General features: G+C 44.0%; 3 protein-coding genes and 2 long non-coding RNA genes across 10 annotated transcripts; 1 reads left to right on the top strand and 4 right to left on the bottom strand.

Annotated features, from left to right (window-relative positions):
- Positions 1-1,624: 1,624 nt before the first annotated feature.
- LOC106568009 (hexokinase-2) lies at positions 1,625-20,822 on the bottom strand. Its single transcript, XM_014137989.2, has 12 exons — positions 20,800-20,822; positions 16,231-16,293; positions 15,113-15,223; positions 12,936-13,098; positions 12,487-12,635; positions 4,903-5,022; positions 4,522-4,617; positions 4,179-4,278; positions 3,394-3,577; positions 3,033-3,188; positions 2,498-2,731; positions 1,625-2,052 (listed from the first exon to the last, which is right to left on the bottom strand). The coding sequence occupies exons 3-12, from the start codon at positions 15,221-15,223 to the stop codon at positions 1,848-1,850; spliced, it is 1,518 nt and encodes a 505-aa protein (XP_013993464.1). The 5' UTR covers positions 16,231-16,293; positions 20,800-20,822; the 3' UTR covers positions 1,625-1,847.
- An 11,462-nt stretch (positions 20,823-32,284) lies between these two features.
- On the bottom strand, positions 32,285-33,940 carry LOC106568010 (uncharacterized). The gene is made up of 3 exons (XR_006758628.1): positions 33,790-33,940; positions 33,044-33,247; positions 32,285-32,734 (listed from the first exon to the last, which is right to left on the bottom strand). It is a non-coding gene; the product is annotated as an uncharacterized lncRNA (long non-coding RNA).
- Positions 33,941-39,891: 5,951 nt separating this feature from the next.
- Positions 39,892-57,625, bottom strand: LOC106568011 (BRCA1-A complex subunit RAP80). 4 transcript variants are annotated; one of them, XM_014137992.2, is made up of 18 exons: positions 57,372-57,625; positions 56,992-57,123; positions 56,652-56,721; positions 55,750-55,874; positions 55,283-55,597; positions 54,026-54,806; positions 53,711-53,850; positions 53,164-53,598; positions 50,949-51,308; positions 50,559-50,617; positions 50,267-50,436; positions 42,572-42,627; positions 42,046-42,385; positions 41,788-41,869; positions 41,499-41,622; positions 41,269-41,317; positions 41,108-41,156; positions 39,892-40,507 (listed from the first exon to the last, which is right to left on the bottom strand). In XM_014137992.2, the coding sequence occupies exons 2-18, from the start codon at positions 57,100-57,102 to the stop codon at positions 40,279-40,281; spliced, it is 3,495 nt and encodes a 1,164-aa protein (XP_013993467.1). In that variant the 5' UTR covers positions 57,103-57,123; positions 57,372-57,625; the 3' UTR covers positions 39,892-40,278. The 4 variants fall into 4 exon arrangements, 3 of the variants coding, with proteins under 3 accessions (XP_013993467.1, XP_013993466.1, XP_013993469.1); XM_014137991.2 differs by having other exon boundaries at positions 56,992-57,214; positions 57,372-57,570; XM_014137994.2 differs by having other exon boundaries at positions 50,282-50,436; positions 56,992-57,575.
- Positions 57,626-60,951: 3,326 nt separating this feature from the next.
- LOC106568013 (uncharacterized) lies at positions 60,952-63,770 on the bottom strand. The gene is made up of 2 exons (XR_001320215.2): positions 63,123-63,770; positions 60,952-62,721 (listed from the first exon to the last, which is right to left on the bottom strand). It is a non-coding gene; the product is annotated as an uncharacterized lncRNA (long non-coding RNA).
- A 5,111-nt stretch (positions 63,771-68,881) lies between these two features.
- LOC106568014 (zinc finger protein 346) lies at positions 68,882-74,027 on the top strand. Of its 3 annotated transcripts, none has more exons than XM_014137998.2 (7): positions 68,882-69,004; positions 69,856-69,959; positions 70,069-70,164; positions 70,289-70,436; positions 70,655-70,885; positions 71,698-71,797; positions 72,024-74,027. In XM_014137998.2, the coding sequence occupies exons 1-7, from the start codon at positions 68,920-68,922 to the stop codon at positions 72,172-72,174; spliced, it is 915 nt and encodes a 304-aa protein (XP_013993473.1). In that variant the 5' UTR covers positions 68,882-68,919; the 3' UTR covers positions 72,175-74,027. The 3 variants fall into 3 exon arrangements, with proteins under 3 accessions (XP_013993473.1, XP_013993471.1, XP_013993474.1); XM_014137996.2 differs by having other exon boundaries at positions 70,652-70,885; XM_014137999.2 differs by lacking the exon at positions 68,882-69,004 and adding an exon at positions 69,279-69,671 and having other exon boundaries at positions 70,652-70,885.
- The last annotated feature ends 34,235 nt before the right edge of the window (positions 74,028-108,262 follow it).

The raw sequence follows: 108,262 nt of genomic DNA, 5'->3' as shown, positions 1-108,262 counted from the left end.
GGTGCATCCCGGGGTCTGCACCTTGAGGGGGGGGGTACTGTCACGTCCTGACCAGTAGAGGGTGTAGTTGGGTCAGGACGTGGCAGAAGGGAGTGAGTGTTTTATTGTTTCATTTAATTTTGGCCGTGTGACTTCCAATCAAGCACAGCTGTAGAGGGTTGTGGTTGATTGGGAGTCACACATAAGTTGCCTACGTTTCCGTTGTGTGGTGTGGGTAATTGTTCTTGTCACTGTTGTTGCACCTGACAGGACTGTGTTGGCTGTCAGTTTTGTTGTTTTGTGAATTGCATAGTGTTCGTGACATTAAAAATGACGAACCCTAACTCCGCCGCATTTTGGTCCACTTCTTCCGTAGACAGCCGTTACACTGAGAGCATTGTGTTTGTTCAACAATAAAATTAATCCAGAGGAATACAATTTGCCTAATAATTGTGCACGCAGTGTATATAAGGTCCCACAGTTGACAGTGCATGTCAGAGCAAAAAGCAAGCCATGAGGTCAAAGGAATTGTCCATAGAGCTCTGAGACAGGATTGTGTTGAGGCACCGATCTGGGGAAGGGTACCAAACAATTTCTGCAACATTGAAAGTCCCCAAGAACACAGTGGCCTCCATCATTCTTAAATGGATGAAATTTGGATCCATCAAGACTTGCTAGAGCTGGCCACCCGCCCAAACTGGGCAATCAGGGGAGAAGGGCCTTGGTCAGAGAGGTGGCCAAAAACCCGATGGTCACTCTGACAGAGCTCCAGAGTTCCTCTGTGGAGAAGGGAGAACCTTCCAGAAGGACAACCATCTCTGTAGCACTCCACCAATCAGGCCTTTATGGTTGAGTGGCCAGACGAAAGCGACTCCTTAGTAAAAGGCACATGACAGCCCGCTTGGAGATTGCCAAAAGTACTCTTAGACCATGGGAAACAAGATTCCCTGGTCTGATGAAACCAAGATTGAACTCTTTGGCCTGAAATCCAAGCGTCTCGTCTGGAGGAAACAAGGCACCGCTTATCACCTGGCCAATACCATCCTTACGGTGAAGCATGATGGTGGCAGCATCATGCTGTGGCAGGGCCTGGGAGACTAGTCAGGATCGAGGGAAACATAAACGGAGCAAAGTACAGAGTGATCCTTGATGAAAACCTGCTCCAGAGCGCTCAAGACCTCAGACTGGGGCGAAGGTTCACCTTCCAACAGGACAACAACCCTAAGCACACAGCCAAGACAATGCACGTCTCTAAATGTCCTTCAGTGGCCCAGCAAGAGCCCGGACTTGAGCCCGATTGAACATCTCTGGAGAGACCTGAAAATAGCTATGCAGCGACGCTCCCCATCCAACCTGACAGAGCTTGAGAGGATCTGCAGCGAAGAATGGGAGAAACTCTCCAAATAGAGCTGTGCTAAGCTTGTAGCATCATACCCAAGAAGACTCCTGGCTGTAATTGCTGCCAAGGTTGCTTCAACAAAGTACTGAGTAAAGGGTCTGAATACTTATGTAAAAGTTATATTTCTGTTTTTTTGTTTGAATACATTTGCTAAATAAAAAAAAAACAGTTTTGGCTTTGTCCTTATGGGGTATGTAATCATTTTTAGAATGAAGCTGTAACACAACAAAATATGGAAAATGTTAAGGCGTTTGAATACTTTTACAAATGCACTATATGTTGTTTGCATAAAAATATTATAAATCTAACTCAAATAATATTTTCACAAATAAGCTAAAGACTAAAAGTACACTATTTCCTATTTTGTTCCCTGGTCTCCCCTACCTTCCAATCTTTGTCTATGACAAAAGCATTTGAGGGGGACATTTTCATGGTACTGCATTTCAAGTTGTCTAGTCGAATACACGGCTTAATTTTCATCATCCTCCTCTTCGTGCTCTTCCTCTTCCTCCTCTCCATCGATGTCCTCTAGTATCCGGGACTGCATGGCCAGCCTCTGTGCCACTGCCGTTACCATGGCAGCTCCTTTCCCGCTGCCGTCGTCGGAGACGAGGAAAGTGATATCACACTTGGGGGCCAGGATGCGTACGGTCTCCTGGAGCTTCTCACTGAAGCTGGGGGGGAGCAGGGACCGTGTTGAGAGAGACAGGGGGATAGTCAAATCAATGTATGGTTACCTGGACACCTGACACTGACATAGGTCCTGAGAGTTCAATCTCACCTGACACTAAATACAAACTCACTTGACACTAAATAGCTTATTCCATTAAATACTTCCATCATGTGAAATTCCTGCATTTAGATAGAGAGAGTGGAAAGGTAGGGTTAAGGATGAGAGAGGAATATAATTCACTTTTGGAAGGGAGGATAGTGGCAAGACTGAGATATTATTGAGATTCAGCCACTTGTGAATACACCTAAGGAAAATAAGGCAAGAAATCCACACAGTTATTATGGCAGCACAAGTGACAAGAAAATAAAAGCAGGATTTATTTGTATCTTTTCACTGAAATAACCCTGTGAAAAACGTCATACAATTTCTATTTGAGGTGAACATACTTGGGGTGTTTCTTGTATACTGTGCCGTCCACCCCCACTGTGGTGCTTAGATGGTCCAGTCCACGGTTGACACGGATACGGTTGGCAATGGTTGCCAAGGCAGTGGCACACAACTGGGCTGAGCGTGTGGAGAGAGAGTCGCACACCAGACGCACAATCTGACAGTCCACAGGCCCGGCAGGCAGGTCCAGCTCTGACAGAATCTCCTGGGCCTTCTGCAGTCCTGTGTTCTCCCTGAGACAAGCAACACTCATCAGTTGAGTCATCCATCAATATACTTTGGTATGAATGCAAGCTGATATAAGTGACATAAATGGATTTCAAATAGATAGGTTGTTAAGGATTAAACTGACTGAGAAGGCCTATTGATGGTAAATGGAATAATATAGTTGTAAAGACAGCTCATTTTTCTCAATGCTACACAATGGAAGCTTCTGTATTATGTAGCACATTCATATTTAAAAATAACTGCTATATTTAGGATCTGTGTAAGTAGATATATGACACATAAGAGCATGGTGTGTCTGTCACTCACGCCTCTATCTCGGAGATGAATCTGGTCTCAAAGCTGTCCTGTGTGAGCAAGGCCACTGATAGATCTCCTCCAAACAGTAGCTTGTCCTGAGCCAGCTTCACCAACACCAGCCTCGCTATCTCTCCCAGGTACATCCCACTGATCATCTTCTCAAAGCTGGATACAGAGACAGACACACAGACAGACACCCAGACATGGACAAACAACAGATAGTAAAGTATACAACAAGCATACAACAGAGAGTCGATAAATGGGCCAGGATGTAAAGTCAAGAGAGCCAAGCATAGAAGTTACAGTCATAGCTGTATTTTATGTACTTTAGCTATGTACTTTCAACTGCTCATTAATTAAAAACACATACACATGCACGCCTGGGTTGAGTGAGTCTCGATCCACCACCAGGTCAAACTCAGTCTGGATGTCCTTTAGGGATCCGTCGTCTCCAAATCCCCCCCACTCTGTGTTGATACACATGCGTCCGTCTTCCCCCTCTACTCTCTTCACGTTTTTGATCTCCTCCATGTAACATGCGTTCGTCCCCGTCCCTGGGGAGGCAAAGACAATGTTAGACAGAAACACATAGGCACATGCACGCACAAAAAAACATGTTGCCATCATCTCCAGCAGAGGGAGCCATTGCAGTGTGAAAGTGCTAGAAACTATATGATGTGTTTCAAGATATATATATGTATTTTATTTAACATTTATTAAACTAGGCAAGTCAGTTAAGAACAAATTCTTATTTACAATGACGGCCTAACCCGGCCAAACCGTAACCTGGATGACGCTGGGCCAATTGTGCGCCGCCCTATGGGTCTCCCAATCACGTCCGGTTGTGATACAGCCTGGAATCGAAACAGGGTCTGTAGTGACGCCTCTATCACTGAGATGCAGTGCCTTAGACTGTTGTGCCACTTGGGAGCCCAAATATGACTCTCCATGGTTATCCTTGACATCCCTAACTTACATGCATGTGGTGTTGTAATAACATGATACTATTACTGTTATATATGGTTTCTACAGTCACCCTCTCCTTCACTTGCTAGGCCAAATGGGACACATCTCATCTTATGCTTTTATTTGTGTTATGTTCTCTAATTCAATGGTTGCAGTAGTGTGGCTGCAGTAAAGTTTGGTGCTAGCTACCAATGATCATGCCAATTTCACAGCTCTGGTCCCTATATCCACAGCTCATCATGGTCCCCACCGTGTCATTCACCATGGCAACAGAACCAATGTCATAATCCTAAGGGAGTAAGAGAGAGAGAGAGAGACAGAGGAAGGGAAGTTTGAGGGTACCACTTCAAGCAAAAGTTACAAGTACCTCTCTGTAAACTACACATTTGTGTGCCAATATTAACTATATAATACTGTAGTAATAACATTCAACATTTTTCATTTAGTAAAACATTTTTGGGGAGAAGTAGCAATAGTTCTATCTTGCAATAATGATTATAGTTGTATGGTTCAAAAAGGCCTATAGACTCACCCCTCTCCTGTGGATGGCTTCTCTCAGTAACCTCACAACGTCCTCTCCTACCACTCCGGAACAGTTAAAACCTTTGGTCCAGTGGATCAGGATGCTCTGGAAGTTCAGGTCCCATTAGCTACAGTATTCTCACACAGTGGGTTACACAATTAAAATTGGAATTGACAACCACAACATAACTATCCTTGAATGTCATTCTTGATGCTACTCGATTGTCTTTCCACTGGGGACCGGGTTGAAAAATGTCCTACTCATATCAGTCCTGACTGAATGAGATGCCTCCCCCTAGTTTATATTTTAATTGCTGTGTTGAAGCGTGCAGATTTCTCCTTTTTGAATGGATAATTGTTGTATGTGTGTCTCTGGGGCAGTGTGACTGACCTTGTCGATATCTTTCTGCTCGCAGGGGAAGGAGAAGGTGAAGCCTAGAGGTAGAATCTGACCCTTCAGCTCCAGAGACTCCAGGAACTCAGCCAGGCATGCAGCGATGTGGTCAAACAACTGGAGATAGAAAGAGAGAAATCCCAAATGAGTCAAAATCTCACAGTGGCATTAGTGTTATTTAATAGGGTAATATTGATGGCAAATATCTTGGGTGCTTGGTAAAGGATAGTGATTCCTCCTGTCAAAAAGTGATGTTCGCTTTTAATTAATTAAGCAAGGTTGGCGGCTTGTCAGACGTAAGATTTTCTCTAGAAACTGAGCATAGCTTTCATCCGTCAAAACCTGAGGAGACCTGGCAAAGTCACAACTCTTATGAGTCACCCATATGTATTCCCTTGAATATGATTTGATTTGATTTATTTTATTATAGTGTCATGCATCTTCAGGATACCCAGCCCAGATTGGCTTATAAGACATTGCATTTGTTGTAGCCAAATAAATGATCATGTTTATATATATACAGTTTGTACACACGTAAATACATACATACAGTACCAGTCAAAAGTTTGGACACATCTACTCATTCAAGGATTTTCTTAATTTTTTTGCTATTTTCTACATTGTAGAATAATAGTGAAGACATCAAAACTATTAAATAACACATATGAAATCATGTAGAAACCCAAAAAGTTTTTATATTTGATATTTGAGATTCTTTGAAGTAGCCACCCGTTGCCTTGATGACAGCTTTGCACACTTTTGGAATTCTCTCAACAAGCTTCATGAGGTAGTCACCTGGAATGCATTTCAATTAACAGGTGTGCCTTGTTAAAAGTAAATTTGTGGAATTTCTTTCCTTCTTAATGCATTAAGTCAATCAGTTGTGTTGTGACAAGGTAGGGGTGGTATACAGAAGATAGCCCTATTTGGTTAAAGACCAGGTCCATATTATGGTAAGAACAGCTCAAATAAGCAAAGAGAAACGACAGTCCATCATACTTTAAGACATTAAGGTCAGTCAATGCAGAACATTTCAAGAACTTTCAAGTGTTATGATGAAACTGGCACTAATGAGGACTGACCCAGGATAGGAAAACCAAGAGTTACCTCTGCTGCAGAGGATAAGTTCATTAGAGTTACCGGCCTCAGAAATTGCAGCCCAAATAAATGCAGACACATCTCAACATCAACTGTTCAGAGGAGACTGCGTGAAACGGGATTTCATGGTCGAATTGCTGCAAAGAATCCACTACTAAAGGACACCAATAATAAGAAGAGACTTGCTTCGGCCAAGAAACACGAGCAATGGACATTAGACCGATGGAAATCTGTCCTTTGGTCTGATGAGTCCAAATGTGAGATTTTTGGTTGCAACCGCCGTGTCTTTGTGAGACGCAGAGTAGCTAAAGGATGATCTCTGAGTATGTGGTTCCCACCGTGAAGCATGGAGGAGGAGGTGTGATGGTGCCTTGCTGGTGACACTGTCTGTGATTTATTTAGAATTCAAGGCACACTTAAACAGCATGGCTACCACAGCATTCTGCAGTGTTACGCCATCCCATCTGGTTTGCGCTTAGTGGGACAATCATTTGTTTTTCAACAGGGAAATGACCCAACACACCTCCAGGCTGTGTAAGGGCTATTTGACCAAGGAGGAGAGTGATGGAGTGCTGCATCAGATGACCTGGCCTCCACAATCACTCGACCTCAACCCAATTGAGATGGTTTGGGATGAGTTGGACTGCAGAATGAAGGTGTCACGACTTCTGCCGAAGTCGGTCCCTCTCCTTGTTCGGGCGGCGTTCGGCGGTCGATGTCACCGGCCTTCTAGCCATCGCCGATCTTTTCATTTTCCATTTGTTTTGTCTTTGTCTTACACACCTGGTTTCAATTCCCCAATTACTTGTTCATTATTTAAACCTCTGTTCCCCCACGTTTGTTTGTATGTAATACAGTCCGTTATTGTGGGCTCGCATTATTGCGTTGTATTTGTTTGTATTTTGAGTAAATACGTTTTTTACTTATATCTGCTGTCCTGCTCCTGACTCCTCCACACCAGCTCACACAGACTTTATTGCAGAATTACTCACCTGAAATGGAGTCAGCAGGAGCAGACGACCCCCCTTTTGCGGTTGAAGAGTGCGTCCAGCAGCACACAACCATGTTACAACGTCTGGGCACCGCCATGGATCGCGTGCTGCAGACGATGGATAGATGGGAGAGAGAAGGAGGTCCTCCAACGCCTCCCCCAGCCCCACTACAGCAGGCTCCACTGTCCACCCCTCCTTCACCCGGTTCCAGCGGGTGAAGTATGAAGTATGAGGGAGTATGATGGGACGGCTGCCGGATGCCAGGGGTTCCTACTCCAGCTGGAGCTCTACCTGGCGACCATCCACCCGGCTCCTTCGGAATGTGACAGCGTGTCCGCCCTCGTCTCCTGCCTCTCAGGTAAAGCCCTGGAATGGGCCAACGCCGTATGGAGTGAGGGAGACGCGGCGTTGGACCATTACGCAGAGTTCACCCGCCGCTTTTGGGGAGTTTTCGACCACCCGCCTGATGGTCGAGCGGCAGGTGAACGTCTGTTCCACCTGAGGCAGGGGATGAGGAGCACGCAGGATTTCGCTTTGGACTTCAGAACCCTGGCCGCCAGCGCAGGATGGAATGACAGGGCCCTGATCGATCACTACCGGTGCAGTCTGCGCGAGGACGTCCATCGGGAGTTGGCATGCCGAGACACCACCCTCACGTTGGACCAGCTGGTGGACCTGTCCATCCGGCTGGACAACCTGCTGGCCACCCGCGGACGTCCGGATCGGGGCCCGTCAGTTCCATCCCCCAGCACCTCTGATCCGACGCCCATAGAGCTAGGAGGTGCTGCATTTAGGGCGACCGGAGGAGGGGCCAATCCCTGCACCATCTGTGGCCGCAGAGGGCACACTGCTGGTCGGTGCTGGGGGGGGTTCCTCAGGGAGTCGAGGCAGCAGGCAGGGCACTATCGTGTCACCCCAGGTGAGTCGGCACCAGGCTCACCCAGAGCCCCCTGTTGCTCACATGTATGTGTTTATCAAATTTCCTGAGTTTTCCTTGCATTCCCAGCATAAGGCGCTCGTAGATTCAGGCGCAGCTGGGAATTTTATTTACCGTTCATTTGCTCATAGTTTAGGGATCCCCCTTGTTCCTGTAGATATGCCCTTCCCTGTGCACGCCCTAGATAGTCGACCATTAGGGTCAGGGCTGATTAGGAAGGCCACCGCTCCAATAAGCATGGTTACGCAGGAGGGTCACAAGGAGAGAATCAGTCTCTTCCTTATTGATTCTCCTGCATTTCCCGTGGTGCTGGGCCTACCCTGGTTGGCCTGTCATGACCCCACTATTTCGTGGCAACAGAAGGCTCTCAAGGGGTGGTCACAAGAGTGCTCAGGGAGGTGTGTCGGAGTTTCCATCGGTGCGACTACGGTGGAGAGTCCAGACCAGGTCTCCACCATGCGCATCCCCTCGGAATATGCCGATTTGGCTCTTGCCTTCTGTAAGAAGAAGGCAACTCAATTACCACCCCATCGACGAGGGGATTGTGCGATAAATCTCCTGGTAGACACAGCACTTCCCAGGAGTCACGTGTATCCTCTGTCACAGGAGGAGATGGCGGCTATGGAAACATATGTCTCCGAATCCCTGGGGCAGGGATACATTTGGCCCTCCACTTCACCTGCCTCCTCGAGTTTCTTTTTTGTGAAGAAGAAGGATGGAGGTCTGCGCCCGTGTATTGACTATCGGGGTATCAATCAGATCACAGTGAGGTACAGATACCCGCTGCCTCTCATTGCCAGTGCGATCGAGTCAATGCACGGGGCGCGCTTCTTCACAAAATTGGATCTCAGGAGTGCTTACAGCCTGGTGTGTATCCGGGATGGGGACGAGTGGAAGACGGCATTTAGTACCACCTCAGGGCACTATGAGTACCTCGTCATGCCGTACGGGTTGATGAATGCTCCATCAGTCTTCCAGGCCTTTGTTGACAAGATTTTCAGGGACCTGCACGGGCAGGGTGTAGTGGTGTATATCGACGACATTCTGATATACTCCGCTACACGCACCGAGCATGTGTCCCTGCTGCACAGGGTGCTTGGTTGACTGTTGGAGCAGGACCTGTACGTCAAGGCTGAGAAATGTCTGTTCTTCCAACAGTCCGTCTCCTTGCTAGGCTACCGCATTTCCACTTCAGGGGTGGAGATGGACAGTGACCGCATTTCAGCCGTGCGTAATTGGCCGACTCCCACCACGGAAAAGGAAGTGCAGCGGTTTCTAGGGTTTGCCAACTATTACCGGAGGTTTATCCGGGGTTTTGGTCAGGTAGTGGCTCACATTACCTCACTGCTGAAGGGGGGACCGGTGTGACTGCAGTGGTCGGCTGAGGCGGACAGGGCTTTTGGTCACCTGAAGGCTCTGTTTACCTCGGCTCCCGTGCTGGCTCATCCGACAGATACAGTGTATCTGTAGTAGTCACTTTGTGCTGACTGGGAAGAACTACTATACTGTGTCCAAAATGAAATTGTATAAAAAATGAGATCTATAACTATGTAAACTTTTAAACTTTGGCGTTCATAGTGGAGGTGGACGCGTTCGAGGCTGGGATAAGAGCCGTGCTATCTCAGCGGTCGGGTACGCCACCGAAGCTCCGCCCCGTGCCTTCTTTTCGAAGAAGCTCAGCCCGGCGGAGCAAAACTATGATGTGGGGGATCGGGAGCTGTTGGCTGTTGTCAAGGCTCTGAAGGCGTGGAGACATTTGCTTGAGGGGGCGAGACACCCTTTTCTCATCTGGACTGACCACGGAACCCTCGCCAGGCAAGGTGGGCCATGTTTTTTACCCGTTTTGTGTTCACCCTGTCCTACCGACCAGTTTCCCAGAACGCTAAGGCAGATGCACTGTCCCGGATGTATGACACAGAGGAGCGGTCCATGGATCACACTCCCATACTCCCGGCCTCTTGCCTAGTGGTACCGGTGGTGTGGGAGCTGGACGCGGACATCGAGCGGGCGTTACGTACAGAGCCCACTCCTCTCCGGTGTCCAGCTGGGCGTCTGTACATTCCGTCTGCTGTCCGCGACAGTTTGATTTATTGGGCACACACCTCACCCTCCTCTGGTCATCCTGGCATCCGTCGGACAGTGCGTTGTCTTAGTGGGAAGTACTGGTGGTCCACCTTGGCCAAGGACGTGAGGGTTTATGTTTCCTCCTGCTCGGTGTGTGCCCAGTGCAAGGCTCCCAGACACCTGCCCAGAGGGAAGTTACAAACCCTACCCGTTCCACAACGGCCGTGGTCGCACCTGTCGGTGGACTTCCTGACGAATCTTCCTCCCTCACAGGGCAACACCCCGATCCTGGTCGTTGTGGATCGGTTTTCTAAGTCCTGCCGTCTCCTCCCTTTGCCCGGTCTCCCTACGGCCCTACAGACTGCGGAGGCCCTGTTCACTCACGTCTTCCGGCACTACGGGGTGCCTGAGGACATAGTCTCTGATCGGGGTCCCCAGTTCACGTCCAGGGTCTGGAGAGCATTCATGGAACGTCTGGGGGTCTCGGTCAGCCTCACCTCAGGTTTTCACCCCGAGAGTAACGGGCAGGTGGAGAGAGTAAACCAGGATGTGTGTAGGTTTCTGAGGTCATATTGCCAGGACCGGCCAGGAGAGTGGGCGGCATTCATCCCCTGGGCAGAGATGGCCCAAAACTCACTCCGCCACTCCTCCACTAACCTCTCTCCCTTCCAGTGCGTCCTGGGGTATCAGCCAGTTCTGGCACCTTGGCATCAGAGCCAGATCGAAGCTCCTGCGTGGACAAATGGTTTAAACGCTCAGAGGAGACCTGGGAGTCCGCCCATGTACACCTGCAACGGGCCGTGAGGTGGCAGAAGGCGAGCGCCAACCGCCACCGCAGTGAGGCCCCGGTGTTCACACCAGGGAACCGGGTATGGCTCTCGACCCGAAATCTGCCCCTCCGCCGGAAGCTGGGTCCGTGGTTTGTGGGGCCATTCAAAGTCCTGAGGAGACTGAATGAGGTATGCTACAGGTTACAGCTTCCCCCAGATTACCGTATTAATCCCTCGTTCCATGTGTCTCTCCTCAGGCCGGTGGTGGCTGGTCCACTCCAGGAGTCTGAGGTGTGGGAAGTTCCTCCGCCCCCTTGGCATATTCTGTTCGAGCCATCCTGGACTCGAGGCGGCGGGCGAGGGCCTTCAGTACCTCATGGAGTGGGAGTGGTACGGTCCGGAGGAGAGATGCTGGGTGCCGGTGGAGGGCGTCTTGGACCCTTCGTTGCTGCGGGAGTTCCACCATCTCCATCCGGATCGCCCTGCACCTCGTCCTCCGGGTCGTTCCCGAGGTCGGTGTCAGCGCGCTGCTGGAGCCGCGCGTCAAGGGGAGGGTAGTGTCATGACTTCCGCCGAAGTCGGTCCCTCTCCTTGTTCGGGTGGCGTTCGGCGGTCGAAGTCACCGGCCTTCTAGCCATCGCCGATCCACTTTTCATTTTCCATTTGTTTTGTCTTTGTCTAACACACCTGGTTTCAATTCCCCAATTACTTGTTCATTATTTAAACCTTTGTTCCCCCATGTTTGTTTGTAATACGGTCCGTTATTGTGGGCTCGCATTATTGCGTTGTATTTGTTTGTATTTTGAGTAAATACGTTTTTTACTCATATCTGCTGTCCTGCTCCTGACTCCTCCACACCAGCTCACACAGACTTTATTACAGTAGGCCAACAAGTGCTCAGCATATGTGGGAACTCCTTCAAGACTGTTGGAAAAGCAACCCAGGTGAGGTTGAGAGAATTCCAAGAGTGTGCAAAGCTGTCATCAAAGCAAAGGGTGGCTACTTTGAAGAATCTCAAATATAAAATATATTTGAATTTGTTTAACACTTTTTTGTTTACTACATGATTCCTTATGTGTTATTTCATAGTTTAGATGTCTTCACTATTATTCTACAATGTAGAAAATAGTCAAAATAAAGAAAAACCCTTGAATGAGTAGGTGTGTCCAAACTCTTGACTGGTACTGTACATACGTACATAAACAGTACATTTGCATTCCTAGTGATATAAAAAAAACAATTGAAACACAAAACAAAAATCTCTCAATTATACAACTTCTCTTAATGCGTCTTTCAAGATTTGGAAATAAAACCTGCAACCAGGAACCCTTATTTACTGAATAGCGTTCCAGTTAATCACTAATCCAGAATAGTTCTGGTTTCTGTTGTTGCATTTTATCAAACAAGGTTACTCTTAAATCATCATTAAGTACAGTAAAATATGAAGTGGTTTATTCTCACATGAGTATGTCCATGTTAAATTCTCAGTTTAAGTGGGATTTTGTGGCTGACAGACAGCCGGTTTCCCAGCTAATGTTCAATATTTGTAGTTGAAGTTAGATTTAATGAACCATTGAAAGTCAATGTTTACAAAGTAAGAAATTGTAACATCATAGGGATTTACATGCACTGTTCCCACCTGGGGTTAGAGAATGACCGCCCCATGGGAGGGGTGGGATGAGATCAGCTGTACAAACATGTAAATCCCAAACACACACACCTGTTCTCCCGTCCCCAGCATGATCTCCTGGGGGATGGCACAGATCTTACTGTCCATCTTCAGGAGCTTCTGCATCTCCTCCACCACACGAACATGCAGCACCCGGAAGTTAGTCCCGCCCAGGTCCAGAGCCAGGAAGTCCCCCTTCTCTGTGGGGACCAATCAATTAAAGGAACATTTTTACTGTTGGCCAATTTGCTCAGTCCAAAATCAATGATCAATAACCCATCATATCTACAGTGGAAGAGGACATGAAGAAGTGTGTTGGGGTCTATAGATTCATTTCAGACTCGGCACCTCAGTCTGGGTGAGAGGCTGTCTGGTGAATGGTATACCTACAGTTTAATGAATTAGGTTACTAAAGTACAGGCCTCAACAAAGGGCCATACCCTCGATCACTAGTGCATACTATGGAGAGTCTTTAAGGAATACAGATTACAGTACTGTACCTCTCCCATCAGGTGTTGCCCTCACAAAGGTGGGCAGCATCTTGACGGGTGCCCGGCAGTGTGTGTGTTTGCCCAGCCCTCTGATCAGGTCCTTCCTCAGGCGAGATGACACGTCCTGCAGCTTCTCCACAGAGAGACGGAAAGGCTGCAGACACTCTTCTACCTATGAGACGGATTGATATCAGGGGTCAATTCCATTTAAATTCAGAAAGTTTAAACTAAAATTGCTTTTCAATAACGAAAATAGGAATTCGAATTTCAGTTTACTTTCTGAATTGACTAAATAGAAATGGAATTTATCCCAACCCAAATGGATATTTCAATTTCAGGGGAAGGATAGCATTGTCAATGTCATCTAGGGTAAAGATACTCCCCATAACCAGTGACATTATGGTGTGTAAATCAAGATGACCAATATAGCCAGCACGAAGAAAGGCAGGTTTCCCCACAAGGTGGCAATGTCCATCAGCTGTCCACAACATAGCAATTCTCTGTCTGTAATATTACATCTCCAGTTGAAGAAATATATCATGTTAACTTTACTGGATGATTCACAAGATGATATAATCCTCCTTTTATGTTCCCTTCATGAAACGTTGTACTGTAATCTTAAATAAATGTTGTAAAGCCGATAATGATGACACAGATATATTGTCTGGAGAAACCAAGGTACGGCAGGTAGCCTAGCGGTTAGAGCATTGGGAGCTGACAAGGTGAACAAAAAAATCTGTCGATGTGCCCATGAGCAAGGCACTTAAACCCAATTTGCTCCAGGAATGCCGTACTACTATGGCTGACCAAGTAAAACAACACATTTCACTTTACCTATCCAGTGTATGTAACAATAAAACATAATTACTGGGAAAAAGTGCACATTATTTACAATATATGTACATCTTAATGCATCCAGGTGGGCCATTTTATTTACCCATGTTCATTCAGGGCCCTCTAGCAAAATAGATTTTATCTCAATGACACTAACCTGGTAAAATAAAAATTAGAATTGTAATGTCATTGACAACTTTCAGCACTGACTAATGTCAACAGGGGTGTAACCTGAACCAAAAAACGGGCAAAATAGGAAACGGTCCATTCCACAGGAAGAAAGCTTGTTTGGTCGAACGTAGTCTGTCATTAACACATTATTAGACACAATTGCACCTCTACGTGCTTCTCTTTTCCTCTTCCTTAAATGTTTGGGGCCTTCCTCTCTTTCTCTCCCCCCGCCCCTTTCTCTCTCACTCAGGCTCAGTTTAAGGCTGTTGTGAAATATGCCCTGGCAGGGGTCAGCAAGGCTGAGGTAGAGATCATGCCGGTAGATCAGTGTCTCCTGTCTCTGCATGATAACAGCAGCCTCAGTTCCTCCATGACTATGACAATGTGGTTCATTTTGATTATTTGATGGGTTTAGACTTGATAGCACTATAATTGCAACCACTTTAAGAAATATGATTGCATTTTTCACAAACACCTACTGTACAGTGGAATCATAACATCAAGAAAGATGCCATTGATTGGATAAAACACATAAACAAAGCCAGGAGAGAGACGCCAAACCAGAACAGACACACACGTCACATGTCACATAAATTATCCTCTTGTACTTAATCAGTGTTCCCATACACCTTTTCAAAATGTGGACAAAAGCGATGAGGCATTATTATGGGTTACGCTGTGAGGGGACTAGCTATTAGAACCAGAGAGACAAAGAGGAATGTGATTATGTTCAAACTATGAGATATCAATACAAGTGCCTTGAGACATTAGACAGAGCACACTCAAATAAGTCCCCTCTACTGTGTATAAGACCTGGGTTCAAATACTGTTTAGGGTATTTCAATTACTTAGAAAAACATTAGAAAGTAAGCATTTAGATATTTCTATTTGAAAAAACACGTAGTTTAATATTGGAACGTGTCTGGAAATACAAATGGAAAGTATTTGAAAATACTCAAATAGGTATTTGAAAATACTTTCATTTATAAGAAACTATTCTATTCCAATAGAAGTAGTTGATTCGGGCCACATTATTAGAAAATACTCAAATACACAGAAAATGAGTATTTAAATAACAAATAATCAAATACATATATCTAAACCCAGGTCTAGTATAAGAGGAGAAAGGTCAGAGGTTATGTGTGTCTCAATGGGACGTCCCGTGGAGGCAGCAGGTGTACCTTACTGAGGGTGCCTGGGGGGATGGTGTCCAGGTTTGCGACGTCCCGGCTCAGTCTGGCCCCCTTGGGGATGGGGCCGTCGCTCTCGGCATTGGTATCTGTGGAACTCATCTGGACACACACATAGGGGACATGTTAGTAATCCTTAGCAGAGAAAACTATTTTCAATGTGTCACTTTTGCAATTACAGTACAGTACCTTATTGACTATTCAATTATGTATAGATACTTGTCACGTTCTGACCTTAGTATGAGGTCATTTTTCCATAGTAGTTTGGTCAGGGTTTGACAGGGGGGTGTTTTTGTCTATGTATTTTGGGTTTTCTGTTTTCTAGGTGGGTTGTCTAGATTGTCGTTCTATGTTGTATTTTCTATGTTGGTGCCGGGTATGGTTTCCAATCAGAGGCAGGTGTTTTTCGTTGTCTCTGATTGGAAGCCATACTTAGGCAGCCTGTTTTTCATGGGGTTTTGTGGGTGGTTGTTTTCCGTTTCGTTGTTTGTACCTGACGGGACTGTTGTTGGTCGTTTTTGTTATTTTGCAAAGTGTTTTCATTAAAAATAATATGAGCACTTCACACGCCACATTTTGGTCTCCTTTAGATGACCCTTATTACAATACAAGGCTATAAAGGCAATAGATAATGAGTTCACAGTAATATCACAAATTCTTAATATTTAATCATTAATGATGCAAGATGATGTCAAATATAATATAGTTTTCCAGTTGACTCAAACTTTGAGATGTCTTGTAGCCAGGTATCAAATGCAGATCCTATGACACCAGAGCAACATTGCAACGTCAATGTGATACATTATTTAAGTTAAATAAAATATATCTTGAGGCAACTACATGCAAAATAGACTTGGACTGAAAGTATGGCTTACATTGACTGCAGTCAGAGTGAGTGACACTCATCTCTCAGTACATGCCACTTTTAAAAGGCTAAAGAAGTGCACTCTATCTCAAGGCCCTATAATGTGCTCTGTTTGTCAAATCAGTAGTCTTCACTTCTGTAGCCTTTTAACTTCTGTAGCCTTTTCAACTATTTTAGGATATGCGACAGAAAATTGTACAAAAGTCCAATAATAACAACAATTAGTTTAAAGAATTAGACTAACCTTTAGTGGATTAAATCGACAAATCCGTGTCTTGACAGCAATGTTCAGACTTGCATCAACTTCCTGCAAAACAGTTGCACATGAGTTCTCCTTGGAACGGTGATGATGATACACCCACCTCTAGAACGGGTATGTAAATTACACAAAATGCCTCACGTGATTACTGTATATAATCTTGTAGGCTACAATTAGTAAGTTCATTGAGATGGGGATAGTTGCACTTTGTGATTTACGCATTCATTACACACATTGTATTTCATTCAAAAGGATATTTTGGTAACGATTTCCATTAACTTCTTCATGTAGCTGAACTTATTCATAAATTAATCACAGTGCATGTATCACACATACAGTATAAACACAAAATATGACATAAAGGCTAGAGAGCATAATGAATACAATCCATAAAATGATGCAACTGATATGTCTCTCTAGAAAAGCCAGCATCATATTGTGGGGGTTCTTTGCTGCAGGAGGGACTGGTGCACTTCACAAAATAGATGGCATCATGAGGTAGGAAAATGATGTGGATATATTGAAGAAACATCTCAAGACATCAGTCAGGAAGTTAAAGCTTGGTCGCAAATGGGTCTTCCAAATGGACATTGACCCCAAGCATACTTCCAAAGTTGTGGCAAAATGGCTTAAGGACAACAAAGTCAAGGTATTGGAGTGGCCATTCACAAAGCCCTGACCTCAAGCCTATAGAAAATTTGTGGACAGAACGGAAAAAGCGTGTGCGAGCAAGGAGGCCTACAAACCTGACTCAGTCACACCAGCTCTGTCAGAGGAATGGGCCAAAATTCACCCAACTTATTGTGGGAAGCTTGTGGAAGGCTCCAAATACTAATTGTGTGTAGGTAAACTTTTGACCCACTGGGAATGTGATGAAAGAAATAAAAGCTGAAATAAATAATTCTCTCTACAATTATTCTGACATTTCACATTCTTAAAATATAGTGGTGATCCTAACTGACCTAAGACAGGGAATTTTTACTGGGATTAAATGTCAGGAATTGTGGAAAACTGAGTTTAAATGTGTTTGGCTAAGGTGTATGTAAACTTCCGACTTCAACTGTATATAATGCATATATATTTGCTCCATATACAGTGCATTCAGAAAGTATTCAGACTCCTTGACTTTTTCCATATTTTGTTACATTACAGCCTTATTTTAAAATGAAATTTTAAAAAAAATGTCCCTCATCAATCTACACACAATACCCCATAATGACAAAGCAAAAACAGGTTTTTAGAAATTACTGCAAATGTATGTATAACATTTTTTGAAATATGACATTTACATAAGTATTCAGACCCTTCACTCAGTATTTTGTTGAAGCAACTTTGGCAGCGATTACAGCCTTGAGTCTTGGCACACCTGTATTTGGGGAGTTTCTCCCATTCTCTGCAGATCCTCTCAAGCTCTGTCAGGTCCCTGCCACTGAAAAACATCTACACAACATGATGCTGCCAACCCCGTTCTTCACAGTTGGGATGGTTTTCTTCGGATTGCAAGCCTCCCCATTTTTCCTCCAAACATAACGATGGTCATTATGGCCAAACAGTTCTATTTTTGTTTCATCAGACCAGAGAACATTTCTCCAAAAAGTACAATCTTTGTCCCCATGTGCAGTTGCAAACCTTAGTCTGGCTTTTTTATGGCAATTTTGGAACAGTGGCTTCTTCCTTGCTGAGCGGCCTTTCAGGTTATGTCGATATAGGACTCATTTTACTGTGGATATAGATACTTTTGTACCTGTTTCCTCCAGCATATTCACAAGGTCCTTTGCTGTTGTTCTGGGATTGATTTGCACTTTTCGCACCAAAGTACATTCATTTCTAGGAGACAGAATGCGTCTCCTTCCTGAGTGGTATGACGGCTGAGTAGTCCCATAGTGTTTATACTTGCATATTATTGTTTGTACAGATGAACGTGGTACCTTCAGGCGTTTGGAAATTGCTCCCAATGATGAACCAGACCTGTGGTGGTGTATAGTTTTTTCCTGATTTCTTTTGATTTTCCTATGATGTCAAGCAAAGAGGCACTGAGTTTGAAGGTAGGCTTTGAAATACATCCACAGGTACACCTCCAATTGACTCAAATGACATCAATTAGCCTATCAGAACCATCTAAAGCCTTGACATCATTTTCTGGAATTTTCCAAGCTATTTAATGGCACAGTCAACTTAGTGTATGTAAACTTCTGACCCACTGGAATTGTGATACAATGAGTGAAATAATCTGTCTGTAAACAATTGTTGGAAAAATTCCTTGTGTCATGCACAAAGTAGATGTCCTAACCGACTTGCCAAAACTATAGTTTGTTAACAAGACATTTGTGGAGTGGTTGAAAAACTAGTTTTAATGACTCCAACCTAAGTGTATGTAAACTTCCGACTTCAACTCTATGTACCTATCCAAATCATGTCCAGTCAATTGAATTTACCATAGGTGGACTCCAATCAAGTTGTAGATGTTTCTCAAGGATGAAACAGGATGCACCTGAGATAAATGTATTCTGAATACCTATGTAAATAAGGTATTTCTGTTTTTAACTTTTTATAAATTTGCTCAAATTTCGCAAAACCTGTTTTCACTTTGCCATTACGAAGTATTGTGTGTAGATTGATGAGGAAAAACATTAATTTAATACATTTTAGAATAAGGCTGTAATGTAATAAAATGTGGAAAAAGTCAAGGGGTCTGAATACTTTCCGAATGCACTATATGCCTTTAGAAAGTAGCCTGTTCATACTTCTTGATTTATTCCACATTTTGCTGAAAGGTGAATTAATCTGTCAGTGTCTGGTGGAAAGCAGACTGAACCAAGTTTTTCTGTAGGATTTCACCTGTGCTTAGCTTCATTCCGTTTCTTTTTTATCCTGAAAAACTCCCCAGTCTTTAACGATTACAAGCATACCCATAACATGATGCAGCCACCACTATGCTTGAAAATATGGAGAGTGGTTCTCAGTAATGTGTTGTATTGGATTTACCGCAAACATGACACTTTGTATTCAGGACAAAAAGTTAATTGCTCTGCCACATTTCTTGCAGTATTACTTTAGTGCCTTGTTGCAAACAGGATGCATGTTTTTTAATATTTTTATTCTGTACAGGCTTCCTTCTTTTCACTCTGTGAATTAGGTTAGTATTGTGGAGTAACTACAATGTTGACCAATCCTCAGTTTTCTCCTATCACAGCCAGTAAACTCTGTAACTGTTTTAAAGTCACCATTGGGCTCATTGTGAAATATTTGAGCGGTTTCTTTCCTCTCCGGCAATTGTTAGAAAGGACGTCTGTATCTTTGTAGTTACTAGGTGTATTGACACACCATGCAAAGTGCAATTAATAAATACACTACGCTCAAAGGGATATTCAATGTCTTCTTTTTTTTACCCATCTACCAATAGGTGCCCTTCTTTGTGAGGCATTGGTAAACCTCCCCGGCCTTTGTGGTTGAATCTGTGTTTGAAATTCCCTGCTCAACTGAGGGACCTTACAGATAATTATATGTGGGGTACAGAGATGAGGTAGTCATTAAAAAATCATGTTAAACTCTATTAGTGCACACAGAGTGAGTCCATGCAACTTATTATGTGACTTGTTATTTATAATGTTTACTCCTGAACTTATTTAGGCTTGCCATAACAAAGGGGTTGAGTACTTATTTAGTCAAGACATTTCAGCTTTTCATTTTTAATACATTTGTAAAAATGTATAAAAACATAATTCCACTTGGACATTATTGGGTATTGTGTGTAGGCCAGTGACAAAAATCTCAATTGAATCAATTTTAAAGGCAGACTGTAACACAACAAAATGTGTAAAAAGTAAAGTGGTCAAATACTTTCTGAAGGCACTGTATAATATACTGTATATAAATATACATAAAGCATTATAACGCTCTTTAAGCTGACTGATATTGTACCATATTCATCTTGTCCTTCTAATATGCATTATGAATATGAGATCATTACCAGATATTTATCTGCCATCCACTAACAATGCCTCACTCAACAGACCCAGTCTTTGGCAGAAACGTACAAAATAACAACATGCACAAAAGTTCAGAGAGCATTGCGTCCAGTTCACATTGCATCCAGTTGCTTCAAATCACAGGAAGAGGAAACCTCAAAAGGGTACCAATCTTGTGGTCACCTCAGCGACTGTTGGAGAGATTGCTACACTGTTTTACTACACAACCAATTGACCACCAGAATCCTATGTGAGCCTATCTCAGATCTGTTTCCTTTAGAGCAATGGTTCCCAAACTTTTTATAGTCTCGTACCCCTTCAAACATTCAACCTTCAGGTGCGTACCCCCTCTAGCACCAGGGTCAGCGCACTCTCAAATGTTTTTTTGCCATCATTGTAAGCCTGCCACACACACACACTATACAATACATCTATTAAACATAAGAACCCGGCTCGTGGGAAGTGACAAAGAGCTGTTATAGGACCAGGGCACAAATAATAATATAATAATCAATAATTTGGCTCTTTATTTAGCCATCTTACATATAAAACCTTATTTGTTCATCAAAAATTGTGAATAACTCACCACAGGTTAATGAGAAGGGTGTGCTGGAAAGGATGCACATAACCCTGCAATGTTGGATTGTATTGGAGAGAGTCTCAGTCTTAAATCATTTCCCACACAGTCTGTGCCTGTATTTAGTTTTCATGCTAGTGAGGGCTGAGAATCCACACTCACATAGGTACGTGGTTGCAAAGGGCATCAGTGTCTTAACAGCGCGATTTGCCAAGGCAGGATACTCTGAGCACAGCCCAATCCAGAAATCTGACAGTGGCTTCTGATTAAATTCAAATTTCGAAGAGGCTCTCTTGTTCAGATATTGGTAAGTGGACTGGAGGCAGGGCATGAAAGTTGTTTGTGTCATCTGTTTCGGGAAAGTACCTGTGTAATTGCGCACCCATCTCACTCAGGTGCTTCGCTATATCACATTTGGCATTGTCCGTAAGCTTGAGTTAATTTGCACACCAAAAAATCATACAATGATGGAAAGACCTGTGCGTTGTCCTTCTTAATGCAGAGAGAGAAGAGCTTCTACTTCTTAATCATAGCCTCAATTTTGTCCCACAGATTGAATATAGTTGCGGAGAGTACATGTAATCCTAGATTCAGATCATTCAGGTGAGAAAAAACATCATCCAGATAGGTCTTTCGCATGAGAAACTTGTCATCATGCGAGCGGTCAGACAAGTGAGAATTATGGTCAGTAAAGAAAATTTAAGCTCGTCTCTCAATTAAAAAAAACGTGTCAATACTTTTCCCCTTGATAACCAGCGCACTTCTGTATGTTGTAAACGCGTTACATGGTCGCTACCCATATCATTGCATAGCGCAGAAAATACACAAGAGTTCAGGGGCCTTGCATTAACAATGTTAACCATTTTCACTGTAGTGTCCAAAACGTCTTTCAAGCAGTCAGGCATTCCCTTGGCAGCAAGAGCCTCTCGGTGGATGCCACAGTGTACCCAAGTGTCACGGGTGTCATAAGGAGAGGACCAAAACGCAGCGGGAATATGTACACTCATCTTCTTTATTACGGACATAGAAGGGAAAACCCAAAACAAACATGTATACAAAACACAACGATGAATAACAGGCCGGTAAGGCACAAAACTATACACAGCACAATTTCCCACAAAATCCCATGACAAACACACCCCTAATTATAGGACCTTCAATCAGAGGCAACGATAGACAGCTGACTCCAACTGAAGGCCCCAACACCAATTAACAAAACATAAACTACAATAGACTAGATAGAACATAGAAAAACACTAACATAGACATAGACTAACAAACCCCGAACCACATAAACCAAACACCCCTCTACCTAAATACATAGCCCAAACCACATGAAACAAACACCCCCTGCCACGTCCTGACCAAACTATAATAACAAATAACCCCTATTACTGGTCAGGACGAGACAGTACCCCCCCAAAGGTGCAGACCCCGGATGCACCTCACACAAATAACCCAAAACCCCCCGGACTGTAGGCAGACTCACTCGGTGCCGGACAGTAGGCCGTCTCACTCGGTGCCGGACAGTAGGCCGTCTCACTCGGTGCCAGACAGTAGGCCGTCTCACTCGGTGCCAGACAGTAGGCCGTCTCACTCGGTGCCAGACAGTAGGCCGTCTCACTCGGTTCCGGACTAGACACTGTTGCCGAACACTCTGGACGAGGTACTGATGCCGGACACTCTGGACGAGGTACTGATGCCGGACACTCTGGACGAGGTACTGATGCCGGACACTCTGGACGAGGTACTGATGCCGGACACTCTGGGACGAGGTACTGATGCCGGACACTCTGGACGCAGGTACTGATGCCGGACACTCTGGACGAGGTACTGATGCCGGACACTCTGGACGAGGTACTGATGCCGGACACTCTGGACGAGGTACTGATGCCGGACACTCTGGACGAGGTACTGATGCCGGACACTCTGGACGAGGTACTGATGCCGGACACTCTGGACTGGGACTGGGCTGACGCACTGGAAGCCTAATGCGTGGGGCTGGTAGTGGAAGTACCAGACTGGGGACACCCACCTCAGGGCTAGTGCGGGGAGCAGGAACAGGACGAGTTGGACTGGGCTGACGCACTGGAAGCCTAATGCGTGGGGCTGGTAGTGGAGGTACCAGACTGGGGACACGCACCTCAAGGCTAGTGCGAGGAGCAGGAACAGGCCGATTTGGACTGGGCTGACGCACTGGAAGCCTAGTGCGTGGTGCTGGTACTGGAGGTATCAGACTGGAGACACGCACTTCAAGGCTAGCGCGAGGAGCGGGAAACACTGGACCGTAGAGGCGCACTGGTGGTCTCGAGTGCAGGACTGGCACCGCCCGTACTGGCTGAGTGCCCACTTCCCCCTGGCAAATGCGGGGCGCTGGCACTGCGCACACCGGCCTGAAAATACTTGGCCTCGCCACAGTACGCATTACCCCTAAGCACGGGACCTGTCCAGTCATATGTTGCCTAAAAAAAAAGCACGGGATTTGGCTTGGGGCTTAATCCTCGCCCAGCCAAACTACTCGTGTGCCCCCCCCAAAAAAAATATTGGGGCTGCCTCTCGGGCTCCCTTAACTCCTCCATAGCCCTGGAAATGCTCATCCTCATCTCCGGACATGTCCATCCTTCTTCCTCGTGCTCCTTACCCCGCTGCTTGGTCCATTTGTGGTGGGAGATTCTGTCACGAGTGTCGTAAGGAGAGGACCAAAACGCAGCGGGAATATGTACACTCGTTCTTTATTACGGACAAAGAAGGAAAAACCCAAAACAAGCACGTATACAAAACACAACGACGAATAACAGGCCGGTAAGGCACAAAGCTATACACAGCACAATCTCCCACAAAATCCCATGACAAACACACCCCTAATTATAGGACCTTCAATCAGAGGCAACGATAGACAGCTGCCTCCAACTGAAGGCCCCAACACCAATTAACCAAACATAGAACTACAATAGACTAGATAGAACATAGAAAAACACTAACATAGAACGTAGACTAACAAACCCCGAACCACATAAACCAAACACCCCTCTACCTAAATACATAGCCCAAACCACATGAAACAAACACCCCCTGCCACGTCCTGACCAAACTATAATAACAAATAACCCCTATTACTGGTCAGGACGTGACACCAATTGGCGTCGGGAGCAACTGCTTGCCATGCCACTGATGCGTCGTGAAACAGTGTTGTTTGATGGAGCCATTGTCTGTATAGTTTTTGGGGTCTTTTCCCTCAGCATTGTCCCAGCCATATCCACTGCAGCAGGATGAATTAAGTCCTCCACAATAGTATGGGGCTTGCCTGTCCTAGCCACTCGGTAGCTCACCATATAAGACAACGTCATTCTTATTAATGGTATATTTTGCTTTTATACATGTCTTACTGCTCGAAAGTCGTCTTAATTCTCGCTCAAAAACTCCTAGGGCTTATTTTTCAAATTGACATGTTTTGTTTCTAAATGTCTGCGCAAGAGTGAAGGTTTCATCGAGTTGTGAGATAGTACTTTTGCACATATAACACAATGTGGCTGAGGAAAGGTATGAGGGCACAATGTGAGACCCAAATGCAGACACAGGAGAGATGGTAGAGCTCCTATATTTATTATAACAAAGGGAGTAGGCAAAGGCAAGGCGGGGACAGGCGAGAGTTCATAAACCAGGTTGGAGTCCAAACAGTACCAGACGATAGGCAGTCTTGAGATTAAGCCAGGCAGCGGTCAAAAACCAGATCCAAGTCCAAAAACAATACAAGGGGATAGGCAGACTGGTAGTCAGAACAGGCAGAGTGGTCAGGCAGGCGGGTTTGGAGTCAGGACAGGCAAGGGTCAAAACCAGGAGGACTAAAAACAAGCAGAGACTGGGAAAAATAGGAGCAAGGAAAAACGCTGGTTGACTTGGCAAACAAGGCGAACTGGCACAGAGAGACAGGAAACAGGGATATATGCGCTGAGGATAATAAGCGACACCTGGAGGGGGTGGAGACGATCACAAGGACAGGTGAACCAGATCAGGGTGTGACAGAAAGGCACTACTCCCAATATAAGTGAACCCCAAATGTATAGCCCCGTTGGAAAATATAAATGTACTGTTTGAAAATGTGAAGACATTTTTCTTGTATGAAAAAAATATATATAAAAAGTATTTTATATGTGAATCACATTTTTATTTGGTGTACCCCCGACAGCATTGCGCGTACCCCTGGTATTCCCAGTTTGGAAATACCTGCTTTAGAGAAACCTAAACTTACACAAATAATAAGCTGTAAGTTTGCTGAAAGTCATTTTTTTATTTATAATCAGTTTGCATGAAAAAATATTAATTGTGTGCTCTTCACAATGTACACGTCTTAGACAAAAAATGCTTATTGAACAGCATTATCTCTTCATAATGAGCAACATCTGGTGGTAGAATATACACTACAATCCAGATATCAAATTAGTCCCTCACACCCTACACTGAAAGTCTGAAAGTCAAACATGTGCTTATTTGTTATAAAAAAATTGATTAATTAATGAATGATATAGACGTACAAGACAAACCTACAATCTGTAAGTATGTATTTAATATACTGCTCAAAAAAATAAAGGGAACACTTAAACAACACATCCTAGATCTGAATGAAAGAAATAATCTTATTAAATACTTTTTTCTTTACATAGTTGAATGTGTTGACAACAAAATCACACAAAAAGAATCAATGGAAATCCAATTTATCAACCCATGGAGGTCTGGATTTGGCATCGCACTCAAAATTAAAGTGGAAAACCACACTACAGGCTGATCCAACTTTGATGTAATGTCCTTAAAACAAGTCAAAATGAGGCTCAGTAGTGTGTGTGGCCTCCACGTGCCTGTATGACCTCCCTACAATGCCTGGGCATGCTCCTGATGAGGTGGCGGATGGTCTCCTGAGGGATCTAAAGCATCCGCCAACTCCTGGACAGTCTGTGGTGCAACGTGGCGTTGGTGGATGGAGCGAGACATGATGTCCCAGATGTGCTCAATTGGATTCAGGTCTGGGGAACGGGCGGGCCAGTCCATAGCATCAATGCCTTCCTCTTGCAGGAACTCCTGACACACTCCAGCCACATGAGGTCTAGCATTGTCTTGCATTAGAAGGAACCCAGGGCCAACCGCACCAGCATATGGTCTCACAAGGGGTCTGAGGATCTCATCTCGGTACCTAATGGCAGTCAGGCTACCTCTGGCGAGCACATGGAGGGCTGTGCGGCCCCCCAATGAAATGCCACCCCACACCATGACTGACCCACCGCCAAACCGGTCATTCTGGAGGATGTTGCAGGGAGCAGAACGTTCTCCACGGCGTCTCCAGACTCTGTCACGTCTGTCACGTGCTCAGTGTGAACCTGCTTTCATCTGTGAAGAGCACAGGGCGCCAGTGGCGAATTTGCCAATCTTGGTGTCCTCTGGCAAATGCCAAACGTCCTGCACAGTGTTGGGCTGTAAGCACAACCCCCACCTGTGGACGTCGGGCCCTCATACCACCCTCATGGAGTCTGTTTCTGACCGTTTGAGCAGACACATGCACATTTGTGGCCTGCTGGAGGTCATTTTGCAGGGCTCTGGCAGTGCTTCTCCTGCTCCTCCTTGCGCAAAGGCGGAGGTAGCGGTCCTGCTGCTGGGTTGTTGCCCTCCTACGGCCTCCTCCACGTCTCCTGATGTACTGGCCTGTCTACTGGTAGCGCCTCCATGCTCTGGACACTACGCTGACAGACACAGCAAACCTTCTTGCCACAGCTCGCATTGATGTGCCATCCTGGATGAGCTGCACTACCTGAGCCACTTGTGTGGGTTGTAGACTCCGTCTCATGCTACCGCTAGAGTGAAAGCACCGCCAGCATTCAAAAGTGACCAAAACATCAGCCAGGAAGCATTGGAAGTGAGAAGTGGTCTGTGGTCCCCACCTGCAGAACCACTCCTTTATTGGGGGTGTCTTGCTAATTGCCTATAATTTCCACCTGTTGTCTATTCCATTTGCACAACAGCATGTGAAATGTATTGTCAATCAGTGTTGCTTCCTAAGTGAACAGTTTGATTTCACAGAAGTGTGATTGACTTGGAGTTACATTGTGTTGTTTAAGTGTTCCCTTTATTTTTTTGAGCAGTGTATATGAGTAAGATGATATCTGCAAAAATGAAGGTAATAATATACATTATAATAAATTTTTTAAACATTAAAATACATTTTACAAAAATGCTCACAATACATTAAGTGTGTGCCCTCCGGCCACTACTCTACTACAACACACAATCCAGGTGTACGTGTGTATAGTGTGTATGTTATGTGTGCTTCTATGTGTTTGTACCTGTGTTTGTGACTCTTCACAGTCCTCGCTGTTCCATAAGGTGTATTTTTATCTGTTTTTTTTATCTGGTTTTACTGCTTGCGTGAGTTACTTGATGTGGAAAAGAATTCCATGTATCCATGGCTCTATGTAGTACTGTGCACCTCACATAGTCTGTTCTGGATTTAGGGACTGTGAAGAGACTTCTGGTGGTATGTCTTGTGGGTGTCACACCCTAATCTGTTTCACATGTTGTTGTGCTTGTCTCCACCCCCATCCAGGTGTCGCCCATCATCCCCATTATCCCCAGTGTACTTATACCTGTGTTCTCTGTTTGTCTGTTGTCAGTTCATTTTGTTTCGTCAAGCCTACCAGCGGTTTTTCCCGTGCTCCTGTCTGTCTCTAGTTCTGGTTTTCTATCTTTCCAGGTTTTTGACCATTCTGTCTGCCTTGACCCTGAGCCTGCCTGTTGTTCTGTACCTTGTTATTCCACCCTGGATTACTGACCTCTGCCTGCACCCCTGTTTTTGTAATAAACTTTTGTTACTTCAAAGCTGTCTGCATCTGGGTCTTCTCCTGAGGCTTGACAGTGGGGTATGCATGGGTGTCCGAGCTGTGTGCTAGTAGTTTAAACAGAGAGCTCCATGCATTCAACATGTCAATACTTCTTACAAAAACAAGTAGTGATGAAGTCAATCTCTCCTCTATTTTGAGCCATGAGAGATTAACATGCATATTATGGTTAGCTCTACTTGTACATTTAAGGTCCATCTGTGCTGCTATCTTTTGGGTCAGTTGTAATTTTCCCAAGTCCCTCTTTGTTGTACCTGATCAAACGACTGGACATTAGTCCTCTGCAACAAAAATAGGGCCTGTAGGACCTGCCTTGTTGATATTGTCGTTAAGAAGGCAGAGTAGCGCTTTATTATGGACAGACCTCTCCCCATCTTAGCTACTGTTGCATCATTATGTTTTTAACATAACATTTTACAATCCATGGTTACTCCAAGTTTAGTCTCCTCAACTTGCTCAATTTCCACATTATTCATTACAAGATTTAGTTGAGGTTTTGGGTTTAGTGAAGTAGCTGACGTGTATAGTGTTGACTCATCTGCATACATAGACACACTGGCTTTACTCAGAGCCAGTGGCAGGTCATTAGTAAAGACAAAAAAAGCAAGGGGCCTAGACAGCTGCCATGGGGAATGCCTGATTCTACCTGGATTATGTTCGAGGATACCATTAAAGAACACCCTCATTAAATAACTCTCAATCTGCAGTGTACCAGGGAGTGTAAAACCATAACATATATGTTTTTCCAACAGCATACTATGATTGATATGTCAAAAAACCCACTGAAGTCTAATAAAACAGCTCCTACAATCTTTTTATTATACATTTCTCTCAGCCAATCATGAATTTGTGTAAGTGCCGTGCATGTTGAATGCCCTTCCCCATAAGCGTGCTGAAAGTCTGTTAATTTATTTACTGTGAAATAGCATTGTGTCTGGTCAAACACAATTTTTTCCAAAAGTTTACTAAGGGTTGGTAGCAGGCTGATTGGTCAGTTATTTGAGCCAGTAAAGGGTGCTTTACTCTTCTTGGGTTAGCTTCCCTCCAGGCCACTGTCATGTTGGTATGAAGGGATTCGGGAGACAGACGCAGGAATGCATAATAGTTTTTTTTAATTGTACCCAAATTACGGCGTGCCGTGTAAAGGCACGGGGATGAAGACCAACCAAACACTAAACATAACACAGGGTTGAAACCCAAACAAAAGAGCGAGGAGTACCTCGAATAAATAACACGCGCACAATGCTTAAAACCTAGGTTGAGACCTGTAATCATCTGCGCAATCCACAATGGAATGAAAGCAAAAACACACAGCACAGGTACTCACACGCACCAACGGAGATTGTAACAATAATCGACCGCCCAATGGAAACCAAAGGGCACATATATACAAATACAATCAGTGGGAATAGGGGCCAGGTGTGCGTAATGAAAGTTCAGGAGGGATCCGTGACAGCCTAAGGGCACACACATTTTGGTAAGCTTAGATCGAAAAGATGGCAAATGGGAGTGGCAATATCGTCCGCTGTCATCCTCAGAAATGTTCCATCCAAGTTGGCAGACCCAGGTGGCTTGTCATTGTTGATAGACAACAATCATTTTTTCACCTCTTCCACACTCACTTTACGGAATTCAAAATTACAATGCTTGTCTTTCATAATTTGATCAGTTATACTTGGATGTGTAGGTTCAGAAATTGTTCCTGGCATGTCATGCCAAAGTTTTCTAATCTTGGCAACAAAGAATTGGCAATTATCTTTGTTTCATACTGTAGTTTCTTCTTCTTTTTGTCTGTTTAGTCACATGATTTCTCAATTTGCAGTAGGTTTGCCAATTGCTTATGCAACCAGACTTATTTGCAATTCCTTTTGCCTCATCCCTCTCAACCATAACATTTTTCAATTCCTCATCAATCCACAGAAATTCAACAGTTTTACAGTCATTTTACAGTCAAATCAAATCAAACTTTATTTGTCACATGCGCCGAATACAAGTGTAGACCTTACCGTGAAATGCTTACTTACAAGCCCTTAACCAACAGTGCAGTTAAAGAAGAGTTAAGAAAATATTTCCAAATAAACTAAAGTAAAAAAGAATTAAATAATAAAAAGTAACACCATAACAAAACAATAACGAGGCTATATACAGGGGGTACCGGTACCGAGTCAGTGTGCGGGGGTACAAGTTAGTTGCGGTAATGTGTACATGTAGGTAGGGGTGAAGTGACTATGCATAGAAAATAAACGAGTAGCAACAGCATACAAAACAAATGGGGGGGGGGGGGTCAATGTAATAGTCTGGTGGCCATTTGATTAATTGTCCAGCAGTCTTATGGCTTGGGGGTAGAAGCTGTTGAGGAGCCTTTTGGTCACAGCCTTGGCGCTCTGGTACTGCTTGCCGTGTGGTAGCAGAGAAAACAGTTTATGACTTGGGTGACTGGAGTCTCTGACAATTTTATGGGCTTTCCTCTGACACCGCCTATTATATAGGTCCTGGATTGCAGGAAGGTTGGCTCCAGTGATGTACTGGGCCGTACGCACTAATGGGTGCATGCTCATTAGTAACTGAAGTAAGCAATTTTATAAATGTGTCAAGTGCAGTGTCTGGTTGCTCCTCATTACACACCACAGACCAGCTAATATTCTTTACGTCATCAATATAGGAATCACTACAAATCCTCTTGTAGGACATCTTATACACAAATATTAGGTCCAGCCTTTGGAACTTTGGTTTTCCTAGATATGGCTACTATATTGTTATCACTACAGCTGATGGATTTGGATACTGTTTTACAGCAGATTTCTGTAGCGTTAGTAAAGATGTGATCAATACATATGGATGATTTCATTCCTGTGCTGTTTGTAAATACCCTAGTAGGTTGACTGATAACCTGAACCAGGTTGCAAGCACTGGTTACAGTTCGAAGCTTTTTCTTGAGTGGGCAGCTTGATGAAAGCCAGTCAATATTTAGGTCACCCAGAAAATATACCTCTCTGTTGATATTACACACAAAGCTCATCACTAAGCTAAGGACCCTGGGACTAAACACCTCCCTATGCAACTGGATCCTGGACTTCCTGATGGGACGCCCCCAGATGGTAAGTGTAGGCAACAACACGTCTGCCACGCTGATCCTCAACACTGGGGCCCCTCAGGGGTGCGTGCTTAGTCCCCTCCTGTACTCCCTGTTCACCCACGACTGCATGGCCAAACACGACTCCAACACCATCATTAAGTTTGCTGACGACACAACAGTGGTAGTCCTGATTACCGACAACGATGAGACAGCCTATAGGGAGGAGGTCAGGGACCTGGAAGTGTCGTGCCAGGACAACAACCTCTCCCTCCATGTGAGCAAGACAAAGGAGCTGATCGTGGACTACAGGAAAAGGTGGGCCGAACAGGCTCCCATTAACATCGACGGGGCTGTAGTGGAGTGGGTCGAGAGTTCCTTGGTGTCCAGATCACCAACAAACTATTATGGTCCAAACTCACCAAGACAGTCATGAAGAGGGCACGACAACACCTTTTCCCCCTCAGGAGACTGAAAATATTTGGCATGGGTCTCCAGATCCTCAAAAAGCCCCCAAAAATTGTCAAAGACTCCAGTCTCCCAAGTCACTACCGCACGGCAAGTGGTACCGGAGCGCCAAGTCTAGGACCAAAAGGCTCCTTAACAGCTTCTACCCACAAGCCATAAGACTACTGGGCAATTAATCAAATGGCCACCGGACTATTTACATTTACCCCCCCCCCTTTTGTTTTTACATTGCTGCTACTCACTGTTTACTATCTATGCATCACTTTACCCCATGCCTACATGTTCAAATTACCTCAACTAACTTGTACCCCCGCACATTGACTCGGTACCGGTACCTCCTGTATATAGCCTTGTTATTGTTATTTTATTGCGTTACTTTTTAGAATTTTTTTATTAGATTTTATTTGGTAAATATTTTGTATTTGAACATAGACCACAACACCACCCCCGTTGGCATTTCTGTTTTTTCTGTAGATGTTAGAACAATGTATTGCTGCCACTATATCATCTAAGGTATTTTCTAAGTGAGTTTCAGAAATAGTCAGTATATGAATGTTATCTGTTACTAGCAAGTTATTGATTTCATGAACCTTGTTTCTTAGGCTACATATGTTAATGTGGGCTATTTTTTAGCACTTTTCTGGAATGCCTGATAGTTTTGACAGTTTTTTTTAGATCAGTTTTAATATTGCAGATAGATTGTGGATTTCATCAATGTAATTGTCCACATAATTTCCAATAATTTCCAATCCCCCATAGGAAAAGCAGCCAACAAGTGCATATGTGGGAACTCATATGTGGGAACTCCTTCAAGACTGTTGGAAAATCATTCCAGGTGAAGCTGGTTGAGAATGCCAAACGTGTGCAAAGGGTGGCTACTTTGAAGAATCTCAAATATCAAATATATTTTGATGTGTTTAATACTTTTTTCGATACTACATGTGTTATTTCATAGTTTTGATATCTTCACTATTATTCTACAATGTAGAAAATAGTAAAAATAAAGAAAAACCCTTGAATGAGTAGGTGTGTCCAAACTTTTGACTGGTACTGTATATATAAATATATATATTTAAAAAATATTTTCCTTAATTATTTTCCCCTGTTTTGATTGTTTTACATTAAAAGCAGTTCATAAATAATTATGACAAGTCTGTATGTATTATGACCACATAATAATGACCACATAATAATACATTGTACATGTACGCATATAAAGTGCATATGACGCGTTAAAAAAAGTATATGCTGTATTATAGTGTAGTGTTACATAAAGTGCATATAAAGGGTTAGCACATTTTTCATTATAACAATAAAATGTTGCAATACATAGATTCATTTCCCCCTGTGTGTTCCCTTCATCCTCCTCTCCATCACGAGGGCTTGCTTAGGTTGATCGGCCCGCCCCTGAGTCATGGCTGCCAATATGGTTGCCCCTCTCCTGCTGCCATCCTAGACATAGAAAGTGAGTTTACATTTTGGGGCCAGGATGGACACAGTCTCCTTCAGCCGCTCACTAAACCTGGAGGAGACAGAAAGGAGAGAGTCAAGGATAGTCGAGAGAAGGTGTAGTATATTATTGGGACACAGAAATGGCGTTTAGATACGAAAAACAATAGAGGCAGAAATTATTAACTGTTTTGTAGACATGGTGTTGAGACAGGGTTAGCTTTGGTATGGGAGTAGTCTCTCCAGACATTTGCCTAGGTCTGGGTTTCCGAGACTTGTACAGGAGTACAGTGATAACTCAGGGAAGGTTTTGGTCAATTGGGTTGACAAAAGTGAATACATAATGCAAAAGAGAGTTCTGGTAAGTTTGAGGTATCCTTACTTGGGGTGTTCTGTATAGACAGAGCCATCCACCCCCACATTGATGCATAGCTTGTCCAGTCCACGGTTGCCACGGATACAGTTGCCGATGGTTGCCAGGCCAGCAGCACACAACTTGGCAGCACGTTTAGACACCAAATACACTATCTCACAATCCACAAGACTGAATGGCAGCTTCAGACCAGTCAGAATCTCCTGGACTTTCCTGGCCACAGAAGGCAACAGACAGAGGGAATCAGTGGTCCAAAAAACATAACGCTATAAATAAATATTCTATAGACCAAGCAGTTTGTTTATAGTAACTGGAGATGTACTATAGTTGGGTTACCACTCCCTGACTGAAATGTGAGTATGGTAGCTTTTTCCAAGACCATGATGTAGTACACTAGCCAGGGTACCAGTCTGTTTAGCTAACATTCCACTCCTTGTACCCTATGTCATATGCCAAATATTAGCAGATTAGATTGTTTAGTATGGCAAGGAGTAGAATGATAGATAAAGACTGGTACCAGAATAGTGGTGCACAGTATGTCCCTGAACATCTGAAGTAACCAACATCATTTAAAAGAGGGCTAGGGGGTGCCAGCAAAAGTTTTGCCTAACAAAATCGAATTTGGTGGCATCTGTTGCACCCCAATTTGTTAGTCAATTAAGTAGCCAGCCACATGAGAGTTAGTAGTCAACTATTTAGCTGGCAGCGGGCAATTATGGAACACACTAAGTACAGCACGTTTGTGCAGAGCTCACCTCTGTTTCCTCTGTCTCTGGGCCTTAAAGCTGGCACTGATCTGTGTCAATGGCTCACCCCAGACCCTGTCATGGCACAAAAAAAGACATATTCTTCAGTTACTCATAGAGACAGGCTCTAAAAGGATGCAAACAAATAACAAAGGCTGTTGACAATGTCTAATGTGTGACATCTCATATCAATATCAATATACCCTCTCGTATCAACATCAATTATAGTAAACTGAGTCTCAAGGAGAAAATAATTTTAAAAGCATCACTTACTTTTCTATATCTGATATGTATTTGGTTTCAAATACAAATCCTTTGTCCACAGACAGCCTCTCAGAAAGCTATAGCTGGTTCAGTTTCATCAAGACCAGTCTGGCTATCTCTCCCAGGTATTTTCCACTGATCATCTTCTCAAACCAGTGTAAAGTCACTCGTATGCAGTGTCACAGATTCTTCCAATGTTCATAAGAGACAGGGCTGTTATTAATGAATATTAATTTTGAATACAGACGTTTGCTGAGCTTCACTGTTCAAAGTCTTATCAAACTCAGTCCAGATGAACTCTAAGGATCTGTCGTCTCCAAATCCCCCACATTCTGTGTTGATGCACATGCATCTGTCCTCCCCCTGCACTCTCTCAATATTCCTCATCTCCTCCATGTAGCACAGATTGTCCCTGGTACCTAGGTAGAGCCTTAGGAGAATCACTTTGAAGCGGACTTCCTAGGTCCCATATCCAATGGCTGCCAGCCCAACAGCGACCATTCCTCCACATAGAATATTTCCAGATCCTTGATACTCTTCTTGTGCGCTTATGGACTGCCCTCTTAAATTCAAACCAAAGGCTTTCAATTGGGTTCAAGTCCGGAGACTGAGATGGCCATTGCAAAATGTAGATTTAACCATTTATTTGCGGAATTTGATGTGTGCTTGGGGTTATTGTCTCGCTAGAAGTTTTACTTGAGGCCAAGTTTCAGACTCCTGGCAGAGGCAACCAGGTTTTTGTCTAAAATTTCCTGGTACACAATAGTGATTGTGTGATCAATAGTGATAGAGAACAAACTATCACTATTGATCACACAATCACTATTGTTTTATTTTCCCACTGAGACTTGAATAATGTTTTAGCCAGTGGTGTTTCTATGGTACTGTGGTACTATACCTACCGATGATGAAGCCAATCTCATACGGCAGCTCTACACATGTACCCACAGGTAATCATAGTTGCCACTGTGTTGTTCAGAATGGCCACTAGAAACTGACTCAAATCCTGCAGGCAAAGGAAAGAGGAGTAAGGCTAGGAGCTCATTTGGCAAAACATATACCAAACATTAGGAACACTTTCATCCCTACTGTAAAATTTGGTGGTGGATCTTTGATGTCATGGGGCTATTTTGCTTCCACTGATCCTGGAGCACTTGTTAAAGTCAATGGCATCAAAAACTTTACCAAGTACCAGGACATTTTTGACAAAAACCTGGTTGCCTCTGCCAGGAGCCTGAAACTTGGCCGCAAGTAAATCTTCCAGCAAGACAATAACCCCAAGCACACATCAAAATCCACAAAGAAATGGTTAAATCTACATTTTGCAATGGCTATCTCAGAGTCCGGACTTAAACCTGTGGTTTGAATTTAAGAGGGCAGTCCATAAGTACAAAAGAAAGATATCAAGGATCTGTAAAGATCTATATGGAGGAATGATCTAAGATCCCTCCAAATGTGTTCTCCAATCTCATTAAACATTTTAGAAAAAGGCTCAGTGTCATTATCCTCACAAGGGGAGGGTGCTGGTACATTGAAAACATCCAATCAATTTGAGCACACAATACAGCTCAGTTTTTGTATTATTTATTTGATAGTCTTTTTTGCTCATCTTTATCAAGGGATCAAATAATTCCAGACCCCACTGTATGTTCGTTACATAAGAGAACTCACCAACTCCTTACTGTTGATGGTATTCTGTAGCAGACAGACGACATTTTTGCTCTCTGTGTCCTTACCCTCAAACCCCTTGGTCCATTTTTTCAACACAAACTGGAATTGAGAATCATATAAAAAAAGAACACCTGTCTATCTAAAGTAAGTGATCTTTTTAGTCCCTTAATACAACTTCTATATCAGATATGTTAACCCTTTAACCCTATTCTCAACCGGCTGGAAGAGCATGTTTTGACAATGGATTTAGAAGTGGATATGAAAAAAAATTTCACTTGAACTTGATTGGTCAACTCCCCCAGCCTTCCTGCATCAAGTGACATAATTGGTATACTTTGGGTTGCGGCAGTTCAGTGTTGTGGAACTCTAACTTTGCCTACTCAGAGGGCTGTCAGAAAACCAAAAATCAATCTCAGAAAACTTCAAATCAGTCACCAAAGATATGGGATAAAAGGCAGGAATTCATTTGTTGGGGGATTAATATTTCACCACTCCTGTTAGTAGAGACCTTGAAGATGATGAAAATAGATAGTTCAAATGTAAAAAAAACTCAAAAGCAAGAGATTTGTAAAAGATTTACTCAACCAGTTGGTTGATATGTCAGTCAAAAGTACTGTGGACTAAGAATAGGTACATTCATTTTTTTATTAAAAATACTTATTTTGGTTAAAAAGTACATGATCGAATTGTTGACAACCCACTATTTTAGACAACATACAGTTGAAGTCGGAAGTTTACATACACCTTAGCCAAAAACATTTAAACTCAGCTTTTCACAATTCCTGACATTTAAAATTATAGTTTTAGATCAGTTAGGATCACCACTTTATTTTTAGAATGTGAAATGTCAGAATAATAGTAGAGAGAATGATTTATTTCAGCTTTCATTTCTTTCATCACATTCTCAGTGGGTCAGAAGTTTACATACACTCAATTAGTATTTGGTAGCATTGCCTTTAAATTGTTTAACTTGGGTCAAACGTTTCGGGTAGCCTTCCACAAGCTTCCCACAATAAGTTGGGTGAATTTTGGCCCATTCCTCCTGACAGAGCTGGTGTAACTGAATCAGGTTTGTAGGCCTCCTTGCTCGCACATGCTTTTTCAGTTCTGCCCATAAATGTTTTATATGATTGAGGTCAGGGCTTTGTGATGGCTACTCCAATACCTTTACTTTGTTGTCCTTAAGCCATTTTGTAACAACTTTGGAAGAATGCTTGGGGTCATTGTCCATTTGGAAGACCCATTTGCGACCAAGCTTTAACATCCTGACTGATGTCTTGAGATGTTGCTTCAATATATGCACATAATTTTCCTTTCTCATGATGCCATCTATTTTGTGAAGTGCACCAGTCCCTCCTGCAGCAAAGCACCCCCACAACATAATGCTGCCACCCCTGTGCTTCACGGTTGGGATGGTGTTCTTCGGCTTGCAAGCCTCCCCCTTTTCCCTCCAAACATAACGATGGTCATTATGGCCAAACAGTTCTATTTTTGTTTCATCAGACCAGTGGACATTTCTCCAAAAAGTACGATCTTTGTCCCCATGTGCAGTTGCAAACCGTAGTCTGGCTTTTTATAATGGCGGTTTTGGAGCAGTGGCTTCTTCCTTGCTGAGCGGTCTTTCATGTTATGTCGATATAGGACTCATTTTACTGTGGATATAGATACTTTTGTACCTGTTTCCTCCAGCATCTTCACAAGGTCCTTTGCTGTTGTTCTGGGATTGATTTGCACTTTTTGCACCATAGTACGTTCATCTCTAGGAGACAGAATGCGTCTCCTTCCTGAGCGGTATGATGGCTGCGTGGTCCCACAGTGTTTATGCTTGCGTACTATTGTTTGTACAGATGAACGTGGTACCTTCAGGCGTTTGGAAATTGCTCCCAAGGATGAACCAGACTTGTGGAGGTGTATATATTTTTTTCTGAGGTCTTGGCTGATTTCTTTTGATTTTCCCATGATGTCAAGCAAAGAGGCACTGAGTTTGAAGGTAGGCCTTGAAATACATCCACATGTACACCTCCAAATAACATCAATTAGCCTATCAGAATCATCTAAAGCCATGACATCACTTTCTGGAATTTTCCAAGCTGTTTAAAGGCACAGTCAACTTAGTGTATGTAAACTTCTGACCCACTGGAATTGTAATACAATGAGTTATAAGTGAAATAATCTGTCTGTAAAAAATTGTTGGAAAAATTATTTGTGTCATGCACAAAGTAGATGTCCTAACCGACTTGGCAAAACTATAGTTTGATAACAAGACATTTGTGGAGTGGTTGAAAAATGAGTTTTAATGACTCCAACCCAAGTATGTAAACCTCCGACTTTAAACCATATTTCATGACCCATGGGGTCAATTCATCAATACTCAGACTACAGGTTGCCTATAAAAGAATGCATATAATAGTAATAAAAAATGTAGTTTGTCCAGAAAACCATTTTGAAGGACATTGCACTATACACCACCTTAAAATGCATTAATTTCAATGTAATTAATTACTCGTGTTTGGACATACAAAAGTACCATAATTTGTTCAAATTTGACATCAGTCCTCATTTAACAATGCTTGCCTACCTATAAAAGCCATTGAATCAGACTTAAACTAATGCTTGTAATATTGTTGAGATTAGTAAAATTGCTATGCATATTTCCTTTCTAATATGGCATCAAATTGCTACGCAAACTATTTGCATTAACCCCCCCCATTTTTACGCTGCTGCTGCTCTCTGTTTATTATCTATGCATAGTCACTTTACCTCTATCTACATGTACATATTCATATCAAATCAAATGTTATTTATCAAATGCGCCGAATAAAACAGGTGTAGACCTTACTGTGAAATGCTTACAATCCCCTAATCAACAACGCAGTTCAAGAAATAGAGTTACATTTATTTAGTAAATATTTTCTTAAGTAAAAAATAAAACAAAAAGTAACACAAAATTACATAACAATAACAAGGCTATATACAAGGGCTTGAGGTAACAGTCTATGACTTGGGTGACTGGAGTCTTAGACAATTTTTTGGGCCTTCCTCTGACACTGCCTAGTATATAGGTCCTGGAAGGCAGGAAGCTTCCCCCCAGTGATGTATTGGGCCGTACGCACTACCCTCTGTAGCACCTTATGGTCGAATGCCGAGCAGTTGCCATACCAGGCCGCGATGCAACCGGTCAGGATGCTCTCGTTGGTGCAGCTGTAGAACTTTTTGAGGATCTGGGGACCCATGCCATATCTTTTCAGTCTCCTGGGGGGGAAAAGGTGTTGTCGTGCTCTCTTCACAACTGTCTTGGTGTGTTTGGACCATTATAATTTGATGGTGATGTGGACACCAAGGAACTTAAACTCTCGACCCACTCCACTAGTCTCTTCAATGGGGGCCTGTTCAGCACTCCTTTTCCTGTAGTCCACAATCATCTCCTTTGTCTTGCTCACATTGAGGGAGAAGTTGCTGTCTCTGACCTCCTTATAGGCTGTCTCCTCGTTGTCGGTGATCAGGCCTACCACTGTTGTGTCGTCAATAGACTTTTTGAAAGCTGTTCTTTGGGGGAGCCACAGACCCATTTCACCTCAGATTGCATAAGATGGTGTGGGGGCCAGAAAAGAGGCCAGGCAGAAACCGACCGTAATAGTTTAACAAGTTAAATCTTAACTGAGTTTATTTCCGCTTTTACAACATTGAGTCTCTGCTGTTCACATTGGCTTCCACAACTAGAACAGTCCACAGTCCAGAATGTCACCTTTTATTTTAGGCTACCTTTCACACATACACTATGTATTTACTTGGACAGCAAAGCTAAAATTTGGGATTTGAGAAATATTTTCACAGTAGAGAATATCACCTTTCATTTAAGGGTATTTTCATGAATATCGGTTTTACTGTTTAGAAATGAAAGCACTTTATGGATCTAGTCGCCCCATTTGAAGGGGTCATAAGTATTTGGACAAATTCACTTAGTGTATTTAGACAAGTTTACTATCGAGTCCCATATTCATAGCACGCAATGACTACATCAAGCTTGTGACAAACTTTTGGATGCATTTGCAGTTTGTTTTGGTTGTGTTTCAGATTATGTTGTGCCCAATAGGTACTGCAGGAAATGTATTATTTGTGTATTTGAGGTTTAAAAATGCTTCTAAAGTTTGTAATTTCCACTTAGAAATGTCAAACTTGATTTTACCTTACCATTTATTTTATTAACGCCTACAAAAATGATAATTCACATTTCCTGTTGCTGCAGGATTATTATCCTGCTGTAGCAAACTGGCTCAAATTAAGATCCAACATCTGCAATGTATCATGTCATTTTGGAGTCACTTTTATATAAATAAGAATATAAGATGAGCCCATAGTTTGGGTCACTGTGTGCATTTATTTCTAGTGTGTAAAGATGAATCGAATCTAACAGATTTGTAAGAAAGTACACAAAATAAACATTTCGAAGGAAGTATTACTTAATCCCACATTAACACACATTTGTATCACTTGATTCAGTGTAACAAACAATACAAAGAAAAGATATGCAGTGGTATAAAAAAAAGCAGTTGACAGTATTTACTATTTTTTAGTATATTTGAATTTCCTATTGAATTTCCTCCCTCTTTGTCTGGGCCTGGAGGAGGAAGAGGAGGAAGTACAGGAAGAGTACTGGCGCTTGAAGTCAATAAGGCAGTCTGTGGCTTCTGAGATGGAGGTGAAGGATCGGATGGGCGAGGTGCTCACTCTGAAACCTGGGACGGCAATGTCTCCACTTCCCCCAGACTCTCCCAGATCTTCAATAAGGCCACTGAAAGCAACAATCACATGGTTATAAATGGCAGGGTCATGATCATCAGAGCACACCGTAGTAAAACTTTATGCAATGAAAAAGGAAAAGTCTTTATTGGACATGTCCAGGTAGTTCCTCCCTCTTTCAGTCCATTTTGTGCCTACTGAACATGATCCAGGTGTGAGCTAGAGGTAGTACACTGATATCGTTACAGTGACGCTGTCGATAGTCACCAAACAATCAGGCAAGCACTAAACTTTGCGGTCTGCTTACCATCTCATATTCACAAATATGTTAATATGCATTCATAAACTATTAAACCAAGAGAAAATACACCACTTCATACGAATAACTACTTAAATAGGGGTACACAACAGTCTTAGTCAACAATGAACAAATATGAAGGCACAAGCATATAATGGAGTTGCAATGATGCGTTAGAGAGCTATTCATCAGGGTGTGTCCTTGACAGACATACCCAACCAGGGTCTGCTTATCAGACCTCCCTCCCTATCACACACATGGTACAGCCTATGTCACCAGGGGTGGGTGCTACAGTAGATTAGTCAAATGGAGTTTCCCCAAAAAATCCATCAGTGCATTTCCTGTTTTGCTTACCTGTGTTGGCTCCTGAAGGCAGTATCACATGGTCCGGCCTCAGCAGTCCCTAAAAGGAGACCAAGTAGAGTGAAAACATTGGCTCTCTTTCACCCATTCAAACAAGGTGGAACGAGGCATTTTGAACATGTAAAACAACATCACAGTTTGAGTGAGTGAACCTGAATCTCTGTGCTCTGTCTGGTCCAAAGCACTCAGCAAGTCTCCACTCTGGAAGATCATCCATCACACAGAGGGAAGAAAGAGCAGAAGACCCATTGTGAGTGCTACACAACAGCTAGGGAAACCACACGGTCTGCAATTAACTACCAATGGTCTACAACAGCTGGCTTGGTTTTGATAACTACATATACAGTGTGTAATGCTGTGCAATAGTGCTAACTAGGAGTACCTGTCCGGCCCTGGATGCAGCCTTGGACACTTCTTGGTTCCTGATGCAGTCCTCTACGTGCTTCTCATAGTCCCCGAGATGAAAGAGCTGCTGACACAGGAAGCACTTCTCTCCCTGCACTGCCCTGCTCGGAAGACAACACAACACAGACAGGTTAAAAGGTATGATCAGGTTACTCTACAGTAGGGATGTCAAAATAATTTAGACTAAAGTGACGTTCCCTGTGAATGTAAACTAGGTATAGGAGACTAGCTGTTAGACCAAGGTCAATCCGCTCATACCTACTTACTTGCCAGAGCCAGAAGAACAGGGCTGCTCCTCTCCAATTCTCTCTCCCCTTCTGGTCCTCTTCCTATGAGACTTCACTGTAACTACATATTAAACAAGGGATTGTTTTACGGTCTGGGGTCAAACATAACATTTCACTACACATCCTTGACTTGCATTGTTCCTTTGTCAACATCCTTGCATAAACAACAGAGATTACCTTAGATTGAGCTGAATAAACAAGTGTCTGTTGTATGTGTGTCTTGCTGCGTGTTCTTACCTTGCGATTGGCTCTGAGCCATCATCTCCTCTTCCTCCATGTTAGCGGTACTACCATCACAGTAGGCAGCGTGCAGCTCAATCTCCGTCAGGGGGAAGGGGCGCATGCACATAGGACAGTCCATGCTGGGGCTCTGAGGGGGTGCAGGTTCTGAGACCCCACCCTGTACCTCCCCCGTCTCCTCCACTTCCACCCTCACATCCTCTCCTCTAGCAGGACCCCTAACAGGGCCACTCCTCCTCTCCTCTTCCACCTCCATCACCTCTACACGCTGCTCCAGAAGATGGGGTGATGAGAGAAAAGTCTGGATCTGAGGCAGGGACTGCCTCTCTGGTTGGGGCTAGGGGTAACCAAATCAAACCACAGGCATAAAAAAACACAACCATGATAGACATCTACAACACAACCTCACAATTCGATGAACACAGCCAATATTTCTAGGTGTTGAATGAAAAAAGGAGAATAAGTCAGAACTGTAATCAGAATGCTCTGTTTAGGTGTAATTTGTAGTGCAGAAGTTACTGACCTGTGCAGGGCTGGTGACCATCAGGTCTTGGGTGCCATCGTCACTGAGTTGGGTCTCTGCCATCAGAATCAACAAGGAATAATAGAGGCATGCCAATTAAAAGCTACGTATTATGAAGTGAAGCTCACAACATTTAGTATTTAGTTCTAAATGCAACCATATACACAAAGTATAGCAAACAAACATTAGGCACACCATCCTAATATTTTTTATTTCACCTTTATTTAACCAGGTAGGCAAGTTGAGAACAAGCTCTCATTTACAACTGCGACCTGGCCAAGATAAAGCACAGCAGTTCGACACATACAACACAGAGTTACACATGGAATAAACAAACATACAGTCAATAATACAGTAAAAAAAAAAGTCTATATATATAGTGAGTGCAAATGAGGTAAGATAAGGCAATAAATAGGCCATGGTGGCCAGTGATCGGTTGAAGAGAATGCATTTAGTTTTACTTGCATTTAAGAGCAGTTGGAGGCCACGGAAGGAGAGTTGTATGGCATTGAAGCTCGTCTGCAGGTTAGTTAACACACTGTCCAAAGAGAGGCCAGAAGTATACAGAATGGTGTCGTCTGCGTAGAGGTGGATCAGAGAATCACCAGCAGCAAGAGCGACATCATTGATGAATACAGAGAAGAGAGTCGGCCCGAGAATTGAACCCTGTGGCACCCCCATAGAGACTGCCAGAGGTCCGGACAACAGGCCCTACGATTTGACACACTGAACTCTGAGAAGTAGTTGGTGAACCAGGCGAGGCAATCATTTGAGAAACTAAGGCTGTTGAGTCTGCAAGTAAGAATGTGGTGATTGACAGAGTCGAAAGCCTTGGCCAGGTCGATGAATAAGGCTGCACAGCAATGTCTCTTATCGATGGCTGTTATGATATCGTTTAGGACCTTGAGCGTGGCTGAGGTGCACCCATGACCAGCTCTGAAACCAGGATACCTGGGCCAGGTCGATTAGAAAGGCCTGCTCGCTGAAGTGTTTTAGGGAGCGTTTGACAGTGATGAGGGGTGGTTACAGACGCAGGCAATGAGGCAGTGATCGTTGAGATCTTGGTTCAAAACAGCAGAGGTATATTTGGAGGGCAAGTTGGTTAGGATGATATCTATGAGGGTGCCCGCGTTTACGGATTTGGGGTTGTACCTGGTGGGTTCATTGATCATTTGTGTGAGATTGAGGGCATCAAGCTTAGATTGTAGGATGGCCGGGGTGTTAAGCATGTCCCAGTTTAGGTCACCTAGCAGCACGAGCTCTGAAGATAGATGGGGGGCAATCAATTCACATATGGTGTCCAGGGCACAGCTGGGGGCAGAGGGTGGTCTATAGCAAGCGGCAACGGTGAGAGACTTGTCTCTGGAAAGGTGGATTTTTAAAAGTAGAAGCTCAAATTGTTTGGGTACAGACGTAGATAATAAGACAGAACTCTGCAGGCTATTTCTGCAGTAGATTGCAACACCGCCCCCTTTGGCAGTTCTATCTTGTCGGAAAATGTTATCGTTAGGGATGGACATTTCAGGGTTTTTGGTGGTCTTCCTGAGCCAGGATTCAGACACGGCTAGGACATCCAGGTTGGCAGAGCGTGCTAAAGCAGTGAATAAAACAAACTTAGGGAGGAGGCTTCTAATGTTAACATACATCAATAAGGCTTATACGGTTACAGAAGTCAACAAATGAGAGCGCCTGGGGAATGGGAGTGGAGCAAGGCACTGCAGGGCCTGGATTAACCTCCACATCACCAGAGGAACAGAGGAGGAGTAGGATAAGGGTACGGCTAAAGGCTAAAATAACTGGTCGTCTAGCACGTTCAGAACAGAGTAAAAGGAGCAGATTTCTGGGCACGGTAGAATAGATTCAAGGCATAATGTACAGACAAAGATATGGTAGGATGTGAATACAGTGAGGGTAAACCTGTGCATAAAGTGACGATGAAAGCGATATTGTCTCTAGAAACATCATTTAAACCAGGTGATGTCACCGCATGTGTGGGAGGTGGAACTAAAGGGTTAGCTAAGGTGTATTGAGCAGGGCTAGAGCCTCGACAGTGAAATAAGGCAATAATTACTAACCAAAACAGCAATGGACAAGGCATATTGACGTTAGTGAGAGGCATGCGTAGCCGAGTGATCATAGGAGTCCAGTGAGTGGCTTCAGGCAGCTTGCGGGCCGGGGCTAGCAAGCTAACAGAAGGGCCTTGGAGGGACGTCGTGACGGAAGAAAGTCTGTTGTGGCCCTCTCGTGCTATTACGTCGGCAGACGGATCAGCAGGGCTCCGTGTGGTAAACTAGGCCAATTGGCAAAATAGGTATAGTGGCCAAAGGCCTCTTAAGCTAACAGTCCGATGTGCTCTGGACAGCTAGCAGGCCCGAGGCTAGCATGCTAGCAGATGGGCATTCAGGGGACGACGCGACGGCGGAGCCTGTTGAGAAAACCCCATCGGGTGAATCATGTCGGTGGTCCAGTCGTGATGGGTCGGCGGGGGTCCAGGCCAGTCTGCAAAATCAGTATTGTCGCTCAAGGAGTGGCTGATGGACCTCTTTGGCTAGCCGGGAGATGGGCCTAGCAAGGCTAGCTCCAGGCTAATTCGTTCTTGCTTCGGGACAGTGATGTTAGCCAGGAGTGGCCACTCGAATAGCAGCTAGCTAGCTGCGATGATCCAGGTGAAAAAAAAAAAGTTCAGAGCTTGCGGTAGGAATCCGGAGAAAAATAGGTCTGATTTGGTCTGGTTTGAGTCGTGCTGGGCAGACTGGCGAGAGTTGTCCGTGCTACACTATACATTGCTGTTTTTTTCTCTAACTGAAATTAGGCGAAATATTTGAATATTTGCAACCAGGAAATGGTGGAGTGAGTTCTGCATATGCACCTTTAATGACAGTCATTTACAATCTGTGAAATCAATTGTAATTTCGGTGACACTTTACTTGACACCCAGTGTTATAACACGTTATGACAGTCATAACCATGTCATGCCATTAACAGCTGACAACTCGTCATAACACTCATAACTGTCATGACTCATATATTTACACCTGTTGTGACACACATTGCATTATTTTATGGTACCTACATAAGTGTCAACACACATTTATTCAAATTGTTGTTTTTCCCTGCCAAGAAGTTTCCTTTTGTTTGAAAGATTATTTCTTAAATCCTTTGTTGTTATGAATTCTTTACAGATGTTTATTTTTCATCATATTTTAAATAACTTGTAGAAAATACACTATGACACTGTCATGAAACATTATGACCATCATAATCATATAAACCAGATAGGGCAATCAAGACAATGTCCTTATATCAGTCAAAAATAGGGTGTCTTGTCCTGCTCCTGAAATCTGCTCCTGCATTCATGGCCGTCATCAGCAACAGAGCATTGGGTTAGGTGCATGTCTGACATCAATGTGTGCACAATTACAATGATAATTGAATATGGTCAATAAAAACTAAAAGATATAACAAACATACTGCTAACAAATATGCTATGGTGTAATGGAATGTCTTGCCTTGTCTGGTAGGTTGACACTTATGTACAGTGGTTTGTGCTTTAAAAGTTGCAGGGTACTGCGGCGCAGCTTGCAGGGTGCTGCAGAATTCTATGTCACGTTATTTAAGTGTGAACCACTGGTACCATTAATGCTACTTAGTGCTAGTTTGACCACCAGAGGGCATCTATGAGAAGAATTTGATAGCCTTCAATAGTGGCTGTACTAGAGAATTTAACCTCTCTAGGGTATGTGGGACAAAATCGTCCCACCTAGTCAACAGCCAGTGGAATCGAGTGGCGCGATATTCAAATACCTTAGAAATGCTATTACTTCAATTTCTCAAACATATGACTATTTTACACCATTTTAAAGACAAGACTCTCGTTAATCTAACCACATTGTCCGATTTCAAAAAGGCTTTACAACGAAAGCAAAACATTAGATTGTCAGCAGAGTACCCAGCCAGAAATAATCACACACCCATTTTTCAAGCTAGCATATAATGTCACAAAAACCAAAACCACAGCTAAATGCAGCACTAACCTTTGATGATCTTCATTAGATGACACTCCTAGGACATTATGTTATACAATACATGCATGTTTTGTTCAATCAAGTTCATATTTATATCAAAAACCAGCCTTTTACATTAGCATGTGACGTTCAGAACTAGCAAACATACCGAAAACTTCAGATGAATTTACTAAATTACTCACGATAAACGTTCACAAAAAACATAAATTATTTTAAGAATTATAGATATAGAACTCCTTTATGCAATCGCGGTGTCAGATTTTAAAATAGCTTTTCGGGCAAAAGCACATTTTGCAATATTCTGAGTAGATAGCTCGCCATCACGGTCTAGCTAATTTGACAACCACCAAGTTTGGCGTTCACTAAACTCAGAATTACTATAAGAAAAATTGGATTACCTTTGCGGTTCTTCGTCAGAATGCACTCCCAGGAATTCTACTTCATCCACAAATGTTGTTTTGGTTCAAAATAATCCATAGTTATGTTCAAATATCCTCTGTTTTGTTCTTGCGTTCAAGACACTATCCGAACGGTGACGCGCGGACGCATGTCGTGACAAAAAATGTCAAAATATTCCATTACCGTACTTCGAAGAATGTCAAACGCTGTTTAAAATACATTTTTATGCGATTTTTCTCATTAAATAGCGATAATATTCCGACCGGGAGACGTCTTTTTCGTTCAAAGACTGAAAATGTAAAATGGACTCTTCGTGTGCATGCGCACGCCCATCTCATTGTTCTCAGATCGACCACTATCCAAATGCGCTACTGTTTTTCAGCCAGGGGCTGCAAAGTCATCATTCAACGTTCTGGCGCCTTCTGAGAGCCTATGGGAGCCTTAGAAAATGTCACGTTACAGCAGAGATCCTCTGTTTTCGATAAAGATGGTATAGAAGGCCAAGAAATGGTCAGAGAGGGCACTTCCTGTACAGAATCTTCTCAGGTTTTGGCCTGCCATACGAGTTCTGTTATACTCACAGACACCATTCAAACAGTTTTAGAAACTTTAGGGTGTTTTCTATCCAAATCAAACAATTATATGCATATTCTAGTTTCTGGGCAGTAGTAATAACCAGATTAAATCGGGTAAGTTTTTTTATTCGGATGCGAAAATACTGCCCCCTACCCTAGAGAGGTTAAAACATTTTTTGTAAGAACATAGTATATGGGACTGATTAAGAAATATTCCTTTATTAATTTGATTAATATTATGGTGTTTCTATTCCAAGAAAAACGAAAAACCCTCTGGGTTTCCGTTAGGATGGAACGGAAAATATGGCGCTGTATAACGTGACGGTCGGGAGTACAGTACTGGGCTATTTAGCTGAAGAATCCCTGTGTCGTGTGGGCACGCGGGAGACAGGGGGGCTATTCCCTGATGGGGAGGAAGGAGTAGGCTGTCCTTGTAAATAAGAATTTGTTCTTATCTGACTTGCCTAGTTTAATTAAAGGTTACACTAAGAGCATAACATTTCTACACCCTAATTTTGTAATTCTAGTCTAACCAATACCCAAATGGAGATTCAGTGAAAATAAAAACCTCATTGATTTATCAAGACCAGTCCGAATGCTTGTCTCAGAGCAGCGCGAAACGGTGCTAAAATAGTTGTAGGCTACTGCTTCAAATCCTATTGCTTCTAACTTCAATATGTTCTAGAAATAAATAGGACCTTCACCAGTTTTAACATCAACATTACTCAACACTATTGAGACTCATGTCGCCTACGGTAGGCCTACAGTATATCGAAAAATAAGACGTGACTCTCCGCCAATAATTACATAGAGGATTGGAAGATTCTTAATTAAAACCAAAAGCCACCTCATAAGTCTCCCGGTGGAGGTCGGCACGGGTATCGACCCTGCATCTGTAGCAACGCATTTTGCACTGTGGGAGCCCCCATCCACAAAGTATCAAAATACAGAGAGGTGTTGGTAAAGGTATATTGTCTGGCTCATAGCCCATAATGGGCTATTATAATACAGTACATGGTGTCCAGGTCAGGATAGTCTTACATAAAGAAATGTTTTGGTTATCAGAAAGAATGTTGGTACTTACTTATTTTGATCCAAAGCCATGAATGAGTGAGTCACTCAGCTTTATGTAGGTGCCGGGCTATATGACTGCGTCATCAATTTGATAATATATAACAATATTTTGGAGGTTATTTTGTTTAAAAAAAAAAAAAAAGAGACCGATTGTAATCTGAATAGAGGCCAAAATAATATTTGTAAAGGCCAAAACATTTATTTCTGTTTTTAGAGGGAGACAAAGGCTGGGCCAATTGTGCGCCGCCCATAAAGGCCAAAATATAGCCCTGCTAATAGCCATAATGGCGCTGTACAACGTGACCGTGTGTGTTTGAAAGAGTATTTCCAGTAAGCAACAATTTGTTTACCTTCATTAGACAACTTTGTTCCAATATTTCTGTAATTCAGTGATATTTATTCCCATAGTAATTCATTATGGATCCATTACTAAATAAACATCAGCATTTTGAAAGAGTATTTTTATAATTATTTTATTACCAAAAGCATAAAGATGCCATTATTAGTTACATTGTTTTAGTTTGAATGTGCAGACTGGCACTAAGAACAGAACAGCGAGAACGTTTCCCTAGTCAGCTCCATTATTAGTGCAATGCCCCTTAAAGTGTTGCCAGTGTGGCGGTCCACCCTCCCTTCCCCATGGGCTAGGTCGGTATTCTGTGCACAGCACTGCGGCCCATCCAGTGCCCCCGTGCCTTGAACCTTGCGCGCTTTCAGTGGATATAGTTGGAGAACTGCAAGGGAATCCCATTGTGCGCCACTCGGGAGCCATGACCAATATATATTGTCCTGCTAATAACAGGGTTAATTATATCTGTGAGAATATCCAACAGGCTTTTATATAATTCTAAATTAATAATAATAACGTTGTTTAAAAAAATAAAATATTTTGGAGATGATTTTGTTTTCAAATAAAGTAAATAGAGCGAGAAAAAGGCCATTCTTGAACATGGGGTGAGACATTGTTACGAATTTGTAAATAAAGCCAGTTATTTAGAATTATTTATTTCTGTTTTTAGAGGGAGAGAAACCAAAAAACTACAGTCATCTCATGGGTATCCCAGTCGAGGCCGGCACAGGTATTGAACCAGCATCTGAAGCAACACAGCTTGCACAGCTATGCAATGTTTTAGACTGTTGCACCACTCAGGCGCTGTACAACGTTACCGGTCGGGAGTGGCCTACAGTACGAGCGAAATAATCCTAATAAAATAAAATAAAACCTTAGTGTAACAACAGTTTTAGTAAGTAATACTGAAGTTGTGCACAATTATCAGTTTCTATTTAGGTTTATGTCACCCATTCATTGTCAGACACACAGTAGGACCCAAAAGCATATTCAGTGCACTAACTCCCCCTTGCGCTGGTCTGGAGCAATGAAGTGTTGACGTCCTAAACCACAAACTACCTCTAAGTCCTGAAGCATAATCGCACAACTTTTAGTGGAGCAAGCACTGTAGGTATCATAACCAGCCATAAAATAACACAATATATGTCACAACAGGTATAAAAATGTGTCATGACTGTGTTATGACCATATTATGACAACTTGTCTGCTGTTATGACATGGTTATGACAATGTCACAACATGTTATGACGCTGGGTGTCAAGTAAAGTCTTACCATCATTTCTTATACCTGGAACTTCTAAGCCACCGACATCTACCACTTCCTCCCCCATCCTTTCTTCCTCCTCCCTCTTCTCTCCCTCTTTTTCATCTTCTTCCTTTTCCTTCTCCAGCGGGTCAGGCAGTGGCGATGGTCTTCTCTCTTTTTTTCTAAGGCCAAGACTCCTGGAAATTAGAAATCAACACGTTTTCATTCCTGTGCACATTTAAAGGACTTGTATCATTGAGATTATAGACAAGCTAGGTCCATACTGTATAATGTAGCAGTTTAGGCCTCCCTTTCTTACCTTCGAGGTAGAATGTGTTGTTGATTGGATTCTACATGAAATACAGGTGAGGGCGATTTCTATGGGAAGACAAAAACAAAGAGATAGTTTTATGGGGGAAAGCATCAAGACCTTTCCACAAACTGACAAGGAACTTTCATAAAATGAGAGACACTGTTTTTAGCCTGTATTATAATAACACATTTGGATTGTAAATAGTTGATAGCACTATCTGGTGGTAATATAGTGTGACAAGGAACTTTCAGTAAGTACTGTAGTATCATTAGAGCCTTTGGTATGATTCATGCTTTAAATTAATAATATTTGTACTGTTAACACAGCCTTTAGAAATACATAAATGTATTGCTCCAAGCTCCCTATAAGTATTGACAAAAGTTATGCAATACTCACTTCGTCTTGTTCAGGAGTGGACACAAACAGTGTCTGATAGTCCTTCCACTCCAGTCTTCCTCTCCTCCCTCCCTCTTCCGTCCCTCCCTGTGACCGCCGCCACTCCCTTTCCTCACCCTCCTCTTCATCATCCTCTACCACCTCCACTACCTCCTCCTGCTGGTTTCTCACTCCCTGCACTTCTTCCTCCTCTTCCTCCAGAGGTTCTGGGGCCCTGTGTCTCTTGGGGCGTCCCCTCCTGGAAAAAGGTCTCTCTGGGGGACCAGGAAGGACAGGCTCCCCCCAGCCTGCCTTCCTCAGCAGACCCCTCTGGGCTTCCTTCAGGCTCTTCTCATACACCTCCAGCTGGGACATGATCACCTGTAAGGAAAAATCTGTTAATTTCTATCAGTTACATACTCACAGTTAGAAGTCATGACATCTGACATCAGGTCAATGAAATATTACAAAATTATGGATGGAGTGCCTATAATACAGTAGCACACAGAATTTATACAATGCGTTCGGGAAGTATTCAGAGCCCTTGACTTTTTCTACACTGTTACGTTACAGCCTGATTCACATTTTATTTAAATAATTTGTTTTCCACAAGCTACACGCAATACCCCATAATGACAAAGCAAAAAACAGGTTTCTACAAATTGTTAGCAAATTTATTTAAAAAAAAATACCTTATGCACATTAGTACTCAGACCCTTTGCTATGAGACTCAAAATTGAGCTCAGGTGCATCCTGGTTGCATTGATCATCCTTGAGATGTTTCTACATCCACCTGTGGTAAATTCAATTGATTGGACATTATTTGGAAAGGCGCACACCTGTTTATATAAGGTCCCACAGTTGACAGTGCATGTAAGAGCAAAAAGCAAGCCATGAAGCAAGCTGTTCCTAGGCCGTCATTGAAAATAAGAATTTGCTCTTAACAGACTTGCCTGGTTAAATAAAAGGTACATTTTTTTTAAATTATTTTATATATATTTTTTTTTATGAAGTTGAAGGAATTGTCTGTAGATCTCTGAGACAGGATTGTGTTCGAGGCACAGATCTGGGGAAGGGTACCACAACATTTCTTCAGCATTGAAAGTCCCCAAGAACACAGTGGCCTCCATCATTCTTAAATGGAAGAAGTTTGGAACCACCAAGACTCTTCCTAAAGCTGGCCACCCAGCCAAACTGAGCAAGTGGGGGGACAATGGCCTTGGTCAGGGAGGTGACCAAGGACCTGATGGTCACTGACAGAGCTCGAAAGACAACCATCTCTGCAGCACTCCACCAATCAGGCCTTATGGTAGAGTGGCCAGAAGGAAGCCACTCCTCAGTAAAAGGTACATGTCATCCCGCTTGGAGTTTGCCAAAAGGCACCTAAAAGACTCTCAGACCATGAGAAACAAGATTCAATGGTCTGAGGAAACCAAGAATTTAACTCTTTGGCCTGAATGCCAAGCGTCACGTCTGGAGGAAACCTGGCACCATCCCTACAGTGAAGCATGGTGGAGGCAGCATCATGCTGTGGGGATGTTTTTCAGCGGCAGGGACTGGGAGACTAGTCAGGATCGAAGAAAAGACGAATGGAGCAAAGAACAGAGATCCTTGATGAAAACCTGTTCCAGAGCGCTCAGGACCTCAGACTGGGGCAAAGGTTCACCTTCCAACAGGACAACAACCCTAAGCACACAGCCAAGACAACGCAGGAGGGGTTTCGGGACAAGTCTCTGAATGTCCTCGAGTAGCCCAGCTAGAGCCTGGACTTTAACCCGATTGAACATCTCTGGAGAGACCTAATAATAGCTATGCAGCGACGTCCCCATCCAATCTGACAGAGCTTGCGAGGATCTGCAGAGAAGAATAGGAGAAACTCCCTAAATACACGTGTGCCAAGCTTGTAGCATCATACCCAAGAAGACTCAAGGCTGTAATTGCTGCCAAAGGTGCTTCAACAAAGTACTGAGTAAAGGGTCTGAAACTGTTTTTGCTTTGTCATTATGGGGTATTGTGTGTAGATGGATGAGGGACAAAAAACGATTTAATCAATTTTAGAATAAGCCTGTAATATAACAAAATGCGGAAAAAGTCAAGGGGTCTGAATAGTTTTCAAATGCACTGTATGCCCCCTTTGTGGTCCCAGATGTCAGATACCCACATTGACTCCTAATCCAGAGAATGTCTGTGAGAGAATAATAAATTAAGATACATCAGAGGAAGGATAAAGGATAACCTGCGTGTAGGCATCTGGGTCCTGCCCTCGTGGACAGAAAGGCACGCCCCAATAGTAGCACACCACTCCCCCATCCCCCTGGCTGCCTGTGGGGGAAGAGAGGTGGCTGGAAGAGGCCTGGGGCTGGTGGGAAGAGGGGTATCTGGCTTGTGCCTCATCCTGGCTCCCTCTGCCTGCAGCCTGTCTGGGGAGAAAGGGGGAGGGAGATCCATACATGCCCTTGAAGGTGAACTTCTTCCGGATGCGCTTGGACTGGCTCTCTCCGTCCTCGCATGCGGAGTCTTCGGAGATGTGAGTGCGTTTCTTGGGGACGAGGCAGGGGCTGTGTATGTGTGGAGGGGAACAGTGGTGGTTGGTGTTTGTGGAGAGACACTGGTTGCTTGGTTGTGGGAGGTCATTCTCTTGTGGGAAGACTGGGCTGGGCAACTGAGCTGACTGCAAGAGAGAGAGAAGTTCCCACAATACACTGTAATTAGGTTTCAGGTGAAGTCAAAGGCTAAATAACAGTACTGGTAATATACAATCTCTTGTAGTTTCTTGGCATCACCTTTGCAGGACCGTCTTCCTTTTCATCATCATCATCATCATCATCTGACCAGCGTAGCACCATATTACTGGTTAACTCCTGCATTGGCTGAGTCTCCAAAGCCAATGTAAGTTCCTCTGAATTAAGGTCTTCTTCTGCAGCTAAAGAGAACAATCATGCCAATACATACATAGGATGAAAACATAGAAAGCCAAAGGGCAGGAAGAGGCCATATGAACCTGCCATACCGCTATTACTTGCTCTCATTAAAACTCAATGTGTTGGTGTAACATTATTCTGTATGCATGATAGTGGTTAAAACAATAGAAAACGTACCAAACTTCGCAGGCGTGCTAATTCTGTTTACAGCGCACTGTGAGGATTCACCCTGACGTTCCTCTTGGTCAACAACTTTGTCTGCAACTCCAACTGTCTTCCTTATAGGTATGAGTCTCTTGTTCAGGGACAGGGTTGTTCTGAGGCGTGGTGGAAGGCACTTTGAGGATTCGCTGCTCTTCACATCCTCTCGGTCTCTATCCTCATGGTCTTCTGATGTAGAGACACTTTCAATACAGTTCTGTGGACCCTGGTCCCTTATCTGATCAGTTCTGGGGAAGACTGGGCTTCCGGGAAAGGTGGGACTTGCCGCTTTCTCTTCTTCTCCTGTATCACTACTGGAGAACATGGCTCTTTTAGGAAAAGTTGGACTTGCCTCTTTTTCTTCCTTTCCTGAATCAGTCTCAGAGAACATAGGGGGACTCCCTTGGCCTGGTTCCCCGCCTGCAGTTCTCTCTGTCCTGGAGAACACAGGGCTTTTGGAGAATGTAGGGCTCTTTGGCTGAAAAGACTGAGACATCTGGGACTTTGTGGAAAGAGTTAAGCTTGGAGGACCCTCTTGAGAACATAGTAGGAACCCAGAGGCTTGACAGTCTACTAGGAGGTCCTGGCTGAGCTTATGCAGGCACAGGATGAGTTTGCTGGCTGATGGGACTGTGGGAGCAAGAGGGAATACAGGGGACTTCTTCCTGAGTTGGGACTCATTTTCTGTGGACTTGCATTCCTGAGATTCGACGTGGGCTGAGAGGTTTCCGAAAGGGTTCTTCAGAGAAGACCCCTCCTTAAAATGGCATAGAAAATGTGATTAAAAAAACGTTTTTATTTATTTTACCTTTATTTAACTAGGCAAGTCAGTTAAGAACAAATTCTTATTTTCAATGACGGCCTAAGAACAGTGGGTTAACTGCCTTGTTCAGGGGCAGAACGACAGATTTTTACCTTGTCAGCTCGGGGATTCGATCTTGCAACCTTTCGGTTACTAGTCCAACGCTCTAACCACTAGGCTACCTGCCGCCCCGGTAACATCACTAGAACTAAATTGATTTGGCATGCAATCGAGACTGGTAATGATTGAAAGAAGTGGCATTAAGATATAAGTAAGTAATTGGTTCTTCTAGACCTACATTAATGCTAACAAGTCTTCAGGTTAAAATATCGATCAGACTCATAGAAGTTAGATCTAGGCCCATAGTAGCCCCTGAAGAAAGACAGAAGTACATGATTGCCATGGCAGACAAATAATGAGGCACCACTGACCTGTGAAGAAAGAGGCATGGAGGTGGAAGCTTGGCTGAGGGGAGAAGACTGGGAGTAGACCTTCTGGGTCTGAGACAGGTCAGGCATATCTAGTAAGGGACTACCCTCTTTTTTCCCCCTCCTGCTGGTTTCTGGGTTAGCAACCCCTACACCGTGGGCTCCCTCCCTGTCAGCCACACCATGGTTGGGGTAAGAGAGCTTCCGCCTGGGGGGCTGTATGCTGCTCTCTGCCTCTGGAGGGGAACGTTGACATTTCTGGGTAGGGCTCCCGTCCACCAGCAGAGATTCTGAGTGGGGATGAGTGGGTCTGTCCGCCTGGAGGGATATAACAACACTTATGTATCACAGGAATAGATACAATGGGAGAAACATTTGTGGTTTTATCTGAAATAATGGCGAGGACTGTGACTGTACTAGAGTGAATGTCCAGGCGACCTTTTATTTCTGTCAATATTCTCCACACTTACGTAGAGGCTTTCAGCGATGGCCTTCCTCATGGTCTCCTCCTCCTGTCGTTGCCTGAGAGCAGTGTTGCTGGCCTCCTGTTCACTCAGCCTCATGGCCAGGTCCAGCATCTCTTCCTCAGTCATCTCTGAGAAGAGAGGGGACAGCTTCAGTACAGTAGATGACAAAGCACCAACTAGCAGTGCTTCAGTGGTTACATTTTGGTGATTGATCATGACTCAGTTCCATTACAATATGTACAGGGGAGTTTTGTAAGGAGCCCCGGTGCTCAGTCTGAACATTAACACGCGTCTAACGGTTTTGGGCGGCAGGTAGCCTAGCGGTTAAGAGCGTTGGGCCAGTATCCGAAAGGTTGCTGGTTTAAATCCCTGAGACGATTAAGTGAAAAATCTGTTGATGTGGCCTAAAATGTAAAAGCATAACAACCTTATCTGTCATATTAGCTAGAAATAATTATTTTAATAAAGGTTCAATTGATACACACCTTTATAGGGTTAGTGTTCCCAAGCGGCCATATATCCATGTTACAGCCTGTGTTCATTGGAAAACAGACAGTGCTAATTAGCTTGTCACATTGTGTTGTCACAAAATACTGTCGTCTACAACTGTGTTAACACCGGTTAAAACAGTGTAGAATAAGTGTGTATTTTGCATTTGTGAAATTATTTTGATGTGATACGAAAGTAGAGAGATTTATGTTTCTATAAACATACTGCAATTGAGAATCGACTCAGGTTTGAGTATTTGGCCGTTTTGGTTTCCAGAGCCAAAACAGAACATGTAAGGTCCTTGGACTATAAAAAGTGAAGTTAACGCTAGGCTCCTTTGGTCTAATGTGCTACATGAGAAGGATACGTCTAATTCGCTACGTTACAAATAAGGAGACGTAGGTTGGACAGTATACCGTTAGATCGTGTTTTACTCTCCTTCTCCCGTTTGCGCTCCTCTAATGATGTTGGTCTGAAGTCTTCATCCTGGGTTAGAAGAGAGAGGAGTTGTCAATTACTTTACATCTTGGGTCAGGTGCCTTTCTTTAAGAGACATAAAAGTGGTCTGAAGCAGAAATACTACTTGGCCGACAATTATCAAGTATAGTATAGAGTTATTATTTTGTAGTAACATTTAATGATAGGTCACTTTACACATACAGATAACCAGTAGTTATGTTCTGTATCCGTGTAGCTAGCTAGCCAGTGTGTAACCAACTAGCTAACAAGTTAGTCAGTTCAGCTGGTTAACCTTACCTCGTCGCTGTCTGAGATGACGACTCTGTCCTCTTCATGATCAACTGCTCGTCGTCGTTTCCTGGGACCATCATCAGTGTATCTGTTCTCTCGCTTTTTCCGAGGAGGCATGTTGCTGGGTTGAATTTGGTGCTTGATAACAAATATAGACGTAAGTTAGCTTAGCTAGCTACCGTTAGCTATCCTTACGACTGGTGTCGAGGATGTCTGCACACCCATCTTCCTGAGAATTACGAAAAACCGAAAGTAGAACAGTTACTTAGCTAGCTATGTATATAACGATACATGGAATTTAAGTTACAAATCATTCAGTTCAAGACTGTTAATCACATCCAGTGTTAGTAGGTAGGATTCCTACTTTTACCAAAACGTTGACAAACCTCGATTCAAGAAGCCATGTTTTCTTCGATCACGTGACTCAAAAGGGAGGGCAAACTTTGAAGCGGACTGAAACTAATATTTTTGTAACTAAAACGTCTCATTGTTCTGTCTTTGGCTGAAATGTACGGTGCAATACCGCACTACAATTGCAAATTTCAAACAGGAAGAGCATGCTTTTTTAACGGGACCAGTTAAAAACTGTTCACAAATGAAACTACAGCTAGGTGTATTAAACGTCCCTGTCAAAATAATGTCCAAACGTGTGAGCAGAGGCCAGCAAAGTACTTTATAGCGCTCTCAAAAAACAACCCCCTTTGTGGCTTTCTCGACCAAACCAAATATTATCAAAACACTCTTATACTCATTGACCTAGATAACTTTTCTAGCTCACAAACACATAATATTCGTTATTTCGAACAATCATTGATCTGTAGAAAAATATACAAAGCCAGGTTTAAACCCTACTGCCAAAGAGGATGGGCCCTGCTAACGTTACCACAACCACACCATATTTGCTGCAACTGTCTTTGGTGTAGTCTGAGAGCAAGAGGTGGAGCACCTGAAGTGTTAGGCTCCGGTCAATCTGTCTTCTTCGATGAAGTTTAAGGGAGGTTGGTATCCAATAAATGTTGCATTACTGCCACCAACTAGACTGGATTATAACTCCCTTATATTTTCCTTGGGACAACAACAAAAAACGACCATCTAACCCTACACTCATTAAAAACCCACAACCCTACTCCACTAAATCTATCTAGTCGTACCTCAGGCCAACAGCCTGAAATGACAGGACACCCTGTAACTCTTCTGACGTCAAATCTCGTACACCCAAATACTTCTCTGCAGCTGCCACAACCTCAATTTTCTGTGACTTACGTTCTATCCCTGCAGTACAGTTGATAACCATACTGTTTCACGGAATCATGGCTCTCCGCATATACTGTCCCCGTCCATACAGCCAGCTGGGTTCTCAGTATATTGCGCAGACAGGAATAAAAAACTATCCGGGAAGAAGAAAGGCATGGTGTATGTTTCATGATTAACTACTCATGGTGTGATTGTGATAACGTACAGGAACAAGGTCTTTTGTTCAACCGACCTAGAATACCTCACAATCAAATGCCGACCGTATTACCTCCCAAGAGAATTCTCTTCGGTTATAGTCACAGCCGTGTATATTCCCCTTCAAGCCAAAGCCACGACAGCTTTTCAAGTAACTACACTGGACTTTGTGCAAACTGGAAACCACACATCCTGAGGGTGCATTTATTGTTGCTGGGGATTATAACAAAGCAAATTTGAGGAAAATGCTACCAAAGTTCTAACAACACATTGCCTGTGGTACTCATTCTTCAAAAACTCTCGACCATTGTTACTCCCCCTTCTGGGATGACAACAAGGCCCTCCCCCTCCCTCCCTTCGGCAAATCAGATCACGACTCCATCCTGCTCCTCCCTTCCTATAGGCAGAAACTCAAACAGGAAGTACCTGTGCTAAGATCTATTCAATGCTGGTCTGACCAATCGGAATCCATGTTTCAAGATTGTTTTGATCACGTGGACTGGGATATGTTCCAGGTTGCCTTTGAGAATAACATTGATGTATACACAGACACTGTGACTGAGTTCATCAGGATGTTGTTTCCACTGTGACTATTAAAACTTACCCAAACCAAAAACTGTGGATAGATGTCAGCATTTGCGCATATCTGAAAGCGCAAACCACCGCATTTAACCACAGCAAGGTGACTGGGAATATGGTAGAATACAAACAGTGTAGTTATTCTCCTTCCAGACTCACATCAAACATCTCCAATCCAAAGTTAAACATAGAATTGGCTTCCTATTTCGCATCAAAGCATCTTTCACTCATGCTGCCAAACATACCCTCGTAAAACTGACCATCCTACCAATCCTCGACTTCGGCGATGTAATTTACAAAATAGCCTCCAATACCCTACTCAATAAATTGGATTCAGTCTATCACAGTGCCATCCGTTTTGTCACCAAAGCTCCATATACTACCCACCACTGCGACCTGTACGCTCTCGTTGGCTGGCCCTCGCTTCATACTCGTCGCCAAACCCACTGGCTCCAGGTCATCTACAAGACCCTGCTCGCTGGTCACCATAGCAGCACCCACCTGTAGCACGCGCTCCAGCAGATATATCTCTCTGGTCACCCCCAAAACCAATTCCTCCTTCGGCCACCTCTCCTTCCAGTTCTCTGCTGCCAATGATTGGAACGAACTACAAAAATCTCTGAAACTGGAAACACATCTCCCTCACTAGCTTTAAGCACCAGCTGTCAGAGCAGCTCACAGATTACTGCACCTGTACATAGCCCATCTATAATTTTGCCCATAGAACTACCTCTTCCCCTACTGTATTTATTTTGCTCCTTTGCACCCCATTATTTCTATTTCTACTTTGCACTCTCTTCCACTGCAAATCTACCATTCCAATGTTTTACTTGCTATATTGTAATTACTTCGCCACCATGGCCTTTTTTGCCTTTACCTCCCTTATCTCACCTCATTTGCTCACTTTGTATATAGACTTATTTTCCTTCTATATTATTGACTGCATGTTTGTTTTACTCCATGTGTAACACTGTGTTGTATGTGTCAAACTGCTTTGCTTTATCTTGGCCAGGTCGCAATTGTAAATGAGAACTTGTTCTCAACTTGCCTACCTGGTTAAAAAGGTGAAATAAATAAAATAAAATTCCTTCAATTTTTTAAATTTCATTTAAACTTCATTTAACTAGGCAAGTCAGTTAAGATTAAATTCTTATTTACAATAGCGGCCTACCCCGGCCAAACCCTAACCTGGACGACGCTGGGTCAATTGTGCACCGCCCCATAGAGCTCCCAATCACGGCCAGTTGTGATACAGCCTGGAATCTAACCAGGGTCTGTAGTGACGCCTCTAGCATTGAAACAGGCAAAACGTCAGTACAGAGACAAAGTGGAGTTGCAATTCAACAGCTCAGACACGAGACGTATGTGGCAGGGTCTACAGAGAATCACAGATTACAAAGGGAAAACCACCCATGTCGCGGACACCGATGTCTTGTTCCCGGACAAGCTAAACATAATAATACATGTACATATTACCTCAACTAACCGGTGCCCCTATACATTGACTCTGTTCTGGAACCCCCTGTATGTAGCTTCGCTATGGTTATTTTACTGCTGCTCTTTAATTATTATTTGTTACTTTTATTTATTTTTTAGGTATTTTTCTAAACTGCATTGTTGGTTAAGGCTTGTAAGTAGGCGTTTCACTGTCTACACCTGTTGTATTCAGCGCATGCGACAAATAAAATTTGATTTGACCTCCGATACTTCGTCCTCACTTCCATTTCCCCTCCTATCATCCTTTGTACAGCTAACTCTGTTTACATTTTGTACTATTCTTCAACAAACCATCTCCCATTTTCCTAAGCTCTTAAACAATTCAAGCACACCCTCTTCCTCTCTCTCTCTTCAACCTCCTCTGCATCTCCTCCCTAATCCAAATTTGTCTCCTTATGATAATACTGCACTTGTCATGACATCTTGTTCTTGCATGTCAGCAACTTTGAGAAAAATATTTTATATAGGAGTTGTGTATGTTGTTCACATGTACAGTGCATTCAGAAAGTATTCAGACCCCTTCACTTTTTCCACAGTTACGTTACAGCCTTATTCTAAAATGGATTAAATACAGGTTTTTCCTCATCTACACACCATTCCCCATAATGAAAGTGAAAACAGTTTATACATTTTTGCAAAGGTATTAAAAACAAAAAACTGATACCTTATGCCCATAATTATTCAGACTCTTTGCTATGAGACAAGACATTGAGCTCAGGTGCACTGTTTCTATTGATAATTCTTGAGATGGTTCTCAAACTTGGAGTCCACCTGTGGTAAATTCAATCGATTGGACATGATTCAGAAAGGCACACACCTGTCTATATAAAGTCCCACAGTTGACAGTGCATGTCAGAGCAAACACCAAGTCATGAGGTCGAAGTAATTGTCCGTAGAGCTCCGAGACAGGATTGTGTCGCTGCATAGATCCGAGGAAATGTACCAAAACATCTCTGCAACATTGAAGGTCCCCAGGAACACCGTGGCCTCCATCATTCTTAAATGGAAGTTTGGAACCACCAAGTCTTTCTGGAGCTGGCCGCAGTCAGGGGAAAAGGGCCTTGGTCAGGGAGGTGACCAAGAACCCAATGGTCACCCTTACAGAGCTCTTGGTTTCATCAGAGCAGATAATCTTGTTTCTCATGCTCTGAGAGTCCTTTAGGTGCCTTTTGGCAAACTCCAAGCAGGCTGTTATGTACCTTTTACTGAGGTGTAGCTTCCGTCTGGCCACTCTACCATAAAGGACTGATTGGTGGAGTGCTGCAGAGATGGTTGTCTTTCTGGAAGTTTCTCCCATCTCCACAGAGGAGCTCTGTCAGTGACCATCAGGTTCTTGGTCACCTCCCTGACCAAGGCCATTGTCCCCCGATTGCTCAGTTTGGCCAGGGGGCCAGCTCTAGGAAGAGTCTTGGTCTGGAGGAAACCAGGCACCACACATGGCTCCTCATCCTTGCAGCCCCTGGAATTGTACCATGGTAGAAAGACATGGTTAGGAGAGGACAATTCAACTCAAGGCCAGCCAATCATGCCGAAATAGTCCATTGTTTCGACTGCTCACATCCCCCTTGATGGACGTCGACACGGTTCTGTGTGTGCACTGTGAACCAAAGTACTTCGTACTAAAATGTAGATTGAATCTTGTTAATAAAATGAAATCTGATGTCTCTGTTCAGTAATTTAGATTAGATGGAAGTACACCACAAATAGAAGAAAGCCTGTAAGGTCTGTAGCACACAGCTCTTCTGTACATTGTCAGCACTTGCTGTTCAAATAGAATGCATTGAAACACCTTGTATTGAGATGAAGAAATGCCAAAAGCTTTTTCAGCACACAAAAATAAACCTTTATTCTTGCTTCTGGGCTCTGAAAGTAAGCCACAGTTCAAAAGTGTCTGCTGAGAACAGACATGTAAACAAGTGTCTATGGAAACAAATGTGTCTGACTCCTGAGATGTCTGAACAACAACCAAACTTAATTTCACTGTAGTCCCAGTCGTTCAGACCACGTCCTCCTCTTGTCTTGCAGCTGGTGATCAAATTTCTCCAAGAGTTTTGGCAAGAGTTCATCCATGAAGTCAGCTGTAGGTGCCAGGGCCCTGTGGAGAGGGAATTAAGAGTGTCTGGAGAGGTAGTGTTTGGGGCCGGTGAACAGGCAGTGCTGGGGCGCAGAGAACAAAACCAGGCTATGTCTCCATTCACTGCTGTTTGTCCCCTAAAGAAAAAAAAGGGCTATTTAGTACACATATCCAAACCATTCAAAACGATCGATGAACATCAAATATCATTAACCGACACTAAAATAGACTATCATTTTGCAAAGGTTTGAGCAGTTGAGCAAGTCTGGACAACTACTCAACTCTGCTCAAACATTTTCAACATTTTGAGTAGCTGGACCTAGCTACCAAACTTTGACTTTACCAATTTGGGAAGCTTATGATGTTCTTTGACAAAATAATGTTTGATTAAATGTTGTAAAGGTCTTTAGTTTAGTTGGTTGGCTTGCTTTCTCTGCACGAGTATGCTCCTAGGCTAGCTAGCCACTAGCCAGCGCTAACTATTGTTAGCAAAACATGGCTACACTTTTCAGTGACTACAATCGAAAATACAACTTACCTCATCCTTTGGTGAAGACGTCATGTTGCTTTCAGTCTTCCCATGCTTCACGTGCCGAACAAGCCAGCAGCAACATTTCTATAGTAGCTTTTCCACCGGCATTTCCACTGTGGCCCTTGTTTCTTTTCTTTGCCTTGACAAACTTGTTGCGAATCATACCCCACTTTTTCAAACAAGTGATTGGGTCGGACCCCAGCGTTTCCGCAATCACCCTCCATTAATTGGCATTTACATGCTGGTCTTTATATAATGCATGGCTATAATTGTAGTGGTTAAGGTACTTCTGTACCTCTTCGGTCAATCGATGCTTGAAGTTGTTGTTCGCCATGTTGAATACACACCGAGTTTCGGGCTTCTTCTTCTTTAAAGTTTTATGGTAGACTTCACCTGATGTGTTGCCGCCACCTATGAGTTTCGGGCTTCTTCTTTAAAGTTTTATGGTAGACTACACCGGGTGTGTTGCCGCCACCTATGAGTTTCGGGCTTCTTCTTTAAAGTTTTATGGTAGACTACACCGGGTGTGTTGCCGCCACCTATGAGTTTCGGGCTGAAGAAGAAGAAGAAACTTACGCCACCCACAGTTGACCAATCAAGGACGAAGGGGTATATACTTCGGCTCCCAGTCTCCCAGTCTCCAGTCTCCCCAGGTCAGCCACCAGGGGGAGACTGGTCGAGGCCTGGTGACAGACCGAGTATACATCTCGAGGCGATGGCTCCCTCTGTTGGACATGCCAGGTCTCGACGGGCTCTCCGGCCAGGACTAATTGGGGCTGATTGTGGTTGGTGAGTAATCAAGGGCTGATTGCTCACCAGCTGGACGGGTCCCATAAAGCTGCCAGAAGGGTAGCACACGTATAGCTGGGGATGGTTCTGGAGGTAAAAGGAGGGAGTTCCATTTTTGTTCCCCACAGGATACAGCAAGACCCGGAGCCCAGAAGACGGTATCCTGGAGAGGGTCTCATGGGGGAGACCTATTCTTTTCTTTTGGTTTGTTATTCAAATAAACACCCTTGAAACTGAGCTAGTCCTACTCTCTGTGTAAATGTGTTGACCAAACCCCCTGGTCTGCCACATAATATATGTACCAAATGTTTTCAAATGTTTCGGTTGGGAAGCAACCCTGCCTATTTCAGCAATTTCTCTTTTTAAAATGAGATTTTAAACCAAACTGTAATCTTAACCACACTACTAACCTTATTCCTAACCTTAAATTAAGACCAAAAAGCACATTTATGTTTTGGGGGGGTATAGACTCTGGCTGTGGTAATTATTGGAAACCGTTGTGCTTGCTGTTCACATGCGTATCTGCCCACTCATTGGCTTGAATTGTCCCACCTGATATTGCCTTCCATTTTTGAAGACATTTCTTTTCATTGTTAGATCGGACACTACAGTTTATGGTCAATATAATAATCTCAATTGCATACTCCTTGCATCCTCTTTCCTCGCCTCCTTCTCAAAACCCATTGGAGGAGAAGGTCAGAGGGGAGGGAGTGACCTCTGGCTTTCTCATTCAATGAGTTTGAGAAGGAGAGAGGACACAACGAGAATGCAATTGGGAGAATCTCAATTGCATACTCCTTGGGTCCTCTCCTCGCCTCCTTCTCAAAACCCATTGGATGACAGGAGGTCAGAGGTTCCTCCCCTCTGACCTCCTTCATGGGTTTTGAGGAAGACAGGACTCGAGGAGTATGCAAATGAGATGATCCCATTGAGATTCTTCCATTTGCTGTGTTCACGTGCTAGTCGGGACTGTAAACTTGTCCGACTTGCTAATAGGTTGTATTTATACACGTGCCGCGTTCAACCAGTTAGCAAGTCGGGACATTTCCGTGTTTCCAAGTTCCGACTAGCACTTGAACGCGGCAATTGACTGCCATTGTTAGGGCGGAGACAAGGGGAGAATCTTGCATCCTCCTCGCGTCGTCTCACCTCCTTCTCAAAACCCATCAGAGGAGAAGGACAGAGGGGAGGGACCTCTGGCTTTCTCATCCAATTGGTTTTGAGAAGGAGGCGAGGAGAGGGGATTCAAGGAGTATGCATTTGAGATTCTCCGAAGACAATCTCGTCATTATAAAGTATCTCTGGTGTCGTCACAATTACGCATGGCACTGGTCTGAAAGCTGAGGTAGAATTCTGTATTTTTTAAGGAAACTTGGGTGGACTACTGGCAACGGGTTGATCTATGCACACTGTTTTTCTGTGTGTGGACACTGCTCATGCAGTTAAGATGTTGGTGCACGGAAAAGACACGTTTCTGAGGTCAGCAGGAGATGGATTATGAGATGGAGTTATGTCGGGATGCCACCGGTCCTCAAGCAAAGTCAGGAGAAGAGGAATGAGGTGGAAGGTGTGGTGAAGAGCTCGAAACCCGAGCCATGCTAGGATATATCAGTTATCCTTTTAGAGCTTTTGTGCCGAATCCACTGCGCTGTTTCATGTGCAACGTTTATGGTCAAGTCACAGAAGTTTGTAGGAGATTACAAGATGTGAGAAATGTGCAAGAGGGTATGGGATAGAGGATTGTGTAGTTTCAGTGGATAAAGTTGTGTGTGTTAACTGTATGGGTGCCCATGTTGCTGGGGATCGGAAGTGTCCGGTGTCAGAGAGAAAGCTTGAGGTGAGTATTGCAGAAGCTGTCGTATGCTAAAGCAGTGAAGAAAGTAAAGGAGGAAAGGTCAATGGTGAGAGGATCCCTGTGAGTAGTAGATCTGTGCCAGCACAGAGGGATAGGCCAATGAGTGATATATGCTTCAGTAAGGTTAGCTGGCTTCTAAGCAATGGTTATCAACTGTACCACAGAAATGGAACTTAAATCACAGAAAATAGATGTAGTGGTAGCTGCAGGGAAGTATTTGGGTGTACGAGATTTGACTTTTAGAAGAGTTACAGGGTGTAATGAGTGGTGGTGTCCTGTCACCCCAGGCTGTTGGCATGGTGCAGGAGCAGATAGGGTCAAAGTAGTGGAATGGGGTAGTGGGTTTTTAATGAGTGTAAGGTTAGTCGGTAGGGTAATTAAAAATATATTTGTTTTCAGTGGCGATCCATCATTCATAGCAGGTGGGGCAGAGCCACCTGTTTTGAGCCTCACATTTTTAGCAAAAAAAGAGAACATGCCTGTTTTGCATTTTATTTTGGCATTAATATGTGTCACATATCAGTTTGCAAACAATGTAAAAACAATTTTTTTATCATTGAGTTAATAAAGAACAAAGTCGCATACAAACATGGTCTCTTTTTCTGTGGTGGGGGTGGGGCAGCCAGTGGAAAATACGGAGCGTATGGGGTTGGTAATGTTCTCTAGTTCCACCGTGATTGGCTCAGTGTTCTGTCACTCATGGGGACACTATGTCACCAGCAAATCTAAGGGTAGACCTCGAAAATTCAAGCCACTTGGGTGCTGCTATAGATTTACATTAGAAGTGCCCATCCAATAAGGCTCAAGGTCATTGGCCACAGATAAAATTACGTCAAATCACGTTATATCAACAGTAGCTTTGATTGGACTGATCATATTTTCTGAATCTTATTTAGCAGTCATCATCATGAATCAAGTCAACAATATACTGGCAAATCCTTTTTAATCCTTGTCATATGAAGAGAAATAATGAAGAGAAATTATAGATAAAACGTATCGGTGCTCATTGGCCATTGGACATAAACATTACACAACAAGTTGGAAATGGCAAATTCAACAATGCGTGGTCTGGAAGGAATCAGTGGCCAACTGCAAGCATTGCAAAGCAATCACTAGCCTGCAATTCAGTGGAGTGGCTGTGTGGTCCCACGTCTGGGTTTAAGGGTCTCTTTTCCAAGCTTAAAATGATAAACATTCAACATTGGCCATGCTGTCAATCCAGCATGATTTCTTCCACGCTCAAAACAACTGTTAACTCGGAACTGGGAAATCTGATTTCAGTTAGTTCAAGACAAGCAGTTTGCTACACCCTCAATAACATCTGCTAATCACGTGTATTTAAAAAAATGTATTTCACCTTTATTTAACCAGGTAAGGTTCTCATTTACAACTGCGACCTGGCCAAGACAAAGCAAAGCAGTGCGACACAAACAACAACACAGAGTTACACATGGAATAAACAAACGTATAGTCAATAACACAATAGAAAAGTCTATATACAGTGTGTGCAAATTAAGTAAGATTAGGGAGGTAAGGCAATAAATAGGCCATAGTGGCAAAATAATTACAATTTAGCAAATAAACACTGGAGTGATTGATGTGCAGAAGATGAATGTGCAAGTAGAGATACTGGGGTGCAAAGGAGCAAAAAAATTTGAAATAAAATAAACAATATGGGGATGAGGTAGTTGGATGGGCTATTTACAGATGGGCTATGTACAGGTGCAATGATCTGTAAGCTGCTCTGATAGCTGATGCTTAAAGTTAGTGAGGGAGATATGAGTCTCCAGCTTCAGTGATTTTTGCAATTCGTTCCAGCCATTGTTCCAGTATGTGACCAATACAATTTTATTTGATTTGAACTGGGAACTCGGGGGGAAAACGAGCTCCGACTGGGAAAATACATTTTGAACGGTGATCCAACTCAGAATTGTAGGTCAGGAACTCTGGCCTCTTTCTAGAGCTACAACCTGAAGATCACTGACGTCATCATGATTCGACCTTGTTTTTTTCAGAGTTCCCAGTTGTCTTGAAAGCACCATAAATCCAGAGAATGCCAGACTTTGATGACAAAGTTTGATGACAAAATCTGCCTACGAAAGACCGCCGCGCCACCTTCCTGTTCAAGTGAGCACAGCACAAGGTGAGTCCAAAAATGCATTGTATGCTGCTGCATAAATTATGTAATATGCCAGGGAGATATGCATACTGTAACTAATAAAGTGTAATAGGTGTATGTTGTGTAGTAAGCTGTTAGTAGCCCATGTGCCTCACCCTAATAATTTGGTCTATTTTCCCCTCTTAATTTTGCCTACTGTTCTGATTTGGTGGTGCACATGTAGCCTATAACCTGTTTTAGAGAAATGTAATCATTGAATATTGTAAGAGCTTTCATTGTCTGCTTATTTGTCCCCTTTATTTATCATACGATTCTGACTTGGTGCACAGGGAGAACACTGTAAGAACGGCCCATGTTCTGAATTCTGTCGCTGTACATTTCAAAAGTGCTGAACAAATTGTTATATTGACTACGTTCGTCCTAGCTTGCTCATTAATGTCTTAATCGAAATTACGGATTGCCTCTTATCCGCTTGTCGTCCCCTTATGCCATAGTTTGTACATATCAATTGTCAGTAGAGCTACATTTGTTTATTAAGCAAGTCAGCCATATCAACTATGTTTTTTTAAGGCAGTAAATGAGGCTGAATGAACTGTTTCGCTGCCAGACAAGACTCCGCTGATAGAAAGATGTAGCAGTGGTAAGGTGTTGGGACTGGTATTGGGACAGATGTAGCAGTGGTAAGGTGTTGGGACTGGTATTAGGATAGACATACCAGTGGTAAGGTGTTGGCACTGGTATTGGGACAGCTTTATGTAGGCCCTAACAGATTGTGGGCACCGTTTGGCACTGTTTTAGTGCAATTAATGTATTGTTTAGTGTTGTGTAGTGGATTTGCTGGCATGCATCCCAAATATTTTTGTTTCTTTGCCCCACCAAGATTTAAAATGCAAAAATCGCCACTGTTTGTATTCTTTACGTTTCCCCCTTTGTATCACAAAGCGAAATGGATTTATACTATAGTTCAGTTGGGGGCGGTAATGCAACATATTGGATGCCAACTGCCGTTAAACTTCACCAAAGAAGAAGAACAATTACGCATGTACTCGCTGCTGCCGAAAGAAAACATGGCGCTCGAGGAACCTAATGGAGATTTTCCATATTTACCTTCAGGGGCGGTGGAGGGTAAATTCGCGTTATCCTATGCTCAATATCATTGACATCCACTTTGGTCTAGTATGGTTTATTTATTATTGCTGTGAGCAGAGCATAAACAATCAACGCTAGCTTTCAAGTAATACAATACCACTATGCTTGCTAACGGTAGCTATTTAGCCATTTGAGATTCAAGCTCCAAGGTCGATGCAAGGCATTAGTGAAGGAATAATGTTAGTTAGTAGATGACTTGCTATTTTCAAAGCCACCGTGGCCTTCTGAAGACTGCCTTTTATATGTGTGTATTTTTCGTCTTAAGTAAATTTGCTAAATCAGTAGCTAGCTAGTAGCCGAGTTGTTCTCGTGCAGCTAGCAGACACGAGATCCACATAGCACGTTGGAAGCGATGAAACATCTGAAGTCCATTCATTTTCAGTGAAGTGGGCGGGAGGGCCTTTGGGCGATGTGAGCATGGGCAAAGGACGTGAACAGGGCGGACCAAAGTTGGGGAAAGCTGAACTTAATGCAAATTCTCCGCGACATCGCGTTATTGACCAATCGAAGCTCACTATAGTTTCCAGACCTTATTGGATTGGCTGTTGATACCTTCCACTTCCTAGCCTGTTTGCTCGCACCAACATCAGGTTGATGCAAGCTATCCGAATTTACGAGTTAAAGGATCTCGACCATAAGTGTTGTAAGCTAAGTGTGCTAGCTACAACAACTACATATAATGCAATACTATAACCTAGCTGTGAGCTCATCATCACAGGCCATAGAGCGTCATAGATAATGATATACCACAGATGGATAGATCTATATGAGTCTTTGGTGATTCTGTTTTTTCTGTTTAATTAACACTGACATCCATTCTTTTTCAGTAAACAGGATGATAAAGGAGAATGGTGACCTGTTTTCTGATGCCCTGTGCAAAGTCTGCAGTGCTGTCCTGAATTCTGACTCACAGAAACTTGCACATTATCAGGTCAGTGATCCCACTGGATTTGGACTGTTATATGGTTGTTTTCTCAACCAGTATACAGAGCAGCAGCTGATGTTTTCATTATTTCCTTCTGTTGTCGCATTCTTTTCAGAGCAAAAAGCATGCCAACAAAGTGAGACGCTACATGAGCATCCACAAAGAAGAGGAGCCCACCATCAAAAGGTTCAAGTTGCCTTCGGGAGACAGCGTAAGTTACTTCTCAGCTAGAAAATGTTTTATCCAGCACTTCGCTTCCCAGTAGAGACAGTGTTCATGGATAGAGCTCCCTTAACCTTTTTGTCTAATTCACGGTTGCTGCCCCCCATATTCAGGCCAACAGTAATGAAGAGACGGATCGCTCCAAAGCCTGTCTTATATGTAATATGACATTTTCCTCTCCGGTGGTGGCTGAGTCCCACTACCAGGGCAAGGTGCACACCAAGAACCTGAGACTGAAGACTTTTGGCCACCAGCCCCCAGGTAAGAGGCTGCCTACATGGATTGTATGGCCATATGAGATAAGCCTGTTTTAAATTTTCCACCCCATCTGCACACATTTTCTTTTTCTCCTACTGTGTTATTCCTTCAACGCACATGCCTGTATTTTCCAAATGTGCCAAAAAATTACGTAAACTCCTTCCTGTCTGATTAATGTGTCATATCCTGCCTTCTATATCTGCCTTCTACCTCTCCAGTAGCACTACCTCAGGCCTTGGCCCCAGTAGTGAAGAAGAAGACTCAGTCAGAAGAGGCGAGCAGCATGGCATCGTCAGGCCCGGCCGAGGACGACCAGGACCACTTCTGTTCCATCTGCCACGCCTCATTCAACAACCCCCTCATGGCCAAGCAGCACTACGAAGGCAAGAAGCATAAAAAACAGCTGACCCAGCAGAAGCTGATGGAGACCTATGGGCCGTCCACAGCACCTGGTAGGACCTAGCCTCTAAAGCCCCTCACATTCTGTTCAAAGACCTGGGGAAGTTCTCCTCAGGAAGACGATTAAAAGGGTTGGAGTCTAGATTGAAATATTTGTATATATTTCACGTGGGTATAGAGCTCCAAATAGAGGTGGTATTTGAGAAAATATTTCTGACTTGCAACAAGCTACTAAAGCTTTGTCTGACACAGTAGGAAAATAGGCATGCGTAAAACAAGGAAACGCTCTCCCTTGTGCAGGGTTTCCCAAACTCTGTACACGTTTTTGTTTTTGCCCTAGCACCACACAGTTGATTCAAATAATCAACATGTTTTGATCATTTGAATCAGCTGTGTAATGTTTGGGAAAAATCCAAAACATGCGCCCGTTGGGGTCCCGAGGACCGAGTTTGAGAAATGCTGCCCTAAGGGAAACCTAATTTATAAGAGCCAATCAAATGTGAGCATTAACAGCCAGCACTCCCATTGAAAAGCAAAATAAATCCAGTACTGAAGTTCTCCAGACTTCTAATAGACAAGACGAGATTTGGAAGGAGGCCCCGCAAAACTAGGACCAGACAGCCACTGACACCCAACATGTGGAAAGAAAAGCACTTGATTTAGAACTTTGTGAATATGGGCATATGATTATGTACATTTTTTGAGTTTCTATCAAGTGTAAATAATTCTCTCTGGAGGGTCATATACAGTAGCAGCAAGACAGTACAGGACCTTGTGTACCAATGCCGTATTGGGTCATTGCATGTTAGTGTAATGTCTAAAACGGCATTCCTTGCTAACTAGTCCCTCCTATATGTGTCTCCAGCTTCCACAGTAAAGGGCTATCCATGCACTGTGTGCAACATTGAACTCAACTCTGTGGAACAGTATCAAGCTCACATCAGCGGCTCCAAACATAAGAACCAGTATGTGTCCCTCTTTCTCATTCCCACTCTCCCATGCCCCGTGAGCCAGAAGAAACAACTACCACTGCATGCACACACACCAACTGGAGTATACCACACCGCACGCCCAGATAACTTCTGTTTGGACTCCAAACAGAAGTTATCCTATTCAGAAAATATTTATTTTTTTCTTCATATTTTAGTCTTTAACATGGCTTTGTTGTAACACGTTTTTATATATTTCCAGTGTCAGAGGGAAGAAAGGGAGCAACCCAACATTTGTCAGCCCCTCTGAAAACCAGTACACAGCAGAAAACCAGCAGTCTGAGTACCATTATACGCCTGAAGCCGAACCAGTCCAGGAGGACTGGGGCGCTTTCAACCAGGACTACGAGTGAAGAGACTCCCAGTACCCCCCCACCTCTCTCCAACTACCACAGCTACTGGTGTCCCTCAGTTAGGGCCAGGAGGATTTCCTGACCACATCACCTGACCAGGATAAACTCTCTTTGTTACAGGCTACAACTAGGCCCCAGAGTTTTCCCTGTTCATGTCACATGGTCATGTAAAATCCCTGGAAAGAGAGTGTGTCCTCCCTGCTTCTCTCTGTGGTGTCGTATCTGCCTCATAGGTGAATCCTATCTATCTACTCCAGTTCTACTTCATTCTATCTGTACTCAGAGACGGTCAGTCTCCCAGTACATGTGTTGGTTGTGTTCTCAGTCGGTCAGACCAGAGCGGTATAGAGACACCTGGACATGTTGTCTATCATTCCTGTTCAAAATGTCATATTTCAAATTCTGACATAATACAGTACAATGATATGATGTTGGTGTGATGGACTTGCAGTAGTGTTATGGTTCTATTTTTATTTGGGCTCATAATCCTTGGTGCCCCCCCTAGGGTTTTGTCCAACACCTAAATCTTTTGATTCATCTCTTTACATAATGTTTCTCTGTGACTGGCTGAGAGGGAAAAACTCAATAACATATCCTGTACGGAAAGTTATTTTTCTTGAACTTTTACTCGTTCTAGTTATTTCAGTTTGCAGATAGCAACATGGAGAGTAACTTGGACTTTCTAAAAAAATATTATATACATGTAATTTTCTGCACCCTCCAACCTCAGTGTTTGTGAGAACCTTCTAGTTTGATGTCTATTGTAAGTAAAAGACTGCCAGATGATAAGTACGTCCTATAATCGTTTTATTATATGTACATGCGTTCGTATCAATTTAAAAACAGAGCTGTCACAAACTAACAATACGTTGCAGCAGATAAGCAATGTCATACTCTAACCTTACTCTGTATTAGGAATGCGCTGTCAGTACCAGGGCTTAAAAAGCAATGTAATTTTGTTGTTTTTATTCCTGTTTATTTCTGTTTTTAGTCACATGAGAAATTATATGAAGCAACTTACAATGTGAAATATGCCTTTACTAGACATCTGCTGTAGTATGTCATAGTTGTAGAAATCATAATGTTTTACTCCATAGTTGTCCATCTGTGCTGGTAGGGTCATGAAAGATTGTCTGAATATTGGTCAACATTCTTTCTGAGGGAGTGGCTTTTGGAATGGGATTTGTCTGTGAATGTAAAGGTACTCTGATAGTGTTTCAGTGGTGATGGTGAGACTAAAATAAGGTATTTTAAAAGGTCAATGTTTGGTGTAGTAAGTGCTAATACTTTTAGTGTTTTTGCTGCATTTATTGAATGGACAAAAAATATCTACTTGGATATGGGTCGGATTAGTGAGGGATTGGATGTGCAGAATCGTCGTAGCAGTCCCGGGTGCGTTACTGACAGACAGTAAAGGATCCTAGATTTGTACTTTTATTGCTTCAAGTGAAATACTATGTTGATCTTTAAAAGCATAAATAGATTTTGATTGATCTTAAGATCCCATTCCCATTATTTCATTTTGTGACGAGTTGTTTTGGCTATGTGAAATTTTGTCATGTCCTAAAATAGTTTTTTTTCATCAGACATGACAAGTTGAATATCTATTACTGAATGTGTCGCCCTGCCTTTTGGCTGAAGAAACGTTGCATTCATTTTGGATGTAATTCATTAGAAGAGGGCTTCTAAATACATTGTAAAACAAGCAAAAATATGGCCTTTTATTTCAGACCTCATTCTTGTTGTATTAGTTATTGTGTTGTAAATTATCAGATTTATTTTCAATACAAACTATGTATGCCTAAAGAAGTGCTAGGAAAATGTGTATCTAGTAAAACAATGTTTTAACTAAAGTCAGATTTCCTGTATTTCTATTCATTTTACTAAATGTATTCCTCACACCCAAACATTTTGTCGGCTCTTCAAGCCCATTATTGTACATTGTCACTGGATGGCGCACTTACTCCTTTCTAGCCTGAGCAATAGATACCCTGGCTCAAAATCAACGTTTATTGGTAGCATACACACATTTTCAGAGGTTATCCCAGGTGCAGCGAAATGCTTGTTTCTAGCTCAAAAAGCACAGTAATACCTAGGAATAATAAAAAATAAATACCCCCCCCTTCTAGCCATGACTAGAATACAGTATATACACACAAAGTGGGTGAAACAGTATGTAAACATTAAAGTGACCAGTTTTCAATGACTACATAGGCCAGCATTCTCTAAGGTCCAGGGTAGAGTACAGGGTGGTAGCCGGCTAGAACGGTGATTAATGTTCAGGGCAGGGTTTTGGGCAGAGGTCGGCTAGCGGTGACTAATAGTCTGATGGCCTGAAGATAGAAGCTGTCTCGGTCCCAGCTTTGATGCACCTGTACTGTCTCCGCCTTGTAGATGGTAGCGGGTGAACAGGCTGTGACTCGGGTGGCTGAGGTCCATTGATGATCTTGGGCTTCCTGTGACATTGGGTGCTGTAGATGTCCTGGAGAGCAGGCAGTGTGCCCCCGGTGATGCGTTGGGCTGACCGCACCATCCTCTGGAGAGCCGTGCGGTTGTGGACAGTGCATTTGCCATACCAGACGATGATGCAGCCAGACAGGATGCTCACAATGGGGCATCTGTACAAGTTTGTAAGGGTCTTGGGGTCCAAGACACATTTCTTCAGCCTGAGGTTGTCGAGGTGCTGTTGCGCTTTCACCACGCTGTCTATGAAGGGACCCTTTCAGGTTGTCAGTGATATGTACGCAGAGGGACTTGAAGCTTTAGACCCACTCCACTTCAGCCCGGTCAATGTGGATGGGGGCGTGCTCTCTACTGTCTCCTATAGTCCACGATCAGCTCCTTCGTTTTTAGTTGACGTTGATGGTGAGGTTATTTTCCTATCGCCAGGGCTCACCTCCCTGTTGGCTGTCTCATCGTTGTTGGTAATCAGGCCTACCACTGTTGTACTTCATGAAGTGAGTGCTATGGGGCGATAGTCATTTAGTTCTGTTACCTTCGCTTACTTGGATACAGGTATAATGGTAGGCCGAGGCTTGCTTGGCCTCGGAAGCCTCTTGCCAGAGTTGTACACCATACAGACAAGCAAACATCCATCGAACACAGACTCAAATTATTTCTCAAGAACAGTTAAGCTTTTCAACATGTTCTGTATTGTTATCACTATTTTATTTGTAATCACTATAATTATACACATCTGTTTGTTCATTTTATGTGGTTCTCAACTAAGATTTAACCACAAACGTCTGTATTTGGATGATGTTTTTAGTTCATATTTAAATTGAGAACGTCTGTGTTTTCTTATGATTGAATGTTGAGGTGTGTGTGTAGAGCTTATTCTAAAATGGCTCATTTTATTTGAGTGAAGTACACATTGATCAAACAGGGAGGAAAGTTATTAGCTGACACACAAAGTCTGCTTTTGACACGTTTCTCTCCCTGTGTCTATTCAGGACATTGCTCCTGCACCACTGCACCATAGAGTTCAATGAGCTTGATTTGGCATAGGTACAACTTCCATTCATAAAGTGTGTGTGTGTGTGTGTGTGTGTGTGTGTGTGTGTGTGTGTGTGTGTGTGTGTGTGAGCGCAGGAGGTAAAGGGTTCAGTCTTTTCATTGATAGCATCTATTTACTCGACTGGGGAGGTGTCTGGGTCCTCCATTCATAGAGCCAGGCCCTACTAGGCATCCGTTGGAGGCGCCAAGATTTATAAACACTGCAGCCACACGTAGGCCAGCTCACGTCTAGAGCAGGCCAAGCACACAGCCCCCTGTTGTGGAGCAGAAGATAGGATAGCAATGCTGTATCGTGAAACTTTTTCCATAAACATTCACAGGCTGCCTAGTGTGTTTACCCTCGTGCTGTCATTGTGTGTAACTGTGCAGGCTGCCTGATGTTGTCAGGAGGGGAAACGGCCATAACACAACCAGACAGGAGGATTCATCTTGGTTAGGATGAATGGGCTGTTCTTTGTTTGGAACGAAAGATTCAAGCCAGCACTAACACGATAGCATCCCAAAATATACCGTTGAAATGAACAATAATCCAAATAAACCATGGTACCTTGTCATGTACTTTAGAGATACTGAATTGTGAAGTTTGGAGGTTGCCAAAATGTATTTTTCAGTGTCACATACTATATATTGTAGTCTGAGCAACTGTGCCGCAATCCTTATATCGTTCTGGGCCCATATTCATAAGAGTAGGACTGCTGATCTATGTGTTGTGTTGAAAGAACAAGACTTTGTTCTTTATAAACTGTTTGGGTTTATTAGCTACAACTCTAACATCTTCACGTTCGTGAGCTAGCATAACAACAAGGTTTAGCCAAAGTACGGTGGCCCTTCAGGATAACAATACAGTGTGTCAAAAGGAACACACATCAAACTCACAGGGTAGGCTATATAGTGGACATAACATTTACCCCCATCCTCCCAAAGTCTATGCATGAAAGATAGTGTCCTGAAAACGCCCAGGGTGTGCACGGGCCCTGACGGGACTGGGGTCAGAAGCCAGAGCTGGCAGTAGCTCAGGATACAAGATGGCGCAGACAGAGAAGGTCGACTCGCTTCGAGTCCTTAGGAAACTATGCAGTATTTTGGTTTTTTTTACGTGTTATTTCTTACATTGTTACCCCAGGAAATCTTAAGTTTTATTACATACAGCCGGGAATAACTATTGGATATAAGAGCGACGTCAACTTACCAATATTACGACCAGGAATACGACTTTCCAGAAGCGGATCCTCTGTTTGGACCACCACCCAGGACAATGGATCTAATCCCAGAAGCCGACCCAAAACAACGCGCCGCAGAAGGGACAGACGGAGCTGCCTCCTGGTCAGGCTCCGTAGACGTGCACATCACCCACCACTCCCAAGTATACTACTCGCCAATGTCCAGTCTCTTGACAACAAGGTAGATGAAATTCGTGCAAGGGTTGCCTTCCAGAGAGACATCAGAGACTGTAACATTCTCTGTTTCACGGAAACATGGCTCTCTCGGGATATGTTGTCGGAATCAGTTCAGCCACCGGGCTTCTCCATGCATCGTGCCGACAGAGATAAACACCTCTCTGGGAAAAGGAAGGGCGGGGGTGTATGCTTCATGATTAACGACTTATGGTGTAATCATAACAGCATACAGGAACTCAAGTCCTTCTGCTCACCCAACCTAGAATTCCTTACAATGAAATGCCGGCCACATTACCTCCCAAGAGAATTCTCGTCAGTTATCGTCACAGCTGTGTACATTTCACCTCAAGCAGACACCAAGACGGCCCTCAAGGAACTTTACTGGACTCTATGTAAACTGGAAACCATATATCCTAAGGCTATAATTTTAACAAAGCAAATTTGAGACAATTTTTGAAAATGTAGACAAATTTGAGACAAATTCTATCAGCATATTGTTGCATTACGAGCGGGGGTAATACACTTGATCACTGCTACTCTAACTTCCTCGAAGCATACAAAGCCCTCCCTTCGGCAAATCCTAACATCTTGCTCCTACCGTCTTATAGGCAGAAACTAAAACAGGAACACCATTCAACGCTGGTTCATGATTGTTTTGATCACGTGGACTGGGATATGTTCCAGTCAGCCTCAGAGAATAACATCAATCTATTTGCTGACTCGGTGAGTGAGTTTATAAAGAAGTGCATTGGAGATGTTGTACCCTCTGTGACTATTAAAACCTACCCTAACCAGAAACTGTGGATGGATGGCGGCATTCGCGGAAAACTGAAAGCACAAACCACCACATTTAACCATGGAAAGAGGTCTGGGAATATGGCTGAATATAAACAGTGTAGTTATTCCCTCCGCAAGACAATCAACAAGTGAAATGCCGATACAGGAACAAAGTGGAGTCGCAATTCAACGGCTCAGACACGAGATGTATATGGCAGGGTCTACAGGAAATCACGGACTCCAAAAAGAAAACCAGTCCTGTCACGGACGCCATCGTCACGCTTCCAGACAAATTAAACACATTCTATGCCCACTTTGAGGATAATACAGTGCCACCGTTGCTGCCCACTAACAAGGACTGCATCCCCTCCCTCTCCTTCTCCGTGGCCGACGTGATTAAAACATTTAAACGTGTTAACCCTCGCAAGGCTGCTGGCACAGACGGCATCCCTAGCCGCGTCCTCAGAGCATGCGCAGACCAGCTGGCTGGTGTGTTTAAGGACATATTCAATCGCTCCCTATCCCAGTCTGCTGTCCCCACATGCTTCAAGATGGCCATCATTGTTCCTGTGCCCAAGAAGGCAAAGATAACTGAACTAAATGACTACCGTCCCGTAGCACTCACTTCTGTCATCATGAAGTGCTTTGAGAGACTAGTCAAGGATCATATCACCTCCACCTTACCGGCCACCCTAGACCCAATTCAGTTTGCATACCGCCCCAACAGGTCCACAGGCGACGCAATAGACTTTCTGATGGGCCGCCCCAGGTGGTGAAGGTAGGAAACAACATCCCCACTTCGCTGACCCTCAACAATGGGGCCCCACAAGGGTGCGTGCTCAGCCCCCTCGTGTACTCCCTGTTCACCCACGACTGCGTGGCCATGCACGCCTCCAACTCAATCATCAAGTTTGCAGACGACACAACAGTAGTGGGCTTGATTACCAACAACGACGAGGCAGTCTACAGGAACGAGGGGAGGCACTCGGATTGTGGTGTCAGGAAAACAACCTCTTACTCAACATCAACAAACCAAAGGAGATGATTGTGGACTTCAGGAAACAGCAGAGGGAGCACCCCCCTATCCACATCGAAAGGACAGCAGTGGAGAAGGTGGAAAGTTAAGTTCCTCGGCGTACACATCACAGACAACTGAAATGGTCCACCCACACAGACAGTGTGGTGAAGAAGGCACAACAGCGCCTCTTCAACCTCAGGAGGCTGAAGAAATTTGCCTTGTCACCCAAAACTCTGACAAATGTTTACAGATGCACAATTGAAAGCATCCTGTCGGGCTGTTTCACAGCCTGGTACGGCAACTGCACCGCCCTCAACCGCAAGGCTTTCCAGAGGGTGGTGCGGTCTACACAACACATCACCGGGGGGCAAACTACCTGTCCTCCATGACACCTACAGCACCCGATGTCACAGGAAGGCCAAAACGATCATCAAGGATAGCAACCACCTGAGCCACTGCCTGTTCACACCGTTACCATCCAGAAGGTGAGGTCAGTACAGGTGCATCAAAGCTGGGGCCGAGAGACTGAAAAACAGCTTCTATCTCAAGGCCATCAGATTGCCAAACAGCAATTACTAACTGCTGCCTACATTGAGACCCAGTCACTGGCCACTTTAATAAATTGATCACTAGTCACTTTAAACAATGCCACTTTAAACAATTGCACTTTGATAATGTTTACATATCTTACATTACTCATATCATATGTATATACTATATTTTATACCATCTATTGCACCGTGACTATGGCGCTCGGCCATCACCCATCCACATATTTATATGTACATATTCTCATTCACCCCTTTAGATTTGTGTGCATTAGGTAGTTGTTGGGAACTGTTAGATTACTTGTTAGATATTACTGCACTGTCAGAACTAGAAGCACAAGCATTTCGCTACACTCACATTAACATCTGCTGACCAATAAAATTTGATTTGACGAGGCTAAGCAAATGGCATGGCAACAGGAATGTCCTGCCTGACCACTGGAGCAGTAGCCACATTCGGTGTGTTCACAGGAGCAGGAATCCTGTGTTGACAACTGGCGTGCCAACGAGATCCAGCTAAAATGTCACTGGGTCCAGTTAATGACTGAACTGACTTGGAGAGGACCAGAACGTGCTGAGTTAGTTTGCCCAACGGGGTCGACGGGCTCTGACCCAGTCACACACCTTGATGATTGGCGTCTGAGCTTTGTGCTTCTTGTCGAACCTCTGCTTCATGTCACGCTGGTGTTTCCGTGCAAAGGTCCCACTGGTGGGAGAGATGGAAGTGCCCTTGGTGGATGGAGTCTGGTTGAGGGCAGCACAAGCTCACGTTCCAACATAAGTAAGGCGGGGGAGACTCCTGTAGTGGAGTGACAAGCTGCGCGGTAGAGGAGAAGGGTCTGGGATAGTGCAGTCACCAGAGAGCAACATTTTGAGAGATTGATTCACCTGAGGGTGATAGACAGCGAGATGGATGTGTGTGACACCTTTAGCTGTGAGGTAAGATGTGAAGTGGTTCGACAGGAACTGGGGTCCATTGTCTGTAGTTAAGGTCAGGGGCAGGCCCAAGCGAGCAAAGAGCTGGTCCAGAAAGTTGACTATGGGCTCCACTGTGACTATGCTCATTGGAATAACTTCGGCCATTTAGAGTGAAGATCATACAGAACAACGAAGAACCTTTTATGATTTGTGACGTTGTGTAGCTCCCCACAGATGTCGAGCTGTAGGTGCTCCCAAGACCCAAATGGCCAGTCCAGGGGCTGTAGACAGGGAGGGGCCGGTTGGCCAGTCTTCCCACTGATGATGCATGGTGTGCAGGACTTGACAAGCTCTTCAAGGTCACCACACCATGTCACAACATCATCGTTTCAATTTGACGATGCCGAGGTGACCTTTGTGCGCCTTCGCCCTCACACGAACCCTGAGGGCCGAAGGGATCACGGCACAGTGCAATGCAGACAATGCCCCAACATGACAGTACATTTTTCAGGGTGTCCGGCTGCGAGATGAGCTACGTGCTGCTGACAGGAACCACTGCTTTATTGGCTGCTCGCACGTCAACGCAGGTTCTGATACCCCTGATTTCTGCTGAACGATCAACAGGTTCGATTGGATCCTCTGTCACAAGGCGTTTGAGATCCTCCTCGACGTCTTTGCGAAGGGCAAAGGGGATCCAATGCAGCAGTTGAATTACAGGAGGAACTTTGGGGTCCAAGAGCGATTTGTGTGTGACTGCAGTCAGGCATCCCAATACACTGAACATCTCTGGATACTGTTGGTGTAAAGGGGAGGACACATGAAGTATCTTGGCCCTACATTTGTCCTGTAGAGAGAATCCATAACTGACAAAAAGGTCCAGGTGCAAGGCCTTGAAACCATAACGTATTGGGAGGCGGAGGAGGCCAACGACGTCTATCTTGCTTTGGCTGTAGCCACAGAGCATGGTGGAAAGAGGTTGCAGCGGTAAGTTCTGGAAGAACTGGTTGTATGTTGCTGCATTTAGAAAAGACACCTTGTCACCGGTGCCAAGGAGAGTGGAGACGCAGCTTTCTTCCAAGTAGAGAGGGTACAGAGTAAAGTTCACTGAGTGGGGCCCTACTGTATGGATCACTGCCTGTGTGTTGTGGCTGTCGTAGTCACCTGGTTGTGCTGATGTGTCAGTGGGTGTGGAGCGGCACCACTTCACAAAATGGTTCAACTTTTTACAGCGTCTGAATGTCTGGCCCTTAGCAGGGCAATCTGGAGCCCTTGTAGCGAGATGGGTAGATCCACAATTTTCACAGTGCCTCTGCTGGCACCCTTGGTGGAGCCATGCTAGCTGTATTGCATTTGTTGAGTCGGTATCACACATGTCATAGCTAGTATGTAGCTGCTGCACTGACTGCTACCTAATGCTAGCACTGTTTGTGGGGTAAGCTTGTGTTTTGGCTATTTTAGCTGCACATTCAGTGGCTGACTCAATTTCTAAAGCAAGTGTGATGAGTGAATTAGCAAGGGTTAAATTTGCATCTTCAAGTAAGTCTTTCTTGTACCCGGGGGTTAGATGTTTTTTCAATCAGCTGTTCTCTTATTAGTTTGTCTTGTATTGCTCCAAATTACGTGACTATGCTAGAGCTTTCAAATCAGCTACAAACTTGTTAGCTGACTCACCAGCTCGCTGGCGTCGTTGTTTGAACAGCAGCTAATCTGTCTCTGTTGAACATTTTGAGATTTCTTCATAAGTGTGGAAAATGCGGCGCCCCTCCTCTCCGAGCAGTGTAGGAGGATAGCACGTTTCCTGGAGCCGACAACAAGCCTTTCCATTGCTCCCAGGGCCCAGTTTTTCTCAAGTTATCTGATTGGATTTCGGCAATTGGATAGGATTAAATGTTAGAATTGGGTTTTTCTAAACAAAACAAAAATATTCTGATCCTCCGGATAGGGATTCGGATCTGGTAATCCAATCTGACCTTTAATCAGAGTCAAATGTTGTTTTAGTGTTTTTTTTCAAAGGTGATAAGAATAGTTTTGATGCCGAAAATCGGCATTATCTTAATCCCACTGGAAGGGTGGATTCAGGATGGATTTCGAAAGGTGAAAGGTTCTTCAACCATGTCAATGGGTTACAAGGTTCAAAAATGGTACTTACATCTGAAAACCAAAAGTTTGTTACGTTAAATTGACAGGATTATACAGTATGTGGTCAATTGTTATATTGAAAAGTGTCAAATAAATGTTTGTCTTATAAGTGATGGGCAGGCTCTATAATTTTTTATCTAGGTACTTTTATTAATGTAGTTTACTCTTCTCTATTTCCCTGAGGCCTGTTCCCAAAACTCTGAAAATGTGGATTCTGTGATTTTGATAGTGTGGTATCTGGATCAGAAGGATCCTATCCGTTTATTTTTAAAAAAATGTTTAAAACCGGCCAAATAAATCTGATTATAAGGCGTGGGTGTTTGCTGATGAGGAATCAAGTGCAGGAAGCAGTGATTCAGGGTATTGGCTTAAATAGGCACAATGGCTTAAACGACAAGCCAACCCAAACAGCGCTCAGAGCGCACTACAAAACAAAGTGCCCCAAACACAAGAGACAAAACACAGCTTGCACAAAACACACGCACCACTGAAAATGTACAACAAACAGCGTGTCACCACGCACAGCATACAATGAAACAATCCCGCACAAAGAGCAGGCGGGCCTACTGGTTAATAAAGCCCGCTAATCGGCCCAACTCAGAACAGGTGCACCTAATAACGAAAAGGGGGAAAACAAAAAGGGAATCAGTGGCAGCTAGTAGGCCGGTGCCAATGACCGCCGAGCGCCACCCGAGCAGGAGGGGGGGCCACCTTCGGTAGGAGTCGTGACAGTACCCCCCCCCCCGACGCGTGGCTCCCACAGCGCGCCGACACTGGCCTCGAGGGCGACCCGGAGGGCAAGGCGCAGGGCACTCCGGGTGGAGGCGATGGAAATCCCTCAACAGGGACAGGTCCAAGACGTCCTCCACCGGTACCCAGCACCTCTCCTCCGGGCCGTACCCCTCCCAGTCCACGAGGTACTGCAGGCCCCTCACCCGGCGTCTCGAGTCCAGAATGGCCCTTATGCTGTACGCCGGGGAGCCCCCGATGAGAGGGACCTCCGGCACCTCACCTTCTTGCAGGGGACCAGCTACCACCGGCCTGAGGAGAGACACATGAAACGAGGGGTTAATACGGTAATAGGAAGGGAGTTGTAGCCTATAACACACCTCGTTTATCCTCCTCAGGACTTTGAAGGGCCCCACACACTGCGGCCCCAGCTTCCGGCAGGGCAAGCGGAGGGGCAGGTTCCGGGTCGAGAGCCAGGCCCTGTCCCCCGGTACGAACACGGGGGCCTCACTGCGGTGGCGGTCAGCCCTCCTCTTCTGCCGTCCACTGGCTTGCTTCAGAGATTCTTGGACGGCTCTCCAGGTCTCCTTGGAGCGCTGCACCCAGTCCTCCACCGCAGGAGCCTCGGTCTGGCTCTGGTGCCATGGTGCCAGGACTGGCTGGTAACCCAACACACACTGAAAAGGTGACCGGTTAGTGGAGGAGTGACGAAGCGAGTTCTGGGCCAACTCAGCCCATGGAATGTACCTCGCCCACTCCCCTGGCCGGTCCTGGCAATACGACCGCAGAAACCTGCCCACCTCCTGGTTCACCCTCTCTGCCTGCCCATTACTCTCGGGGTGATAACCGGAGGTCAAGCTAACCGAGACACCCAGACGCTCTATAAACGCCCACCATATCCTGGACGTGAACTGGGGACCTCGATCAGAGACAATGTCCTCCGGCACCCCGTAGTGCCGAAAGACGTGGGTAAATAGGGCCTCCGCAGTCTGCAGAGCCGTAGGGAGACCGGGCAACGGGAGGAGACGGCAGGACTTTGAAAACCGATCCACAACGACCAGAACCGTAGTATTCCCCTGAGATGGAGGGAGATCGGTCAGGAAGTCCACTGACAGGTGAGACCATGGCCGTTGTGGAACGGGGAGGGGCTGCAACTTCCCTCTCGGGAGATGCCTAGGAGCCTTACTCTGAGCGCACACCGAACAGGAAGAGACGTAGAACCTCACGTCCTTAGCCAAGGTGGGCCACCAGTACTTCACCCCTGAGACCTCGCACTGTCCTCGCTACACCAGGATGACCCGAAGAGGGTAGTGTGTGGACCAACCGAATCAATTGATCACGGACACCATGCGGCATGTACATGCGGCCCGCGGGACACTGTGATGGCGCGGGCTCCACCCTTAACGCCCGCTCGATGTCCGATGGGAATGCCCAGCTTGAGCGCACTACAAAACAAAGTGCCCCAAACACAAGGGACAAAACACAGCTTGCACAAAACACACGCACCACTGAAAATGTACAACAAACAGCGTGTCACCACGCACAGCATACAATGAAACAATCCTGCACAAAGAGCAGGCGGGCTTACTGGCTAATAAAGCCCACTAATCAGCCCAACTCAGAAGAGGTGCACCTAATAACGAAAAGGGGGAAAACAAAAAGGGAATCAGTGGCAGCTAGTAGGCCGGTGACGACGACCGCCGAGCGCCACCCGAGCAGGAGGGGGGGCCACCTTCGGTAGGAGTTGTGACACTGATCTGTTCCTTGATTGCAAAAAAGAGGATTATAGAATCTGGATCATTCTGAGGTTGAGGCAGAAAAATGGTCTGGAGGAAGCAGAAAGATTGCGGGGATGACAGGTGCAGGATCAGCCATCATAGTCGCCAATGTTGTGTTGAAAATACAAAGTTTGTTCTTTAAAACGGTGCAGGTTTATTAGCTACAACTCTTACGTCCTCATGTTCGTGAGCTAAACTCTGTTTAGCGAAAGTACAGTGTCCCTTCAGGATATATGGTGAGTCAAAAGGAACACACAACAAACTCACAGGGTAGGCTATATAGTGAACATAACACTAGGATGAATAAAGTTAGCTCATTTTTTGTCTTGTCTCACATTTAAATAATTCAAGAGAGAACATTTAGAGATTTGCTGGTGTCTGATCTCCAGCTTTTGTTGCGCAAGAAAGGATATTTGGACTCCTTTCAACCATTGGGAGAGTTTCTGCTTAACTTGGCTTGCAATCACTAATGCAGCAATAACACTCAAAAGTACAGGATGAACCTGAAAATCCTAATAGAAGCAACTTGAGATCTTTAAAATGTTCTCCATAATATGATTCTTGAAATAATAAGGTTTGTAAATTAAAAAGAGACCCAATATATCCAGGTTTATTGAGTAAGGAGAGGATTGCCTTCCTCGGCCCGGTACACCTGTTTGGGGGTCAGGAGTGGGGTGTGGGGAAGGTGAGGAAGCATAGGCCTACATACTCTCAGCCTGTCCTGTATTACCCTCATTGCGTGGAGACCATATAATTACAGATCAGATATATACAAGCTCCGATGAAATTGTGCAATTAGGCTACTAAAACCTCAGACAACTTCCAGGCAGGTGACCTTGTGAAACCAGGCCATGACCTGGGCTGGGTCTCTTGGACTGTGGACTGGGAGCCAGGCGGTCTGGGATGTCAAGGCCTGGGGCTGATGGTGGTGGGGTGTGACGAGTTACAGAATAGGTAGCTACTACCCTAAACATAACCACCATTAGCCTTTTCTCTCATTAGCTTTTGACTCTGCTATGATTTCAGAGATACAGTTGAAGTCGAAGTTTACATACACCTTAGCCAAATACATTTAAACTCAGTTTTTCACAATTCCTGACATTTAATCCTAGTAAACATTCCCTGTCTTAGGTCAGTTAGAATCACCACTTTATTTTAAGAATGTGAAAAGTCAGAATGATAGTAGAGAGAATTATTTATTTCAGCTTTCATTTCTTTCATCACATTCCCAGTGGTTCAGAAGTTTACATACCCTCAATTAGTATTTGGTAGTATTGCCTTTTGTCACGACACCGACGGATGGTGGCGCCCCTCCTCGGCCGGGCGGAGCTCGGCGGTCGTCGTCGCCGGCCTACTAGCTGCCATCGATCCTTTTTTGTTTCACTTTCTGTTGGTTAGGTCTAGATAGGCACGCACCTGTTTTGGGTTAGTTATTAGTAGGGGGGGGTTATTTAGTTTAGCGTAGGATGTCTGTGTTTGTGCGTGATTATGTTTCTTGTCCGTTTTGTGTGCTTGAGGAACATGTGCTGGTTTTCCTCTGCCTGTGGTTGGTTTCTTTGTGTTCACCACCGCAGAAGTATTTAAGGGCTGCGTCCCTATTTTTTGGCGACCATATCTACTTTCTGGAATAAAGAAGTGTGGTCAAGAATTCTCTGTCTCCTGCGCCTGACTCTACCTCTCCTGCTTTCTTGAGCCAGCCCGTGACACCTTTAAATTGTTTAACTTGGGTCAAATGTTTTGGGTAGCCTTCCACAAACTTCCCACAATATGTTGGGTGAATTTTGTCCCATTCTGTCACGGTTGTCGAAACGAGAAGCGGACCAAAGTGCAGCGTGTGTGTCATTCCACATTTTATTTACACTGTGAAACTATGAAATACATAAATAAACTGAATGACAAAAACAACAAACTGTGCCGCAGAGGTGAAACATACACTGACTCAAAGATAATCTCCCACAAACCCAGGTGGAAAAAAACCCTACTTAAGTATGATCTCCAATTAGAGACAACGAGGACCAGCTGCCTCTAATTGGAGATCATCCCAAACAAAACCCAACATAGAAATACAAAACTAGAACCTGACCACATAGAAATAGAAAACATAGAATAGAACAAAGAACTACAAATCTCGAATGCCCACCCAAATCACACCCTGACCTAACCAAAATCTCAGGTCAGGGCGTGACACATTCCTCCTGAGCTGGTATAACTGAGTCAGGTTTGCAGGCCTCCTTGCTCGCACACGCTTTTTCAGTTCTGCTCACAAATGTTCTATAGGATTGAGGTCAGGGCTTTGTGATGGCCACTCCAATACCTTGACTTTGTTGTCCTTAAGCCATTTTGCCACAACTTTTGAAGTATGCTTGGGGTCATTGTCCATTTGAAAGACCCATTTGCGACCAAGCTTTAACTTCCTGACTAATGTCTTGAGATGTTGCTTCAATATATCCACATAATTTTCCTGCCTCATGATGCCATCTATTTTGTGAAGTGCACCAGTCCCTCCTGCAGCAAAGCACCACCACAACATGATGCTGCCACCCCCGTGCTTCACGGTTGGGATGGTGTTCTTTGGTTTCAAGCCTCCCCCTTTTTCCTCCCAACATAATGATGGTCATTATGGCCAAACAGTTCTATTTTTGTTTCATCAGACCAGAGGACATTTCTCCAAAAAGTACGATCTTCGTCCCCATGTACAGTTGCAAATCATAGTCTGGCTTTTTATGGCGGTTTTGGAGCAGTGGCTTCTTCCTTGCTGAGCGGCCTTTCAGGTTATATCGATATATGACTCGTTTTACTGTGGATATAGATACTTTTGTACCTGTTTCCTCCAGCATCTTCACAAGGTCCTTTGCTGTTGTTCTGGGATTTATTTGCACTTTTTGCACCAAAGTACGTTCATCTCTAGGAGACAGAACGTGTCTCCTTACAGAGCGGTATAACGGCTGGGTGGTCCCATGGTGTTTATACTTGCATACTATTGTCTGTACATATGAACGTGGTACCTTCAGGCGTTTGGAAATTGCTCCCAAGGATGAACCAGACTTGTGGAGGTCTATAGTTTTTTTCTGAGGTCTTGGCTGATTTCGTTAGATTTTCCCATGATGTCAAGCAAAGAGGCACTGATTTTGAAGATAGGCCTTGAAATACATCCACAGGTACAACTCCAATTGACTCAAATGACATCAATTAGCCTATCAGAATCATCTAAAGCCATGACATCATTTTCTGTAATTTTCCAAGCTGTTTAAAGGTACAGTCAACTTAGTGTATGTAAACTTCTGACCCACTGGAATTGTAATACAGTGAATTCTAAGTGAAATAATCTGTCTGTAAACAATTGTTGGAAAATTACTTGTGTCATGCACGAAGTAGATGTCCTAACCGACTTGCCAAAATTATAATTTGTTAACAAGACATTTGTGGAGTGGTTGAAAAACGAGTTTTAATGACTCCAACCTAAGTGTATGTAAACTTCCGACTTCAAATGTATATAGGGTACCAGTCAAAAGTTTAGACGCCTACTCATTCAAGGGTTTTTCTTCATTTTTACTATTTTCTACATGGTTAAATAATACTGAAGACCTCAGAACTATGAAATAACACAAATGGAATCTTGTAGTAACCAAAAAGTAACTGTAGTAACCATGTAGTAACCAACCTCCACCACGAACTGCCGAGACGGATCTTTGTCACTTTAAGAACTCTACCTACATGTACATACTACCTCAAATAACCGGTGCCCCCGCACATTGACAATGTATCGGTATCCCCTTTATATAGTCTCGCTATTGTTATTTCACTGCTGCTATTTAATTACTTCTTACTTTTATCTCTTATTCTTATCTGTATTTTTTTAAACGGCATTGTTGGTTAGGGGCTCGCAAGTAAGCATTTCACTGTAAGGTCTACATCTGTTGTATTCGGCGCATGTGACTAATAAAATTTGATTTGATTTGATATGGAAGTATTAGGATGGGGGCGGTAGTGAATTGGTGTTTGAGGTCCAAGAACGCCTGGTCTGCAGCTGGAGACCATGTAAACGGGACCTAGGGAGAGGTGAGTGCTGACAGGGGGGAAGCCTGGGTGCTGTAGCCCCGGATGAACCAGCGGTAGAAATTGGCGAACCCCAGGAAGCATTGCAGCTGCACTCTGTAGGTGGGTTACGGCCAATCCACCACTGCTCTCACCTTTTCAGAATCCATCTGGATGTTTCCTGTTGCTATGATGTACCCCAGGAAGGAGATGGTGGAGCGATGGAATTCGCATTTTCCCGCTTTGACGTATAGATGGTTCTCCAGAAGACCCTGGAGGACTTGTCTGACGTGGAGGACATGTTCTTGAGGCGACTGGGAAAACACAAGGATGTCATCAAGGAAGACGAATATGAACCGGTTCAACATGTCCCGGAGAACGTGGTTTACCAGTGCCTGGAACACAGCAGGAGTGTTGTTCAGTCCGACTGGCATCACCAGGTATTCGTAGTGCCCGCTAGCTGTGTTAAAGGTGGTCTTCCACTCATCCCCTTCCCGGATCTGTACCAGATGGTAGGTGTTCCGGAGGTCCAACTTGGAGAAGATGGTAGCCCCCTGGAGAGGCTCAAAAGCCGAGGCGATGAGTGAAAGCGGGTAACGGTTTTTAACCTTGATATCATTCAGGCCCCTGTAGTCGATACACGGATTTAGGGTTTGATCCTTCTTCTCCACAAAGAAGAACCCTACGCCGGGGCCTGAATGACAGGCAGAAGGACGGATACACCCTGTAGCCAGGGAGTCCTCAATATACATCTCCATCACCTTGGTCTCCTGATCTGACAGGGAATAAAGCCGCCCGAGGCGGTATAGTGTCCCGGGAGAAGGTCGATGGCGCAGTCATAGGGCCAATGCGGAGGAAATGCGGTGGTGCGGGCCTTGCTGAAAACCTCCCGGAGGTCCTGGTAGTCTGCGGGAACGGTGGAGAGGTCTGGGCTATTCCCAAGCCCACAGGAAGACGTCCCGGGGCAGGCAGCGCTGACTTCAGGCAATGCCCATGGCTAAACGGGCTCCAACCCAGGATAAAACCAGTAGCCCAGTCGATCAGGGGATTGTGTCTCTGGAGCCAGGAAAACCGCAAAAGCACAGGTGCATGAGGGGATTCGATGGTCATAAACTGACTGTGATTACCTGACACTCTCAGGTTAATGGGACACATGGTGTGGGTGACTCTGTCAATAGAGCGACCATCCAATGCTCTGACTTCCATGGGAATGGAGAGGGGTTGTGAGGGGATTCCGAGCTCCGAAACCAGGGTAGCATTCATAAAGCTCTCGTCAGCCCCAGAGTCTATGAGCACCCGGAGAGAGTCACCCCACAACTGGGTAGCATGGAGAGGGGTACGAGCAATGGAAGATGGGAAACTCCCCGTATGGCTCACCAGCGTACTTGTACTAGTACCTCCTTGATGAGCCAGTATTCTTTAATGGACAGGTAGATTAAAAAAAATGTCCCATAGCGAGCTCATCTTTTATCACCTCCGACAACCCATGAAGGTACGTGTCGAACAGGGCTTCCGGGTTCCAGCCACTCTCAGCCCATAGCACTCCGGAGAAGGTAAGCGGGGTTCTTGGGAAGCCGGGTGGATTGGGGAGAAATGCTGCTGGTAGTGGGGTAATTGACAGTCTTGGGGGGTTACTGCAGTGGCGGGCTGCCTCCCAGACAATCTGCGGAATTGCTCCAGCAATGTGTTGAAGGCATGGTCCTGGCGTTTAGCCAAGGTTTTGAATCCTTCCATAAGACCTTGAAGTAACTCCTCGTGTCTTCCAATGGTGGCTCCCTGGGAGGAGACGACTTTGCGTAGCTGGTCCGAGTCTGCTGGGTCAGACATGGCCAGTTTGTACTATCACGACTCAGGATAAGACCCAGATGCAGACACGGGAGGAGGATAGTACAGTTCTCAGATTATTTATTATAAACACAGGGCAGGCAAAGGGCAGGTCGAGGGCAGGCAGAGGTTCGTAATCAGGTCAGAGTCAGGCAGGTACAGGGTGGCAGGCAGGCTCAGGGTCAGTGCAGGTAGAATGGTCAGAACCGGGTAAAACAAGTCGAACTGGCAACAGACAAACAGAGAACACAAGTATAAATACACAGGGGATAATTGGGAAGATGGGCGACACCTGGATGGGGGTGGTAACAAGTACAAAGACAGGTGAAGCAGATCAGGGTGTGTGTAACGGCTGTCGAAGGGAGTAGACCAAGCCGCAGCGTGTTGAGTGCCCATTATAAACTTTTAATAGAACACTTAAACAAAACAGGAAAACGAACGACAGCCAAACAGTTCTGTCAGGAACATCAACTAAACAGAAAGTAACCACCCACAAAACCCAAAAGAAAACAGGCTGCCTAAGTATGGCTCCCAATCAGAGACAACGATAGACAGCTGTCCCTGATTGAGAGCCATACCCGGCCAAAACAAAGAAATACACAAAACATAGAAAACGGAACATAGAATGCCCACCCTAGTCACACCCTGGCCTAACCAAAATAGAGAACAAAAACCTCTCTATGGCCAGGGTGTGACCGTGTGACAAAATTCCTTGACCTAAACAAGAGTTAGTTTGTGAGTGTCTGTATATTTGATACCCATATAGGGCAATGAAGGTAATTGTGACAGATTTACTTTCAATTTGCTCCCTTTACTATTTTAACATGAATACTATCAAGAACGCTCTTGTCATTTCATTATAGAACTAAAACCACATGTTGCTCAGCTATTATAACATTAAATCTGATTTTACCCTTATAGACCGTGCCAACTGTGGTTCAAAAGACACTCATTAGCCAATAATGAGTAAATTATTTTCAGATAGGCTCTGCTTAGGGACTTAAAATGAACTGGATACATTTCCATCAAAAACTGGCACCCCCTGGTCTATTGGAATCCAGTATACAGCATACAGGACAGTAAATAAAAACAGGAAAGAGGAGGTCAAAACACTCAGAACCACTCCAGTACTGCTGTCAGAAGTGGGTGTGCGTGCAGTGTCCGTGTCCAGGATATAGGTTGGGGGAGCTTTTAAATCTTATTTAACCTTAAACCTCCCTTGAATGCACATGACCTGAGTGAGAAAGTTTGCGTGTGTGTGTGCATGCTCTCATGCGTGCACGTATGTGTTTGTTGAGGCTGGCTGAGGGAGGGGGTTGGTGATGGCCTCATTCACACTGTTTTGTCTGTGGGGGGTCAATTTCTGAAAATGGAGACATCCGGAGGCCCTGTGCATTGTGCGGTGAAGAGGGCACGACAACGCAGATTCCCCCTCAGGAGGCTGAAAAGATTTGGCATGGGTCCTCAGATCCTCGAAAAGTTCTACAGCTGCACCATCAAGAGCATCCTGAATGGTTGCGTCACCGCTTGGTATGGCAACTGCTCGGCATCCAACCGCAAGGCGCTACAGAGGGTAGTGTGTACAGTCCAGTACATTACTGGGGCCAAGCTTTCTGCCATCCAGGACTTCTATACCAGGTGGAGTCAGAGGAAGGCCCTAAAAAGGGTCAAAGAATCCAGCCACCCAAATCATAGACTGTTTTCTCTGCTACCGCACGGCAAGCAGTACCAAAGCGCCAAGTCTGGCAACAAAAGGCTCCTTAACAGCTTCTACACAATTTTATTTTATTTTATTTGCAGTGTTTGAGCAAGGAACAAAACCAAGGGTCTTTCTCCTCCCATGAGTTGGCTGTTGGAGTGGGAGATACAGGTGGCAGGGAGGAAATCTCTATGGAAATTAGCTCTGGGCTTGGGGGGTGCAACACAATTTGGTTGTATTTCACGGATGAGCTCCCCTTGTTTGGCATTGAGGGCTGAACTTGGAGCTCACAGAAGGACATGACTGAGGGAGAGTTTAGACTAGGTAATGAAACCATGGTTAGGAGGATAAGGGAAAGTGAGTTGTTTTGTTGCCCATATGTTTTTCACTCCATGTGAGTCGGATTTGGGTCTTGCAACCAGAGCTTGGGGGATTTTGCAATTTCGGCCTGTTTTATATCTTGTCTTCCAATGAAAACAAAATATGAGAAACATTTTTGATTTCCTCATCAGCATATTCTTTGAAAACACTCTGTTGTTTTTCTTTCGACAGTGTTGTCTAAACAAAGAATTTAACAATTACTATGGGCTTTAGTGTGTGTCACTAATATGCAATCTGGGGTAATATTCCTTTGGGTGCACTGCTAAGAACACTGCAGGTTTTACCCTAGAAGCTGAAGGTATTGTTTGGGCTATGGTTAATGAAATTAAATTTCAATTTAGTACAACTTAATTTATGAACCCTCTGCTCACTGTAGCTTGAATGACCGTTTTACCTTCTCTCTCGTTCCTGTGATTGAACACTGAGAATGGGACTGTGAATGCTGAATGGTAATCAAATAACATTTTATTCGTCACATGCACCGAATACAACAGGTGTAGACTTTACCGGGAAATGCTTACCTTACCTTACCGTGAACTGTCTGTGGCCTGAGAACGCTGAATGACTGATGAGAAGGGAGGAGAAAATAACAAGAGCACACTTGTCAATGATTTTCAACACCACTGTTGTTTGGACAAGGTAGCATGGGCGGGTGGATGTAGGGATGGTGGAGAGGCTGTTGTGGAGTGATAGAGTTGATGGGATCGTGTTTACATCCTGACTGAGACTAATGTTCACACCTGTACAGCTTGGCATTCCACTGCTGCGTTGGCACATTCCCTTGTTACCGGTCCTCTGAGCTTTCAGCCAATCAGAGGGATCACAGAGGGAGAGTGGGACAAGTTGTCATCAGCTCTTTCCTCTGCCACCCCTTTCTCCTGTCTCGTGTCCAGTCAGTCAGTCAGTCAGTCAGTCAGTCAGTCAGTCAATCAGTCAGTCAGTCAGTCACTCAGCTAGGGACAGTACTGGTCAGCCTGCCAGTCCAACACCTGTGTCTTTTGTCAGTATTGTGCGGTCTAGGCTGTGTGAAATTTGGATTACATTTATTTTCTGTTGTGAATATTTCCCATGTACACATGTATGTAGTATATTTGGATTTGTTTTGCCCCAAAGTGTTTGGTAAACCTTGTAGTATGCTATGAGGCTAGTTAGGCCCACTTGTGTTATAAGCCAAGGAATTGATTGATCCACGGGTGAACAAGTGAGCAGAGGGTTGAGCAAGTCGCTTGTGATTAGACGCTCCATTTGATTTTACACTAATCCCTGTCAAACTTTCTCTTGACACTCGTCGCATAATGGGGGCTAGCTGCACATATTCTGCATGTCACTCTCCTCCTAGCTCAGAGCATTGCTGAGGGAATGGACCAATGGACTCCATTTCCTGGGCTCTCAGACCAGTGCAATTGTCTAGGGAGCTCAGGTTACACACCCCAGTGAAAGTTCCTCTCCAGCTCTCCTATCCCTCTGACAACCCCCCTTCCCGTTCCTCCCTCCCCTTCCCTCTTCTCCCCTTGCCATCCCTTCACAATCTGAAAATTCCTGCGGATTACCCCTAATTCTTCTGACAGATGGGCACACTTAATCTATCTTGGGCAGGCTGTGAATAAGTGGTACAACCTGTGAACAGGCAGCTTGGACAGCCACCTGTTAGGACCCCCTGTCACATGACGTACTTGGTATCGCCACCCTATCTGGCTTAAGACTGGAGAGAGAAAGCTGGCTCATCCAAATGTTTCTGCTTTCTGTTTCCTCCCTGCCTTTCGGACAGATTGTCGAGGGTGTTGAGTTAGAATAGGAGGTCTATTCTCAGAGGAAGAAATGGCTTAGAAAGGTTACAAAGGGGAAAATGTCTTGGGTAGACTTATAATGAATTGGATTCATGTGGCACATTTGCAAGTGCTTAAAGGGCTTTATATTGTAACTTACATTGTATCTCACCTCATTTTGGCTGCACTATGTAGGCTACATTGCACAAGGTCTCTGCAATGAGAGGGGAGGTGGTACACAATGAAATAAAACAATCCAATCCTGTAGAGTTAACTCAAACACAATCAAGACCTTGAAACACAGATCTGTGTTCAAGCTACAACATGTGATTTTCAAAAGGTTTTCCCCAAATCTAAAGTTTTCCACCCAAAACCTGCGTGGCCCGCTTCCAGATGGCTGTCGTTGTTTAACTGTGAGTGTTTTACGTGTCCAGGGAACCAGGGAACCAGAGATAGAGTTCTGCCCTGAGACCAGGACCCTGACCAGACAACAGGTGAGCGGTTATGGTCACAAGCACATCTCATTGATATTCTAACCTATTGCACTTTCCCAGAGCTCTGCTCCCCCTGTGGACACACATTATTGCATTACAAGGCCTCTCCCCCCTGACTTTGATCGGCTGAATGCAAAGCAGATCGCAGCAGCGGAGGGCTAAACGGAATCTAATGTAACCAGCGTAGCCGTGAGGAGAGAGGAGAGAGTGGGGCTCAGGCCCAACACAATGACCTCTTTCAGGGCCTGTTGGTCGGGCTTAGTATAGAGGCTTGTACACAGCAGCAGTGAAATGAGACGCTTTCCGAATCCAACACCTCTGTTTGGCAGTCCCGAGGGCGTTTAGGAGGCACGGGTCACTGCCTTATGCCCTGAACTGGAGCAGGTCAGTCAGTGGACGTCTGATCTATGGGATAGTCCCTATATCCATGCCTGGGTCTGAGGGGCTTCTTCCTCTACATGGAAGAGCAGGTTTCTCCGTGGATCTCTCTCTGAGGACCACTGATGGATTTCTACCTTGATTTAAGTATCCTACATTTTGTGGTGCACAGCAGTACTTGAATGTGACAAAACTCCATGCAAATAGGTGGTACAACAAGTGAACAGGCAGCTCGGCCAGCCACTTGTTAGGACCCCCTGTTACATGATACACATGGTATGGCCACCCTATCTGGCTTAAGACTGGAGAGAGAAAGCTGGCTCATCCAAATGTTTCCGCTTTCTGTTTCCTCCCTGCCTTTCGGACAGATTGTCGAGGGTGTTGAGTTAGAATAGGAGGTCTATTCTCAGAGGAAGAAATGGCTTAGAAAGGTTACAAGGGGAAAATGTCTTGGGTAGACTTATAATGAATTGGATTCATGTGGCACATTTGCAAGTGCTTAAAGGGCTTTATATTGTAACTTACATTGTAACTCACCTCAATTTGGCTGCAATATGAAGGCTACATTGCAAGAGGTCTCTGCAATGAGAGGGGAGGTGGTACACCATGAAATAAAATAATCAAATCATGTAGAGTTAACTCAAACACAATCAAGACCTTAAAACACAGATCTTTATTTGACACATTTTCCCAATAATTATCTTAAATCTGTTTTAGAATGTAGTGAACTCATTACCTACCACACATTACTTAACCCCCCCCCCACCAAAAATAAGCTTTTGTGTTTAAAATAAGGTGGAATAATAGACCATGTTAGACATTTTAGCCACCGTCCTTGGGTTTAAGAAGGAAGGATATTTTCCTCTTTGCTGCTTGTGGCTTATCCTGTTTCCCCTGCACAAAGGCAGCACTGTTGGCAACACAGCCCAACAACCCTCCCTGGCCCTCCCTGCAGTCTGCTCAGCCACCCATCGGCCGGGCTGGAGCACAAACACAGCCACCCTCCGTCCCCAGCCCCTCAATTCCGGCAAGGCTACCCCATAAGAGGCTTATGTCCACGGCAAGGGGGAGAAGGAAAATAGGAAGCAGGGGATGAATGGGTGGAAGCGGGGCAGGAAGGGGACGTGAGGGGCAGGAAGGATGAGGGCATCCTCAGTCGACCGTTACTCAGGAGGATCACAGGATCTTTCAGAGGGACTTTCAGAAGAATGTCTAACGTCAGATAATGGGGTGAGAGAGAAAGTGTCCTTTTTGAGTTCCTCTAGGGACGGTAGCCAAGTGTTTAGAGCCGAAAGGCTGAAATGAAGTTTATCCGAAGCTCTGCAAAACTTATGTGAAAAACATAACACGCTAATTATTGGCAAGGAGTGCAGATTTGAAGTTCAAAGAAACACTCTACCACCATCTACCAGGTGTCGTCTGCAACTAGCCTCTGGCATTTTGCTTTCAAGCTTTTGATGGTTTATATAAAGAAGCCTCATAATGTTTTTTGGGATTCACGGCATCGCCCAAACGGCCCATGATCCTCCCCTTGTGTCTGCAGTATGAGGGCGCACCAGGATGGGTCTATTAAAGGAGGCTTTGGCCAGCGAATGGAGCAAAGCAGAGCACAGCACAGTGACTGACTGGATGAATGAGTCCACACATGAATACAAGGGTATTCCACCACACAAAGGGGTACAGCTGGGGATGTCTTTGAAACTTGAGGTTAATCTGGGGGAACGCCTGGCAGCAGACGCCCCTGGAAAAAAGCTCTCCCCCAAAAAAACAGACTTCAGAAAGTTCTGGGAGCGGCTAGGGGGAAGGGGAGGGTTGCGATGGCAGACTGGCTGGAAGTCAGCATCAGCCCATTAACTGGCCCTGACAGCTTCCATACAAGTTAAGTACCGATGAAAAGAGCTCTGTGGATGGGCTTTTCCAGGGTTGCCATTGGGCTGCATTTTATCTCGGAGCGGACGCTTTTGAAGTGCCCACCACCACATCTCTATTTGCTTTTTTAAGTCCTGTTGTGTTTGGTGGCAGTGCTGCTGCCGCTGCAGCAGACAGTTCCAGTAACTTTCCAACACAGCTTATACACCTGATAGGTCATCCATCTCCACCAATACACACATCAAAACTACATCACCAGTGTCTGTTGTTGCTTTGCAATGGGTTTCATAGATTACCCAACCCCGATTTCTGATAAAACAAAAGTTTCATTCTTTATTGTGCGACAGGGTATAACTTTTTTTTGTGCTGTAAGCCAGGAAATCCTGGGTTGGCGTGCCGGCTTGGCTCCCTGTCTATTGTCTGGCCCCAGCCTCACTGGCCCCATTGATGTTCTCCATCCAGCTGTAAAATTGGGCAGAAACGAAACCCCCTCTGAAAACAAGATGTTGCCCCCCTCTGCTGGGTCAGTGCAGGCTAGAATGCGTGGGGTTGTGTTGGGGGGAAATAAAAAACATGCCATGTTTGCGTCCTGCCTCTTCCTCCACTATCCCTATTCTTCCTGCCGGGAGCTTTTGACTTCATGGTGCATTTCCCCAGTCCACCGCAGAACATTCTGCAGTGTTTAACAAGACCAGTTTAGCATAAAAGTTGCTGTAGGAACGCTGCCTGTCAGCATCTGAGACATTTCCTCAGGAAGGGATTTTCTGCATTATCTGTACTTCACACAACTCCGAAACGAAGCACAAGGGGAGATAGAGAGAAAGAATTAGTAAATTACAGGAACATTTGATATTTAGTGTAATAGTAACTGATCACCGTTGTGTAATAATAATGGGTGGAAGGGGCCTGGAATGCTTCCGTCTTTGGCTGGAGTGAGCTTACTAATACGTTGCCCAACACAGTGGGGTGCCACTCATAGGCACGCACTCTCAACCACATTTTAAAGACGAAAACAAGTACAAAGAAAACATTAGGAATGGTAATCAAAACTCAATCTATCTTGTTACAGCATATTCTGAGTATCTAAACTCTTAACTCCAGAAGTGTGTCTGGAACCAAGGCAGTACCGAGGTCCTGTTAAGATGCTACAGATGCCAAGAGTTGAGAGGAAACAGATTGAGCTGGTCCAAGAACATACTTGGTTTGTAATTTACTCTCTTGTGGATTTCGAAATACCGGATAGATTTGAATAATACAGACTCTGGAGCAAGATTTAATTAACACATTTATTATATCAGAATATCAGGCTTGTTTTTTCACAGAGAGTTTTTGGACTATTTTATTTCTGGCCTTGACTTGACCACAACATATAATTATTTATGACCATAGAATTCATCAGCTCTATGGAAGAATGTCCATGTCACGTTCTGACCATGGTAAGCTGTTATTTTCTATGGTAGAGTAGGTCAGGGCGTGACAGGGAGGTTTATTCTATGTGTTCTATTTCTATGTTGTTAGGTTCTAGTTTTTGTATTTCTATGTTGGTTTGGTTGGGATGATCTCCAATTAGAGGCAGCTGGTCCTCGTCTCTAATTGGAGATCATACTTAAGTAGGGGGTTTTCTACCAAACACTACTGATTATTTTTCAGTAGTGTTTGTTTCACCTCTGCGTCACGGTTTGTTTTGGGTATTCAGTTTATTTATGTACTGCAGTTTCACAGAGTAAATAAAATGTGGAACGACACACACGCTGCACTTTGGTCCTCTCATTCCTACGACAACCGTGACAGTCCGTTTGTAGAAGGCCTTAGACACTAATAAGGTTACAGTTCTACAAAGAAGAAACAAATTAAAACACGAAATGTGAGCATGGTAAATCTTTGTCAGTCTTTTGTCATCAGTTTTTTCCCAGTCAGTGTTGATTGTGAGATGCTACAGGGAAGTGACCTCGTCATATGCACCAGCTCCCTCAGGGAGCCGCTGTCCTCTGCTCCATTGTGAGGGCTCCTGGTGGGCTCATCTGAGTCAGTGGGGTACTTCCTGCTCACCGCTACCCCTCCAGTCACAGTGTGGGGGTGTTGTAACTGCAGGCCTCTCATCCGCACATATGGTCTGACTTGGCCACATAGGAAGTGCACCTTTGAAGTGTGTACCTTTGCCTCTCCTTTTTTGAGAAGCGAAGGTCATTTGCTTCACTCTGAGGATGTGCTTAAATGCAAAAACATTTGTCATATTGTGCATTATAGAGAATAAGACAGCTTTTTAACTCCTATTTAACAATTTCCTACCATCGCAAAGTGAGGTCAAGATTCTCCAGTTCCACTGACAGGACCTCTGAAATGGCTTCTGGGGACAAGTAGCCTTTGTGGCTGTTGGGGTTCAAGTGTCATGGGTGATAATGGGTCACCACTTGTCTGACACACCTAATCTTCCGTCCCTGCGATGAAGGACAAACGACCACACTCAGGTTGTGCTGGTCCTGTATGGCTCCTGTATTTTCCAATATGGTTCCTGTGTTGGTACTGTATGGGTCCTATATGGTCCTTGCTTGATTCACACTATAGGGCCGACCCGAATCATACTGTGCTGGCTCTGATTTTATTTTCACAATGTTTTTTCTAGCACAGTTCCAGCAGTTCCATCAATTAAGGTAACCAGGCCAGTATGGAGTGAATCAGGCTTATGAGTCCTGTATGAGTTCTGTATGGGTCTTGTATGGATCCTGTATGTATGGTTCTTGTATGGATCCTATATGTATGGGTCCTGTATATATGGGTCTTGTATGGGTCATGTATGTATGGGTCTTGTATGGGTCTTGTATGTATGGGTCTTGTATGGGTCCTGTATATATGGGTCTTGTATGGGTCATGTATGTATGGGTCTTGTATGTATCCTGCATGTATGGTTCTTGTATGGATCCTATATGTATGGGTCCTGTATATATGGGTCTTGTATGGGTCATGTATGTATGGGTCTTGTATGGGTCTTGTATGTATGGGTCTTGTATGGGTCCTGTATATATGGGTCATGTATGTATGGGTCTTGTATGGGTCTTGTATGGGTCTTGTATGTATGGGTCTTGTATGGGTCATGTATGTATGGGTCTTGTATGGGTCATGTATGTATGGGTCTTGTATGTATGATTCAATTGAGATTTTGTGTCACTGGCCTACACACAATGACCCATAATGTCAAAGTAGAATTAGCTTAGAATTAAAAATTAAAAGCTGCAATGTTTTGAGTCAATAAGTATTCAACCCCTGTGTTATGGCAAGCCTAAATAAGTTCAGGAGTAACATTTTTATTAACAAGTCACATAATGAGTTGCATGGACTCACTCTGTGTGCAATAATAGTGTTTAACATGATTTTTGAATGACTACCTCATCTCTGTACCCCACACTACAATTATCTGTAAGGTCCCTCAGTTGAGCAGGGAATTTCAAACACAGATTCAACCACAAAGACCAGGGAGGTTTACCAATGCCTCGCAAAGAAGGGCACCTATTGTTAGATGGGTAAAACAAAAGCAGACATTCAATATCCCTTTGAGCATGGTGAAGTGCGTACAGCCCAGTACATCACTGGGGCCAAGCTTCCTGCCATCCAGGACCTATATAATAGGCGGTGTCAGAGGAAAGCCCATAAAATTGTCAGAGACTCCAGTCACCCATAGACTGTTTTCTCTGCTACCGTATGGCAAGCGGTACCAGAGTGACAAGTCTAGGACCAAAAGGCTCCTTAACACCTACGCACAAGCCATAAGACTGCTGAACAATTAATCAAATGGCCACCGGACTATTTACATTGACCCCCCTCCCCCCCATTTGTTTTGTACACTGCTGCTACTCACTGTTTATTATCTATGTATAGTCACTTCACCCCTACCTACATGTACAAATTACCTCAACTAACCCTTCCCCCCCACACCGGCTCGGTACCGGTAACCCCTGTATATAGAGTCATTATTGTTATGTTATTGTGTTACTTTTTGTTTTATTTTTATTTTTTACTTTAGTTTATTTGGTAAATATTTTCTTAACTTTTCTTTAACTGCACTGTTGGTTAAGGGCTTGTAAGTAAGCATTTCCCGGTAAGGTCTAGACTTGTTGTATTCGGCGCATGTGACAAATAAAGTTTGATTTGAAGTTATTATTTACGCTTTGGATAGTGTATCTATACACCCAGTCACTACAAAGGCACAGGCATCCTTCCTAGCTCAGTTGCCAGAGAGGAAGGAAACCACTCAGGGATTTCACCATGAGGCCAATGGTGACTTAAAAACAGTTACAGACTTTAATGGCTGTGATAGAAAACTGAGGATGGATCCACAACATTGTAGTTACTCCACAATACTAACCTAAATGATAGACTGAAAAGAAGGAAGCCTGTACAGAATAAAAACATTACAAACATGCATCTTGTTGCAATAAGGCACTAAAGTAAAACTGCAAAAAATGTGGCAAAGAAATGAACTGTATATCCTGTATACAAAGCGTTATGGTTGTGCAAATCCAACACATCACGTCCCGTGTGGCTTAGTTGGTAGAGCATGGTGTTTGCAACGCCAGGTTTGTGGGTTCGATTCCCACGGGGGGCCAGTACGAAGAATATTTTTTTTTAATGAAATGTATGCATTCACTACTGTAAGATGGTCTGGATAAGAGCGTCTGCTAAAATTAAAATGTACATCACATCAATGACTAACACTCTTCATGTTTTCAAGCATGGTGGTGGCTGCATCATATTATGAGTATGTCATCGGCAAGGACTAATGAGTTTTTAGGTTAAAAGAAACAGAATAGAACTATGCACAGGCAAAATCGTAGAGGAAAACCTGCTTCAGTCTGCTTTCCACCAGGCAGTGGGAGACAAATTCACCTTTCAGCAGGACAATAACCTAAAACACAAGGCCAAATATACACTGGAGTTGCTAACCAAGACGACATTGACTGTTCCTGAGTGGCCTAGTTACAGTTTTGATTTAAATCGGCTTGGAAATATATGGCAAGACTTGAAAATGGCTGTCTAGCAATGATCAACAACCAACTTGACAGAGCTTTAAGAATTCTTTAAAGAATAATGTGCAACTATTGTACAATCCAGCTGTAGACTCACAGCTGCAATCACTGCCAAAGGTGATTCTAACGTATTGACTCAGGGACGTGAATACTTATGTAAATTATATTTATATTTTCAAGACATTTGCAAAAATATCTGAAAACCTGTTTTCTCTTTGTCATTATGGGGTATTGTGTGTAGATGGGTGAGAAAAAAAATATTTAATCCATTTTGAATTCAGGCTGTAATACAGCAAAATGTGGAATAAGTCAAGGGGTAGGAATACTTTCTGAAGTCACTGTATTTCTCACTCTCTCATTTTCTTCCCCTCTCTCTTGCCCACTCTCTCACACACACCACACACCACACACTCACACACATCCAGCTTCAGCTTAAAGATGTTTTCAGCTGTCACTGCTGGTAGTATAAGTGGTCCTTTGTTCCCTGAGAGCCATGAAAGGCCAGGCTTTAGGCCTCTCTGCTCACCCCCTCATCCTCTTCCTCCCCCCTCCCTGAGTCCCCCCTGCTTCTCAGGAACACATGACACAGTAGTGTGACGTGAGGTCACTCCTTAGCCCCGTAGCTACCTGAATCCAGACCATTTGTCTCACCACCACTCTTTTTGCCCCCACAAATCTCCCTTACAATCTCTGCCAGGGTGAGCCTGACATTGGATCCCTGAGTTCCTCCTGTGTTTGTTCCTCAGGGTTGTTTTTACTGTCAACATGCCACTTGAGAGAATTATGGGGCAAAGTACCTGCGCTCGCGAGGCAATAAAGCAGTCAAAGCACAATTAAAAACTTGGCAGGTTCGGGTACAGGACATTTTTGCTAGTCTGGATCTGTGTGTACTTAGATGTCTGTTCACTGTTGATATTCCTCTAGGAGTTATTGATTACTGGCTTGATCAAATTAGCACTAAGCAGGCCTGTGGTTGAAGGCTATATCCTGCACAGATTTCTCGCTTGAGTGCCTTCCTGTGTGCCTGCTTACATTTTAGGATGTGATTTGGGTAGGCCGTCATTGTAAATAAGAATTTGTTCTTAACTGACTTGCCTAGTTAAAGAATGGTTAAAATAAGTTTCAATTAAAACATTTAAAAAATATATTCTGCTAGTGTGTAATCTCCTTCGCTCCTTGCTAAACCTCTGATGTCGTCTTTCACATCCTTAAACGATTCCTGTTGCAAGGGCCTGAGTGGTTTTGGGTGGGAACCAAATTTCACATTCAAATGATTTTGCAATGAGTGGGAGTTTTTGGCGTGGGGGTTGGAGAATGGAGGATGGGGTAGGGAGGGCATGGAACCAGATATCATTGCATATCTTTTAATTTATTTAAAGAAATACATCTGGAGTAAGTGGGTGGATTGAAACATGTGCTCATCTTACCGGAGTGTAACAATTGTCTCCCTGCAGACGCTAACCTGAGACGACAGCAGGGCAGCATTGGGATAGACAATAGCCTTGTTAAAAATTGCATATTATTTACGTTTAAAGGGGGTTGGGGAAGCAATAATATTTGTTAATGGTTTGAGGAATACGCAAAGGAAGTAATATAAAATTGTTTACAATGTAATCAAGTATTTTCCACCCAATAGGGAGTGAGGGTTGTAAATGATTCAAATGAAAAGAGCTGTAGGCTCTCGCTCGTTCATCTGTCATCTCAACTCAGCCAAGAACAGCTTTCGCTTCAATGTGGTTCTGGCAACATGGCAAACATCCAAACACATTGCTAAATATAAAAAAATGTGCTCTTTAACGAGCCAAATTAAGTTGTGTTTGCATCTTCAGGAAACAAGAAAACTTTGTTGTGTTGGGGAGAGGGAGCCGAGGCGGCACTCTCAGAGCCGGGGCCCATGTCTAAATGTATGGCCCCGGGGGCCACGGTAGATGTGACATGAGTGTGCCAGTCAGGAAGAGCGACCTGAGGTGCTGACAAAAACAAACCAAAACCAAAGGCGAGAAAACACCGACTTACTCATGACAGAAATATCTGGGCCAGGGGTGTGAGAGGACAGAGCTGCCCAGAGAACATTCTGTGGTCTGGAGGGAGACAGTCACAACCTGTCAGGAGCAGAGGGAGAGGGGAGGGAGCAATTGGGTGGGGCGGCAGTGGCTAGTGGAGTGTGGAGGGATGGACAATGGGGGACGATTCAGCAAGAATAAATTATTTTAAATTTCTTATTTGTGAAAGATGATTTTAACCCTTTATTCTCATGGGAATTGGTCTATATAGATAGTGTAACGTTGTCCGCTGAGAGTCGGGAAGCAAGTTCAGGGAGTGAATACATTTAATAAATAAACACAACATAATACAAAACAAGAACCATGAACAACGCACAGACATAACATTGGAACAGAAACAATAACGCCTGGGGAAGGAACCAAAGGGAGTGACATATAAAAGGAAGGTAATCAGGGAGGTGATGGAGTCCAGGTGAGTCTGATGACGCGCAGGTGCGCTTAACGATGGTGAGTGGTGTGCGCCATAACGAGCAGCCTGGTGACCTAGAGGCCGGGGAGGGACCACACGTGACAGACAGGGCTAAATTGAAATGTTTCTTACAGAAGAAATATGAAAGCATATGCGTAAGCATGGTAACAATTCAAAGGCAACAGTTTGGAGATTATGGGGAAATGATTAGACCAAAGTTAAGGAAACAACAGTTCACCTGACACAAGACTTAATCCAAACATTACACTGTTGAGTTTATGTGCAATATACATTAACTGTACTTTTGACGCATTTGTTGATAACGAAATCTGAAATACTCTGGATACATTCAGTAACATGATAAGAATATTAGGAAATGTGGGGTAGATACAACATAAGACAAAAAAAATGACAAGGGTTTGAGTGAGAGGACTAGCTGGTATCTCCGAGTGGCTACAGCTCGCCAAAGTGTGTACAGTTTCTAAGTCATTTCAATGGCACTTTTATGATTCAAAGAAGAGTCTTCAACTATAAGGTGCTTTTTTTAAGCTCTCCTAGCTGTGCCGTTGAGAAGCTACAAGTAGTTGTTGTAGTTGTTTTGCTTGGAACACAGCCCTGCATCACACAATTACTGTTGTCGTTTACGTAATCCAAAAACTGCCTATTATAAATCTCAATCTGGGTCAGGTGGGCATCATTTGAAGGCTTGTTCTATTGCCAACCTGACGAGCTAAATCTTAAATATCTAATCTAAGTTTAATGGTCACGTACACAATTTAACAGGTGTTATGGTGGTGCAGCGAAACACTTATGTTACTAGCTCCTAACAATACGATTTTACAGTGTTAGGCTTTCCCAATGCAGTTCAGAGAAACAGATCGTCATTTTGGTGCTCATAGAAAGGACTCATGAGTGCATTCAGGTGCGTGTTCCATGGTGAATTTTCTTCACAATAGACAAACGGGCTCATTCTGTTCAAAACAACCCAGGGTATGATGCCATGTCATCTTGTAACTGTACATCAAACATAGTGATCATAAACATTGATACTGTATATGATAGGAGTTTTATGACATCAAAATGTGAAGTGCACATTTGGACTCACGGGTGTTTGGCTTGCTTGTATGACATTAAAGTGGGATTTATTATAATCCTCAACGTCTCATCTTTCAAAATACATCGAGTCCCCTTAATTTACAGCATTAACCTCAGTCAGACAACAACAAATACGCAAAGTTTCCCAATTAGGGGGAGGGATGGGGCAACTTCTTGTCGTGTGCGGTGCTCAAGTTCAGAACATCTGTGAGTCAAAACCCATACGGTGCTGTGAAGGACACAGCCTGAGCTCTGACGTAATTTATAGCATGTACAGACACTGAGATCAAATTTAGGCACTTATCAGCGCCCAAATCTGCTACTCTCAACCCGTATACGAGTGTAAAGGGCTACGATAGGTCTTTCTGGAAAGTGTTGGAAGAGAATAGAGGAGATGTTAATGTTAAGAAAGTTAAGAAAGGGTTTCGATAGAGGAGGTGGTGCAGTTAAAGAGGAAGAGACAGTTGGGAGTGGAGTGTGGAAGAGTAGAGAGAGTAGAGAGAGAGCGAAAGGGAGAGAAGAGAAGAAAGTGTGAGACCAGAGAAGGCGCCTGGGGACCCAGTCCCTGGTAATGGCTTTTGACGTGCAATTTTTCCATAATTTGGCGATTAATGTGTGGCAGATGCGCGTAATGCTTCTGTGCATGGAGCCAAGCCAGCAGAGGAAGGATGGAGCGGGAGTGCTCTGAGCATGAGATAATGCCACAGAGAGGGCCAGGGCTTTTACTGCTGCCGCTCTCTCTTTTTATGTGTGTGTGTGTGTGCCCAACAACCAACGGATGTTTAACATCCCCTTTCCGCACATTTATTGACTCCCAAGGTCACAGCACAGATAGCTCACGGATAGCTACCTGCAGCATTTCTCTTTCTACCCTTATGTTGAGCTAGCTGCTGACTTCTAGCTATTTAAGTATTTCTAAGAAAACTGTACTCACATAAGATCCTGTTTCCTGTGTCCATAAAAGGGCATAATGACCAACTCTTTTTCATAATTACTAGCTCTAAACACACTCAGGTCGTAAACATCATTGTGGCATTCTTGGCTAGAGTGGGAGCTAACAGCATTGTTTTCCTTTCTCCTGGCCCATGAAATACATCAGTGAACATTTTCTCCCTCCAGCAACACTATTTACAGAGATTTGAACCACATAACTGTGATTTGTACAGCTATATGTGTGAAATGGGGCTTTGGAGGTGTTTATGCGTGTGTGCCTGTGTGCCTGGGTGCTTGTAACTAAAACAGGATGTCCTGAATGGTGTGTGTTCATGTCGTGTGCGTTCTTGCGTGTGTGTGTGTGTGTGTGTGTGTGTGTGTGTGTGTGTGTGTGTGTGTGTGTGTGTGTGTGTGTGTGTGTGTGTGTGTGTGTGTGTGTGTGTGTGTGTGTGTGTGTGTGTGTGTGTGTGTGTGTGTGTGTGTGTGTGCACAAGCTCACCATTGTGTGTCTATTTGTATGTGTGTGTGCATGCACGTGCTTGCCAGTGTGTGTGTGTGTTTGTGTGTGTGTGTACACACTGAGTGCATTCCGCTGCAGCGAGTCGCCGGTCGGGCTCCGGATCTGAGCACAGTGCAGCCCTCTAATCCAGCCTTCCTGTTTGGTGAAAGTGCTGCGCTGCAGAGGAAGAGACGGATTTATTTGATAATTAGGCAGATAATACCTTACAGTCAATTACCTGAAAGAGAGACAGGAGGGGGCAGGGAGGGAGGGGGATAGAAGGATAAGGGGATTGGGTGAGGTGGGGAGAGTGTGGTTTAGATGGGCTGGCCGTTAAGCGTGGGGGGTGGGGGGTTGGGGCGCTATGGGCGAAGAGGAGGAGGGGGGGGCACAGAGAGAGAAAGAGAGAGATTATTTTGATTATACTGTAACTCAAAGATATTAAACATTATTTTTCTTTGTCATGATATGTTAGATTGTTCCCTTCCATACTGCAGTGTTTGATCCAATGCATTCTGGGAAATTCCTTCTGATATTTAAAACATTAAGGGAAATATAAAATATTATAGACAACCCACAGCATGGTCTTAGAATATTTCCAGAACAGTGTAATTATTAAACATTGTTTTAGGAAAATGAGTTTTAAAAATGAAATGTTTCAACCTTATGCTACATGGTATTGATAACCATACATCAAAATAAAGATGTATATGGTGATGTGTAGAATAAATAAGCCATTTCAATTTCATTTAATAAAATTCTACTTCCTTTAAATCAAATGAAATTCTAATTCTGCTTCCTG

The sequence above is a fragment of the Salmo salar genome, chromosome ssa13 (genome assembly GCF_905237065.1).
Source record: "Salmo salar chromosome ssa13, Ssal_v3.1, whole genome shotgun sequence".
NCBI lineage: Eukaryota > Metazoa > Chordata > Actinopteri > Salmoniformes > Salmonidae > Salmo > Salmo salar.
The sequence above is the reverse complement of the archived record's forward strand: the minus strand, read 5'-3'. Positions and strand labels throughout refer to the sequence as shown.

Excerpts from the sequence above, each read along its gene's own strand:
- LOC106568014 (XM_014137996.2), top strand. The coding sequence starts at position 68,920 with ATGTACTCGCTGCTGCCGAAAGAAAACATGGCGCTCGAGGAACCTAAT. Across the intron at positions 69,005-69,855 it reads ACCTTCAGGGGCGGTGGAGG|TAAACAGGATGATAAAGGAG; the intron begins GTAAATTCGCGT and ends ATTCTTTTTCAG. Across the intron at positions 69,960-70,068 it reads AGAAACTTGCACATTATCAG|AGCAAAAAGCATGCCAACAA; the intron begins GTCAGTGATCCC and ends CATTCTTTTCAG.
- LOC106568009 (XM_014137989.2), bottom strand. The coding sequence starts at position 15,223 with ATGAGTTCCACAGATACCAATGCCGAGAGCGACGGCCCCATCCCCAAG. Across the intron at positions 13,099-15,112 it reads CCCCAGGCACCCTCAGTAAG|GTAGAAGAGTGTCTGCAGCC; the intron begins GTACACCTGCTG and ends TCCGTCTCATAG. Across the intron at positions 2,732-3,032 it reads TTCATCTCCGAGATAGAGGC|GGAGAACACAGGACTGCAGA; the intron begins GTGAGTGACAGA and ends TGCTTGTCTCAG.
- LOC106568011 (XM_014137992.2), bottom strand. The coding sequence starts at position 57,102 with ATGCCTCCTCGGAAAAAGCGAGAGAACAGATACACTGATGATGGTCCC. Across the intron at positions 55,875-56,651 it reads GAGTAAAACACGATCTAACG|AGATGACTGAGGAAGAGATG; the intron begins GTATACTGTCCA and ends CTCTCTTCTCAG. Across the intron at positions 54,807-55,282 it reads CCATGCCTCTTTCTTCACAG|GAGGGGTCTTCTCTGAAGAA; the intron begins GTCAGTGGTGCC and ends TGCCATTTTAAG.